Source organism: Spodoptera frugiperda, chromosome 30, assembly GCF_023101765.2.
Source record: "Spodoptera frugiperda isolate SF20-4 chromosome 30, AGI-APGP_CSIRO_Sfru_2.0, whole genome shotgun sequence".
NCBI classification, from domain to species: Eukaryota; Metazoa; Arthropoda; class Insecta; order Lepidoptera; family Noctuidae; genus Spodoptera; species Spodoptera frugiperda.
The window spans coordinates 9,854,959-9,988,183 of NC_064241.1; the positions used below are offsets into that span (position 1 = coordinate 9,854,959).

General features: G+C 35.3%; 3 protein-coding genes and 7 non-coding genes across 10 annotated transcripts; 7 read left to right on the forward strand and 3 right to left on the reverse strand.

Annotated features, from left to right (window-relative positions):
- Positions 1 to 15,555: 15,555 nt before the first annotated feature.
- LOC118269875 (uncharacterized) lies at positions 15,556 to 22,470 on the reverse strand. Its single transcript, XM_035585223.2, has 4 exons — positions 22,218 to 22,470; positions 18,068 to 18,223; positions 17,400 to 17,562; positions 15,556 to 15,639 (listed from the first exon to the last, which is right to left on the reverse strand). Exons 1-4 carry the CDS (start codon positions 22,326 to 22,328, stop codon positions 15,572 to 15,574), a joined length of 498 nt encoding a protein of 165 aa, XP_035441116.2. The 5' UTR covers positions 22,329 to 22,470; the 3' UTR covers positions 15,556 to 15,571.
- Positions 22,471 to 34,762: 12,292 nt separating this feature from the next.
- LOC126912852 (uncharacterized) lies at positions 34,763 to 38,616 on the forward strand. Its single transcript, XM_050707162.1, has 5 exons — positions 34,763 to 35,049; positions 35,287 to 35,563; positions 35,882 to 35,974; positions 37,775 to 37,925; positions 38,444 to 38,616. Exons 1-5 carry the CDS (start codon positions 34,763 to 34,765, stop codon positions 38,614 to 38,616), a joined length of 981 nt encoding a protein of 326 aa, XP_050563119.1.
- Positions 38,617 to 55,080: 16,464 nt separating this feature from the next.
- LOC118270156 (small nucleolar RNA U3) lies at positions 55,081 to 55,282 on the forward strand. Its single transcript, XR_004783185.1, has one exon. It is a non-coding gene; the product is annotated as a small nucleolar RNA U3 (small nucleolar RNA).
- Positions 55,283 to 56,333: 1,051 nt separating this feature from the next.
- LOC118270155 (small nucleolar RNA U3) lies at positions 56,334 to 56,535 on the forward strand. Its single transcript, XR_004783184.2, has one exon. It is a non-coding gene; the product is annotated as a small nucleolar RNA U3 (small nucleolar RNA).
- Positions 56,536 to 61,460: 4,925 nt separating this feature from the next.
- Positions 61,461 to 61,662, reverse strand: LOC118270154 (small nucleolar RNA U3). Its single transcript, XR_004783183.1, has one exon. It is a non-coding gene; the product is annotated as a small nucleolar RNA U3 (small nucleolar RNA).
- Positions 61,663 to 62,726: 1,064 nt separating this feature from the next.
- LOC118270153 (small nucleolar RNA U3) lies at positions 62,727 to 62,928 on the reverse strand. Its single transcript, XR_004783182.1, has one exon. It is a non-coding gene; the product is annotated as a small nucleolar RNA U3 (small nucleolar RNA).
- Positions 62,929 to 68,764: 5,836 nt separating this feature from the next.
- LOC118270152 (small nucleolar RNA U3) lies at positions 68,765 to 68,966 on the forward strand. The gene has a single exon (XR_004783181.1). It is a non-coding gene; the product is annotated as a small nucleolar RNA U3 (small nucleolar RNA).
- A 1,255-nt stretch (positions 68,967 to 70,221) lies between these two features.
- LOC118270157 (small nucleolar RNA U3) lies at positions 70,222 to 70,423 on the forward strand. The gene has a single exon (XR_004783186.1). It is a non-coding gene; the product is annotated as a small nucleolar RNA U3 (small nucleolar RNA).
- A 14,851-nt stretch (positions 70,424 to 85,274) lies between these two features.
- On the forward strand, positions 85,275 to 96,988 carry LOC118270081 (peroxidase). Its single transcript, XM_035585524.2, has 12 exons — positions 85,275 to 85,405; positions 85,833 to 85,972; positions 87,258 to 87,425; positions 87,870 to 88,057; positions 90,660 to 91,266; positions 91,414 to 91,614; positions 92,302 to 92,446; positions 92,899 to 93,055; positions 93,620 to 93,787; positions 95,791 to 95,989; positions 96,190 to 96,295; positions 96,529 to 96,988. The coding sequence occupies exons 1-12, from the start codon at positions 85,275 to 85,277 to the stop codon at positions 96,749 to 96,751; spliced, it is 2,433 nt and encodes an 810-aa protein (XP_035441417.2). The 3' UTR covers positions 96,752 to 96,988.
- Positions 90,265 to 90,466, forward strand: LOC118270162 (small nucleolar RNA U3). Its single transcript, XR_004783191.1, has one exon. It is a non-coding gene; the product is annotated as a small nucleolar RNA U3 (small nucleolar RNA).
- Positions 96,989 to 133,225: the final 36,237 nt, after the last annotated feature.

A 133,225-nucleotide genomic window follows, 5' to 3' on the forward strand; every position in this document is an offset into this window, starting at 1 on the left:
ACTAACTAAAAAATCACAGTTTACTCGTATATTAATGGAGAAAATCTCTTCTAGTTTCGAGACACAGAAGGACCCTTTATTATGAACAACGTGCGTCACCGCGGCGACATTGCGCAGCTTACTGTAGTCAGTCAGAGTTAGTGTTTTTTTAGTTAATTTAGTATGTTATGATAGTAATAATACAAAAAAACATATTGAATATTGCAATAAACTACAGAATATTACAATCAGTTTTTTTTAAAACACAGATTTCAATAACAAACCCTATTTATTTACTTACTTTAAGAATATTAATATAAGCCAAATATTTTCTTAAAAAAAGGTAGCTAAACAAAACTAATTTGAGTAATTCAACCACTGCCCAAATTAAAACCAAATAATCCGACAAATGTAGCCTCCATACAGACAGAGCTAGTTCGCTAGATTTTCCGTAAATTTTATATCGAGCGCAAACGTAATTGCGGGCATCAAGCGTGCATGTGCACACCACAAGCTACGTCGCGTCCGTCGCGTCGCCAGCGCCGTCGGTCGTGTCGGTCGGAGCTAGCTAATATGGAAGCAAATTTCATTTTAATGACCCAGCCCGGCCGCGGCCAGCGCGATACCATCTCCGCTCGATTTACTTCAAACAGGGCTGCCTGAAGCTGCCTTGCGAGTGCGGAACTAATGAACACGCGATTCCGTTTTTATTTCGGCATATTGTTTTATGTGTTTTATAGTGTTATCGATTGAGAATAACAAGCGTTATAGATATTAAATACATTTTACGTGAGTACCTAATTATTTTACTTTACAGAAAAGCAACAGATAGATAGTCAACATAACATAGACAAACTAATATTTGGACGCGTAACTTTAAATACATTTCGGATATTCGTGCAAGTGTAGCGTGTTGTCTGCATATAGCATTCTATCACGGTTTTACGACAAGTGGATTGGCTGTATCCTCTGTAATGGCCAATTAGTTTTATGGAGCGCCGCTTATGGCAGCCCTAACACCGCGGGGGTTTCGCTTCGTCGCCGCATTCAATAGCTTTTGTGTGGAACACTTACCTTTTGTTGTTGTGACAGAATCATGACAGAAGGCCTCACTTGTTGAGATTGTGCTGATTTACGACGTAGCCCTTGAAATTGGCCTTTTATTTTATACAAGACTGAATCACGACCAAGTCTTTATCTAAAATATTAACGTTGTTTTATGACGGTTGTTGTTCTTAAAGGTTTTGCATGAACGATGTTCAGGACCTCCGCTTCTAAAGCAAAATATACGGCCGTCCGTATTTCATTTCTAAAGTACGCTTGAATTTCGAATTTATTTTATACAGTGAAGTGGTCTCGACGGAAAATTGTTGTTTAGTAAAGTTTCATTCGCGTAATTTTGTAAATTTAGTCTAGTTACTCATTTAATAATATACTTACAATGATACTTGTATAATCATGATAATCTGTAGAGATCGTCAACAAATCCAGATCATCAAATGTTAATAAGAGGAAATTTCCCAGCCTAGGCGTACCCGAAAATACTCAATCGAGCCGCCGCGCCAGAATAAACATAATCTCGATAGCCATATTGAGTTTGGCTCAGAAACTACTAATCGATACATTTGCCAGTGTATGTATAACTAAGTTGAACCAACAATTTGTATGTTCATATAATGAGGCCTTTTTATTATTGTATGGAACTAACTGTGGCATTATTTACACAAAATACGTATAGGCACTTCTCGAATACATTATACTAAATTCTACATTTAAAAAGTAAGTAGGAAACTATCTTCAGTTAATGCTGGAACTCGATTGTAGTCGGGAAATTCGGATTCCGTCGGATTCCAATAGCTAGGGGTCTTGTTAAATCCGACTAAAATGCGAGAGGAACTTTTCGTTTTTGTACACGAAAGGGGAGGGCCGGAGACGACACGTGAACCCAGTAATTAATGCGAAACAAGGAGAAATAAAACACATATTCACACCGAAATGTGTAACCGGCGGGGCGTATAATTAAAACATCACTTGGGCCGAATCGAATGAAAGAGTTTCAGATATAAGCACGACGTACGCTGTGGTCGGTAACGTTTTTTGTCGAAAATTCTTTTTTGGATCGTAAAATCGCCAACAGAATTGGCAATTTTTATTTACATCATGTGAAGCGTAACTGAACGCATTTACAAATTGCCTTTTGATACTTGATTTAATTCTGTAGCGGTAGTTAAGTGTCTGATTCGATTACTTTTAACAAGGAAAAAAATACAGTGATGGCACAATTACAACAGTACGACGTATATCTAATAGATATACCTAATATGTGCTTACTATTTTATTTTATAAACTTTCATTGCCTGCCATTTCTGAGCTACGTGGACATGCGCCGAAAAAATGATAGATATGTGTATAGTGAGATGCTTGCAAGAAGACATGATATTTCCTAAACATTAAGCAGGTAAAGTAAAGTACTACAATTTCGATAGTTTCAGAAGTTATACTTCTGCCTCACACGACGAGGAACCTAATCCTAAAATTACAAGGAAATTGGCAATGAATGTTGTATTAAAAACGAAACTGAAATCTTAATAAAAATATCAAAATAAGGTACATAACTTCGATGAAACGTATTTCCATTACAAATTGAAAACTTTCAAGAGTTATTGAAGCCTGTTCGGAATATTGCAAATATTTTTGTTATCCAAAGAAATAATGAGATTCGTTCATAGGGATTTGAAATTACTTTGCATTTTTCTTTCTACAATGCTTATAATATTGAAAGTTTTTATTCGTAATAGTATCGGCTTTCTTTTCGATCTTAATCTCAGGTGTTCATGTTTTGAATGTTACTTATATCGATTTTATTCGATTTGAGTAGATATATACAAATTGTTTGGTGGTTGAAAATTATCATAGTTATCTAAAGTAACTGACAAAAATTAGGTACTAGGTATTCAGTCTTTGGACCTGCGGACTGCTTGGAGCTGCGGACTACCCAGCGGATTACCGGGGCTCCGGCTCAAAAAGCAGGAGTAGGAACAGGGATTTTAAGTCTACTGACTAAAAATCCCTGTTCTACTCTTACTAGAGTCTCACTTCACCCAAGGCGCCCCCTCTCATGGTCGAAATATCTTCATTATTTAGTTGTACGCATATATAGTTCTCTATAAGTATTTATTACATATATTCTTCATCTTGTCTATTCTCTGTGGTTCGCTTAGGTTAGTTATACCAAAACGCATCTACACAAATATGACATTTTATGAGAGTAACCTGTATAAAGTCATACCTTCGCTTCTCATAACGACTTATAAAGGAATTCAAAGTGACTTTCATCCTTACGCTAAACAACATAAAAACGTTATTTAAATAAATACAAAACATTTATTTAAAATAAAAAAACAACTCGCTTTCGTATCTGCACAGGATTTAGTTTAAGCTTTGGTTTTTATAGTGGATTTAAAATATTTCTTTTATTTAAATCATTTGAGATTTTCTTTGTGAGAGAATGTTTAAAGTAGGTACTGTGGTTAAAACAGAGGTATGTACGTTTTGTTTTTATTCCAAAATGTTATTGTGGACTATAAGGGCTATCACTTTCCAACGAATAGATAATTATATTGACACCAATGACGTAACAGTACCCTCTTAGTATGAGTTAGCTTTAATAAAGTATAAACATAATAAGTTGAACGAAAATTGAGAGCGCGTTCGGCACTCTGATTTGTCGGCGCAAATGAACCAACCAATCAGAGCGTCGAACGCACTCTCGCTTCGATCTCGTTAATCGTCGTAAAACAAACTCGTACTAAAGCCCTCATGTGTGATAAAGTGAGTGTGCTGCACGAACAAAATCAACATTATTTACTTCAAAAATGGGCCGAGGAGGCACTTTTGAATGTCAAAGCAAATATTACAAAATAAAGATAACAAAATGTCTGTCTGTCGCTCAGTCTTCTAGTTGCTCTATTTCTAACAATGCTACCAATCCTATCCCACGCAAGTTCATTATCTATCCAATATGATAAGCAATATCATGAACAAATTACTACACGATAGTATAAAAGAAAAAGAATTTCAGGTCCATAAATAGACAATTCCTGAAGAAATAAAGTCTTTAACGTAAACCAAGGTAAAGGTTATGTGTCATCAAAAAAAAATCCCATATTCTAAGACTTCCAGTATCTACCGTAGCTATTATAAAAATAGAATTTGAAAAGGCCTTAACTTGCACATTTCGATTTACGGTGGCCACGTAGGCGTTATATCGAAAATTATTTGATTTAATTTCACATTTTACTGCGTAATAAAATTTGTACTTTGTGCTCGCATCGTTGACTTTGTTACGCTGTTAATACCATTTCGCTCCTACGTGGTGAACAGAATATTTTTAATGCTAACATAAGTGACTTTTATACCTACGAAAATACTTAAGTAAGATATTATTACCATATTACCGACCATTTTGAGTGAGATTTTCGTCTTTTATTAGTAATATTTTACTTTAGGTTCCTAATACTTAAAATGAGACAAATGCTGGAAACATTTTCTGCTATTCACGCCACTAAATGGCCACAACAATACAAAGCTAAAAATACACAACAAAATAAATAAAACTTAGTTCACAGAAACACAAACGTATTCACATAGAAACGTTAATTTGAAATGTTGCGTATTCGCCGAGTAGTGTTTACTTAATTATAATTTAGATAAACATACTACGTGATTCTGAAACTACAGCTATTCAGGAGAGACAACATCGCGAGCACAAAGCCTGTAAAATAATTATGAGAACACAAAGATAAAACAACGACCAAGTCGCTTAAGTACCCTCGCATTACACACTATTTCATCCTTCAGCAACGGGCCGCGTTAATTTAAAACTTTGTATGTGGGACTAATCTTGGCTCTCGTGTCAAGGGACCCCTGTCTCCGCTTGTCCCATTTCCAGGGTCACTGCATGGATAATGACCACGTTTTAGAATTACAATTTCACACGCACACACACAATGGAAGCGACCAATGACATTTGAACCCTTGCCCCCCGGATTTCATTCCGTTTTCGATTGTAGAAAGCAAAGGTCGAATTGGGAAGATAGGTCTCTGATAGCTGGTAATTTTACCGGTTTAAAGGGCCAGAGGTCAGCTTTACTTATTGTCTTCACAGCCGAATTAACGGCTATGTTTAATCCCGACGGCTAACGTAATGAACTCAAGGACAATAGCTTTATGATGTCCTAATTTTGTTATGAATTTATTAAGAACTAGCTTTTGCCCGCGACTTCGTTCGCGTGGAATAGTGACTTCCGGCAAATTTTTGGTTTTAACCACATAGTTCCCGATCTCGCGGGATCTCTTCAAAAATGAGATGTGGAAGATATTCCAGGGAACTCTTCAAAAATCAACATAATGAGCTCTGCGTTTGAATTTAATAGATGTATACTCACTTAGGGCATTGAAAAAATAGTTTAAAAACGGACTTAAACTAACTTAAAACTAAAGAAAGCTACGAATTACGAATTTATAACAATTAAAAAAGAAACTATATTACAACCTATCCTCTATGCTATAATAACCAAGCTTAAACTAAATAATTTAAAAGAAACGACTTAAATCTAATCTAATTAATTTATAAATTAGACTTACAATTTTATTAAAAAAACTAACTACAGTAACTACTAATAATCGATATCAAACTAAACCTACGTTAAATAGTTTAACCAGAAAACCAGGAAAACCCAACAAATAAACTTATTAATTGACAAATACAACGAAACCAATTTAGAATATACGAAACAGCAGGACCACTACAGACAAATAATCATACGACTGATAATACACTTTTTCTACGATAGTACCGAAGCGCTCGGCCGATACCCAACCAAATGAATGTAACGAAACCATAGCGCGATCTATTTCGATCCCAACGCTATCTATCGAGGATAAAGACAACTTGGATTATTTATTTATACTCCGTTCGGGCATTTTCTTTGTACTAAAAGTTTAATTATATTGATATTATTTTTTTCATACCTTTTTACTATTTATTTACTTTTTTTCGATGAATTAAAACAATAACATGAACCGAAGTCGTGTAACGATCGACATAGAATTATCTATACTCCGTTAGAGCATTTTCTTTGTACTAAATGTTTTATTATATTGATATTATTTTTTTCATACTTTTTTACTATTTATTTACTTTTTTCGATAAATTAAAACAATAACATGAACCGAAGTCGTGTAACGATCGACATAGAATTATTTATAAATAATTTATTTCTTATTTTTATTTTTTGATTTTTAAAATAAAAATATATCTATGTCCTTTCTAAGGTTCTAAACTATATCTGTACCAAATTTCAACCAAATCCGTCAAATAGTTGCGGAGATTAATGGTATAAGCATAGAATGTTCGACGTGATTCTTTAATTTGACATAACTTTTTTATTTATGAACCGATTGACATGAAACAAACACTAAATGTAAATTTAAGCATCCCACAATATATTCGTGAAAACCGCATCCAACTCGGATCAGCCGTTTCTGAGATTAGCGCGCACAGACGAACAGACAAACAGACAAACAGACAAACAGACAAACAGACAAACAGACAAAAAAAAAGTTAATTACATTTTTGGGTTCGACATCGACATAACAATAACCCCTGCTATTTTTTTTATTTTTATTTTCAATGTACAGACAGCACTTTTCTACGATTTTATTATATGTATAGATTTTATAGCAGTGTTAAGGATTCAGAAGCTACTAACTAAACTGAGGAACGACCGGTAATTTGTTTTCGCAGTGAAAATTATTTTCGCATAAAATTATTAATTTAGAGCTATTGTTCGCAGCACATAAAACGCATAATCATCAATTCAAAAGCTGCGTAATTTCATTTAAGATTTTAATCAGCTATTAGATACGTGCTTCTAACGAATGCAAATGAAAATTACAATATCGCATAGTAAATTAATCAAAGTTTTCATGATTAATTACCTGCATGATTTTGGGTGCTATTAAAATTAACGACTTACAAAACAATTCTATTTAACTGACCCGTAGTCCATTACTCATTGTCGGTAGTACCTACATAAAACCCTAAAGATTATGAAGATAAAGGGGCCTTTTTGTTTTATAAAGAAAATCAATTCTGGGCCAATAGATCGCAACTGCGCAACTAATAGAAAAGGCAGATATGTCAAGATGAAATAAAATTTATTACGTACTATAAGCCCTCGGGGAAACTATTAGTTTGATTCCCCACAAAAAGAAAACGGTCCCCTTATCAGGGGCACCGCACTAGGATACCCTTAGAAAAGTCAGCAGAAATTCTCCTAAGAGATAACTTTGCTCACCTACAACTATTATTTTGAAGAATAAAGCACTTAGAATTTGGGCATCTATAAATAACTTTATTGTTCATTGCGTCGGTAAGCTACCTTTCAAGTTTTTCTGACCTACTCAATACAAATTACTACATGAAGTATCACCAGGAATTGTCTTTACAACGATTAAGTAATTTAAACGATAGTTTTTCGTTAAAACGTTTTGTACAAAATTAGAATATAATTCGGTAAAAACGTGTTTATTTAAGTACCAGACAATGTTGAAAAGTGGAAAAAATAATTGCGTTGGCTTAGTTTGTAACAGTCACGTATAGAATGAAATAAGATTGTAACGAAATTGTAATGTCACATTTTGCAATATGACATACTGACTCCTTGTAGACACACATGTGCAGTAGTTATATTCTAGAAGAATACATCATATTTTTAATTTTATTTTTATGATTTTAACAATACGAACTAAAATCACTAGTGATGTTAAATTCAAATGTGCTATATATAAAAAAAAGCTTTTCCGATCATTTTCCAACACATTACCTGTGTGAATAGTGGGTGTATTGTAGGCCTTCACGTGTCTAAGAAGATCAGTTCAAATGTCAACACTTTCACATCTGCCTACAAACGGACGTAGGTAGACACCTACCTACATTTCCTACGCGTACACAATAATATTTTATAATATCTATATGTTACAATAGACATAATTACGTGCCTGTTTGAGAAGTCTCGAGCGGTCTCACGCTCAATCGGTTGATCAAAGTTTTATAAGGTCTTTTCGTGTTTCAAAAAAAATATCAGTGATACCACGGAATTTCGAATCATGCTTCGTGTGTTCAAGTGTGAGAGCCATACTTCGACTGGAGTTATACCACGGCCCCACAGAAAACCGACTTGAAATAACGTTTGCGTTTTTTTTCGTCGTGTAAGTGAGATTACTAGAGGCCCGATTACCCAATCTCCTCAATCCCCCAAATCCCCAACAATCCTATGATATTTCCGGTATCTATGGACTGCACCGATTGCATACCATCAGGTGATGCATCTGCTAGACGTATGGAGGTAATGTATGATAGTATTTATGTCACTTTGGGGGGGGGGTGAATCATTCAAGGACTTCTCCCACCTTAGTAAGGCAGGAAGTATCAGACTCATACTGACTAAAAACCACCCCGTTTCTACTCCTGCTTTTCGAGCCGGAGTCTCGGTAATCTGCTGGGCAGTCCGCAGCTCTGGATCACAAAAATAACTTACTAGAATTACTAAATTATGTCTATGTAGTGTTGTATAAAGATCATGAATGCAACCGTGCAATGAAATATATATCTGCAGCTCCGTATTTATGTTACATTAGACATCAAATCATGTAACGCAACGTTTATATTATTGCTAAAATGGCCGCCGCACTTGGCGATCCGTGCATAAGTAATGGACATCGCAGACAGTTATTGATTGAATTAATTTATACGTCAATTTGATTGGCGTTCGTTAATGTTGAGGTATAACATGATTTTGGGATGTTACTGTTAGATTGTTATGTGGCAGGTTGATAAGGAAATATTAATTTATAGAGTGTGAGAAGATAATGAACGGAATAGTGGTTTTCTGAACTTATATAGCAGCTATATTTTGATAATAACTATCGTGAGACATACTAAATTAACTAAAAATCACGGTTTACTCACGTAAATAAATTGAGAAAAGCTCTAGTAGTTTCGAGTCACAGAGGGACTCTTCATCATGAGCAGCGTGCATTGTAGCGGCGACGCAGCACATTCTACTCTTAGTTAAATTTATGGAGTAGCTTTTCACTACATCATTATTTTAAGTTGCAAATATACCTATCATGGAAAGGGTCTTATTTTCGATGCCTGAATTAACCGAGGTATTATTAACCTTTTCGGTCTATCGTAAATTTCTCCGTATAGCTCAGAGTCTCAATAGACTCACCACCTATTATATGGGACTTATAACACAAATGGTTAAAAGTGGGTGTACATTGTATAACGGCATTGCGTGACCTCTGCCTACTCCTTCGGGGATGAAAGGCGTGATGTTGCACAGAGTCTGTAATTGTGTCTAGTGCATAGCAATAAACCCAGCTCTTACTACATGATAAGTGTTAAAGGTACTACATAAAAAGTGGCTGATTAGAGGTTACACAACAAATAATACCTAATAATAAATAATGACATAAAAACTAAACAACCTCGCTAGACAATTCACACATAATCTTGATACAATCTCGACTTTCTCTGTTCCCGTTCCTCAAGGATCGTCAGTTGCCCTTCACACAGCTTACAAGCCACAATTTAATTATTCGTAAACACGTCCTCTAATGTAGATGTAGGCACGATAAGGGGAAGTTTTGAATACACATAGAAAGGCGACTGAATGTATTATAAGTGTTTGTTTCTTTTTTCCTTAATTAGGTATCTAATTTAAAAACAATTTAGTTATTATCCGCTGACACATTAAAGTTGTGTTGAAGATTTTGTTTGAGAATAACTTTAAATGGGCAATAGGTATAGGTAATAGGTCCATTTGGAAATTCACAGGAGGATCTATCATCGACACATTTTGTAGCTTTTATGTTTACTTTAATTAAGACCTACTCCCTTTTATTAGGTTTTCTGGCTTATATTTTTTGTAGGTTAATAAAAAATTTAGTACCTATAGTATAAATATTTTCTGATACAAGTATTTTATTAATTAGTAGCGGATATCGTATGAAAGGCAATTTAATTACAAATTAAATGAGAGTACTTTAATGTTAAACAAAGAATTTATTTTAAAGTTAAAGTGGGTTGTTTAAAATGAAAAAAAAATGCTCCGTTTTTTGCTCCCAAGTTTAATAATAATACATTAATGCCATAGTATTTTTATATAAGATGTAATAAGTACAAAGTGACTGGATACTAAATGTGTCGAAATGTATGTTGCCGTACCCTAAACGGGTTTCATGTTGAGACAAATGCTCCTAATTATGTATCATCTTAATATTGAATAACATTGAATGCAATAATTGATTTGAGTTTGAGTTTGAGTTATAACAGATTTCTACATTTATTGTTAATAATTACATTAGCTATAACTTTTCGAGAAAATAAAGACCCATTTTGAAACTACAGCTTTTGTATTTTAACACATTGCCCTTAAAATTTCAATGTACGCAACCTTACATCAGAACATACATAAAGTACATACATGTACTTATGTTACCCTCTGCCGAATTCGGAAATTATTTCGTAGGATACCATAATGTAGAGCGAAGCGAGACACAACTAACATTGTGTTTAAATCTTCCCTTAGTTCTATTAGTTTGTGCTGTGTAATATGGAGGTATACCTAGAGTAAATGTAATTCGTATGTATTGTATATCTAACTTTCATTTATTGCAACGATTTGCTTTTATGAATGAATTCTATCATAAATATTGTTATTGGGACCAAACGCCATTGATAGTAAGGGTAGATTTTGTCAACAATTTTCCATTAAAACCAAATTACAAATATATTATTGCACCTTTTGATTAATGACTTTTATACATCACTCTTACTAATAACAGTGAACCAGCAGACAGATCACCTAATGGTAAGCAATCGCCGCCGCCTATGGAGACCCGAAACACCAGCTACGCTACCGGCTACGCACTGTGTAACGCCTCTTGAGTGTTAAGAATTTAAGAGTTTTTGGGGAATCGGAGATTGGGAAAGGGGGTAAATTGGGCCTTCGGTAACCTTACTCATTCAACGCAAGCGTTGTTTCACGTCGGTTTTCTGCGAGGACCGTGGTATCCGTGGTGGTGATTATGTTTCGTATAAAGATACTAAGAAGTAGGCATCGTTCTTATAACAGCAAAACTCCCCATACACGGAATCTCCGTTATTATAATACTGTGATATTTACTTAAAACACTCATTAACAATAATATCCACATAGATATTAAGCTAAGAAGTGAATATCTAACATCTACATGTAAATGTTTGCTATTAATTCGAAGATAGTGAGTAGTTCAGCGTAATGAATACGAATATCAATGAAAACAAATAACTTTCATTATACGCAACCTTACTTCCTATGTTTGAAGGGATGTCACTTACACATCTGTATTTTGATATTTTATTTCACAATTTTGTGTCAATTTCAAATAAACAACGCAATAGAATCAAAATAAATATAAAACATATATTTTATAAAACTGTCACAATTGAATTGTTTTCTGGATTCCGGATAACGTATAGAAAAAGTTAACAAAACAAAATACAAACAAATATTTATATAAATGATTCCTAGTCGTATTTTTATTATCGTTATAAATTGTGTTATTCTTTAGAAACCGATAAATGACGCCGAATTTGTACAATACATAAAATTCAAGGAATTATTTGATTGTATCTGTCATATCAACTGTGTTAAAATTTTCAATGAATTGATTTCATAGTGTACAATTGAACAGTTTTACATTAGTAAGTTAATTAACCTAGATTAAGTGTCAGCCTTTGTACTAAGAAGTACAAACAGCTCCAGCTCGTCTTTCCGCACAACACGGCTCCGTTTTTTGTTTTGGAAACAATACAAAAAGGTGGTAAGCGCGCTGCCACCTAAATGTGTCGAAATGTATGTTGCTAAGACATTGACGCTGACTTAATGTTGTGCAATAAATGAATGATATGCACACGCTGACATATGACATTTAAAGTTCAAATTTAAATAACAACTTAATTGCTTGGTCGAGCCGTGATTAATGTCACATCTAGATAACAATAAACAAACCCACAAATATAAAACAAAACAATAAAAATCAAATCAAATCAGTGTTTACGTTGACACCCCTGAATTCATTGGCACACCAACGCAACAGATTGTTATCGTGAAATGGAACGGAATTAATATCGCTGACGACTCATTTAGCGAACATCCTCTTTGATATTAAGAGGTGAATTTAGCTTACTCGTTATGCATAAATCTCTACATTTGGTTAATTACAATACTTTGCTTAAGTTCATAAGGCGTTTATGTTATGTGGTTAGTTCCGTGAACCGCTTGTTTGGTATTAATACATTTTGTCAGTCTTAAGTATTCGTATCTCGTCACGCGTTTTATCGAAGAAGGTAGAGGTGCGCAACGGCACTTAATGTACAATGTATATCCACTTTTCACCATTTATGTTAAGTTCCCATGTAATAGAAGGTGAGCCGATTGCCATATACTGGACAATGCCAGACTTTATGCTTCTACTGAGGAATTTTGGAAAAAAGTTATAATATAGTGCTCACCCGGGAATTTCAACCCTGGCTACAATTGCGACCACTGCTAACGAATGTAGTCAAAAGTCTTGTGTATAAAGCAAGTATTATTAATATTTGAAATCCCCCAATTAAGTTTAATAAAGTCAGTTAAGATTACTGAATGTTCATGAATCTTTTCAATGATTAAGAATTCAAAAATCTTCCAAGATTTGGATTATTCCAAGCTTTCCGCTTGTAAAGGTCCAAGTTAATTGAGTTTGTTCCAGTACCAGCGACATGTCTATTGAGCTTCTCGGAAAGTTAAAAATGAAATCAAGCTAAATTTCATAATTGCAATACTCATTAAATTGTACAATCGTTTTGTATAAAGCAAGAGCAATACAATTTTGACATACACCTTTGAAATCCCCCAATTAACTCTTTATAAGGTCAGTAGCATATCAATTTCATAAATCTTTCCAATATAAAAACAAAAATTCCAAGAAACCCAAGCCTTTTTATAAAGGTTAAGTTAATTGACTTGTCTAATGAAGTCTAAGTAAAGTTATAAATAATAAATCAAGCTAAAATCATAATTAATACTCATTAAATTGTGCAAATTATTTAGGTGCATGTTAGACTTGTATCTTTTTATATACGCACCCTTAAACATGAGTGTATTAAAAATACATAGTGTGGGGCAAAATTCCTTGTAAAAAAGAAAATAATAATTATTCATTGTTTCTGATAGGCACTTTATTTTAGCACGGTTGCGTAATGGCGGATGAACCAGATCTGTCGCGCAACGAATAGCGGGTTCAGTTCTTTATATTGTATTTAATAATCTGCCAAAGGTGTTTCCAATATTCTGCAACGATTTCAGTGATTGGTAACATTGTAAAAAATCTTAGCGTTTCCTATTATCAAATGTATCGGAGGACGATTTTTACCTTACATCCAACTCTACCAATAAAACCTAAACAAAATCAACCAAAACACCTTTTACAGACCCCACAAAACCTTTAAATAAAACACTAATGCATAAATACGGCACTTAAATCGCAAGCATTACCGCACTACATCCAGCGTTACATAGCATTTAACTAAATAAAGTGGAAAATAAAACACCCTGTTTACCATACACTCGCTCGCTCTCTCTTTAATCAGGAGAGTATAAATAAGCTCGCGTTGGCTCCCGCGAGATTCCTGAAAATCCACATGCCATAGTGGACTGCGCTTTAGCGTGTGGTACAAGATAATTTGATGTACAAAGTTGGTTGGTTTTGGAAAAGTAATTTGTGGTATGGAAACAGGAATGGATTTTTTATTGTTGATATTATAGATACCGTAAAACGAGGTGAATAGAATTCGAGGAGTGAACAGATATAGAAGAGGGGTAAATAAATGTTGGAAAAATGTTCTAACATCTATTCACCCCAATCTATGTCTATTCACCTATTGAATTCTATTCACCCCGTTTTACCGTTAGGTGATTTTTCACATAAATAGTCAAGATGGATAAATACAGGAATATTTCTGGTATATCTGGAGATTTGTAAATCTGGTATTCTAAGTTAAAAACAGACTCCAGTTCCTTGTATTGCGTATGAAAATAATATTATGAATTGAAAAATAAGAAAATGAACAAATTGAGAAAATAAAGAAATTTATTACCCATTCACCCGTTGTGTATAAATATTATATTAATTTTTAGTATGTAGTGTATTAAACAATTTTTTGTATTTTTCCGAAAACTCACTCATCTTTAATTGATAATGACATGAGTTGAGTTCATTCACATTTTGCTGGGAGTCTAGATACTTTGCCCATTTATAATAACTAGTGGTCGCCTAGTGGTCGATATTCGACCATATACGATTTAATGTACAATACCACTTAACATACGTTCAAGGATAATTTTTATTTAACTCAAACTCAAACAAACTCTTTTATAAAACTCTTTTCATATGAGAAGTGAGAATATCATCGCAATGTCTATCGATTTTGACGTTTTGTCAAATACGATCAGATACTATGCATGTGTGTGTAATGTTTTATTTATTGATTTAATGTACTTTATAAGCATTATTTTCGAAAAATATTAGCGTTCTGTACTTCTCCTACACATTGTTAAGTGTACCATGAGTTGAGCTCCTACATCCGCACAATTTTGCTAAAAAGGGAAAGTTCTTTGCATCACGTATTAATATATAATAGCAAAAACATCTGACAGATCCCTGTCAGATATTTGCCGAGAGATTTGCTAGACTGCACCACATAACTTAGGATTTAAAAGTCATAAATCCATCTCCGAATTGTAAAGAAAATGCACATTTACTTCATTTTAATAACAAAAATATATTAATATAAGCCAAATAAAATGTGAGTAAAGAGTAGCTTTCTTTCACTTTGGGGCCTCGGTCGAAGATCTCAGCTCAGGCCAATAAAGACTTGACGAAGGTGGGTATCTGTCAGGAGTGGGGATAGGTCTGCTCGATAATACGTCTTATCACAACATTGCAAGAGTTATTCTGTCTGTACGTGTATCCTTGTTGCTTTTACATAGATTTATGTTTGGTCTGAATATTTTTGTGTCTTTAAAATGGTTGGAGGATAATAGCTATTGTATGTTATTTTACTTTAAGTTGTTTTAATTACTCTACCGTTACCATTTTTTGTAATATTTATGGTAACGGTAGAGTATAATACATTCCCCCTACTTTTCCTGCGGGTATCATAAAAGCTAACGAAAAGTAGATAGGTTTGCGGGATCTATTGCTATTGATGAATCGGTTAAATGTCTTTAATGTAAAGTTATATCACCATCTTTATTATATCAGCCATACGACGTCCACTGCTGAACATAGGACTCTCCCAATGATTTCCTGATAGGCCGGTTTGAAGCGACCTGCATCCAGCGGCTCCACAGTTTATCACAGTTACAAGTGCCATACTTATTTCTTTTACGGCTTGTAGATAAAAAATGAAACAAAAAATTCGATGTACGATATATTAAAATTGACTTGCACTTAGAAGACTCAATCTGTATGAACTGACCACAGATATAAAATGCGTCCACCCTGAAACAAATGAAATACGATTTATTACACAATCTTCTAGTTATTAGGTACATACACCAGAATATCAACATACCCATTTTATTCAATGTCTATATTAGATTTTTAACTTTATTGTTACCAGATGTGGTAGCTAAAGACCACTTTGGCCCTTGTCTACTGTAAGAGTAGAAAACTCAATATATGGGGATGGCATTTGCAAGTGTCAAAATTTACGTCAATCCCATATAATTTAGTTTTCTACTCTCTTTGTAGAAAAGCGCTAAATGTCATTGGGATAGAGGTTCAGGTGCCATTCCAGACAAGGTATGTTTTTAACTGAACATTTTAAAATAGGCACCGAATACATTTCCCAACCGGAATCTCTCATCTTTTTCAAGACCTTATGCTCTACAATCACATTTGCGACCACTTGAGTAAAAACGCATTGAGGGAGGCAGTTATTACTCTCACATACACTCAAAAACTGGCCGAAATCCTTTCAAATTTTGTGCTAAGTACCATATAAGGGTAAGATAAGGATAATGGTAACCGGCAAATAAAAAAATATTGTCCAATATGGACTCTGATGTTATCACATTTGGACCGAAAACGGAACAGAAAGAGAATGAAAGCTATATTATACTTTTCTGTCTTTATTGTTCGGATGTTTTAAGTTTCTTATATAGAAATCAAATGATTATCCACTCAAACGCCCGGGCGACTATAGTCGCCCAAAAATTTTGGCGTTAAACGCCAGGGCGACTATAGCAGCCCAATTGACTTGTTAACCCGACACTTCCAACGAATTTTTATCTATGACAAGCTTCAAAGAGCTTTACGAATGTTATACTAGATGGATCTGTATTAAATAACGCATCTATTGGTCGGTAAAACAGTATGCCAGGTGACAGCAAGAATATAAAAAATAATTGTTTACAAACTGTGTGTCAAGTTTTGTGAAGTGTTTGCGTTTAAAATTGAAGTATTCGTTTATTTATCATCCTACTGTATTAGTGTTGTATATTAAAATAATCCTTAAGATTCATTCTTTCAAAATAAAACAACGAAAATAAATAATTAAATAACGTTTAGTCAAAACTTGTTCAAAAAAACAAACAAATATTTAGCCCGTTCTGTTAAGTTCAACTTTTTTTTATGCATTTGTGATTGATTTCTGTACTTTAATTAGTATATATTTTGATTCCTTAATAATTCAGCTTTATACTGGTATTTTTTACTTTGCTCTAGCTGCAATAGTTTGCTAGAAAATACACTTTGAATCGGTAACGGCATGGGGCGCTCGACGCGGTTCAACACAGATCGAGCGCGTGGGCGTACAAGGTGTTGACAGGTGTCGCACGTTAACGTTTGAGTGGTTATGATAAACTTTTACTCTCAAAGCTTTAACTTTAAACTGTGATCCCCAACCCAACCTGAACGTGGACATTATAGCAGTTCATTTCGATGGCAGGAGGCCTATATTTTTGCATGTTGTGGACACGAGATGTCGATCATGATAATTAGTAATTCGAGCGATCGCAAGTGCGACTGCAGGTAAGGTCTCGTGCGTTTTCCGGGTCGGACAAAGTATTATGGGCTTTTATAAAATTCTTCAAGTAGCATTAAAGTCTGGTATTGTGCCCAGTATATGGCAATAAGCTCATCCATGAGTATTAGTGTCTTTATTCAGTAATGTGCACCTCTGTCTACCCCTGTTAACAGGCGTGACGTCGCGCTATTTTATTCTACACCGTAACTCACGTTCTATCATTAAAACTCACCTAGACCCACGATCATGACGATGACCATCCATATGAGTGCAATAGCCGGTGGATACCGACCCTCGAATATTAACAGCAGTGGTATTATGATCGCCAGCACTAATTGTATACACAGATACACAATACTCATCCATATGTAGTAGGACATTAGGTCTGGATTCTCCTGAAAGGGGAATAACAATATAATAATTAGTCTCAATGGAATTTTTAAGACACTTGGCGCTAGATACACCTAATTTAGGAAAATCTTATAGTGTTGCCATGTCCTTGAAACATTCTTAGCGTATATTTAAATTGGAATAGTATCACGATGCCTCTTATCTACACCCACCAATTATTTTTTTAAATTACTGTGATAATCACGGTAGTGATAAACAGCGCAAGCGTTGTGTGTTCGTCGTTCAAGAAGTTTAGGAAGTCTTCTCCAATCTTCTTAATCCCCAGCAAAAGGCCGGCAATCCACTTATAACACCTTTGGTGTTCCGGGTGTCTATGGTGGGCGGCGCTGATTGCTTACCATCAGTGGTAAAAAACCAGACAACCATGACACTGCTTACTCAAATAAGTCTTCGTACGTCATGACGTATCTATATATCGTGACGTATGACGTCATGACATATGATGACGTCATGCGTCACGATATCATGATATTATACAATAATACTCACATCCAGAGCGGCCATTAATAGAAGGACAGAAGCCAAGACAAACATGATTGTGACGATGACAAATATTGAGAGGAACATAACTAATATTATCGTGGACGTCGTCAAGCTTTTTCTGTCTTTTATTAATAACATTGTTGATATTGTGACGCCGAATAACTGAAACAAAAAAACATAGAAGAACTGTAAGTAATTGATAATTAGAATAATGGTAAAGGTTTTAAAAAACATTTATTCGAAACATTTAGTTTTCTATGTAGCCTGAGACAGGTTTTAAGATTCAGTAGTTACCGCATATAAAATATTTCACTGAAATTTTACATTTTAAATACTATGTTTATATTAATATATTATTTTAAATTTTAATATATATTATGTTTATGATTCTTAAAAATAAGGGAACAGCCTTCTACTTTCTTTGCCTAAATTTTTTAAGTCAGGTAATATGCCTTAAACATAACTTTGAAAAATACTATGTTGAAAACCGCATCAAAATCGGTTCAGCCAAACGCGAGATAATGAAATGCGCACAAACAAATGAGAACCTTCCTTTTTTGAACTAACAATCTCCATTATTGAGTTCATGCCTTTTGAAAATAAATAAAAGGAATCGAAAATAGTCCATAACGACGTCTAAAATTAAGACATTGCGACATCTCCAATATTGACTGTTTGTCAACAAAAATAGTCAGACGGTATCGAGAAGTGCTTCATAAATAACTTTGCTTCTATTGTGACCTTTTATCTTTGTATTCAATTTCATAAATATTGTCAATTCTATTTCTTTTACAACATTCTCAAGACACTTAGCAAAAACTTCTGTTATTTTATACTTAACTAGCGGCCCGCCCCAGATTCGCATGGGTACAATAGTGATATTTTTATACATATAAAACTATCTTGAATCACTATCCATAAAAAACCGTACAAAATCTGTTGCGTAGTTTTAAAGATTTAAGTCATACCAAGGGAAATAGTCAGACAGATATCGAGAAGTGCTTCATACAATGTAGTGATTGATGGATGGCGTTTTGCATCCATACCTAAAGTGATGAGACGTAAATTACATGAGATAGAATTAAGGGTGCTTTTCCAGAAATGAGCTATGTATCTATGCTAAGAAGGTGCAATAGCTAAGCTATGATACTGTGTCACCGTTTCCACTGACACTAAACTATGTAGCTGTGCGAGGAAGATGCGTAGTTCAGGTATGTGATGTATCGATAGTAAGGAAGCCATCCATAGCACGTATCTTTCCGTATAAAAACATAGCTCAGCTGAGTCCGTTTCCACCAGTGCTAAGCTATGTGTACCAATGAATATTATTGGTGGAAGCTAAACGCATTTACAGCAATGTAGCATAAAACATTTCAGGTGGAAAATTACCATAACTCTTTTAGTCAAATATTGCGTGGGATCAAGTAAGAGTTGGACACTAAAGCTACGTCATAATAAGTTTAGCTTTTGTCAGCAATACCTCCACCTCAGTAAAAGATCAAAAATTGAAATTCATAGCGCAACGTTCGTGCAAGCCAAGGTATAAGTTAGCAAAACTTAAAACATATGCACAAGTAGCAGTTTCAAAGCTGGGTCGTTGCCACAAAAGACTTTAGTTCAAAAGAGTTAGAAAACAAAATCTAAAATAAATATTTTCTTAGAAATGATATCTGAGATCTTTTGAATTGAATTTTTCTTCACAATTCGTTTGGGTAAAAAATAATAATCGTCACGCCTTTAATCCCCGAAGGGGTAGGCGGAGGTGCACATTATGGCACGTAATGCCACTACAATATGCACCCACTTTTCACAATTTATGTTTTAAGTCCCATGTAGGTGGTGAGCCCAATAAATAATTATATTATTTGCTAATGAACCAAAATTCTAAGATTTTTATTGATAACAACATCAGAATGTGTCCATATGTTTTTAATTATAAGCGCTAACGATAATAGTTCAATGAACCGTTACTTTATTATACTTCAGTATATGCTGTACTTAATAAAATGTTTCATAATTAAATAGCCAGGAGTAATCAACTGAACATTATACTGAGGTTGACATAAGTCAAACTAGACTGTTTCTTTGGTTTCTTCATAGAACATCTCTGATGGAAATACATGTCATCTGATCCTGTGAAACTATTTGACCGTTTTCGATTTGCTATAAAGATGCGCCTCCGCAAAGTAGTTGTGCGAAGATAATGCGCAGCTCCAGTAAGCGACATATTGATAGTAAACTATCCATAGCAGGCATCCATAGCACGTATCTTTTCATATAGAAACATAGCTTAGCAGAGTCCGTTTTCACCAGTGGTAAGCTATATGTACCAATTAATATGATTAGTGGAAGCCCGAATTTACCACAACGTATCGTAGTACATCTATGATAGAAAAGCACTCAGAAGGTTGTATTTGATCCCCATGACATCAAGAGCCTCTGTCATTACGGCAATTGGCATGCACAATAAAATCCGAAATAATATTCTGGTGTACCAATAGCAAAAAGTTCGCCCCTAATGCACTGCCACTACTTATATTTTCAAGCACCATTTCGCTATTACGCTGTACTAAGCAACACAATATTTTTCTAAAAATAACGGTTGACACACGTACATATACTGAGAAGAAGTCTACTAGTTTCAAGCCACAGGGACTCTTCATCATGAGCAGCGTGCGCAACAATGCGACGTCGCGTAGCCTACCTACTGCACTATATAGAAGTGAGTAAAACGTTTTTTTTTTTTAGTTAATTTAGTAGGTATGTCTTACGATAGTTATTATAAAAAAAATATAAATATTTTTATGATTTCATTACCAAATAGCCTTGAAACGAACTTAGTATTATTGCACGTACTTAAAATATCAATATTTCCATTAATACTAAGCTAGCCCTTCCTACGTAACTGATATAGGTTTTAGGTAAGCTGTAATTAATAAACCTAGGTTCAGACCCCGAAGTAACGTTAGACAAGAATCCAATTAATATTTTACGCGCAATGCATATCGGATCAAGGATCAACTCGTGTGTACTGAGCCTTAGGGCGATTTTCCACCAGAAGTGTGTAATACTACGTTGCTGTAGATACGTTTGGCTTCCACCAATCATATTCATTGGTACACATAGCTTAACGCTGATGGAAATGATAAATGATATGGATTTTTGCAAGTGATAAATAACGTAAATGATATTTATTTAAGACAAGTAATGTAATACATAATAACACTTTTATACATCAATAAGTGCTATAGATGCGTGCTATAGATGGCTTCTTTAATATCAATACATCGTATACTCAAGCTTCGCATTTCTTCGCACAGCTACGTAGCTTAGTATCAGTTGAAACGGTCATATAGTTTCACAGCTTAGCTATTACATCTTCGTACCATAGCTACATAGTGCATCTCTGGTGTAAAAGCACCTGTAATCGCAAGCAAAAGGTAGTAATCTGGATAGCTGACATTATCTACAAAGTTTCATTATTTATGAATATAAGAAAAAGTATAATAAATGTATACTGAAAACTGGTGAATTGAATTCCTTTGCAAACACGTTGAAGGACGATCAACATCTTCAAATTATACGTAAAGCTGTTATCGTTTATCCTCATAAAATCATAGGCATGACTACGACTAATCTTATTCAGCAAAATAATGCTAGTTTGTAAGATTTGACTAATCAAGTCTGTCTAACGTTAGACATGATTCCAAAATGTCTTGAATATTAATGAAATAATAAAAATAGCTTTATTTCATAGCACCCAAAGTTTATATTCGTATGAGTGTGTTAATATCCCTCTTCATAAACAATATGTTAACCTACATATTTGCCGTGCCAAAACGTTTGAGTTAATTTCCACTGTGTCATTAGTACGACTTAAGGAAATTGCTACAAAACAACACAATTCCTTTATACATGAATTTCTTGGAACTGTTCCTAAGGACACAAAGTGAAACGTTTACTAAACAAAACTTGAACAAAGACAAAAACCAAATCGGGCTTACGCATGAAACACTTTCCACCTACGCTCCACGTCAGCCCCGCCTAGCTATTATCCTAGATTTTCAGTCCAAAGACGCCATAAAACGAGCCTTTTGTTCTGCAGACAACGTTTACGTTTCAAGATAAGACGAAATTATCAAATAGGCATTCTCACAATTCCCAGTATACCGATGAGTCTCGCCCCGCATCGTATATTCAAGTAGTCCAAACGTGGCGCCGTCTGTGGTATCTTCTCCAGAAGGAAAATATTCTCGTACACATCCATTTTATAGAAAATAAGTTTCAAAATACACTAAAAAATGTGTAAATAGAAAAAAATGTGTAAATCTTGTAAAATATAAGGTAAAAAATCGAGTACATAGTGCCAATTATCGGCAATATAAAAATCAACGTGACGGCAAAAATGTGACAATGCTTTTTATTTTTAGGAGCATAGAGAATGGAGGGACCAAAAAGTTTGGAAACAGAATTATAATTTGTTTATTTGGACAATATTGTAACAGAAGCAATCGGTCCTGTATCGTGGGCGTTTACGAATCGTGGTTCCATTAATACCCACGCACTGGTTGCTGGTGGACATTTATATGTTTAGGGACCACATATGAAAATTTGATTCTTTGTTGGATTTTTATCCAATGGTTGTTGTGTGAGTATATAAGTGAAAATAGCAGCATCATGGCATTTGTCTGTATATTTTTATCAAAACGGGATTGTTTGCATTTTTTTTTTCATCATAACAAAATAAATGTAATCAGTGGTCGAACAGTCTCGTAATTCAATTCAGACCACTTTATTTTACAAGTAGCTACAGGATGTGTATAGTATTTTACTGGCGAAAATTTACAGACCTCTACTTAATATATTTAGATCTCCACAGAATAATAAAAAGCAACAATAATTTTATTTTTAAAAATCCTCCCATCCACTCCCAATGCACCAAATCCTGCAAAAAACTCCCAAAAATGTGACAACAAATCCTAAATAAACTTACCCATTTAAAGTCTTCCCGGGAATCCCAAAAGAAATAGTGCAAAAGAAGCGTGTGACACACCTGTGAAGCTGTGTCACAGAACTCATGAAGGCGAATTTATCCATGCAAGTTGAGAACTGAAGGCCTAGTACAAGTTTATTTTACGTTCAACGTGATCGAAACGTGATTGGCTCGCTCCAATGAACCAACCAATCAGAGAGCTAAACGCGGAAACATTTCGATCTCGTTAAACGTAAAATAAATTCGTAGTGCGCCCTCTGTTTGCCGAGTCTCGCAGTAAATCAAATGAGTAAGACGACGAGGCTTATCGTTGGAACACACTGCAGACGTTTACTTGCGCTCTCATGCTATTTTTTTATATTAAACTAATATGGTGGGGTGATCTTTTCAACACCGTCGAACTCAGTCTTTAAACGACGGAGTTTTTTTAATTGGTTATTTGTTCTATTTTAATATTGGATAGATGCTTGCATCTCTTCTGTGTAATGTTAGACATAACATTATACTTTAAAACTGTAGATTTGAAGGTCTTTTACTTACGAAATTCTGAAATTATTATTTTCGGAGTATGGCGAATTCATACAGTATAGTCTCTGAAATTAGCTTGGGCTTCACACAAAACGGACTAAAAGTGACTGTACTACAACACATGTTAGTAAAACTGGTGTGATATTGATGACACGACAGTTTCGTTAAAACAAATTTCGATGACCTAGATTGGTAGCGTACCTAGAACAAGGTTTTGTTTATATTGCCTAACGAATAAAGTTTTTGTGCTAGGCTGTTAGGATAACAACATGCCAGCTAGATCTTTTTTTTTGCCGAATAAACGTATCTAGCAGTTTGCTCTAAAAGTAACGGCTTTTCGAACAAATATGGCGTTTAGAACACTTTTCTGATTTGAACAATAAAAATTGATATACATTTTTGCTCGTTACGGGGTGTTTAAAAAAAAATTCAATCCCAATTTCATCCCGTAAAAGTTTTTGATATTAGCTAGAAATTACGTAAAAATTGTTTGCTACCTAAAAGAAAAGATATTTTATTAAAAAGAGAATAAAGTTAAATATCTAAATCCAAGTAAGATACCAAGGTATCATGTACATACATTGATTATAATAAATTGTAATTTCAAACACTTGAGGCTCAAGTATTTAGGGTGAAACGTAAATCAGTGTAAAATATTGTGGCTTACACTTTATCACGCTATTAAGGCTGAGTGAGACAAACCTTCTTACCGTAATACCACAGTGTAAATTGTGTGAAAACGCCCTTACAGCAGCTACCGTGAGCTAACAATAAACGTTTAATTAAATTGCTGACAATGCAATTAAGGTATAATTGAAACAGCCTGTGAATACATTTCGTAAAAGATATTTTTTTCTATTGAAATTAATTTCGTTGGTGTCTACCAATCTACTTAGCGTCGACAGAAATGACCTATTTTAATAAAATATGGTTTGACGAATTGTGATAATTTCAGTTATTGTTTTTAATGAATAGGAATGATGACAGGGTACGAAAATTAAAAATGTATTTAGTCCGTCTGTTAGGTAATAAAAAATAATGGACACGTATTTTTTTATTTTGTCATTTAAAGTAACATGATGATGTAGATAAAACGAATCAAAGTTTAAAAGTGGAAGCCAATACGTAATTTCTACATATAAAATGTAACTAGAAGTGATGTCACGCCATATTTAAAATCGATATATCTTCGAAAGTACTTTGTTACTAGGTACTACTACTATGTAAATAAAAACACGATAGTCCCTATTTATCTAGCAACATTGCACTTATTTTGGCATGCAGTCGGTTGGCAGTCTGCCGCTGGCTTCATGGACTTATCAGCACTGGAGCGCGTAATTTATTAACCGTCTCATACCGTTTTAGCTGCAACACTGATATAAAGGTAGGTCTTTATTACGATCCGGAGCTGCGGACTACCTAGCGGGTTACCGAGGCTCCGGCTCGAAAAGCAGAAGTAGGAACTAGGTGATTTTTAGTCAGTAAGAGTCTGACACTCCCTCTCTCCTCGCTCAAGGCATGAGAAGGCATTGGATGATTTCTCCCCCCTTAAAAAAATATTTATTACAAACTAGCGGACCTCGCAGTTATTTCGCCTTGTCAATTTTTCTTCATACATTTGTTGAATTTTTCTTCCAAAAGAACCTTCTCCTAACAATAAATTAGCGGTTCTCGAGACTTGCGCTAGCAACGCATTTAGCAATTCATTCTCTATTGTAGATGTTTATCTAGCTGTGATTATAGAGAATTTTGACTAATGTCATAGTTCATGACGTCACATCTTTTAATCTCTGAAAGGGTATACATTTATTCCAGGTCGCAATTCTGTAAAAATATAAAGTTAAAAAAGAAACAATCTTTTGTACTCAGAAAATCAAAGATGTCTCATCTTTCTCAGTAATCAGTAGAAATATGGTGAAACGAAAAGTAAAACTGGTTCGTCTCTCGAATGTAAACAAGAGAATGATGAAGCATTTTGGTTAAGAAATTTAAAATTTACCAGTTTTTTAATATTTCTAGGAATCTTCAGTGGTTTTAGAACAACGGAAGATTTCTGAGAAAATGAACAAAATAAGTCTTCTCTAAATATTATTTTTTACAAAAATTGTGTAAACACGAAATTAATATAGGTTACGTATTTTTCCACCTTCAGCTTCATCATCCTGTCCCACCAAAGGGTTGACATTTTTTTAACTGGGGAAAATCATGCGAAGCCTTCTACCGCCTTGGGCGAGGTGAGAAAGATAGATTCAGACTCTTACTAACTAAAAACCACCCTGTTCCTACACCTGCTGTTCGAGGCCCCAGTAAACCCGCTAGGTAGTCCGCAGCTCCGTCACTCAATGTCTATACACAATACTAAGTCCAGCCCCACTTTGATATATTTCATAAAGCAGTAAAGTTTAGATAAATAAATACTTTCCCCAATCAGAGATTGATCTTCAAAACTCGTGCATGACAACCACAAAGCCTACAAAGCTACCAAAGTTTTCATTATACTTTTTCTAATAATTAAATATTCCGTTTTTTCCTCATATTTTCCGAAGTAGGTCGAGGTCGAGATCACCCTGTTTGGTTGCTTTTACTGTGATTTTGATTAATAATTCTTATAAAAAAATATGATTATGAAATTATTTATAATTCCTTGAACTCTGAATAATGTGACTGTTACAGATATGTATGGTCGTTAAAAATGAATAATAATAATAATTAATTCCGCCAATCGCTTGGCTCATCTCTTAAATCCTTGAATAGATCATCACCTTCAGCCATTTTTGTCCACTTTGATCAGTTTACTTTGACTTTTGTATTTTCCTTTTTCTATCACAAGCAAACACTTGAGAAATACGTAAAACAAGAAATATTCTTCATTGGGAACCATTATTAATACGACGATGTCGACAAGAATGTGGCTTGCGCGTACTTAACTGTGCCGTGTGGTAGACACATCCGTGTTCAGTCTTTTCATAGGAGCATAGCATGTGCAATTAAAACTGTGTCAGGCATGCACGTGTGGTAGGCGCATTACAGATATTTTGTATACATTTTTATATCTCATATTACTTTTATGGCTTTAAGAATTCTAGGTCACTAGAATCTTTTCAACGATTTCAAACTTCTTAATTCTTCTTCTTTTCTTTCACGCATTCTTAAGAGAAGAGTCAGATTACTTAAAACTACCTGTTTTCCTTTCCGAGATTCTATAATAGAGATATAATCTCTGTACCACCACTAGATGCGAATGGCACTTTCAACTATCGTGAGACATACTAAATTATCTAAAAAATCACGGTTTACTCACGAAAATAATGGAGAAAAGCTCTACTAGTTTCGTTCAGTAGGTTGCGCGACGACGCCGCGTCTACGCTCACTGGTCATGATGAAGAGTCCCTCTGTGACTCGAAACTAGTAGAGACTTTCTCCCTTAACTAACGTGTACGTCTCACGATAAAAATATGTGTCTGTGTTTGCTGTCATTTGTGTGAAGCAGAATAAATAAATGAATAATATAAATAAATTTATAGTTAAATTACAAAATTATTTATAACAAAATCAGCCTACGAGAGGCACAATGCCCATAGACAACCATAGACAACCATATTACCTACGTAAAAGTACCAAAGTTGAATACATTGAAGCGATATAATTTATTCACTTGTTCAGAAAACAGTCTAGCGATGGAAAGCGGCTCAGTTTTAGTTGTTTTTAATTAATTACTCCCTAGGGCTAGGCACTTAACGAAGATTCTCCTCGGTTAAGGTCATTGACTCTTACAGCTCGTTCCAAATGGTCTCGTTTTTAAATAAGAGGTTAAGACTAATTTTAAGAGAGACCTTTCATTTCTAGAATTACTAAAATATGATGACGTAATCAAATACACGAGCAGTCAGTTATAATAGAACTATTAAAATTAGATCAAATTACGGCTACTTTTATTTCAACTACTGGCGCGGTGTCTGGGCAACCAGCTACCACGCAGCGTATAGCGGGTTTGATATCTGCAAGGAACAACTCTTTCTGTGATCCACAAATAGTTATTTCGGGTCTGGGTGTCATGTGTATGTAAACTTGTGTGTTTGTAAACGCACACACAGGAGAAAATCCTAGTATGGGGCAAGGTTTAAAAATAAACGTTTAAAACAAAGAATTCCAGATACATCAAGAACAAAGCACAATTACTTATCGGCAGCTACAAAATTTTCAAATACTCTCTAGAGTAATAAGAAATTCTAAAGAAAAACAAGGCAATTCTCCACAATAGTGGATTCGCTAGGAAAAGCAGAGTTGGGTAGAAAGAAATGTACTTTTCTTTTATATGTGTAATACCCGTGGGGTATGTGTCGAGCCTAATTGTTGAGATAACCGACACTTTTCAAGTACTAATGCTTAAGGCTCTGAACTGAAACGCTTAGTAAAATTCCTTTTAAACTCAGTTAAAATTTTGTTGAATATTTCTACGTTCGCTATTTGAGTTAATAAGTAAGTATACTATGATCTTTATAGACATTCATATTCGAAAATGTTATCTTTAAATGTTAAACATGGTATTTGAAACGACACGAAAACAAGCTGGCAGTCAACATAAACAAAAGAATTAATAGATGGTATGGAGTCTGTAGTTACAACATACAACTATGACGCGTATGAAACTGCAATATTCCAATAATACATACATACAAATATAAATAACCTCACGCCTGTCTTCCATAGCTGTAGGCAGAGACAATGGAACGCCAATTGCTACGAATCTTACATACCTTTTTCGCTTCATCAACAGTCATCAGTCTTTTATGCCAATAACTAATAATCAATTTCGTCCACAATTACGTCACATACGTCATTAAAGTACATACAGGGCAGTGATCTTCTACCTACAACGTACACGTGCCAAACAAACAATAAAATTACGTGTAGACATATAAGTAGGTGTGTATATAGGTACTAAAACAATATCAACCAAAATACACCTTTACCTATAAGCATTGTATCATAACCCTTCCTCCTTATTTATCTAAAGGAAAATCAGTCACTGAAACCCAGTATTCACTCAGCCATTGAGGTTCACAATATCCTCCGGACCCGGACCCACATCTCCTCACTTACAATTATTTGTTGAGAGAAACTCCTAATAAATACATGATAATGGACAAACGGTGTCTATTACATTTCCCAAGTTTATCTTAGAAACTAAATTTGCCGTGAATTTTGCTTTTTTTATTCCTTTTTTGTTTGGCTATCTTTTGTAGATAAAAGGGGGTCGTTTTGATTTACCGCGTTGACCTCAAAGTGACCTCGTTCGTACTCTGCTTCCTGCTTTATATTAAAATCTTCAACTCATTTACTGATTTATAAAGGACAGTCTATTTACAGGTCAAATACATTCTTAATTAAGTTTTAATGTGGACCGAAATATGTTTGAGTTTTGTTTACGGTAACTGAAGCTGTTGTGAGAAGTGTATCATACATTGTGTGTGTATGTTTGGGTACCTTAAAAGGCTGGCTCTTGGCGGATGGATCAAGGGCCTGATGCAGAAGGTACGGCACGTATTGTGTGGTGGTTTCTATCTCTGGATATAGATAGGGCTATCTACCGGTAGCTTGGACCATGTTCCCGCTACCGGTCGGCTCCTATTTTTAAAATATGGTATCAATTATTGAATACTTTAATAATTTCATAGCTCTAAAGTTATAAATATTTACATTAAAAAGTTAAGTAGGCAAAAAATAGACACTGTTCGTTTTGTATTCCAAAAAGATTTATAACAAAGCGGTTTTGTGTATGTATGTTTCCTCTTTAACATTATATATCTGGTACACACGTATCTCATGTTAATCCAGCTGAATTTAATCTCTTTCCGAGTGGTGTACACGAGAGCATATGAATATTATTCCCAGAAATGGAGAACACTAAAAATACAATGTGTATGCTTGCTAATAACTTGAAACATTCCCATGACGTTTACATTCTCATATTATTGTATGTGCGAGTAAACAACAGGCAGGATGAAAACATAGCAAACTCAAACGAAGGCATCCCGTTGTACGAATATAATATTATTTCTGTTTTCGCCTGCGCTTATATTACCCGACTTTTTCGGCCCTAAAAACCTCTCTCACAGAGGTACAAGAATTTCAGAAATGTGCAGCCTTTCCAATGGTATTTGTGCGTTACAGAAAGCTTTGTATTTCGTTTTGCTACAAGGAAACTCTCTCTCGCGTTCCGCTACTATGAAAAACCATTTTAATTACGAACGCCCCCGTGTGTTTATATCACGGGACGGTGTTTAAGCCACCTTTTGAAGGGACTTATATAGAATCCCCACTTAAATCTCAGCTTCGTGTTCGCTTTAAAATGGAAATTCAGGATAATGCGCGGATGAGAACGGCTTATTTGACAGCAGCCTGGTAAAAAGTTAAATAAGGAAAACCAAAAGAATATTATTTCAATTACCTTTGAAAGCTTTACTTGGTGTAATTGTGGGAGATTGAGCAGTTCTCCTCGCCCCACAAATTTAGACGACCGTGTTGTTTTACAGACGGAACATTTTTTGGCGCAAATTCATGCCCATACTTACTGTGAAATTAAGGGTACAAAGGCCAATTATTTCGAGAAGGACGAACTAAGATTAGCATAACATAATTATTTAATTAAGAAAAACACGACGAAGAGAGAAAAAAAATATCCAAAGCGAGTATAGTCCGGGCAAAACAAAAGCTAACCACGGCTAATGAGAGCTCGTTAAGATAATAATTTCCTCGTGGAAGGGAATTTCTGTATAATAAATCATTTGGTTTTTACGAATCTTTGCGTTGTCATACTTTGTGAAGTATATCGTGGTTATAATCATTTAGTACTATTAGGATTCATTAGCTTTGTCACCATTTTGATTTATGTCCAAAGATTAGTGCAATTAACGACCATTCTGAGTCAAAACTAACAAGATAAAACTCTCAAACTTCTTATTTCTAAACCCTTTAATCATTCTAATTTTGGTCTACGTATATTAAGTTAGTGAAACTAGCTTTTGTATGTGACTGGGCAGAATTAAATCATCTACGCATTCATAAAAAATACCTTACACTTTTATGTCCTGGGGTGTTATGTAAAAGTAAGAAACAATTAAGTTCCTATCTGGTAGAAGTTAAGATATAATTTTTTGCAGACGGCAAAAGACTCGTTTTACCTTATAAATACAAAACAGTTTGTATTCTTATCTATACATACATATTATAACAGTTTTCAATTTCCTTCCGAAAAATGCATACAATTTAACATTCCGACGCGAATATCCGCACATAAATCGAATAACGCCGATCCGTCAGTTCGTCAAGCATTTAGCGTCGATACGTCGATACTGGGAATAAACTACATTCATATTTAAATGTATTCAACATCCTTTATTATTCATCCAACGAAGACTTTCCGGTACAAGGAATCGCTTTTTCCCAACCATTATTGTACGAGAATGCGTCGGTAGATAAATCTTTTTCAAGTTTAATGCAAAAATTGTGTTTATGCGTCAGAGCAGGATAAGTTGAGGTTCTTCATTCTTATGTAATATATTCATTTTAACAAGTCTCGCCGTATTACTCTTGTATGAATTGACTTACGACGGAACACCAGCTAATGGACTCAACCCGTTTCTTGCGAAAGGTTGTGTTTTTGATGCGGAATATGATGGAGAATGTTATAATGGAAATGCATTATTTTGAGCGAAGATTCCGAAAAGGGTTGTGTTATTTACGCCAAAAATAATGTTTACATTTTTTTACGAAAACTTTCTATTTATATAAACAAAAGTAGTATATATATATATATATATATATATATATATATATATATATATATCGGAGTGGTTAGAATTTATCTTATATTTTGAAAGATAACTGAATAATTAATTCAAAATTGTGGTACAGGTAAGTGTAATCTGATCCGGAGCTGCGGACTACCTAGCGGGTTTACCGGGGCTCCGGCTCGAAAAGCAGAAGTAGAAACGGGGTGGTTTTTAGTCACTAAGTGTCTTACACTCTCTCTCGTCTTGCCCATGGCGAGAGAAGTCATTAGATGATTTTCCCTCCTTAAAAAGAAAGAGTTAAGAAAATCAACACAAAATCAAAGTCATAACTTAAGCTCTAAACCCAGAAATAGTTAACAAACAATTAAACTATCTGACCTGAAAATCTCTGCCACAATTATTTCCAAGAAATTACACAAACCGGAAAATAGAGACACAGGCAACCCAAATGGACCCTAAGGTTCACGTCTTAACAACTTAACATATTGTAGGATTTAGAGACAAGTAGTGAGATAGTTTTGTCCTTTACAAGATGCCGGTAATCCTAAGTCCCTTTGCACAAAGCCCAGTAACGTATAACCTCTTTGGGGGGCTTTGTGGGCTGCTAAGCAATCAATCTCTTTCCATTCTGACGTCACAGGTGTCAAGGTTACTCGTGAACTGTTGCTCCTTTTATATTGATGTTGTAGTCAATTGTAGAATTTAGTTGCCAACTGCACGGTTGGTGCGGTGACTGGGTAAGTGACTGTCGTGCAACTTGTAGCGGTTTCGATTTTTGCACGGAGCAACTCTTTGTGTGATCCACAAAAATTGTTGTTTCGGGTTTGGGTGTCATGTGCATGTGAAATTATATGTTTGTTGACACACCCATGAGACAGGAGAAAATCCTAGCGGGGGCAAATTTATAAAAATTAATAGGTCGATCTAGCTAAGACTAAGAAAACTCTGTTATGAAGTTATTTAAAAGGTATACATACCTTAAAGTAAGGTTAATAATAATAATCTACCACGAAATTGCCAGGCACAAATGTTTTATAGTAGTTAATCAAATTTTATTAATGTTTTTATACTATTATTAGTCTACAGGGTGTCCATTAATTTTTTTTTATTTATACACTTAATTGTGTATAATACTGGCGTACAATGGGCAGACTTATCGCAGAATGCGATTTCTTAAGATAACCTTTAATATCAGAATTGTCAGTATAAAAATGACCATCACACATCCCATATACGTAAAGAAAAATATGAAGAAACAGAATGTTATACAAAGTTCAAATAAAGGTAGTTTTACAGCAACATTAGAAGTCATTCATTAATCATGGCTTTAGTTTACGTATAAAGAATATACGGGTAATATTTTATCCGCTCGTTAAGCAAACATTTTTTCAACGGACATATTGCGGGAACACGGACTATGAATTTGGTTATACCGGTCATTTGTTAGACGTTAGAGATACCTATCGGAATTAAGGACATTTCACAGACACCGCTACAGACCCAGCTATTAAATTTGAACTTTAAATCGTATGTCGTATGATACATTTCATATCGTCATTACAAAAAGGTGGTAAGTGCACAACGCGCTTGCAGCCTGTTTTGTTCAAATAAAGGTAGTTTTACAAAACAAAAACATCGTGCCGTAATCGGCCGTTTGCTAACTGTATAACCTTTATTTACAAAACATGATACTCTGGAATGATCTTAATAAGTAAACCTGTAAATAGGTCTATCATCATCTGAAAGCTTAGGACATACTTAGATACTAAAGAATCAGATGTTATAAGCTAATCAAAAATAAACTCTAATAATTAATCATCAGTTTAGGTTCGTAATCAGTTTTAACGTCTAGCTGCTAGGAACACAAGGGTCATCCATTTTTTTTCCTCTGGGCGGAGTGTGAACAACAGCACAAAATGCGGAACCTGTTTACTGCCTTGCTATAATCTGGACTATAATACAACCTGAAAAAAGATATTATACATGTGCTTTTAGTAGCAGGGAGCCTAGAATTGTGTCCAGCCCATATGACAATAGGCTCACCCCCTATTACATCGGACTTAGGTATAACACAAATTGTAAAAAGTTAGTGTACATTTTACAGTGGCATTACGTGTCGTAATGTGCACCTCTGCCTATCTCTTCGGGGATAAAAGGCGAACATTAAGAAAATTAAACAAGTAAGTACACATACAGTAAAAATAACGAATTATACAAAAATTCTATATAAGTAGTACTAAAATAATATCACTAACATTTCCTCAATGATATCAAAGACTTACTTAAACTTTTATGAATACACTCTATACATATTTATACAACTAAAAGCTTCAGTATAATAAATAATCCCACGTTATGTAAGAATATCATGAGTTCACTTTGATGATAGATGTGCCTAATGGCTCTTGATTACGTCCAAATGTCCCCCAGAGCACCATTACACTATATTTTTCTAGCCAACAAAATACACGCATAAATCAAAAATGTTCCAAGAATGAATTTGAAGTTTTTTACGCACTACAAAAATGGCGACGATAAAAAATATTAGTTTCACTAATGCTGTTAAGTTTTTGAAGCAAAAACGTTATAAAATTTGAAATGTTGCGAAATAAGCGTTTCGTAATCTAGAAAGTGGTTGCGAATGTTTTTTTTTATGTTTGTAATGACAAAAGGTTAAGGTTAAGTAGATAACAAGAGTGATATACTAATGTCATGTAGTCGAAAATTGGTTGTTGTATGGAATAAGCCGGTAAACGAGCAGATCACCTGATGGAAAGCAATTGCCGCCGCCCATGGACACTTGAAACACCGGAGGCATTACAAGTGCGTTGCCGGCCTTTTCGCGGGATAGGAATTTAAAGGTTTTTGGGGAAACGGGGATTAGGAAGGGTAATTGCGCCTTGGGTAACCTCACTGACACAACGAAACACAATACAAGCGTTGTTTCACGTCGGTTTTCTGTGAGGACGTGGTATCACTCTGGTCGAGCCGGCCTATTCCTGTCGAAGCATGGCTCTCCCACACTTAAATTAAACAAGTAAGATTTTACGATAACATTACAATTAGATATTTTGTAACCATTTTGATTAGTAAAGATCGGAATCCCAACAACAAAAGGTACAATGTTACATCCATGAAATTGCTTTAATTAAAACAATTTCGATGAAACGGTAGCCCATAAATAATTCAAGGATTTCAACAATTTGGAAAATATTTTACAAAATTGTTCTAGCATTCAGTAATTAGTTTGACATCAATCAAAATGGATTAAAGATTTTATCGGTGTTCAATTCCATCGATACAGTTTAGAATAATAGCAGTATAAAATATATTAGACATTTTCTTTATTGGTATTTCGTTTGTTACCAAATATTGTTGTATAACATGTTACTGCAATCTAAAATTTGTGGGAACAGAAATTCTAAAGTGACTCCGATCGACGTTCGACCAAAACGAAATAATTTTGTTCCGAAGAGGCCTGTTTCGTCGATCCAAGCAATAAAGTACCAGATATGTGCAGCATTACTGTTTGGGATCAACAGATTATACCTTCTAAATCCCAACAGATTTGTTCTAATCTTGAGTTTGGCCCATACAATTTTCATGCCCATTTTGGTCTGGGGTATTATGTTTAATGCTGACGAATTATCCGCTACGTACTTCGTCTTCAAGTATACGTGCTGCGTTGAATATATTTTGCTCATAACTATTTCTTTATTCACAAGCAGAAATAAATTGAGGAGCCTTTTTCGGGATCTTGATAAATTTGATGAGATGCTGAACATCAGTAAAGATTTGAATATTGTCGATTCTGGTTATGCGAGTTTGTTTTGGCTGTCTGGTTGTTTGTTTTACAGTTTATGTGAATATATTGGATGTTATTTTTACCTGTCTTTCTTCATTGATAGGACAGTGTACTGTTTTTATATAATGATGCTGAGTCACGATTGTGAGCAGATCTTGTTCTTCGTTCTTTTAAGAACAATTTATGCCAGACTTTCTATTATAAAGGCGCACGTTTTGAAGGTGTTTTCTTCGGAAACCAGAACGGATAATTATAGAAGGAAGTTGAATAAAGTTGAAGCGTTGTCGAACAATGCACAGCTTGATATTAGTTCTTTGCACCGGGTCTACGATTTGCTTCACAAGTGTGCGGAACAACTTAACTCCATTATGAGTTTGTCGGTAAGTTTTACCAAGAATTATTTGCTAATTGGAATTTGAAATGCATGTTTAATAGTTTTTTAATCAAACCATAAATGTAGTTTCTTATTTAAAGTATGTTATAATATTAATAGACTAGAACATAGACTGCACGGTTGGCTGGGCAACTGGCTGCCGCGGAACGTGTCGTAGGTTCCGTTTGTGTGATCCACAAATTGTTGTTTTGGGTCTGGGTGTTTTTTGTGTCAACTTGTATGTTTGTAAACGCACCCACGACACGGGAGAAAATATTAGTCTAGTTAATCTAGTTAGCAAGTTTAAAATTTTTTTTTTTTTCAGATGATAGTAATTCTATTGACTGCGGGACTGTCAACGACAATGCTGCTGAAAATGATGGTCAAAGTTATACAGACAGTTACCGTCAGCAATACTGTAAGTACATACATACGTTATACATTACATTTATTTTGAGGGAGGAAAATCACCCAAATAGTTTTCCCGCCTTGGGTGAGGCGAGAGGCCTAGCGCCTAACGGGTTACCGGGACTCCAGCTTAAAAAGCAGGCGTAGGAATGGAGTAGTTTTTAGTCAGAAAGAGTCTGACCCTTGCTTTCGCCTCCCCCAAGTCGAGGGAAGAAGACATTGGATGATTTTCGCCCCTCAAAAAAAAGCACCTATACACTCAAAATCCAATCACAAAACCACACCAAAATCTAAAACGCATTTATTTATTCATTCAATATAAAACAAACTCAGACATAACTATCAGACAATGTGAAAGGTTTAGAGTCAATATTTGTTCATAAATCCACTAAGGGGCTAATCCCTGGAGTACTAGTTTCCATGTTAAACATAATTCCCCTCAGCCATGATCATCACTCCGAAATAAAAGACGAGGCGATGTTCGCTGGCGACCTTTTAACGTGATCTAGGTCAGTAGAAGGCTTGGCAACAGTACTAATAAACGATAGTAAATATAGGGCGTTATTTTTGTTCCCTATATTGGATGTTTTGTGCAGTGTCAACTAGCATGTCGACACCAGCAATTTATACTACGCTATCTCGAAATTTGGAAAAAACTTTTTTTATGCCAAGTTGCTTAAAATGTGTGTTTACATACGTCATAAAAAAAATGAGAAGAAATATACAAAAATAAGAAAGTTACAAATCTTATAAAACGCTAAGTAGAGGTACTTTTTGAAATCACTCGATTTATATTATGCCAACTATTATTAGCGGAGTGTGCGCGCGGATCACTTTGGTCAAAGTCCGTGCAACACTGCACTAACTCATAGTTAGCGTAGTTTAGTGCGTTCGTGTGTATACTTGTTCGTTTGTAAAATGAACGACTTAGCGACTTTTACATAGTAAATACTTATGTGTTAACGTATTAATTAGTTTATTAATGGTACGTTGACTATTCTTTTTGTAAGTAAGTACATGTTCTTTATAAAATATTGAAATATGCACCAGATGATTGATCATGCACTACCACGTCCCGTACTACACTACGCTAACATAAGTTAGACGTGTATAAGATGTAATTTTTTTTTGATGAATTACGTTTATATACGGCTAACTTGCGCTAAATCAAAAAATAGAAATAATTAAGGAAATATAAATATGAGATATTACAATGAATAAATTAAATATTAAGCATATCAAATTTCAAAAAAGTATCTTAATTAATGTAAAAGTTATCACGTTTTTCCCTTTAAACGCCTCTACTGTAAAGTACGCTTTTTGAGTTAGCGCAGTATAAATTGCTGGTGTCAATGTGTACCTGTATTAGGTACATGTAGGTAACAATAAAATGTTGTATTTGTAGAGTGTGTGTGTGTTTCAATTAGAAATGTTACTTGTGTCCTTTATGTTAAAAATGGCCTAAGTCCGCACTCTTCACAGGTCATAAAATTAAGCTGAATATTTTGAAATTAAAATAACAATATTTGGCACTTGAACGAACAATCATCATCGTAGAAAATCATCTATCTTATGACTTATATTGCCTTCGGTGAGGCGAGAGGAAACATCAAACTCTTACTGATTAAAAACAACCCTATTCGTACTCCTGCTAGGTAGTCCGCAGCTCCGGGTTGGAATTCGATGAATCTGAGAATCGGAACCCAGTTTCGATCGAAAGACAGTTTCAACAACTAATCTGGTTTGATTTATTTGCCTTTTCTCTAAAAATGTTTGAATTGAGCTTTACACAAAGATTCTATGTTTCCAGTTCGGCAAGTCAACGATAATATACCTGTTCGGTCGTGGTATGAAGTTCACCGGTCTGGTGGTGGTTCCCTGTTACTACTCGAGAGTGACGTCATCTCAGGTGGCTGCCATACGGACGTGTCTGCACGATGCTGTGAACTCCAAGCCTTTAGGTAAGATAGACTGGAGTTTAAAATAGATAATACTATCATTAGTTTGGCCCAATTTTAAACCTGTAGTTTTTATATGAGGGAAATGAAACCACTATAATCAAACATGCTGCATACTGCACTATGATGCAACATGTATTTATAACTAGCGGCTTCACTCGCGGTCCCGTGAGATACAAAGTTATACCCTGTCAAATTTCATCAAAATCCGTTTAGTAGTTGTAGCGTGATTCTTCACAAAAACTTTTACATTTATAATATTAGTATGAAGTGTGATTGGATAATAGATAGTATAGATTTTTAACCCATGGCAAGCCAGGAGCGCAGATCTATGTGAGACACAATATGTTTACTATTGTGTCTTATATACCGGCATACAAGAGGTTAAATGTCCCCAAGTTCTTATTCAACCCAGTCCCTAATACTGAAACTTTCGCAAAACATAGATACTCCTACAACGCTAAAATAAATTTGTAAAGCTTCGCATATTTCCACAAATCATTGAAGTTATTTCTTTTCAGATAAAATCGAGCGTCGTAAAGTGAAAGCCTTCTTTCAGCTGACGCGGGAAAATGAATTCACTTACGCCCTAGGAGGAGTGATTAGGCTCAATATGTCTTTGCCTCTGAGTTACATGAGCCTATGTACAACCTACCTAGTTATATCTATACAGTTTTCTAAGTTTTTTGACTAAATAATCTGTAAATAAAGTTCAAATATTAGAATATAATTTAAAAAATAAGGTTTTTCTGCCTGAAATGGTAATTTGTTTTGGATTTTTACGAAATACAACGAGTAAATGTATTTGTTAATTTTAGGTTATTGTTACAAACAAACTATTTAAAGTTAATACTTAATTCTCAAGTAACGCAAATAGAAACTGTAGTAATTACAAATTGAATTAAAAATACAATAATTACAGCGTTCATTACTTTTAATTTGTCAGTAACAAAACACCCAGAAACTAAATACTTTCATTATAATTAACTGAAGAGGTATTAGCATTCCAATGATACGTTAATTACTAAAGTAACTCAGTAGCAATTAGTTCGGATGTCACTTGTCGCACGTCCCACTCAAATATTTAGTTAGTCCGAGCTCGTTTTTAAAACGAAAGCGTCATTAAGAACGCTGTTGACTGTTATGAAGGGTCGAATGGCCTTACAAATTGCATGAAACACGTTCCCTCTTGATTAACTTTCACAAGTACCCGCACTTGGAATGCTAATAAAATAAAATTGGCTACCATCGATACAGTTTCTACTGAAACTAAAAATGTTTTTAAACCCATAAAATTTAAGGGCTTAACCGCTTGTGTTAGCGTAATAGCCTATCAGCTATCGAAACCGTTTTTCTCTCATCACATTCGATTGACGAGAATATAGCGTTGCGAATTTTCGATTTTCGTCTACGAATTTTCGTTAACCTGCGCCATAATCGTTGGAAGTCGAGAGATTCGATATAGGGAACGAATGGCGGGTTTCAAGGCAGGGGAAAAAATTAGTGAGATAACATTCAGCTTTATTGCCCGCCGTCCGTCTCCGCCAAAATTCAGGGGTGACGTAAATGGCCCAAGAGACTTGCTTTTTTATCGCCCGGAGTGGGCAACTTGAACACTGAAGGGTTTTTTTTGGCAACAACAAAATATTATTTAACCCTTGGAAGAGTCGGGCCGGGCCGTATTAGGAGCGTTTTGTACAAAATATGTAGGAGAACTTTCTCTATTTATATTTCTTTGTAAAGGTTATTTTAAGGTATCTTTTGGTAACGAATGTTGTATTGATAATAGAATACAAAGCGTTATTGCTTAGTAAATTATTGTCTGTGTATGAGAGGCTTCAAGAGCTACCTGTGCCTCGTGCTAAATATAAATTTTCACTTTGTCTCTAGTTAAATTACTTCATTTGTAGTAATTGTAGGTGGGAGTTCTTTTTACAATTTTAATTTCAACATAAACTATATTTAATCTAATTTAATTTAAAAATATCTCTGTTATTTAATTCAGTACTGAGAGAATCTCTCTTTGTTTCTTCTTAGGCACATCTACTTTTAAATATTCCTACGCTGTTTTACGAAACAGCAGGTAGACACAATTACTTCGAAAAGTAGTATTGGAGGATTTTCTCTCCGAATGTTAAACCAATCGAGACAGGTTACGCCTTTCAAATAATAAATTGTTCTGCGAATTTCAATATTTCTATCGACGATACATTACATCTGCATTAGAAACAGATAAAGGGAGATACGAATGTTTATAGCCTTATAAAATATCAGAGGATCGGCCACAAAGCTGTATTCGAGGACATTCACCCCCATTGCTTGTAAAAACGTATCTTAATTTTGCTGTCTCCAAGTAATATAAATGTGAAATGTTCGTTCATTTCTTCAGCCATGTTGGTTGGATATTGTCAGCGATCAACTGCTCACCGCTAAACACACGATGATTGAGTTGGTTCTTGGACTTAATCAGAGTTTTCTTTTTATGTATTAATTTCTAAATTAAATCCTTTTGTGGATGTTTTTTTATTTCATTTTTGTCCTGAACTAATTTTCATTTTTTTATCTAGGTACATTCGACACCTACTATCGCCTTTGACAATCGATTACCTGAAATAACTTGGCAGACTTTACAGGGCTTTTTCCTGGACTGTCAATCAAAACCAAACTTCCTTATACTGACTTTGGTTGAAAATACTCGCAAAAATTTAAACAAAATAATATAATACGTAGTTCTGTAGGATAAACGACTGCTGGGAGCATTGCGAGTAGGAATAATTGGCTTTGTAAACATTTTCATACGGTTAAACGGCCGGCGGCTTTGGTTGCGTAGTGATGTTTGTTTATGTTTAGTTATAGTATATTAATATTACCGCCCGCCGGGAGTTCAATCAAGGGTATAGTTTTGATATTCCTATACATAATAACTACCTATTTATTGAAATAATAAAATATTTATGCTCGATGTTTAACAATAGGCCTTGGTGAGGGTCGCTCGACCAAAACTAGATCCGTGCGTACGGTGCCTTGAGTTCTGCGCACGCCTCGTTGAGCCATCAGACTACCACTGCTGCGGACTACCTAGCGGGCTCCGACTCAAAACAGGATTTGGAACGGGGTGGTTTTTAGTCAGTAAGAGTCTGACACTCCCTCTCGCCTCGCCCAAGGCGGGAGAATTCATTGGATGATTATCCCCCCTTAAAAAACCCTTGGTGCGAAAACCTAACATTGATAAATAGAAAGAGTAGAATAATATAGGTAGGCAATAACAATACGTTCACCAATAGACTATATTATGGAACCTATAATAAAAAACTATATACGAAATAAGTCGCTTACCCGAAAAAGGAACCTTAAACCTCATTCTCGGTAGTGAATCATAACCAATCAAGTAATATCAAAACAAATAAATATAAACCTTTAGACAGCCCTTTACATCCCCAGTCATCTGTCTCAGAGTCAATATATCAAGCATCCACGGAGATACAAGCTCACAGCCTACCATAGGACCCATGGGAACGATTTCTATATTTCCTGGATCCGAATCGTGTTGAGTAAACAATATATCTTGACCAAACACCATGTTTCCCATGAGGTTTTGCGTGATTGCTTTACGGGGAAATGATGAGCTTGCGGCAGACGATACCAATGCCGCCTTGGTTGTATTGGTCACCTAATGATATCGGTAAAATATTTTGTGTATGACTAAACATCAACGTAAAGCACGTAACTCTAAAAAACAACGAATACCTAGCGGGTTTACCGTGGCTCCGGTTCAAAAAGTAGAAGTAGCAACGGGGTGGTCTTTAATCTCGCCTCGCCCAAGGCGAGAGAAGTTATTGGATGATTTTCCCCCATAAAAAAAGTACAATGAATAAGTACTAAAGTTTAAGACAAAGTATTAAATATACTAAAATATTTAAAAAATGTATACTAAAAATCACGGTTTACTCACTAATTTAGTAAAACTCTGCTAGTTTCGAGTCACCAAACGACTGAGTGCGCAGACGCGGTGGGTTGCCGGCAGAGGGCGCGATAGGCGCGCATCGCCGGCCGCCAGCGCCGACGCACGGTCTAATTAGTAGGCTGCGCGACGTAATAGTATGTCTGACGATAGTTATTACAAAGTATTAAACACCACAGTTATTATTTGAATGACTAATTATTTATTGCATATTAAATTATTAGTCATCTTATTTCCTACGTTTTAGAACGTCCATTTACTGTATTTAGCTTCGAAGAGTTTCTTATTATCAGTCCAAAACTACACCTCAATATAATAAAACACATAAATTTAGAAGTCGAATCGAAACCATCATAAATTGTAGAACATCCTAAACTTAAGTGTCCTATCACTAAATCAGTGAGAGATCTTTTTGTATAAATTTCGAGCGTTCAATTAAAGCCGCCTTGAAGTACGACTAGTTCCATTGTACTCGCTTCCTATTCAATAATCGGGGCGAGGAGTTGAATAGCCATTTTATACAATTCAAACAGGCCAGTATTTATAAATGGTTTCCCTAGATTTATGCGAGAGAGATAAAAGTGAACTTTATTTTTTAACTGCAAACAGTAGACTTTTGAATGGCAAGTAAAGTAATTGTTTGCATACGTGTTTATTTTGCTGTAAAAAAACTGTGATTAACATGTTTTGATTCTTGTTATTATTGTAAATAAAGGCGCATTTTCTATAAAAACCCACAACATGTGTGTAACAACAACCGATGTAGGAATTCTAGGTATTGTTGATTCTCGCATCGTACCTAAAAACCACTAATTACATACCTGAAGTAAAAAGGGTGTACTATAAGTACACTTTCAGCCTACCCCTTCAAGGAATACCTAGTTTGATGTTACCTTAAAGTATTTTCTAACATATTTTCTATGACAAAAACGTCTATTACTCCCACAAATTTTAATACCTTTTTAATAAGAACCCAATCTATTTCCAATAAAAGCAACGGCGAATCTGTATTTCATATACTAACTCTAGTTTTTGGGTTAGTTCTTAGAATCCCTGTATTTGAATAGCCCAATAAACATTGTTATGTGGGAGGGAGAGGATCCTACACGAGTGGTAATTATATAACATCTTCTTTCTACGTAGAAGTACTTAATACATGTTATAAATTGCGTGTAGGTAGAAAGAGGTTCGTAAAATCTATTGTAGGAACCGATCACGTGTTGTTACTAGGAATAAAATTATCGAAAATGCTTAGAGAGATTCAGGGTTAAAGACCATGATTTTCTGCTCGTGTAACTTAAACATTCAAAGAAATCAATAGTATCTAACTATAGCTATTTCCACAGTTTTACCGGCTCTTCTTCACTTCTTTTGATTTGAAAAAGAATTATTATCGGAACAGTAGTTTAGGTGTAAAGAAGAAACTGAGACGTGAATTACTTTCCAATAAAAACAAGTGTTTATATAGTGTTTCCCTAAAATTCCTTGCTCAACTCCTATTGGTTATAGTGTGATGTTCTCCAAAATTAATTAACCATGCACTGACTCCATTAAAATCTCACCTCCTTGATTCTCTGACCCAGCAAACACTCTCGATTAACACGCCAACGCTGAATAATTTTCTTATCGCCAAACAGATTCGATATCTTCGTTTTCTCTGTTTTCGGCACGTTTGGACCTTTATCCGAAATTATGTGACCTATTATCATTAGTGGCAGATGACGATGCTTCCAAGAAACGTCTTATCTTTGTACGGAACTCCTTTGTCCCATAATGGGTTTAGTGTCGGCTAGAAAGGCGCAGGATAAAAATCTTATATCGCGTTTAGCCGCGTAGGTTCGCACTTTCTTTGATTTTCCCAATTGTTTCCGCATTTCTTTGTTAATAGAATCCCAGTGTTTGATTTTTCCTGTCTGTTTGAGGTTTAAGAAATGGTATTTTTGATTTAAGATTTAATGGTATTGTTCTTCTTTGCAATTTTTTTTTTTGTACATTTCTCGGAAGATATTTCTTTAATTGGGCTTAGTTTGGCTGTATTTGTGCTATGATTTCGTTTCTTATTACAACAAGACTGATTCAGATCGTTAGTAAAGGAAAAGTATACCGTAGACTATAAATAAACCTCATTTTCCTCTTTCGAGATTCACATGTTTATTCAATAACCAAACCTAATCTATACTTAAACACGATCTAGGTCTAAGTATCATTAAAGGTGGGATTAATTTTTAAACCTAATTTGTATTCTGGCGTATAGGTGGTTGGTAAAACGGGACAGCATTGATAAACAGAATCGACCGCACTAATTGCCAATTACGGTGACATGAATGAAGGTACCATTTGGCCCTAGTTAGGGCGGAACACCCACAATCAAAGGGCTGGATTGTTCAAGAAATGGTTCAGTAGACCGAGTGGTGTGTTTACTTTTAATTAGAGGAAATACTGCCAGAAATTAGGTCAATAACGTTTCTTTTGATGGTAATCATTGGTTTTCTTTATTACTATTACGGTAAGGTATCGTTTCGTGTACGGTAATTATTATTGCTTCCTTATTAGCTTTTATAAGTTTAAACCACAAAATTGACCGCCAAATACTACCCGGTTAGCAGGGTATATTCCCTGGTAAGAATGACAGTCATGACATCAGCATTTTAAATATTAACAGGGATTAATGTTGCGTTATATTCAGAGCAAACTTAAAATATTTTTCGATTTAGTAAAGTCTATAAATGATTTGCTCAAATACTTGTGAACGCACCAACAATATAAGTACCTATGCGAGGCGCTATCAATTTTATAACTTTCGCCAACATATTCCAGCTGGTCCGTAAAGCAATTGTATGTGAATAAATAACCGTAAAATATGTGAGCTTTTGCTCCATTTGAGATTCCAATCTCAGCCTCATTCACGAACTTCAATAAGGAGGCAGAAATGCTACATTTACGAACGCGCGTATTTCAAGAGACGGTGCCATATCTCAGCGAAAGTGTTAGAAAAAATTCTCTAAATGCGTCATAAATTCAGTTTGAATAGGAGCAAAATATAAACGGGCAGTGCGCGTGGCGACGTCCCAGCTTCGGGACACTTGCAATGAAATATGCAGAACGGGTTTCAAGTAGTCGCTACATAGAATCTGCGCTGTCTCGAAGGGAGATTCCCAAGAGTAGCCACCGTGAAACAGGGTAAGACCGCGTCCAGATTTGTGTTATTAGAATTGTGTTTGTAAGACACGAGGATGACTGGTAAATCTCTGGGGTTTAGAGCAGCATGAGTAGCGGATTTCGTTTAAGAAAAGTTTTCTGTTGTCTTAGACAGTTCATGGCAACTAGAAAGTTGAAGATAGCTTTGTCATCATATTTATATTATATTGGATAAAGACTAAATAAAGACTTATTTCCTAAAGAGCAAGATCGAATTTTGTTAATCCTTAAATCTAACAATGACTCGCTACCTCTCCTTGACTGATGACTAACGTACCTACAATATTCCCTTAGTCAAACAGCAACTCCTTTATACCTAGGTACATATAAGTGTCTAGCAACTAGAAACACACCCTTGCTCACACATTTAAGCCGCGTCGTTACGTACGTGGCCAGATTATGTATGCCCTATTTTTATTCAAATGGCATCAGAACTATGAATTGGATTCAGTCTGATGGCTGTTATATCTACATAGAAAACCGTCACTGTGTCTATTATTATGTCTGTTTTTTTACTAAGCGGGAAATTGTATGCGTGATTATTTTTAAATGTTTGGCTCCGTGGTGCAATACTAGGAAATACTGAGATTTTTAATAGGTTTTCCATATTTGATAACTTTTTTGTTTGTTAACTGTGGTTACGTTTAAATATAGAATGATAAATTACAACGTCAATTCTGGACATGAAAAGGTGGTATTTGTAAATATACGTATATATTTTACGTGTCCCTAATTTTACCTTCCTATTTTTTGAGTGAGGAAAGACATCCAATGACTTCTCCCACCTTGGGTGAGGCGAAAGTGAGTGTCAGACTCTTACTGACTAAAAACCACCCCGTTCCTTCTACTGCTTTGAGCCGGAGCCCCAGTAACCTGTTACGTTGTCCACAGCTCCAGATCGGGCAGCAGCCCTAGCCTTTATTGTATATTAAAATAAAGTCCTTTTTAATACCAAAATCTCATTCCAAGTCAATTACAAATACACAGGTGCACTTACCACTAAATAAGATTACATTTGACCATGCAATATCTTAAACCGAGATTAGAAACAACCAGTTACTCAGATTTAGATTACTTACAGAGCAATGTAACTCCGTTTCGGTTAACCTCAAACGAACGAGCGTCGCCTGGTTCAAAGACTAGTCGTAAATAAAGGTTAATTAGAGTAACAGTAATAGTGTTATATAGAAACGGGTGAAACTTTGAAAGCGTTTTGGTAACTCGTAGATTTCGTACATAAAAAACATAGAATAAGCATAGAATATTTATTCTAATTTTATTATAACTTTCGGGAGACATACTAAATTAATTATTATACTATTGGCATACTCACGTCACTGTTTGAAGTGTCAACAGCAGCGCGATAATCGCTGCGTCATGTATTGCGGAATGCTTTTCATGAATATGAGCCTTTAGCATGGCCTGAAACTGGTTGAATACCTCGTCAAACAGTTACGTAATTAAGCCAAATAACATAATAATTAAAATAGTTATTATTTTCAAAAATATTTGCATATCACACATCCCTCACTTTTATATAGTCAAACTCTCGAAGACGACACCGAGTTAGATCCAAATTAAAATAATACCATTGTAGTAGGTATACTCTTTCTACTACCACCAACACCACCTAACTTGAAAATAAATCCTAAATCCTCGTGTCCAAAACAAAATCCTTTGAATATAAAACCAAATAAAATAGGAATTTATATACACGATCGGATGTTAAAAGAATATATCGGTAGGGGAATGTCCTAAGGAACGTACACTGACCTTACATTTGTTTGTCGTCCTTTAAAAGGTCGGGTACATGGAACTTGTAACCGGGGGCTCGTGTATGACTAGACAAATAAAGACCTTACAGGACTATACATAAAAGATAAATTAGAATGAAGAGGACTCGGTTTTTAAAGTATTTTAATTGCTCTCTCATTGGTCGAGTGGTCGCAAATGTGACTAATGAGTAAAGGGTTCTCTTAAAATGTAACTTTAGGGTTTGAAAGACGGTATGTTAATTGTATAAATCGATATTTTTCTTGGTTAGTCATTGGTCGACTAGGAAAATAACGATTGAAAGAAATTGTAAGCGATACCTTTCTAAAAACAGAGCGTAATTCAATGGGTTCCTCTTCAATCTTACGGTGCACGTTGGCCATCAACCTTTAAACATTGATGATGATCTTATTTTAGTCAAGGTAACATTACACAGTATGATTGTTACAAATACCAGGAAGGCTAACACTATGTATTATTAAGAATATCAAATTACGGACATATGTAGGATCATTATGTAGAACTGATAGCAACGAGAAGCCATTTCATATAAAACATACATACATACATAACCTCACGCCTGTCTCCCATGGGGGTAGGCAAAGACAATGGAACGTCAATTGCTACGAATCTTACTTACCTCTTTCGCTTCAACAGTACATCTTCATATAAAACAACAAAGATAAACCTAATGTACCTATTCAAATCAGCAATTGGTCATAAAATTATCAATTATTGGCCTTATTGGAGTTGAAATCACGCACAATACATTTGCAAATTGAACACAATTGCTGTCAGCTACACAAAGGATGTAGTTAGGACATGACACAAGGAATTTGTACGAGTGAAAATACTAATAACTGGATGATCTATAATAGGGATGATGATGGGGTATTATCACTACACAGTATAAAACAAAGTCGCTTTCTCTGTCCCCTATGTCCCTTTGTATGCTTAAATCTTAAAAACTACGCAACGAATTTTAATGCGTTTTTTTTCATAGATGGAGTAATTCAAGAGAAAGGTTTATAATATGTATAATACATGCATAATATGTCACCATTGCCCCCATGCGAAGCTTGGACGGGTGGCTAGTAAATAATTAAAATCAAGCGGTTAATCACCTCCAATAAGACAAAATAAACTCTTAAAGCAGTATTCATCTATACATATAATAAAATCGTAGAAAAGTGCTGTCTGTACATTGAAAATAAAAATAAAAAAAATAGCAGGGGTTATTGTTATGTCAATGTCGAACCCAAAAATGTAATTAACTTTTTTTTTGTCTGTTTGTCTGTTTGTCTGTTTGTCTGTTTGTCTGTTTGTCTGTTTGTCTGTTTGTCTGTTTGTCTGTTTGTCTGTTCGTCTGTGCGCGCTAATCTCAGAAACGGCTGATCCGAAATGGATGCGGTTTTCACGAATATATTGTGGGATGCTTAAATTTACATTTAGTGTTTGTTTCATGTCAATCGGTTCATAAATAAAAAAGTTATGTCAAATTAAAGAATCACGTCGAACATTCTATGCTTATACCATTAATCTCCGCAACTATTTGACGGATTTGGTTGAAATTTGGTACAGATATAGTTTAGAACCTTAGAAAGGGCATAGATATATTTTTATTTGAAAAATCAAAAAATAAAAATAAGAAATAAATTATCTATACATATAATAAAATCGTAGAAAAGTGCTGTCTGTACATTGAAAATAAAAATAAAAAAAATAGCAGGGGTTATTGTTATGTCAATGTCGAACCCAAAAATGTAATTAACTTTTTTTTTGTCTGTTTGTCTGTTTGTCTGTTTGTCTGCTTGTCTGTTTGTCTGTTCGTCTGTGCGCGCTAATCTCAGAAACGGCTGATCCGAGTTGGATGCGGTTTTCACGAATATATTGTGGGATGCTTAAATTTACATTTAGTGTTTGTTTCATGTCAATCGGTTCATAAATAAAAAAGTTATGTCAAATTAAAGAATCACGTCGAACATTCTATGCTTATACCATTAATCTCCGCAACTATTTGACGGATTTGGTTGAAATTTGGTACAGATATAGTTTAGAACCTTAGAAAGGACATAGATATATTTTTATTTCAAAAATCAAAAAATAAAAATAAGAAATAAATTATTTATAAATAATTCTATGTCGATCGTTACACGACTTTGGTTCATGTTATTGTTTTAATTCATCGAAAAAAGTAAATAAATAGTAAAAAGGTATGAAAAAAATAATATCAATATAATAAAACATTTAGTACAAAGAAAATGCTCTAACGGAGTATAGATAATTCTATGTCGATCGTTACACGACTTCGGTTCATGTTATTGTTTTAATTCATCGAAAAAAAGTAAATAAATAGTAAAAAGGTATGAAAAAAATAATATCAATATAATTAAACTTTTAGTACAAAGAAAATGCCCGAACGGAGTATAAATAAATAATCCAAGTTGTCTTTATCCTCGATAGATGGCGTTGGGATCGAAATAGATCGCGCTATGGTTTCGTTACATTCATTTGGTTGGGTATCGGCCGAGCGCTTCGGTACTATCGTAGAAAAAGTGTATTATCAGTCGTATGATTACACTACTCAACAAATTTTCAACTTTTAATTTTATCTGAGTTTTCATTATGTGATTATTATTCCTTGCCACTGATATTATAAAAATATATAAATAAGCACTTTCCATCACATCTCAATTTCCAGATATACCGCTATGTCCGAAATTACAAAGTTGTCATGATTTTATTCTTGTTTTAATGGGAATGGTGTGGTTTTTTTGGAGTGACTGGCTGTCCTCTTGTACTCAGATGCTGGGGTATCTCTAAGAAGGGTCCAGCAGTAATCTGCGAGCATAGCAGGCTCCCATCGACCTTGAAAACGTTTCTCAAATGCAGCAACATCTTGAGGAAAGCGTTCTCAGTGTTCGTCACTGACTGACCCCATATTTTTAGGGAAAAAATCCAAATGTGAATGAAGAAATTGCAGTTTTAATGACATATTGCATCCCACTTTATAGTAGCAGTCCAACAAAATATCTATTTTTTCGCGAAAATCATCTGCTTTCTTGTTACCAAGGAAATTCTTCGTGACATCGACAAAAGCGCTTGTTTTTCAATATTGTTGAGAGTAGATGTAAAAGACGAGTCTAGAATTAGTTTATTTATGTCTGGACCTACGAAAACAACCTCTTTGATTTTCGCGTCACTAAGTTTAGGAAACTTTTGCTGAGAAACTGGAATGCAGAACCGTCTTTGCTTAATTTTTTAATATTTTTTTTTATAAGTTCCAATTTGATGTGTAATGCCGGTAAAATGATTTTATCTGGCTCAACCATAGGATTAAATTTAATGTTTTTTTGTCCCACAACTAGAGAGTGACGTGATGGCCAATCTTTTTTTATAAAATGTAGTGATCGCGCTCGGCTTGGCGTACCAAATGTAATTTTTTTCGTAGTTCCCTTAGACCAACCATTCAGATTCGTATAACATCTTAAACAGCATACTTTAGGCACCCACGGCTTGTCTTGATTTCTTACGTAACGGTTAAAATAAGCTCAATAGGCCTGTTTAATTAAGTCAGACAGAGACTTTTTTTTCGATTTTGGCGTAAATTCTCCACAAACATAGTAAAATAAATCAGGACTATTAACAGAAACTCGCGACATTTTAGAAAACAGTTATTAAACTAACGAATGCACTGAGTTCCATCAGCAATAGTTATAAATTTCACGACTACCCGTAATTTAACTATTGAAGGTCGGGAAAAAAATAAAAAGTCCTATATCTCCACTTCTAGATGTGATATCAAAATAAAATGCCTATAGTTATTTATCATAAGGCTACCTCATTATGAAATAATACGCACTGGGTCAGATATTTTTTTTGTGTTGAATAGTGTTATTTGTCTGTAGTGGTCCTGCTGTTTCGTATATTCTAAATTAGTTTCGTTGTATTTGTCAATTAATAAGTTTATTTGTTGGGTTTTCCTGGTTTTTTGGTTAAACTATTTAACGAAGGTTTAGTTTGATATCGATTATTAGTAGTTACTGTAGTTAGTTTTTTTAATAAAATTGTAAGTCTAATTTATAAATTAATTAGATTAGATTTAAGTCGTTTCTTTTAAATTATTTAGTTTAAGCTTGGTTATTATAGCATAGAGGATAGGTTGTAATATAGTTTCTTTTTTAATTGTTATAAATTCGTAATTCGTAGCTTTCTTTAGTTTTAAGTTAGTTTAAGTCCGTTTTTAAACTATTTTTTCAATGCCCTAAGTGAGTATACATCTATTAAATTCAAACGCTGAGCTCATTATGTTGATTTTTGAAGAGTTCCCTGGAATATCTTCCACATCTCATTTTTGAAGAGATCCCGCGAGATCGGGAACTATGTGGTTAAAACCAAAAATTTGCCGGAAGTCACTATTCCACGCGAACGAAGTCGCGGGCAATAATTAATATTATAAATGCGAAAGTAACTCTGTTACGCTTACGCCGTTACGCCTAAACCAGTAAACCGAACATTTTGATGAAATTTGGTACAGAGATAGAACATAGGCTACTTTTTATATAGGGAATAAAAAGGGTAGAAGGCGTTTTATTACCTTAATAAATATTTACTAACATTTGTATATAAAAATAATAATAGGTAACGTATGATAGGTATTATTAATAATACAATCATTAATCTTTCAGCTAGTCAGGTTGATCCACTCGGTGTTACTATGAGCCCATTAGTCGTGTTGCGCCAATAATAGTAGGTTATAATAACATATAATGTAAGTAGTTTTCATGCAAGTCATGTGTATAAGCAGAATTTACGATGTATAGTGTAATATACGTGATGCATAGTGCCCACTGCTAAGCAAATACCTCTTCTTACACGGAGAAAGATTAAGCAATAACCACCACGCCTGTGCAATTCGGGTTAAAACTTAAAATTAGAAATTATGAGAGCAGGTTTTTTTTTTCGAAAATAAAACAACCTTTGCCCCACATTATTCTTCACAGGTTTCCTCGTTTTATTTCACCGTATGTCACTGGTCACATTGGTACAAACTCGCTTCCATGTGCATGAGAAGCGTCTGATGACTCCGAGTCATCACGACCAATACGTAGGTAAATATTATGAAGACTAGGTCCTTCTTAGATATTAATTATAGTTGAGGTAACTGTAGTTGTATGGTGCAGTAAATCCGCAAGTAATATTAAGTTTCTTAGTTTCGGAAATTTCAGCAACGGTAAAGTCTAAAATCTTATTTTAAAATACATTTCAGTATTCTCTGTTAAAGTAGTATTTCCGACTGCTCAAGAAAAGTAAGTGTCGAACAAGCTCATGTTTTCCCAGGAAAAACAGGAAGAAAAGTATCAATAACTTTAGAAAAATACTACGATATCGAAGCATCTTGTGGTCAAGTATAATAACGGACACGATAGCTCCGAAATCGTTCACTTGCCATCTGAATGCCTAATACAAGTTTGTTCAACGTTAACACTATCAAGACGTTTATGACTTTCCGCGCTCTGATTGGTCTGCTCCAATATAAGTTTTTAAACTGACACGGTCACTAACATTAACATTAGAACTTAATTGATACAAGTGACAGTGGTAGCGGTGTCGTTAGCAAAAAACGAAGAACTAGCTGTCTGCTCATAAACATCCACCCGCATATACTTCAGTTCATCCGTGATCATGGCGCTTGCAACAGTGCCGAAATATCGGAAACTGATCGACATAAATAATTAATCATAGTAGATATCCCGTCTTAAGTTCTAATGTTAGTGGTCTGCTTCAAGTTAACCGACCAATCAGAGAGCTAAACGCGGTAAAGTGTCGATCGCGTAAACTTAGACTAGGTCATCTGACCTCTTTGAGAAACTACTCCGATGACGTATTTATCGACGCCATTTATCGCCTGTACACTTATAGAAGAGACTGTCGTTTGCAGAGCGTAAAACATATCCTTGTTTTACGACACATAAACTATAGGGAGTATTTATGTTGTGTTTTATATGTATGTAGTTTAATTTACAATTACTGCTTTTAAAGTTTAGAGTTTTGAATTATACCCGTCTTCAATTCTTTGGGTATATCTTTCCACAGACACCTTATTGAACAGTAGAATAGTAAATGATATATATTTGCGTATATTCGTAATGCTTTGAAACTATCAATGCTAAGAGTATGCAGAGATATAAGAACCAACACTAAAAATTATCTTCATGGGAACAAAAATGAAGAAAACCAAACATTTCTTCCAAAACTATATTATTCTTCCTCTGACTAAAAACATGCCTCAAGACGTTTCACTGACGCTTATCTTGTAGTGACTGAATCAGGCCGCGCCGCGGGGTAAGCCACTCGTGTTGACACGGCAGCGCCCGTTCTTGAGTATGCATTGAGTATCAAGATATATGTTGGCTAAGTATTTGTAGTGCATTAGATGTATATGTCACCGGAAAATAACAAGATCCGTTAGTTTATCAATTATTAGGAAGTTTATAAACTTTCGTAGGATTCTAAACGGAAGATAAATTGTAATATTTTACGTCCCCATTTTCGTGAATGTACCCCCACTCGCCCCACTCCCGCCAGTATCACTTTTTATATAATTTTTTTTCAATAAAGTTTCTTAATCCAATTCTACAATATTATTTTCTAGCCTGTACACTTCACATTTTTTGTAAATTATATTTTATTATGATACGTTACAAATCCATTTTAAATCACCTAGACTCATACTGGATTCAATACCTCAGAGATACTCGTAGACAGGTCTCTTGACAATCTCATCACATTTTCCAATTCATAGAAAATACGAAAAAGATCAATGCATACATATATTTGGGCAAGAGTGAGTTGGCTTGTGAATTTGAGCCCTGTATTGTTGATAAAGTTGAGAAAATAAAAATAGCTACTGCATGTACTTAACGAACTATTTCATGTAGTTAATTAAAGTTGCATTTTTTTATTTTGGCTACAAAGTCGTCTATAGAAAAAGTCAATAATGTAATATAACATTTTAGTTAACACGAGGTTTATATTTTTCTCAAAATGTGATACTTTTTATGTACCCTAAGATCGGGTAACTTTGACCCAATAAAAACTAATAAACGCTTTGTTCTGAATTTCTATTACTTACAGGATTAGGGACAAAGTTACCCCTTAGGGTCAAACAAATTTATTTTATATTTATTTTATTTATTTAAACCTGATTTTACCAATATTTGTCTAATCAGGGAATTAATTTAACACTGAAACCTCTGCAACTCAATCATGCATCTCAAATAGAGAACCCTAAAAACTACTCTTGCTCATAGTACATTACATTTACTATTTTTATTTATGGAATATTTAACTTTGTGTGTCGCTTACTCGACGGTGGAGCTCCATATTTTAAGCAAACAAACCGAGTCGACATTTTCAAGGTCTCTATGAAATCTGTTATGAAATATGCAAAAAGCGTTCCTACCTTCAGTTGGGGGCTGTAGTCGGCAATATTATGTAATGCCCAAGATACTAAGGCGACTTTATTGAATTAAGTTATCTGCGATTTGTGTTATTGTTCTATTATGAGAAAAGGTTCTTGGGTCCTAATGCCTTTGATTTTCTGTGTTGTCGAAATTGAATTTGTTTTTTAATATAATTTGTTGTAAAGTCTCTTATAATGGGATTTTTTAAATATTTTTTATAATGGTATTTCAAAGAATGGTAGTAAATTGATCTGTTAGCAATATTTCATGTGAATAAGTTATTGAAAATTCGTTAAATAAATTCTCTACTCATTACAAGTGCAGTAGGTTCCTTAAAAACAAAATTACTTCTGAGTGTGATATTTATAATATGTTTCAAAATTAACTTTTCAATTTACAATAATAGCCATTGTAACAAAGTAACGTTCTTAGAAGTTAGACCCCAACCCAGAAAAATACCACGTGGCGCTGTAAAGTTTTAATAATCTGTAATCCATTACCAATAACCTAAATTAAAAATATTAACTAAAGAAAACAAACAAATAAAAAATGTATACATTATATTAACAACGTTACACATAAAATCTGCAAATTAAAAACACTGTTGTACTAATAATAAGTTTTTAATTGTCTAATAAGATGCAGTACTTGATACTAAAACGAGCCGCTAGATGTCACTGTGCCGTGACGTCATTTTGTGAATCGCGGTGTTAAGATTCTCCGCGAAAGAATGACCCTCGTCGGTTTGGCGGCGACAGTTAAGACCTTACTTCATAGGATCATTTCTATAGTAAGCTCTTCTCGAGACTTTCACACTATGTGAGTCCTCACCAGTCACGTTGATGAGATGTGGCGCGGTGCCCTGAGCGTGAGGCGGGCGGTGGTAGACCTACCATCAGCCCTCGATGATCGTTCGCTCCCCTTCACGGGGGAGAGTGGGGTACTGTCGCTGTCTGAGTGGCTGTTTTTAAACCCTTCTAAATTACTGAAAATTATGGCTATGATTTTACAAAATATTTCATGTCAACGATTCTACCTTAGTCATATGAATTCTACCTGTATTAAGGATATTATGTCCACTTCTAACATTATTTATAATATTCATACAGTTGACTTCTTATTAATTAGTTTAGTTCTGTATGTACATATTATATTCTTTAAAACAACAATTACTGTTTTACAGTCTTCTATAATTGAACACATTTATTAGTTTTCCTGAAATTTACAGTTAAGTAAATGAAAACTTGATTGCATCTATTAATAAATAAAACAAAAGCAGACATACAAATAAAAATAGATTACATATTTAACAACAAAAAATTTAGGGTGTGTTTTCTGCATGTCTTAAAATAAAATTTTCAATAGCATAATACATAATTAATAATACTAACTACACTTGGGAGCAAAGAAACAGAGCCACTGGCGTTTTTTCGTTTTATTTTTTTAACTAAATATTATCTGATATAAGTATTTTATTAATTGGTAACGTATTTAGTATAAAAGGTAATCTAATTACCTTTAAAATTATAGTATTTGTTGTTAAACCAATAATTATTTTAAGTTATACAGGGTTCTTTAAAATGATAAAAGACACTAGTGGCTCCGTTTCTTTGCTCCCATGTGTATAATAGCCATTGTAATAAAGTAATAACATCTTTAGAAATTAAACCCCACCTTAGAAAAATACCACGTGGTACTGTAACGTTTGGTAGTTAATCCATTGCCAATAACATGAATGAAACATATGTAGATAAAATAAACGAACTAAAGAAAACAGGCAAACTAAAAAGTTGAAATGCTACATAGATAGATTTATTTTTGTCTGAAACGCAAGTTAATGTTACATATATAACCTGCAAACTAAAACTAAACATTTTTAATTGTCTAATAAGATACAGTACTTGATACTAAAACGAGCCGCTAGATGTCACTGTGCCGTGACGTCACTTTGTGAATCGCGGTGTTAAGATTCTCCGCGAAAGAATGACCCTCGTCGGTTTGGCGGCGACAGTTAAGACCTTACTTCATAGGATCATTTCTATAGTAAGCTCTTCTCGAGACTTTCACACTATGTGAGTCCTCACCAGTCACGTTGATGAGATGTGGCGCGGTGCCCTGAGCGTGAGGCGGGCGGTGGTAGACCTACCATCAGCCCTCGATGATCGTTCGCTCCCCTTCACGGGGGAGAGTGGGGTACTGTCGCTGTCTGAGTGACTTTTTAAACCCTTATAACTACCGAAAAATGCTTCAAGTATGTAGAATTTAAAGATTGATGTCACATTCTACCATGTGACAAGAATGTCTAAGGATAGTAAACATGTTTATAAACATTACTAAACATTTGTCTTAAAACTTAATATTATTTCTAACCATCTTTATACAACATATAACACCTTATTCTAGGCCATAGATGACCAACAGCACGTGTTACCCATAACTACCACTTTAAAAAATATTTAACTTAAACTAAAGTACAATAATAGCATTTTCCGCAGCAAAATTTGCATCGTTATTGCGGTCCTCTACAACCAGTTTCTTCTCACCAAAAATTTAAAACCTCGACACTTTGTAACAGTACATATTAGTATAGGAACAGCCAAATTCCGACCACACGTGTACCTACTTTTTATACGTAATTTAAAAACGTCCCAAGTTATTAAACAAAGACCTGTGTAAAAAGTGTTTTGTCGAGTATTTAGTTCATATTCTGGGCACGGTGGCGCTAGTGTGCATTATTAGTCGGTTGGTCTGTTTGCTTTATTATTCATAACGTGTCTTGCGACCGACTACAGTCTCGTGTACCAGCATGCGGTCTTTCACAATTAATCTTGTTTTGTATAAAAGAACATTACTTTTGTTTATTATTAAGAAAAGTTTTTATAATAGAAGGAGTCTTGAAAATTCACGTGAATATTTGAAATGATACGAGGGTAAAGAAGGAACGGGCTGTTAGTATTGCATGAGAGAGAAGGATAAGCAGCTTCTTTTGTATTTTAAGTAAAAATATCAGAATTCAATGTGTTCGGAAGCTTACATCAACACTGCTTTTGAATACAAACTTTCAGGCAATAATAGATACAATGTATATACTCCACTACAGATTTAATCTAGAAACCTTAATAAAAGCGTATAGGTAAATAACAAATACCTTTCATCGAAAAAGAAAATCGTTACGTAGCATTTTCAAAAGCCTAGGCCTCCACAAGACGAGGGCACGAACCTCCTCACGCCCCAGCTGTCGCTGTCGCGAGAGACATAATCCTTTCCTAGACAGTTACTGTTGACCCTGTCTCCCTGTCTCCACAATGAAAAATACTTTTAGAGAGAATTGCTAGTAATTGACTCAAAATAGAGTTAAATATTATTATGTTTTTCGGCTTCCTCGTGTAACTGTTTGACCAGGAACTCGACTAGGTTCATTGATCAGCAATCCGCGACATACAACGCGGCGACTGTCGCGCTGCTACTATACATAATAATTAATTTAGTATGTCTCACGAAAGTTATAATATTATAACGAATCAGAACTACTAACACTACCTTTATTATACCTACATAAATTATTAAAATAAAAAACCCAAATGTATGTAGAACAAAACAGATGACAAAATAAAAATAATCTATAGATACATAATTATATAGACCTACATAAATTCAGGATCAGTAGACTACCTAGCAGGTTTACCCTATTAGGTAGGTTAGAAAGCTTTAAAAGCAGGAGTAGGAACTGGGTGGTTTTTCTCTCGCCTCGCCCAATGCGGGAGAAGTCATTGAATGATTTTTCCCCACAAAAAAAAAACCTATTATAAAAGTACAACAAAAACAAGCAATTAGTATGAAATTATGACAACATAAGGACTGATCAAAGTGATGAACTGAACGACACAGTGAAGTGATATCCATCAAGCAGATTGAGCGCTCAGACAAAATAAGTTCTGACAATCCGAAAGCGATTACCATTTCCTACATACTATTATTACCTGAAATTTAAAATGTTTTCAGGACATATTATGGGGTTGATTTTTCCAATATCAGGTGGACTATATCAGGGAATTGTTTTTAATACTTGACATCTACCAAGTACATATTAAATTTACAGATGTGAATTATCTGTAGGACTGCCTGTTTGATCTTGTAAACGCTACTGCCGGGCAAGAGGTCTCGGGTTCGATTCTCGGGTTGCGCAAAGTATTACGGGACCTTATAACCCAAACGGTGAAAAGTAAGTACATTGTACAGAGACAGTGGCATAAAGTGCAGGTGCCTCTGCCTACCCTTTAAGGGATAAAAGACTTGATGTTATAAAAAAAGTGAACTGTTGTATACGTTATTTGCAACACGTATACTTTACTAAAAAATTTGTTGAGTTTTCTGTGATTGAATAAATCGTAGTCTAAAAGTCTGGGTCTGATTGAGGATTTAAGGTTATAAATTAAGGGTTTAAAAAATGCTTATTCATTATTTCACCATTTGTTAGCTAAGCTAAGCAGACACATTGACCAAAAAGTGATTTGCTTACAATGCGCTTTACATTTTCAAATATAATATTTATTCTCTGCCTACCCTTTCAAAAGTCGAAGTCTAAACATTTATTTCACTTAATCCTTAATTAGGACTTTGACTGACACTGAAACGTCAAATGGAAATGTCTATTAGTATGTCTGTCAGTGAAGCTACTTTGTTCCAAAGTGTAGTTTCGAATGGAGAAGAAAAATCAATAATCGCCATCATCATAATCTCACTGATACATTATTAAAATTTTAATCTTTACCTATTGTATATGTATGTGAGAAACATGTCAAAGAACAATAACCTACGCTAATAACAACCATTTCAGCTTCCAACTTAACCGTTACTTCACAAAGTGTCTCAAGCCTCACTGGCCACGTTCCGCTACAAGTTAACCTATTTAAAAACTAGCTTAAGACGGTTATTGTAAAAGAGGTTAAGTGGCTACCATTCCCAGCCTCATGATGAGAGCTCTTGGCTGGTGTCACAAAAGCAGGCAAGTCTTTGATCTGGCCTGCAGCGAGTGTTCTTGACGCGAGTACAAGGTAATTATTTAGTTCAGCGAATACGGAACTCTTTGTTCAACTTTGGTAAGGGGTCAGCGCATGTTTAGGTGTTGATTGTGTTTTTAGGTCGCTGATTGTAGGACACGGTCGTATTTCTTTTCCTTTGTGATTAATTATGGGGTGAGACATCAAATTATTGAGGACGAATTATATTCAATTCATTTAATTTAACAAAAATAATTATGTTAGTAATTCTTCCCAAATGAAACGCCATATTTTTCGTTATTTCGTAAGACTGGACTGTACTCATTAAAAAACAGTCGTGTTTACACATGACAGAGGTCGCACATAGACGATTGACAATCAAATCAACGGATGACGTCATAAATCCTACATCGCACATAGGTGTCGCATAAGTTAACATGCGAATAAACATGGATAGAAAATCCCAACAGAATAGAGTTGGGCAGAAAGCCCGCCAGGCACGATCACCTCGCCTGGTCAAAGGATCCTCCTTTTCTTAGAGAACTTTTCTTTCTGTTCCTTAAACAGTCATGCTTGAACTGTACTGTTATTACATTGTTTAGAAAAATACTAACAACTAATTTAAAATGCATTGACAAAGACATAGGAAAAGCAGATTTTTTTAAATTAAGTAAAACATAAATTGAAATATAATTACACAGATACATAACTTCACGCCTGTCTCCTGCGGGGGTAAGCAGAGACAATGGACCGCCAATTGCGACGACTCTTACATAATATATCTTTCGCTTCATCAACAGTCGTCGGTCTTTTCATTTTATTATGAACCCATATGATTAGGAAACTGGACCACACAGCACATACTAGCAACATTTTAAATGACCGTTTATAAATCCAGAGCCGCTGTAAAAGTAATTTATTGGGCAATTTTAGCTGTAAAATATCGTAAAATGTGGCTATAGAGAAATAGAGAAAATGTTATGCAGAATTATGGGCATAGATAACATACATTAATATTGGTATGTGGATCATTATGCTGACATGGAATTTTGTTGTTTCAGTGTTTATGTGAACCGATCTGCCCTACAGTGTATATTGTATAAAAATTGTATTGTTTATTTTTCAACTTTGATCTGACATAAAATGCTTGTTTTTTTAACAGTAACTGTTATCGGAATTGTTTTAATTGCTTCTGTTCGTACATCCATTATATTGTTTTTAATATTCATGTGATCTACTTCGTGTGTATAATAATGTTGGCAAGAACTCAAAGAAAATAGTTTTGTCATGACCACTCATAATACCGACTATGTTCAATCCAGTAATTAAAATCGATAACTTATGTATTTCTAATGAAATAGCTGTAAGTTAAATTGAATGTGTGAGCAATAATATGAGACAAAAGTGTTTTTCATGGAAAATGGGGCATACGACCCGACGAATTACCTGATGGCAAGCGATCAGCGCCGCCCATGGACACCCACAACACCGTAGGAATCACGTGTGCGTTGCCGGTCTTTTACAAAGGAATACGTACCTATTGGTTCGGAAATACCGCCGACAATTCATTCCACACAGTTTTGCTGTGTCCAATACTTGAAGAGTTTAGATACTGAAATCCAAACAAAAAAGTATTTAATATTTTTTTAATTTATTATCACAGGATAACTTACGAGTGCTTTGAAACATCCTCTTATATCCGTAGCGTAGTCTCGACGCGCTCCCAACAAACCATATTTCATGCTGTGTGCCGCCTCCAGACCATACTTCCGTTTAGTGGCCAACCGTCTTTTTAACAGCACAAAATACCGCTTCATATTAAAATTCTTCAAAATTTTCTGTTTGTTATAAAATAAGTCATAGCTCTTATGTATAAGTTATACTTTGTGTCTTTAACAGGTGTTTGGTAGTAAGTGCAACAAATTATGTTTTGTTTAGTGAAAGGAAATAATATTATGGTAGTTTTAGCCAAATCCCATCAATGTTTGTAAACATGTTTTAGCATGGGTGTGGGACTAGGCTTAGACTTTCTTGTCACTTACGTCCCATTAAATAAAATAGTACGAAATGGTAGAAGATGAGTTCCATCTTAAGTTTCTACATACTAGAAGCATTTTTCGTATTTATAAGGGTTTAAAAAGCCACTCAGACAGCGACAGTACCCCACTCTCCCCCGTGAAGGGGAGCGAACGATCATCGAGGGCTGATGGTAGGTCTACCACCGCCCGCCTCACGCTCAGGGCACCGCGCCACATCTCATCAACGTGACTGGTGAGGACTCACATAGTGTGAAAGTCTCGAGAAGAGCTTACTATAGAAATGATCCTATGAAGTAAGGTCTTAACTGTCGCCGCCAAACCGACGAGGGTCATTCTTTCGCGGAGAATCTTAACACCGCGATTCACAAAATGACGTCACGGCACAGTGACATCTAGCGGCTCGTTTTAATATCAAGTACTGAATCTTATTAGATAATTCAAAATTTATAAGTACAACACTGTTTTTAGTTTGCCGGTTATATGTGTAACATTTACTTACGTTTCAGACAAAAATAAATCTATCTATGTAGCATTTCAACTTTTTAGTTTGCCTATTTTCTTTAGTTGATTCATTTTATCTACATATGTTTCATTCAGGTTATTGGCAATGGATTAACCACCAAACGTTACAGTGTCACGTGGTATTTTACTGGGGTGGGGTCTAACTTCTAAGGACGTTACTTTATTACAATGGCTATTATACACATGGGAGCAAAGAAACGGAGCCACTAGTGTCTTTTATCATTTTAAAGAACCCTGTATAACTTAAAATAAATGATTCGTGTAACAACAAAAAAACTATCACTTTAAAGGTAATTAAATTGCCTTTCATACGGATTTAGTAATTAATAAAATACTTGTATCGGAAAAGATTTATCAAAAAATTAAAACGAAGATACTAGTGGCTCTGTTTCTTTGCTCCCAAGTGTAGTTAGGCAAACGCATCGTTTTGTTACTTATGCTATTGAAAAGTTTATTTTAAAACAACAGAGAACACATCCAAAATTATTTTTGTTTTTAAATATGTATGTATTCTTATTTTATTTGTATGTATGTTTAAGTACGTTTTTTTTATCGATATATCAAGTTTTCATTCACTAAACTGTAAATTTCAGGAAAAACTAATAATAGTGTTCAATTATAGGAGACTGTAAAACACTATTGTTGTTTTAAAGAATATAATATGTACATACACATACAGAACTAAACTAATGTATAAGAAGTCAACTGTATGAATATTATAAATAATGTTAGAAGTGGACATAATATTTTATTACAGGTAGAATTCATATGACTAAGGTAGAATCGTTGGCGTGAAATATTTTACAAGCTCATTATTTTCAGTAATTTATAAGGGTTTAAAAACAGCCACTCAGACAGCGACAGTACCCCACTCTCCCCCGTGAAGGGGAGCGAACGATCATCGAGGGCTGATGGTAGGTCTACCACCGCCCGCCTCACGCTCAGGGCACCGCGCCACATCTCATCAACGTGACTGGTGAGGACTCACATAGTGTGAAAGTCTCGAGAAGAGCTTACTATAGAAATGATCCTATGAAGTAAGGTCTTAACTGTCGCCGCCAAACCGGCGAGGGTCATTCTTTCGCGGAGAATCTTAACACCGCGATTCACAAAGTGACGTCACGGCACAGTGACATCTAGCGGCTCGCTTCAACATTAATTGTATGCTATTGGGTAATGTTGAGTGTTGACATTGTATGCCTGTGTTATTTACTAACAAATATGTTTTCAATTAAAGTTTGTAACATTGCATCGATTTAATTTTAAATTAATTATTGTAGTTTATAATTTCTGGTACTATTTAAAACACCATACAAAATGTATTTGTATGTCGCTTGCGACAATAGTAGCGACATCTGGTATTCATCAGTAATAACTCAGATCTATAGATAATCATGGCGGCCATGACAGCTGCGCAAGCGCTTGATAATGACCAATAATAATAAATATCAATGTGTGTTGATTAAAATGTATTTTGTATTGTTTATTAAGTCTGAATAAGACTTAATTTATAACTCAGATTTAATAATTATAGCATTTAAGATGGAAACCATATTTTCAAATAAAATCTTAGATTCCTTCACATCTAAGGTACTATTTTTATGTCACTACAAACAAAAGAATATCTTTTTACATCTTTTATTTAAATACGTTCATAGAATTAATTGTTCGCAGATTAATTTCCTGGAAAAAGTAAAATCACTACTAATTAAGCATTACTTAGTAGATACTCATTACATAATGTTCCTTTTATCCTTGTCTTTATTCATCGTCTGTGTTGTAGGGAACAAATATAAGATCTAGAACAATTGATTAATAGTCTGCAAATATTCGTTGGTAATGTTCTTTTTATTAATACGAACAGTAATACTTATAGGCAAGCTAAATAAGATATGAAGTGGTAATGGACGTCTCGTCTTGTTATTATTATTTAGGAGGCACTTACATAATTATTTTGTTGAAGGGTCTTGAATGATAAGGAAAAAGAATTATATTAAACAGATCTAGGGAGAATGAAAAATTAAGGCAAGATAAGGAAAAACGTTAGTTTACTTTGCCATTTTTATCGAATTAATGAACGGTTTGATATAAGTGAGCCGTATTCTGGTCCAATATGATAAACCTGCTTATAACTTTTTTTATGATAAAAGCTGTTAAACGAGTAGATGGATTACCTGATGGTAAGCAATCGACGCCGCCCATGGACACCAGAAGCGTTACAAGTGCGTTGCCGGCACTTTGAGGGTTGGGAATGTAAGAGTTGTTTCACGTCTGTTTTCTAATACTAAATAATCTACCTGAAGTCTACAGGGGCTGTTTTTGAAATCTGATTGACAGTTCCAATGATAAAGGTTCTAGTTTGTTACACAAAAAATACGATTCTAACAATATAATTATGTTTGTTGTTACCAATATTTAAAGCACGTATTTTTAGAAACTTTAGGTAGACGTGTAAAACGTACTAAATACCTTATGCCTAAGTCTAAAGGATGAAAGCCGATTGCCACCTGCCGAGCACGAATAAGAGCTCTAAGGCTTCAGGCTTCTACAATGCCAAAATTGAAAATCCATTTACATCAGCCCTTTCCTGGAAAACAACCTGGGAAAAGGTAATCCTCAGTTGACAGAAACAAAGCACACGACACATGTATTTAAGGTATTCGGTAGTCATGATTTATATAAAAATTAAGCCTAATACATATAAATATATACAAGTACAAGTATTACAATTATTTTAATATTTATTATAGGGTTGTTAAATTGCTGACGGGAATATAGACACGTGTAACAAATATACACCTCTATGAAGAAAAATGACCGCAAGTATTAAGTACAGTCAGCATGGAAAAAACCAGCCCTAGTGATGAAGTTGCTAGGTCTCAAGTCCCAATATCCTTGTAATCTTTGAAATACTCAATGGAAAATATTTTTATCCATGGATCAAACCACAATCCTCATTCTCCGTTGTCCCATTGCTATGCTAACGATTTTTTAATATCTCAAAAATAAGTCTTAATTCAAATAATTACATTCTATTATTAAATACCTCAGACTCTAATAAAATATTCCGGTCATCTTAAATTAGAATTCACCGGCGATACAGACCGAGTCAATGTGACATTTCATTTTGAAGCTGAATGTTTTTATACCTTCTATTATAACTACTTACAGAATTACTTTTGCAAAGTATCGAGACAGAATAATTCGTATGTATTGTTTTACGAAAAAATATTGAACTTAGACTTATTATTCTCGTCTCTCCAATCTTTCAAATGATTTCGTAGAATTATTACACTTAAAGTCAAAACATACTGAACAAACACGGCTCCGGCTCGGCTCCGGTTCGGCATCGGCACGACTTTGTTTCGAATTGTGGCTACTACTAGCTGCTAGCGTGCGTACGGCGCGGAGCCCGCGAGTTGCAAACTCGCTGTCGTCGGCGCTCCGACGAATACGAATACGTTGCGACGTTGTTTCGCTTGTCCCTAGGGAGCGGCTCGCCGCAGTCCGGCTCGCTGTCGGCGCGTAGTAAGCACATGTCCTGCTCGATTTTACCATGCGGTCCGCGGCTCGCACGTAGTTGTGAAATATATCACAAGACATATGATTTAAAGTTCGAATTTAAATATCAAGTCAATTGCTGGGTTTGAGCCGTGCTTGTTGTGTGTGTAATGTTCTTAAGACTTAAAAAAATGTGTTATTTTAGTATAATTATTTTCTTTTTCATACTAAGATCAATACTACTGTATTGTCAAGGCATTTTAGTTCTTCAGTTATTGAGGCATTATATTTTGTAAAGCATACAAATTCTCTAATGCAAAGGTGTACACAATTTTAAGAATATCCCTCATGTGGATAAAAGAATCATGTAACTCATCATAATATTCTCTCTAGGTACTATTTCTCTCAGCGCTCACACCAAAAGGCGATGTATCATGCACAAAGACCAGACAGGCTACATTATAATATACGGATGCTTATCATTCTTGGATTTAACCTAATATACGATCATTTGCCTAATGTCATAATGCTTTTTACGATGCTACAATGTATCGCGCCCTCATTTTTCTTCAAGATGAAAAAATGACACGCATTTTTTCCGCTCTCCGCCAATTCCAGTCGGATTTATATCACTTTATTGAATGTAATTGAAGTGGGAAATTAATAGGAGGAATGAAATATGTTTCAAAATTAATGGTGTGTATTTTATCTGGTTTTATTTATTTCATTAGATTGCATTACCAGTCTAGTGATAGTTTATTTTTGACCTGAGTGTACCAGGAAGCATGCTACATTAATTTTAGTTTTTTTATTTTTTGCTTTAATGGTAACTAAGGTTTTTATTTTTTTACTTAAGTATTATCTAAGAATGTGTTTAAAGTATTTAATTATTATTCTCATAAACATTTATGCTAAAAGTATACATACATATACTTTTTTTAGAAAGCCTAAAAACACATCACGTAAAATGATGAGTATTTACTACGCATTTCAGTACAAATGGTTGTAAATTCATTTCGGAATACATTACCATACTCCAGTACAGACAAAAAATGGCTACACCAGACCAAATCTGCTCATTACTTTCTGCTGTTTCTCGTGAATATTTTGATCCCAGTAAATAACTGCGTATCTTCCCTCCCAACACTTTTTTACTTAGCTAAAATAATAAGGTGAGGGGGTGGAACAAAGTTTTATTTACGATCTTCATATTTTTTACAAAGCACCCGAAAGCGCGGATAGCGGCCTAAAGATAAGAACAATGGTATTTTTACAATGCGTCATTCGGCTCGACAACTTCGCAGACGGAATTATTTCTCTAATCCAAATGTTTTAAACTGCTGCAACGTCCTGCGACCCTGGTACTCTCGCCCGTCCCTTATCATTATTTAGTTTTTATTACTGCTTTTTGCTTTCTTTACGACGAAAGTGACCGGGGTAACTCACATATTTTTTTTTTGTTTTGTTTCAAAACATTACTCTTGTTTTCGCTCGGCAAAATATTTTTATCTCCCGACTACTTCAACTTCATGCTTAATAAACTTGATGAAACGCTGAAATAAAAGGTTAGTCTTTATTTTTATTGCGATAAGGTATAAAATCCAGGGTAAATTAATGTACGAAACGAGGCGAACAATTTCATACCGTTACCTAGTAATAAATTAGAAATGGAAAATACAATGATAACTCAACGTTTAAAAACTTATGAAACAAAGAAAAATCATTAACTTTTATTTACACAAATAAGGTTTAAAATTCAGACTAAATAATTATTGTCTAAGTATATTAATTTTTTTATCGAGTGGTTGGGTTTACACACGTACAAGTTCCCATACACAACATGACACTCAGACCCGAAACAATTTGTGGATCACACAAAGAGTTGCTCCGTGTGGAAATCAAACTAGCTATACTCTGCGCTGCAGGCCCAGCCACCACGCTAACTGTGCAGTCAAAATGGAACCTCCAAACATAAATGTTTTACCATTTACATGATACTGGACCAATGCCAGTGATTTCAGAAGCATAACACAATTAATTACTATTCTACACATCGTATGCAGGAAGATAGCGAGATACTGGGTAATATATAATAATAAATGAACCATTAAAATCTTGTGAAACATATAACCATACATTATAAATTGCAGTCCATGTCTGCATTATATCAAGAAAATTGATGACGTCAGCTACGCCAAAGAAAACAATAGAAGATAGGAATTTTTAAAACATAAAAGCGGTTGATATAACGCCATGCTGTTGAATTTCTTATCTTAAAGATAAATAAAAGACTTAAATTCAATGACTTGGAAAAAAATAAAAGTAAAATCATTCAAACTGCTGTTTTGGCTGATGTTGGGGTGTCGACAACAATATACAGGTTTAAATACTTTGTCAAGATGAACAATACATTGCATTGTTAGTAAGTAATTGACTGAGAGTAATAATGTGGAATGGAATTTTCTAATAATAATTATAATTAGCAACGTCACACATTTTATACTCGAAGGCGTAAACAGAGGTGCACATTACGGAACGTAAATGTGCACCCACTTTTCACCACTTGTGTTACAAGTCCCATACAATAGGTATGAGCCTATCGCCATATACTGGGCACAATTCCACACTCCGTGCTACCACTAAGATATTTTGAAACAAAAAGATCAGTAATACTTTGCCCGACCTCGGAATCGAACCCGAGACCCCTTGTCACACTCGACCAACATGGCAGCTATTAATGATAATCACCTATTTCTTTTTCCTACTCATATTAAGGAAACACAAACATAATAATTCTCAAATGTTTTGTCAAAATCGCTTAGCGCGCTGAAGCGCAATTTTAGTGGTAGTCGAATTACTTCCCCGTTGAATGCCATTAGAGTGGGTCGCTAGTCGCTGAGGCCAAATAAATGCTTATAACACAACCAAGTCCCACAAAGAGCCCAAAAGTCAGTCATGCGGAAATTTTCCTTAATCGTGTCATAATTATATCGCGAACCCTTGTACTTATTTAAATTTCTGTTTATATTTCATCTTTGTCTTGTTCCGTAGTATTTTTAGATTGAATGTTTTGTAATAGGATCGTACGTTTTATGGGATTTTTGTTAGAAATGCGGAAATACTGTATAACATTGCGTTATTCAATTCCACGGGGTGCCTAAATATTTTAAGCAACAATAATTCACTTGAAAATTAACATAATATTTTAAACATGTAAAAATCATCCCCATTAAATAATACAGGAGTACAATGTCAACACTCAACATTACAAAAATGTTGAAGTGAGCCGCTAGATGTCACTGTGCCGTGACGTCATTTTGTGAATCGCGGTGTTAAGATTCTCCGCGAAAGAATGACCCTCGCCGGTTTGGCGGCGACAGTTAAGACCTTACTTCATAGGATCATTTCTATAGTAAGCTCTTCTCGAGACTTTCACACTATGTGAGTCCTCACCAGTCACGTTGATGAGATGTGGCGCGGTGCCCTGAGCGTGAGGCGGGCGGTGGTAGACCTACCATCAGCCCTCGATGATCGTTCGCTCCCCTTCACGGGGGAGAGTGGGGTACTGTCGCTGTCTGAGTGGCTTTTTAAACCCTTATAAATTACTGAAAATTATGAATACAACGCGCTTGCAAAATACTTCATGCAACGATTATACCTTAGTCATATGAATTCTAACTCTAAAAATGATGAGAACTACTAACACGCATCAGAAGTACTGACCTTCGTTGATCTTCTGTATGTGCATTTTTAAAATAATAATCGTTTTACGGTCATTAATAATTAAATACATTTGTTTTTCTGAAATTTACAGATTAGTGAATGAAAACTTGATTGTATCTATCATGAAATAAGATATAAACTTACATACAAATGAAAATAGAATACAGGTACAGTAGAAGCTCCTTATTTGCACTTCCTACATTTGTGTTTTCACTATTCACGGATTGAAAAAATGCGATCCAATTCCTATATTCGCGGTCTAAGATTTCGTTACGCGCGAATCGAATCGAAATATCGGTGCGTATAGGTACCTACCTACATTCGCTATCCTTTGTCAACGCGTCAGTAGAAGGATAAAAATATTAAATAGACCTTATTACAACTACGTCTATTGTGACTTCTGCCTAAACCTAGTATGACCTAAACCTGATGATAATAATATTATCATCAGGCAATCTGTATGATCAGAAAGTTCAATTAAACATTTTTTTATCTACTATTTGCTTCTTGATTTCGCCATCCAGGAACGTATCCCCTATAACCCCATACAAATTACCATTCCATATTCACGGTTTCTGTATTCGCGGCATATTTACGGAACGCATACCCGGGGAATAAAGAGCTTCTACTGTATTTAAAAAAATATTTTTAGTGTGTTTTCTGCTAAGTTTCAAAATGAAGTTTTCAATAGCATAATTAACAAAACGACGCGCTTGCGTAACCACATATAATAGCCATTGTAATAAAGTAACGTCCTTAGAAAAAAAAAAGACCCCACCCCAGTAAAATACCACGTGACACTGTAACGTTTGGTGGTTAATCCATTGCCAATAACCTGAATTTAATATAATATGTGAATAAAATGAATTACTAAAGAAAATAAGCAAACTAAACAGTTGAAACGCTACATGGATCTTTTTATTTTTGTCTAAAACATTAATGTTTCACTTTTATAACCGGCAAACTAAATCTAAAAGGTTTAATTGTCTAATAAGATACAGTACTTGATAGTAAAATGAACCGCTAGATGTCACTGTGCCGTGACGTCATTTTGTGAATCGCGATGTTAAGATTCTCCGCGAAAGAATGACCCTCGTCGGTTTGGCGGCGACAGTTAAGACCTTACTTCATAGGATCATTTCTATAGTAAGCTCTTCTCGAGACTTTCACACTATGTGAGTCCTCACCAGTCACGTTGATGAGATGTGGCGCGGTGCCCTGAGCGTGAGGCGGGCGGTGGTAGACCTACCATCAGCCCTCGATGATCGTTCGCTCCCCTTTACGAGGGAAAGTGGGGTACTGTCGCTGTCTGAGTGGCTGTTTTAAAACCCTTATAAATCATTGAAAATTAAGAATATAAATAATACATACACTAAGATAATATATTATACATACATGCGTGTGTGTGTGGTTTACATGCTACAATAGGTTATAAAGATAGTAATGTTCTTTGACAAGTTTTTTTTATTATTATTATAAGAACATGCATTATGCAAACCGTACCAAACAACGAGGTATATACAGTGAACTTTACTATAGCTAATAACAAACAATCATTCACCAAAATAATAGGTCACGCCAGCTAAGCGATGTGACCGCTGAACGGCTAATTAATGACCTATCTTTGATTGATGACGTCACAAGGTCTTCAGTCCAGCCTGAATTACTGGACGAAAATCACAGGGCGACTAGATAATCTGAAGCGTAATAGGTGCCTTCGCTCGTTAGCTGTCGGTGGCAAGGACGTAGACTGCATTCATTAATATTTATTACGAATTGAGAATAGTATAGAATTACGAAAGAAGGATAGTAAACATAGTTTGGTTTTTAGTGTGTGTCGAAAAGAGAGTGTAATTGCTGACGTCGCGACAGATGACAAGTGACTGATGACAAAAGGCGCACATAGACGACCAACAATCAAATAAACGAATGACGTCATAAATCCTACATCGCACGTTTATACGCGAAAGAAAATTCCAACGAACAATAGTTGGGCAGAAAGCCCGACAGGCATGATCACCTCAACCTGGTCGGAGGATCCTCCTTTTCTTAGGGAACTATTGTATGTAATGGAATGAAGAAATTAAATACACCTACGGTTTGGAATGGCAATAGGTTTGTTATTCGTTTGACAAAATCTTGTTTGAGCCGGATATTTTTATTAGGATCCTAGAACCCTATCATCATCTGTTTCTGGCTATCAGCTCCGAAAAAGGGAATCGCCGTGAATAGGAAATAAAAATAAATATCTACATAATGTTATATATAACAACTTAATAAGCCAATTAGACTACCTATACTTACGACATCTCACCTTCATCAAACAACTATAAATAACTCGTTCACAAGAACAAAAGAAAATCTCTAACAGAAAGAAACAATTGGGATCGCCTTTGAAATACGGTTAGAACATCGTTTGTCGTGAAGACTATCGCTTTGTGAGCCCAAAGGTGAAGAGACTAGGACAATACAATGGTGCTGTCACAATAAACCTGTGAAGAGTAGAAAGGTATATAGAGAGATTCTAACAATACACATACGTATTGTTTACCGTTTACATCTTGTAGTTATTTGTAGCTTCCTGTATTTCATTCTATCCACCGTACTCAGGGACGTTAACGAATAATTACTTAAACTATTCCTTAGTAACGATTTGATTTTAAAACAATAATAATTACTAAGGACCCCAGTCCTTACTTAACCCAAATCCTTATTATTCTTAAAAGTAAAATTACTACTAGGTACAGTAACATTTCCTAAAACAGAAAACGTAATAGTAATGATATACAGTGGTGGCCCGGAGACTTAAGACGGCCGCTTATCATGCATGAGGGTTCGAAACCTACCAACGGTAAATTACCAATGTGACTATTCCCGAGTTATATGTACTTTCTAAACATATTTAGACACCACTGACTAACGATGAAGGAAAACATCGTGAGGAAACCTGAACTAATTTCTAATAATTTAACTGAGCAAGTGTGGTGATTAATGCTTAGACCTTCTTGGTAAGAGAATAGGCCTTTGGTCAGCAGTGGCCACTTACAGACTGTGGATGTAGATGTGTATATTAATAAAAAAAAAAAATATGCTGATGATCTATAAAAAACAACATGCATAAAATATTACAATTATTGGCACTTATTTAAAACATTAATGATACAAAGATCCGTAATTTTTACCCTATTAAATTTTAAACCGATCTTATGGATTTCTAATGACCCTAATAAATAACAATCTGCATTGAAAAACAACAATTTGTATAACATTAATCACGCCAAATTGCATAATATAACTTCTGTAATTATCGTAATTATTTAACCGAAAATGTATTTTAAATTGAGATTTATTAAATAAAACGGTTTAAAATAAACAAAGGTTCCCTTAGAGCGGGAGATTAAGTGGCCTGGTGCTCTCTGAAGATTAATAAAATCTTAATCTGAAACAGCATGATAAACGCAATGTTGAGGTTATTCGATTAAATGAATGGTCCCCTAGGTGCCAGCTACCACAGAGAAGCAATAAAACAGAATGGATTCTGGACTCTGGACTCTGGACTTTGGACTGGTAGTGATCTCGTTTTGTTTCGTAATAAAGCTCTTGATGTTAATACAACTGGAGTTTCGTTTAGAGAGAGCTCTCTATGATAGTAAGTCAGTTTATATTTCAAGGAACCTCCCTAAGCTGTTTCTTAGAATTTTATTTGTTGAACTCTTTAATCAGCTTTCAAGTGTTTTTCAAATATTATAAGTAGCTCGTCTATTATTCTCTGAAGCCTTGTTAAAAGTATCTGCGTTAATGATATTCATTATAATATTTTTTGACTTATTTCAATACGAACAGTTCAATTACCAGACGGGGGAATTGAATAAATGACATCATCATCATCATCAATCGAAAGACGTCCACTGTTGAACAAAGACCTCCCCCTTAGTCCTCCACGACAATAAGTCAAACCTTGCACTGAATTCGATTGTGGTGTTTAAAATAAACTTTGTATTAACGGATACATTAAGGATATTCAATTAGATGATAGAGTATAATTAGGATAAATAATAGGAACTAACTCAAACGTAATTACTTAGGAAAAATAAACAACACTATAATTTGGTACTTCTAATAATTTATCAAGTTTTACAATGTAATGTTTGATTAATCCATCCAAAATTCCGATATGTAGCTAATAATTGGTATTTTTTAACGTTGTTGCACACTAGGATGTTCTCATGTGTTGTGGGTCCAAGACCCTAAAATACCAATGTGTGGATCACACAAAGATTTGCTTTGTACAGGAATCGAACTCACAACACGTTGCGTGGCAGCTGGATGCACAGCGTAACAATGACGCTTAAACGGTAGTGCTCCCCATTACCGTTTAAACCCCAGATCTGATTGACCATTGTAAATTGCATCTCTACTAAGTACAAAAGTAAGTTTATCTGTTAGTCTAAGCCACGATGATTTATAATTAAAAATACACAGTACACTCACTCACACACATCATACCAAACGAAAAGTCATTAATGTAAATCTTTCACCCAAATTTCGCAACACCATTTTCATTTGCAATCCTCGGTCACTAATCACTATACCAACTGTACAGTTACCATGTCAAAATATGTCATCCCGAAATCCGACACAAGTTTAAAGCAACCTAAATAAGAAGGACTGGTAAAATGCAATAGCATTAAGAAGCATTCATGAGACCGGTCCAAAACCGCTGAGAACTTAAACTAGGGAATTAACTAAAGAGCTTCGCATCACGAAATGCTACTAAAACTTCTTGGGAGCTATACGTAAGTACATGAGTCATAGGCTAGTGATGTGTATGTGTGGTGCGGGATCCGACAATCCTCTTATTTCCCGTCGTCCGCAGCGACCCGCACTTACACTAGTGCTGTGCAAAGTGGACTCGATGCACTCGATTGCATCGACATTACTAGGGCTGCTATCAATAAATATTTTTTTAAATTTGCAAAGAGTTATGTAGGAAGACAGAGTTTACTCAAAAAAGATGAGTAGAAATTGTTAGTAGTGACTATCAAAGTATTTTAAGTACTATACCAACTGTATAAGAATACGATATTTGATGACGAGTAACATATACTTAATTCGAATTATTTAATGACCAGTATAAAAACAAATAGCACGTAAATGTGTGTACTAAATTGCCACTTATGACTATAATAAATAACAATACCGATCACAATAATACACCTACAATGACAATAAACACTAGAAAACATAGTACAAAATCCCTAAATAAAAAAAAATCTAGCTCTATAAACAGACTCACAGAAGAATAAATCGTCGAAAACAAGCAATTGAACTGGCAAAACGGGCGTGGAATATCCGTAAACAGGACATCGGTGACAGCCCTACATTGTAACAGCTACTCTTTCCCGTGACCACATGAAATCGAGCGAGACGCATTAGTATCGATAAACCAGTACAATGATGTACGTATGTATCTATTCGATTCTATTCGAGATAGAAGTATTGCGAATATAGCGATTGACCTAGATTTAAGTAGGTAGGATAAAAGTATTTATGTATTGTTTAGAAGTTTATTGTTCTGTGGTTTCATGTCTAATGTTAGAAACGTGTTATATTTTCCTTAAGATTGGACAATGGACATACCTATGTTCGTGGTGGCCGGGAGGTTTAAGACTTCTTCTCATGCATGAAGGTTTTTTTAGGGGGGAAAATCATCCAATGACTTCTCTCGTCTTGGGCGAGGCAAGAAGGAGTGTCCGACTCTTACTAACTAAAAACCACACCATTCTTACTCCTGCTTTTCCAGCCGGAGCTCCAGTTAACCCGCTGGGTAGTCCACAGCTCTGATGGTCCGGTTTCACCAAGTACCATAGTGAATTTTTCCGAGTCGCTGAAAGTACTGGTTCGATTGGAAAAAAAAATATCATTAGTTAAGTTCATAAATAAATTAAGATATGACAGTATAATTGCATGTCAGTCTTGCATTATATATTAATTAGCACGATACCTAGAAACTAATTAAAATGTTACGCGATCCTTCACACAAGGTAATAAGGCGACAATTTAGCGCTCCAACGCAATTCGCATCAGCATCAGATCAATGTTATTGAAGCAATAATTGATCTTAATTACTAAGCAATAATTGATCTTGATTATTTAAGCAATAATTGATCTTAATTATTAAGCACTAAATCGCATAACTGCTTGTTTTATTAATTTGCAATATGTTATACGGTGTGTTTAATTTAATATTCAGATAGCTACTCTTGCGCGGATCCACCCTCCCTGCTCTGCTACTATTGGTCGTAGCGCGATATTTTATAGGCTAACCAGAGGGTAAGGGAACCTACCTTCCTCGATAAATGGATTATTAAACACAAAAATATTTTTTCAAATCGAACGAGTAGTTTCAGAGATTAGCGCGTTCATACCATATTATCATAATCATATAACCAATATAATTTATTCATAAGTCACACATATATTGTATATATTATATTGTATCTATTAACAAATTCTACATTTGAAAAAGAAATACTAAATTCTACTTCAAGTTTTCGATGACAAAACAAAAAACTAAATTAATAGTTTTAACTATAAGACAAAAAACCTCTAAGAACCAAATTTCAGACCATGGTCAAACTCAGAAATCGTCACACGAACTCACACATCGCCTAATAATGTCCACAAGCTTTTAAACTATAAGACTTTAATGGTAGTCACCCAGTTTACTGATGGTAGACCCGCCGCGAACATTTCAACCAAGATTAGGATTAAGCTGGGTTTACACTCCCCTCACTCAGTTTTTCTCTCAAGCTCTAAAGATTAGTCCTCGTTCACACTGACGGCGATTAAGATTTATGTTACAGACATATCTAATGCCTACCAACCATTTATTCTGTCGCTATTTCATTTTTTCTTAGGCTTTCGAGGAGCTCTTCAATTTGTCTGGTTTGTTTCTTGGTAATTTATTTAAATTATCGCATTAAAGTAAATATTTGGCTCATAACGAGTGAAGAAATTGTATAGAATTAAAGTAAGCATGATATTATTAAATAAATATGTGTAATTTGAGTATTACAATAAATTCAGAATGAGAAACAATTGAAACCTTTTTTCTTTTTTATGGGGAGGGGCGGCGGAAATCACCCAATGTATTCTCCCGCTTTGGGCGAGGCGATAGGGAGTGTCAGGACTCTTACTGACTAAAAAATTCTTAACTTTATTTTACTGGAGATGAAAACGATCGATTAACGTACAAATAAAATACACTAATCGATGCATGTTATTTGGTATACTAGAACAATCACTCGTACTACTGTTGCAATTTCAATCCCTATGGCAAAGGTCCATGGGCGGCGGCGATTGCTTACCATCAGGTGATCCGTCTGCTCGTTTACCGGGTTATACCATAAAAGAAAAGTTTACAAAGACCTGTTAAATATTATACCTAACTATAAACAACAATAATTAATTAATCTATCTATCCACACACTCCCTAATCTTGTAATTTCTTAAAAACTCCCGAGACAATAGCGAATCAAAATACTAGAAACAAAAATTACAATTTTGTAAACATAAATAATAAAGTGTCCTTTGGCCTGGGAACCCATGTCTTAATAAGGCCTCAATAAAAACTAGTAAGTATTCAACTTCTTAATTATAATAAAACTTTGTCAATGCTTATAATAAATGTAATGAGATCTTTTTAATTAATTTTGGTCATTATACATCAGACTTGACGAGTTTCTCATTATGCAATATATGTAACATCTTTGAAGTCATCGGCACTCCAGCTTCAGTCAAAACAATGAGAACAACTTACTTGTTCTGTAGCCAATTTAGCGACCGACCTAGCTTTTGAGTAGTCGAACCACTCTTTAGATGGTGCGTACTCTTGAATAAATCTGGCTGCAACAGCATACCAGGTAAAAAATGAAAGAACGTTTCAAGGTTTGAATAGATAGTATGAAGTATTTCCCGATATCCATTCACCCCTTTTCTGTATCTATTCACCCCGTTTACCCCTTTCTACCATTTTAACAGCGTTTTCCATCTTTTGCAAAATCCATTGGCTTTCCTTTTGACATAAGCTGGTGATCCGTTTTCTATGAAATTTGAAAAACAACTATGCCATAATGGAACGTTTTTTAATGGATTAGGCTTTATTAGGGCATGGCACATAGGTGGCTGTTAAAAATTATATGAAATACATGTTTATAGCTATTATGACTTAATTTAGGTTGTTCTAAATGTATAATTGTCATACAGACAGAGTGGCTGTCGTATACTTATAAATATAAATACTAACAGTTTACGCTACTCGAATTTTATAAAAACTAAAGTGCGCTCCACGTCGTGATCGATGTAGGTTCTGGCGAAATCGCGGCATGGGTTGCTTTATGCTTAAGTATTAGTTAAGTACATGTGCATGCACACTTCTACAAACTTTGGACCATTTGAAATCGGGAAGAGAAATTTTAAATAGGCTTTAATAATTTCAAATTTGGTTAGGTTACTATACTTGCGCAAGGCCAGACTTCGCAAGTATACTGTATCGTGTGTGACTGCCATTACTGACTAAAAACCACCTCGTTCAACTCCTGCTTTTCGAGCCGTACTAAACGCCGTAGGTAGTCTTCAGCTCCGGATCACATCAGCCCTACTGAGCCCCATCTGTCTTACTCTGATGCTCATTAATTATTATTACTGGAGACAAAAACGAATTAACGAACAAAAAAAAATACTAAAATTTGGTATACTAAAAATACAATAATTGTACTACTGTTACATTTTCAATCCCTATGGCAAAGATCCATAAGGGGCGGCGGAAGTATTGCTAAACACATCAGGTGATCCGTCTGCTCGTTAAAGATTATACCATAAAAGAAAAGTTTACAAAGACCTATTAAAATTTACCTAACAATCAACAATAATAATCTACCCATCGACACACTAGAGAATAATTTTGTAATTTCTTAAAAACTCCCGAGACAATAGCGATTACTTTCCAAAATGGCCACTACGAACCAATCAACCACATGCAATACGTAAGTGCTCCTCGAATACAATGATCCGCACTCTAACCCACCTACATTCGGAACGTACCTAATTGAGGAATTAGGTTTCAAAAAAAGAATGTTCTCCAAGTTGCCAGTAGGAAATTCGAACGGTTTGAAATTAAAAATTTAAATGTATGGAACTCATTTAATGGATTTTGTGCCGGTGTGCGGCTGTTAAAAATATATGAGAAGAATGTTTAGTCTTCATGATCTCCCATTTAGTGTTGTTCGTGTGCGTGTGAGTGTACTGTGTGTTTTTATTTATAAACTAGCTTTTGCCCGCGACTTCGTTCGCGTGCACATTCACTATATTCCTTTCTGAACATCCATATACAATTTGGTAAAAATACATTGTCACATGGAAATTTTATATATTAGAAGATTATCGTGGAAAGTGATGTCCTTGACAAATGGAAGTAAAGCTAGAAATTAAAGATATTATTTTTATTACGACCATTAGACATTATTTTTAGAGAATTTTCTAAAGTACTGATCGTCTCATTTTATGAACGTCCGATGGTAATTATCGCTAGATTATCGTTTTCTATCTATTTCTATCTAATTAACAAAATATTGAATACAGTCCCTATAAATTTTATGTTCTACGAATAATTAGCAAAATTGTTTTTTTTTACTTTGTGCTTAGTAAAGTAATCATTTTAAGTAAGATATAGTTCCTAGTAATGATGATTTTATACGAGTAATTAACTAACTGCCGTACTCAGAGACATTTAATATAATTATTTAAGATATTCCTAGTAATGATTTGGTTCCGAACAATTGCTAAGGACTGGGTTAAGCAACATTAAATTACTCTGAGTACGGCGGTTAACTTTGATGCAATAATTGTGATTACGAAGGCCCCCAAAATATAGGGTGGTCTTAATAAAACGTTTCTAAATTATCAAAGGTGCAATACAGCACGATTTTTTTATCGTAGAAGCAGAATTATTGCTTAGAAGTAAACTAAAAAAAAGCTAACGGAAATAGTAATTGAACCAATAGCTTTTTTCCTTCCCTATTTTGAGTTATTGTACTGATTTAATTGATTATTAATTAGGATTGATTCTTCGATTACCATCACGTGTAGCAATTGAGTAGAAATTTCAAATCTATTTAACCCTCTCGAGGCCCATTCATCGACGACGAACGACTTAAGAACTTAACGAAACTTAAGAAACTTAAGTACCATAAAATAAACTAAAAAAAATGTGATTACGATTCCCGGGTTCCCAGGCAACCATATAGCCTGACAAGCAACACGGCGTAAAAATAAAACTCATGAATATACAAAAAATGTTTCTTAGGGAAAGTTATTTGCAATCATGAGTACAATCATATGTTTAAATATCGTTCACTAATTACCAGTCACCCTATACGAGGATCCTTCCATCCCAATTCAACTCTGTTTTTCATAAACATAATATACATACTACAACCATCTAAAGCGTATATGCAAACAGCGGTTCAGTATTCAATCGCCCGAACATAATATACTCCGACACAACCACATGAGTGCTCATTGAATTTGCATTGTCCGTCACGGGGTTACTACCTGTCTGTCGACTGACAACGTACTGTATTCCAGACACGCAGTGTTCTACATCCTACTATATCTCGGTCGTGTAGAGATTATTAGTAATATTCTGCAAGACTATGTATTAATTGACTATGGATAGTGACAAACTGTATATTTTGGTAATTAGCTATTGAATTGCGCTGGAAAAATATAGAAACCAACTCGGTGATCACAAAATGTTTAGTTATGAAAATGTAAGTAAAGTTCTACTCATGTCCAAAACTATTTTATTTTTTTACATTATAGGTTAGACGACTATTTTTTATTTTAATATCCGTCTTGTAGAAATGTTTTTAAATATTAGACACGTACTTTTTATTTTCTTACAGAAACATTACACGTGACATCACTTTTAGATCCATTTTATGCGTAGAAATGACGTATTTGCTCCCACTCCTGAACATTGATTCGTTTTATCTTATATAACAAAATGAAAAAATATGTGTCTAATGTTTTTCATTACCTAACTGATAGACTAAATAGATTTTTAATCTCTAACTATCTGTCTCTATTATAATAAAGACAATAATGCTTTACTGCGCAATATTATGAAAGATATATGAATTAATCTATTAGAAACTTGGAAAATAAAATAAATTATAGTTATACATACGTAACATCACTACGTATGTAAATTCACAATTTAAGATAACGAATCATTACGCCAAAGAGTCTGGCCCTTGAGAACCGCGAGCGATTAATCCATTGTGCGTTAAGGAACTCATTTCAATAATCATTTTTAATTATTACCGCCATTCAAATTTAATTCGACGTAGATTAATAAGAAATTCCGTTTGAATTCGTAGTCCATTTTGAGTCCAATTTGTGATCTTATTTGACCGAGATCAACAAAACGAGAAGTGTTCAAAGGTAAAAATTTAGGAGTGAGAGAGAAAGAGAGAGAGGAGAGGCGAATGAAGGCTGTCGACAACTTTCAATATAAATGAAATGGCCTCAGTACTTGTATATTCACTTTGACTTTATATTGAGCGACAAGATATATTTTTTTCTAATTCATACTAATAATGCTATGGTTTGATTCGTATTGTTATCACTAGACTAATTTCGTGTTAAGTGAATGGGTGACGTTCTCATAAAGGATTATTAATTAAATTACATATTTTGGAAAAATATGTATAATAAATATATAAAAATATAGAGTCCAGATTGGCGATACATTAAAGAAGGGCCAAATTAAAAGTACCTCTAACTGACGAGCATGTATGAAAAGACTGATGACTGTTGATGAAGCGAAAGAGGTGTGTAAGATTTGTAGCAATTGGCGTTCCATTGTCTCTGACCACACCCATTGAGACGTGAGGTTATGTATGTATGTAAATACATATATATAGAATATGAAAAAAACATACTTCTTTGCATGAATTACCTAAGATTATAAACACTGAACTTGCACAAACAATCACTCCAAAGAACAGCAGTTCACAGCAAACACATTTTCAAAAATCTTCTAAACTGTCACATTTCAAATTAATTTCATTCATACAAATTCAATTATGTTACTGTAATTAGTCCAACAACCCACTATCTGCACTATCAGATTAAACTTAAATAATTATATAATATTATACAATACAGACCCTAATGAAATCACTTCTGAAGATATTCCAAAGAAACAAATTGCTTAGGATTGTTGCGTCTCAACTTGGTACTTATTCACAGCTGTTTCAGCCATATTTTCTTTTACTTAGATTACTAGACATAACATTAATTTAAATGATTTAGATATTTTATTATTAAGTAAGAGTTGAGATGAATGGGATGGATGAGATGATACACACTAGAAGAGAATATATTTATTTATTTGAATATACTCGAACAGCCAGCAAGGGTAGTTCACCGCTCGACCAGAACCAAACCCGTACGTAAGGCTCTCAAAGAGCCATCAGATCACCACAGATGGGGTCCAATAGAGCTGATGCCGACCCGGAGCTGCGGACTACCTAGCGGGTTTACCGGGGCTCCAGCTCGAAAAGTAAGAGTAAGAACGGGCGTTTTCAGTAAGAGTCTGACACTCCCTCTCACCTCTCCCAAAGTGGGAGAAGTCATTGGATGATTCTTCTCCCTTAAAAAAACCCGTAAGGTCGGTCGGTAGTTTGATGATAATTAAGAGTTGATTATAAAGTAAGAATATATTTTAATACCAGGATTAAAAACGTGTTGCTGGTTCCAAGAAATTGGGTTAAGAACAGGAAGAAAAATACATGGTAGGCAATGTGAAGATTTAACGTTTATTTATTTGCTCTTTACACTTATGAATACCGATGAATGAAGTACTTATTACCGGTCCAGTGACTTAGTCATGAAAGCGTAACAAACAAACTAATTTACTGTGAATTTAAATTACACAGGTGTAATAAGGATTTACAAGATCGATAGAATTGACTCTGATTGAGGACACAGGAAAGAGAAAGAAGGATATGGCTACACGGTTGGCGCAGTGGCAGGGCAACCGGTTGAGGAGCAACTTGTCGCGGGTTCGATTCCCACACGGAACAGTTCTTTGCGTGATTCACAGATTTGTTGTTCAGGTGATATTCTGTGTTTTTATACACGCCCACGACACAAGAGAAAAATCGAGTGTAGGGCCACGTTTTTTTTTTATGAAATAGTATGACCGAGTTATGTCACAAATTATGTTAACTATATCATCAATGAAGGAGACACGAGCAATTGTTAAGCATTTAATATTAATGATTTAGCTGAGTATAGATTTCCAGACCAATTTGAAGCGAGTTTTTAGATTGATCAATACAAAATTCTTATATTAATCCTAGTGTTTACCACAACAAAATCAATGAAGCGGTGTTTCAATAAACATATTAAGCCTCAACCCTAGCTTCGCCTGGATCCCGGGTATGTTTACCTAGATGGGAGCGACCTCTCATTACACTCCGCACTCCTCACAGTACCTGCAACCCAAGTAAAAGAAACTCATTAAAACTTTTTTCTCTGAGATACAACGCGGTCGAGTCCGCATTCGAATATAAATAAAACTTGACTTGTTTTTAAATTAATTTTGTTTAATTTATATTTAGATAAGCTATTTATAAATTGGCATAATTATGATTTTGTTGAGTTGTTATGAAAATGTTTATTATCTTTACCATTATCTAATATATCACACATAATACATAATGTAATATATTCATAGATAGAATAGATATATTATATCTACTCTGCGATTCGTGCGATCCGTGCGATGGGTGAGATGCGTGCGATTCGTGCGATGCGTGCGATGCGTACGATCCGTGCGATGCGTCCGATGCGTGCGATGCGTCCGATGCGAGCAATCCGTGCGATGCGTGCGATCCAATGCGATGCGTTTTTTCACGTGCGATGCGAAAGATGCATGCGATTCCGTGCGATGCGTGCGATCCGTTTTATAACATGCGATATTAACCGAATGCGTGCGATCAACTTTTGATGCGTAGCAAGTCCGTGCGATCAGACCAATAGCGTGCGATAAAAACAGAATCCATGCGATGCATGCGATCCGTGCCTAAACAGTGGGATGCTTTAAATTGAAAACAATGCGATGCGTGCAATCCGTGCGTTTGTCTTAACGATTTCTGCTATCCATCCGGGTGCGCCATAGTGTCTGGAATCTTTGGTCCTCTTCTCAGCTTAGCTTATAAACTTGTAGGTACGTTTTTATTGTGCATCACATCAATCAACAGTACATGGACTGCGGACTTTGGCTAGCAAGGGTATCGCCGTAAGCAACAAGAACAAGAACTGTGCACTATCAACATAAATTATTTCGGCCCTATTTTAAGTGAGGAAAATCATCCAATGACTTCTGCCGCCTTGGACAGTATGGCTAGAGAGAGCATCAGACTCTTACTGACTAAAAACCACACTGTTCTTACTCCTGTTTTTCGAGCCGGAGCCCCGGTAACCCGCTAGGTAGTCTGCATGAGAATTTTATTGAAAATACTTTTAATGACTATTTTGCGATCCGTCCGATGCGTGCGATGCGTACGATGCGTGCGATCAGTGCGGTCCGTGCGATCCGTGCGATGCGTGCGATGCGTGCGGTGCGTGCGAAGCGTGCGATGCGTGCGATGCGTACAACGATCACGTGCGATCCGTGCGATCAAAGGTGCAGGTGACTGTCCTTTGCGCTGAATCTCGTGCGATCCGTGCGATTCCGTGCGTCGTGCGATCCGTGCGATGCGTCCGATCCGTGCGATGCGTGCGATCCGTGCGATCCGTGCGATGCGTGCGATCCGTGCGATGCGTGCGATCCGTGCGATGCGTGCGATCCGTGCGATGCGTGCGATGCGTGCGATGCGTGCGATCCGTGCGATGCGTGCGATCCGTGCGATGCGTGCGATCCGTGCGATGCGTGCGATCCGTGCGATGCGTGCGATCCGTGCGATGCGTGCGATTCGTCCGATGCGTGCGATCCGTGCGATGCGTCCGATGCGTTTGATCCGTGCGATGCGTGCGATCCGTGCGATGCGTGCAATCACTTATAACGCCTTTGGTATTTCAGGTGTGCATGGGTGGCGGCGATTGTTATCATCAGATGATCCATCTGTTCAATTACCGGCTTATACCATTAAAAATACTTTAATACTCATATATTTTACTATAATTTTCTAATAATACTTGCATTTTATTACATAACCTCTTATTTACTAACATTTGACAGGCACACGATTACAAGTAGATCATGACAGCTTTGAAATATGAACACGAAACAATCCAGTTGCTGCATGGTTGCTGCTGTCAAAAGAAGTGCTATTATTGTTTTGTTTTTTCACAGGTCTTGTTTAATTTTTCACTTTGCAAGCAATTTGTACGCAAAATTCTATTTATCGAAAAGTATATTAATATACACACATAATATCATGCCTGTCTCCCATGAGGTAAGCAGAGCTAATGGAACACCAATTGCTACGATTCAGTCATCAGTCTTTAAATATATGCTCATCGGTAAAGGGTACTTTTAATTTGTTCCTTCTATAATATATCACTAATGTGGTCGATAACTTTATCGACCTATTAAACAATCGACGACCTATTACAAACGACCTATTTTTAAGAAGAAACAAGAAGAATATGCAAATAGTTTTTTTAGGTGTACTATCGATATTGGATGTATTGGCAGGAATGGACATCTTCTGATAATTCTGATTATTTTATATTTACAGGTTTTTTACGAAAATGTAGTATGCATTCTAAATAGATTATAATAATAACGCTATAAATCTAACACATAAATAACCAAAACAATAAAGAAGTCATCGGAAAATGGTCATACATAATTGAAATTTAGAAAAAATAAACCAATTTAACTAGTTGTAAACATCCGCGTTGTTCAATACCGAATATTTTGTAAAGAAGGATTGTAATGAATAGTTTTTCGACATCCTCTATTTAATTCACGACAGGATTGGAGTAATCGATTGATTCAGTTTGTGAAACATGTTTAGGATTGCAAAACTCGGTTTGCCCCTCTTTAGTGTTTCACGAAGGGCGCAGTGTGGTCGTCGTGTGGAAAAATGAATTATTTTTCTATCGTTTTAATATTAACCGTGGTTTATAGAGTGGAATCCGGACATTTTGATAGGTATTCTGGAAAAAAGGTTGAAGTTGCTCAAGCTAAGGAGCTGAGGTTGAAGAATGCCACGGAGTGAGTTCTTTTTTGTTTTTATTTGATACCGTAGTGCTATTATAAACTGGAAAGTCAGTTTTTAAGCGTTTTTGCGTATGGTGTAAGAAAGAGGAAGCTGGTAAATGATATGGGCCACTTGGGAATATTTTCCTTGAACCACAAGAACAAAGTGAATTTTCGACATTTCTAGTCCACTGAACACACACATGTTATCTCTATAATGTGGTCAGTTTATAGTATTACCCTTGTCCCTGCCCAAAGTAAGACTTTACTTTTGAAAATTGGATGCAAACATACCTTTTTTATATACCACGACGGTGGCAAGAAAGCACACGGCCCGCCTAATGATGACAATGTTACAACCTAGCACTATGTAGCTCTTTCCAACATTTTAAGGTATCACAAAATAATTAATTATCATCATTAATCTTCCAAATATTTCAAGGCGGTGTACAATAGAAGTAAAGTCGTGTACTCCTCACGAAGGCAGTCGGGTCGATGGCACGTGTAACAACTACAAGTACCCTACCAGAGGATCCGCAAGAGGACCGTATCTGAGACTCTTGAAGCCAGATTATGCTAACGGTAAGTGATACTTGCTTGTACAAACTTTGTTTCGTACATGGATATGAGTACTCGTGTCTGTGTGAGATGGTTGGAAGATTAAATACTATGTATTACAATAGTAATTAGTTATCTCTGTTCTTTAAGTATTGAATCAATCTTTAATTTCTTAGGTGCACCTTTTTTTTATAAACCTTGACCTACATTGTCTCCTTTCGTCTCAGAATTTTCTCCTGTGTCATAGGTGCGTTTACAAACATACAATGACACATACACAAGACATCCAGATCCGAAACAACAATTAGTCGATCACAGAAACAGTTGCTCCGTGCAGGTAACGGTCCCGCTACACGTTGCGCGGCAGCCGGTTGCTCAGTCACCGCGCCAATCGTGCAGTCATTCTATACATTCTAAATAGCTTGACTTACTGAATCAATTTTTTATTTATTTATTTATGGTTGCTTTTGTTGGATATATTAATGTTCTTTTAATCACCATAGCAAACGTGGTATTATTTTTGTAGTGTTGACACGTGTAATTCTTGCAATGTTATTGTTTGTTTACACCAGTAGCATTATGAAGTACTACTTATATTTTCCGAATTCATACAACTAACAATTTTAAAACCTTTAAACGAGGCTACTGTAATCAAAATACACAATGTTGACGACTAATTTTCACAGTAATAGTCATTATCATTAAATTATATAAAAACGTTTTCACGGATGCACTATTCCGGATCTTTACAACATTGTTTTTTGTATTTAGAAAACGGTGAAATAAAAAATTGATAACCACTCAAGGAAGTTGTGAAAATGTTTCATGGTCCGCTATCAAAATAATTATTTAAGATCACTCACAAAGATACTTATATTATGTTTGTGTTAAGGAACTTTACTTATTTTTTTATTTTATAATAATAAATAGGGATGATGACAGGGTATGAAAATTAAAAATGTATATAGTCCGTTCGGTAAGTAATGTAAAAATATTAGACACGTATTTTTTTTATTTTTTCTTAAGATAACAGCACCTAGATAAAACGAATCAAAGTTTAGGAGTGGGAGCAAATACGTCATTTCTACGAACGTATAACGAACCTAGATCTGACGTCATGCGGTATTTCAAATCAATACTAATATCTACGAAAGTATTTGTTTCGGTAAGAAATCAGAAAATACGTGTCTAATCTTTAAAAACATCTACAAGACGGACATCAAAATAAAAATTACTCATCTACCCTATTCGGGTGTAGCAACTTTAACGCATCCGAATAGAATGTTATCATCAGTTCTATCATCCTCAGATCGGCATATCCGCATGAACAGGCACAGCAAGCCGCTACCATCAGCCCGGAAGGTTAGGACGGAACTGCACACCACTGGCCGAGTCGAAGATAAGGTCACGTTCAATGTGGCAGCCGTCCACATGATGGAGTTCATTCATAGAGATATCAGTGTCATGGATGGGCCATGTAAGTACAAATATAGATGTCATAACTGCTTCAGAAAATTACAAACGGATGAAACATATTGGAACATATTACTGAATTAAAATTGTTGAATACACTGTGCACTATGGATGCGTTAAAGTTATTTGATTTGAAATTTCATAAAAGAGTGAAAAATAATTTAGAAGACTTGTGATCGTATTAAAGAAATGAGGTCGTTCTTTAAAATGTTTCTTTACCCAATAGTACAATAATAACAAAAAAAAACTGTAAACATCCAAAACTGCTTTGAAATCTTACTCTCAGCTCACAAAAAAAGTTGGCAAATTTCATTTTGATGCAACCAATTGGCAAATTCCTAGAAAAAAATAAAGAGACAAGAATACTTTTAAGGATATACAGACACAAAAATAATACCTACACCTGTATAAGTTACAATCAATCATTAATTCAAATCATTCCTTCCAGTGGACTACCTAAAGCGAAGACAATACTGCTGTACACCAATAGGCGAGAAGGACCCGAGATGTATCCCCATACATGTGCCGCACCACGATCCCTATCTCAAAGTGACTGATATCCACTGCCTGAACTTCTCTCGAGCGGAAACTTTCCAAGACGCTGGCTGTACACCCGAAATTATACTTCCTGAACAGGTTAGTAAAGTTCAAAGTTGCAAAGTTATGCATAAGTTCACAGATACGTGTGAAAATGATCTCAGTTTTGAATTTGAGCTCGTGTTTGATGTGAGCGTTTCAATATTAAGTGGGTTGTCTCCGTCACTTTAGGGTGCTCAATGCTCTTAGTTTGGTAAGATTGTCTTTCTGTCACTTCCTTATAGGTGTGTTGAAGATAGCTGTTGGAAAGGGTATTTCGTTCTAATTAGAAAATGTTGACACAATTATTCACTGTTGCGTACGATTATCCCGATCTATTTTATTGTGATCAAATAAGGCTCGAAATTAAAAGTGTAACGATCAAAAGTAACGAAGACGTGCGGTTGATTTCGAGGACACTCGACCGTTTACGAGTTTTTTTTAGACACCCAGGTTGTACCCATCAGGAAACACAGACTCCGGCAAGGAGTTCCACTCCCTAGCAGTTCGCACAAAGAAGCTTGAAGCGAAGCGTTTCGTGCGAGTGGGTGGGATATCCACCATGAAACGGTGACGCCTCGCCGATTGTCTTGTGGTTCGTTGATGGAAAGGACTAGGGGAATCAAGTTGTGCAGTTCCCTGCACACTCTCCGAAATGTATCCGGTAAAAAACGGAAAGGCTTGCGACCTTGCGCCTGTGTTCAAGGCTTTGAAGCCGGGCCTCCACAAGCGCATCATCATTGATGAGCTTCTTGGCACGCCTTTCAATGCGCTCGAGCGCATCCAACTGGTGTCCAGCCGAGCCGTCCCAAAGGTGAGGACAGTACTCCATACATGACCGAACCTGCGCCTGGTACAGGCTCAGTAGTTGTTTCGGTGTGAAGTACCGTCTCACCTTCGAGAGAATACCCAACTTCCTACCAGCCAGATGCGCCTTCGACTCTATATAAGAACCGAAGTTTAGCGTTGGCGATAGAGTTACGCCCAGAAGCTCAAGATGATCCGATATTGGAACGGATACATTTCGGAAAGTAGGAGTCAGCGGAAATTGACTCCGTTTGGCAGAGAAGAGACACGCCTGGGTTTTGGTAGCGTTGAACTTGACCAAGTTGGCGTCACCCCAATCGGAGACCGCCTTCAAGGACGAGTTCAACCGTTCGACCATTGATTCTCTTAGAGACTGGATCTGTGTTCCGCTAGTCCGCGCATCGGACACATACCTTTCAACAACTGTGCTGTCATCCGCATACCCAAAGATACCGGGCTTAAGCAGGTCGTTGATGTGCAGCAAAAAGAGCGTTGCTGAAAGTACTGACCCCTGAGGGACTCCGGCGTTGATACCAAATTGGTCAGACGAGCAGCCATCGATGACTACTCGAATTGACCGATCCGTCAGGAAGTCTGCAATCCATCTGCACAGATCAGCGGGAAGTCCATACGCAGGAAGCTTGCCGATAAGACTGTCGTGCCATACCCTGTCAAAGGCCTTCGATATATCGAGCGAGACAGCTAATGCTTCCCCGTGCTTCTCGATGGCCTCGCTCCAAATGTGAGTGGCATACGCAAGAAGGTCCCCAGTAGTAGACTAACGGCTGAAAGGGTCACATTCATTATTTCTTATGACTATTCATTCTACGTTATTCAACACCTATTTTTATTAAAGACATTATACTCAATAGCAACGTTAACAAATAAAAATTTACGGTTTTCGCTTCAATAACAAAATACATAGGTTATAAAGACACGCTATAAGATTCTCAGCTAAGTTTAAAATATTTAAACTGCAAAATATAAAACTGAATGGTTTCGGTAGCACGCTTGGAAATTTTCGGCTACACAAGCATAATTTTTATGTATGGCATTATAAAAAATGCTGCTTTGTTTATTATGTACTAGAGATTGTCTTAATATTTTTCAAAAATAATATCTTAATCTTTTTTTTCAACCATTAATAAAATCAGAATAATAAGAAAATAGCCCACCTCATGTACACACTCATGTGCATAAAGAGTTTAACAAATAAATAAAATAATTGAAAATATAATCACAAGTAACACACTATGCCGAGTATGTAACGAAGCGTTCACGCGCGATATCAGTTACCGCAGAGAAACACTAGATGTCGCTATTACTAAATAAGCGATTCGTCATCGTACAACTTTTAATGCCAGCCGCTAGATGTCACTGTGCCGTGACGTCATTTTGTGAATCGCGGTGTTAAGATTCTCCGCGAAAGAATGACCCTCGTCGGTTTGGCGGCGACAGTTAAGACCTTACTTCATAGGATCATTTCTATAGTAAGCTCTTCTCGAGACTTTCACACTATGTGAGTCCTCACCAGTCACGTTGATGAGATGTGGCGCGGTGCCCTGAGCGTGAGGCGGGCGGTGGTAGACCTACCATCAGCCCTCGATGATCGTTCGCTCCCCTTCACGGGGGAGAGTGGGGTACTGTCGCTGTCTGAGTGGCTTTTTAAACCCTTATAAAACTCTAAAATCACTTGAAGAAGAAACTAACAGTAGAAGAGTTTGTATGTTACTTAACTGATTGATGTATTCAATTTAATAAACTGTCAATTTGTCAAACGATATTATAGTAGTGGATATTCTTAGTGCAAAATTCGTATCTATAATTCAAAATTACAAGTCTGCATTTTTTCCAGATAAACTTCCAAACCCCAGTGATAGATCTGTCCACAATATACGGAGTAGATGCATATGGGCTATCTAAAGTAAGAACATATGAACACGGCCTTTTGTTACTCGAGAACAGAAACAGCCGTTACGTACCAGCTAACATAACATATAATAAAACTTTCGTATCAGCAGAAATGTTACAAGACATGAAAAATAACATTGTTTCAAATATAAAAGACGATATGATGATTAAACTAACAATGACGATGATTAACAAAAATTATACTGTAGCTAATATGACGACGGATTTGTTGGCCAACTTGTCGTCCGATATGTTGGGTAGTATGGCTCCTAATATGCCTAACATGATGCCTGAAGTTATGCCTGATAATTACAATGATAAGATGCTTGATCTGATGCCAAACATAATGTCAAATTTTACAAAGCAGCTGAACATGAGTAGTCAAATGTTAGTTAATATGACAGCTGACGTGCTTGTCGATACAATAGCAAATATACTGGCCAATTCGATGGTCGACATGGTATCGAATATGGTGACCAACCTTATTCCAAATGCTACAGAACAAATATGTCTACAAAACAACGATACTGAAACACTATGTTATAAATTCGGTAAGTACTTTTAGACACAACATTTTATTTAAAACATTTCTGAAACTAATTTAGATGTATATTACTTGATGTAGACAATTTCCTTAAACTCCGAAATGAAGCTACTTTAATTAATCACACTGAATATTTATTATATTGTATTGCCAGGATTCCCAGAAGTCGGTAATTACGACCTTCGAACGACGGCTTTAACGATATTCTTTATGAGGGAACACAATAGATTAGCTCGAGCTCTTCACAAAATAAATCCTTGTTGGAAAGACGACCGACTGTTTAAAGTAGCGCGGCAGATCAACATTGCAACAGCTTCCAATATCTTCATGTATGAGTTGCTACCTGCTTTATTGGGTGAGTCTCAAACTTAGAGTTTGTCTAAACTTTTCTTTACTTCATGAATATTGTCAACGGCAAAAACTTTTAATTAATTGAATTTCTCGACTTCAGCTTTTGTTTATTAGCTTTTGTTAATTACACGTTGTTATCAAACCTTCCATTTATAGAAGACAAACGTAAAATAAAGTACTGAATTGTTGTACCATCGTAATTTTATTAGTGACGAACGTTTTACAATGAAACCCTTTGATCTTCCAACCAAAGAAAAGATGGATGAGGAATGATATGAAACAAAAGAGGGTGTACAATAAGGTGGTTTTTGATCAAAGTAAGTGAATAGACAAAACAAAATTGCGATTCAAAAGTTACTTGAGACAATAGCATGTCATGTAGGATGAAGGAAATTGTTCTCAAAATGAGAAATTGTTGTCTAGTCACATCTCGTTATGTCTTGAATTGACAAAATAATATCGTAATGGACTATAGGAAACCAAATGCAATTACTATAAGATAATGTAGAACAATAAATCATAGAACATTTTTTCCAATATCGTACACACGTACGTACATAACCTCACACCTGTCTCTCATGGGGGTAGAGGCAGAGAGAATGGAACGCCAATTGCCACGAATCAAATCCAATATCAATACTTTAATAATAAAATATTGTACACCTACTTTCTATTTATATTATAATTGTAGGTTTCAGAAACATGGTAAACTACGGACTTATATCAGAAAACGTGGAGCATGTCACCACATATGACGCTGAAGCTGTGCCCCTCGTGTATGCGGAGTACGACATCGCAGTCCGATACTTCCATACTTTCTTAGAAGGACGAGTTAAGTAAGTAGACATATTTTATTACCTACTTGCTGAACCTGCAGGTCATTGGATGATATCCCCCCCTTAAAAAAAGTGACCCGGCAAACTTCGTACTGCCTCAAACATGGACCTGGACTTCTACAAATAATTCATGACCAAACTTTGCCAAATCGGTCCAGCCATTGTCGAGTTTTAGCGAGACAGAACAGCAATAGATTTTTATGTATAAAGGTATATTTGTAAGTATCGTAAAAAATATTCATTAATTAATACTAAAAAATTTTTTTTTTTCATTTTCGGAGAGCAAACCTAGGTGGTTTACTTTTTTACCTGTAATTTAGTACTCAATTCAGACCAAATATATCGATTTTCAGCATGACGACGATTATAATTAAGTTTACCTTTCATTAACATTTACCTTAGGCCCAGTTAGGGCTGGTTTGATTAATATTTTATGAGCTTTTTCTTTTTAGAACCTATACAGAGGCCTATCATTACAAGGACGAGTACTCGTACAGTGAAACCATGTTCAGATCTGGTCTTCTAGAGAAAGGGAATATTTTCGAAGAACTCAACCGTGGCTTGTTCCACCAATACGCCGCAAAAATTGATGACATTCAGGACCCAGATGTATGTTGTATACAATTACAGTTATTTCTTTTTAATGTAAATTGGTTTATTACAACTTTAACTTTAAACTAAGATCTTAGCTTATCTTATATGAGTACAGGAATTGTCGTAGTTTGACTGCGTATGGTACACTTGGCTTATATTTAAGCATAATAATATCAACCAGAGATGCGTAAAATAAAATGTAACTACCGTACCATTTTTCCTAAACCTAAACACTACAAACAGGGTGAAAATATTATCTATACTATTTCTCTTAAATTTACTTCACATCATCACACGGAGAAGTTTTGAGCATTAATCATCACGCTTATTCAATACGGGTTAGCGATTTTAAACTTATAATAAATATTATAAGCCTAGGTTTCCTCACGATGTTTTCCTTTACCGATTGACAGTGGTGTCTAAATAATCTTAGAAAGTACATATAACTCGGAATTTGTCACATTGGTACTTGCCATCTGTCGGTAGGTTTCGAACCCGCACTCTCATGCATAAGAAGAGAAGTCTTGAACCTCCAGACCACTACGATACTTAAATGTACTTATTTTTATTGTATTATAGATATCAGAAAATTACTTTGGAAAACTCCAAAAAGCCCATGACTTACCAGCTTTGGATATACAAAGGGGGAGAGATATGGGGGTGCGTGGTTACAACGACTACAGGCACCTGTGTGGACTGAAACCAGCGAAGAAGTTCAGAGACTTCATTGACGTAATGGAGATTGAGGTAAGCCTTATCTATGTGCTTGTACAAATCTTATACAAAGCGAGAGTGAACGTAAAAGAAAGTAAACTGTCAGAGTTAATTTCAACTTTGTAGGTAATACATAATTTACTATGCTGGAAATGTGTATTTCTGCTAAACTTTAATTTCGTAGAAGATGGCTTTCAGAAAAATATATGATTTATAAAAACGTTGCCCCTACTACACTAGGATTTTTCCTGTGTCGTGAGTGCGTTTACAAACATACAAGTTCTCATACTCGTACATACATATTATACCCACACCCGAAACAACAATTTGTGGATCATAGAAAGAGTTGTTCCGTGCGGGAATCGTTGTGCGGCAGCCGGTTGCCCAGCCACATATTGCCGCATCATACAGTTTCTCATGTAGTCAAATCATATTTAAGCTACTGTGAATGACAACATAATATTAACAACTTAACTAAATAATAAAAGAAAACCAAAAAAATCCATAATTATATTAATATATTGACCAAACTTATTTACCACGCCTAGTTAGTTAACCTTTCCTAAGCCGCCCCCTGAATATTCTCTATTGAACGTTACCTATTCTATTAATTATTGACAAAGATACACATTACAGTATCGACCTTATATCGTTATACCATAGCAACAATGGCTACCGTATAATGTATCGTGTATTATAGAAATCCGTTAATAATTTAACAATCGTATTATATTATGTATACGGGTCATTATTTTATTGTGTAATTATAGTTTAATGTCAATGAATCCATTTATATCAAACTTTTTGTAGATAGTAGGTAGTAATAGTTAAATTGACGTAACGACCTCCCGCTCCTAAACTTAATTAAACCCGTTTTATCTAAGTATAACTAGACTGTCTGTTATATTGAAAATAACCGCTTTTTAATACATATACGAAACATACACCAAAAGTAATATTTTTTTGCAATTTTTGTTTGTTCTCGCTAATCTGTGAAAAGGCTGGAAGGATTTTGATGAGAATTTATTGACAGGTAGCCAATGTACTGAGGAATAACTTAGGCTACTTTTATTTGTCACAAAGTCCTTATCCCACGCTAGTGAAGCCACTGGCATCGGCAAGTAATAAATAAATTAATAAAATTCTTCTTTTTCTAAGAATCCCGTTGAGACAGTGAAAATACTAATAATACCTACCATCTCCCAAATAATTTCTCACTTACCATCAGGTGAGATAGCGGTCAAACGTCGACCCATTAAATGTAAAAAAAAAAAAAAATAATTTTATGAACGAATTTCAAAGATAGTCTTTGTCGCTCGTCTTGAACATTACAGTCTTGTTACTTAGTGTTCGTGAAGGCGTTCTAAAGCTTCCTCTTTAATTAAATTGCATTCCCTTATATCAAGTTGCTTATCAAGTCTGTAGTAATATCTTATTACTAAGACTAAACATTAACTAAAGCACTGCCTCTTAGACGAGCATTTTGGAGCTGTTTATGCGACAGTAACGAAGCTGCTAAGTTTTACTTAACTGTACCCTTAGTATGAGTTTGCTTTACGTTGCACGAAAACGAAATGAGAGTCGCTAGGCGCTTTCATTGGCCGGCGCGAATGAACCAACCAATCAGTGCACCGAATGAGGTTTCGTTTCGATCTCGTTAAAAGTAAAGCGAACTCGTTCTACGTATGTAGTACTCGTACTCGTACTGTTTCATTTTATGCAATAAAGTTCTAGAGGAAGAAATTTTTGGGCATTGGTGCTACTTCTTTTAAATGTGCAATAAACATTTGGGGCGGTGGTTCTTGTATATATGAACTTGTATGTTTGTAAACGTTTGACACGGAAATCATAGTAAAGGGCAACGTTTAAAAAACACACGATAGATCGTTATTATTACGTGTACTTGTCATGCTTACAATTGCTGTATTATTACCGACTATGACCTTTTAACGATGATCTAATTCCTCAAACTCTAAATTCATAAAAAAAATTCACTTCGTACATTTGAAAATTATCATCGTATTTATTTTTTCTAGAAAGCGGAGGCCCTGAAGAGACTGTACGAAAGTGTCGATGACGTGGACCTGCTGGCTGGTATCATGGCAGAGAACCACCTTCAAGGTGTCCACGTGGGGCCCACACTGTTCTGCATCATGACCAAACAGCTGCAGATCTTCCGCTTCTCTGATAGATTCTGGTTTGAGAGAGGCGACCAGTTCCACAGCTTTACTTTGGGTAAGTTCTAGCTAATGGTATAAGGTTAATGACATTTCGATTCTTGACATTTATACGTAGTGTTATAGTTTTTTTTATCTATCGAAATTAATTCTCTTACTAAAGACTTGGCAGATTTTTTATAAAGGAAACGTTTATTTTTTTTAGTACTATACTGTGTTACTTTTCATTTCCCTTTAATTATTGTGAAATATCCACAGAGCAACTGGAGGAAATAAGGAGGACTAGTATGGCACGGCTTGCATGCGACAACGCCGAGGGTATCAAATACATTCAGGCTAATGCATTCCTCAATGTTAAACCTGGGTACGTTCCTACACCAAACTACTGTTACGGCTTTACTTCTTTACCGCTTTCAATTTATTTCATTGCTGTACTTATAGGTATGTGCAGTCACGATTAAACTTTTTGACACAGTCTGACCAACCAGTAAAAATTTAGCAGAATACAGTTATGAGACTATCTGACCAACCAGAAATCTCAATATGAGACTATTCAATACTCAATATAATTAATACTAACATAATCATTCCTTTCAGAAATATGCCAGTGCCATGCACACACATAGAGGGTCCCGACCTACACCTATGGCAAGATGGAAATTGCCGCAAGCATTCAAAATACATGCATGAAGATACCTACTACCCGTACCGCAATAAGAACAAAGATAGTTTTTATGTAAGCAATAGGGACACGGATTCAGACTTCCCAGCTTTCTATAGTTTTCCGCCTTCGAAGCCTGAAACCTTGGATAGTATGTAGTAGGTTACGGAACGTATGTAGTTGGGGAAAAATATTTACATATTTAAGAAAAGAAGATGAAACTAGAGAATAACATTATTACAGCGGTAGTGTATTTTTTTAAACAATTTCATGAGAAGTATTGTGATTTAATACTCAAATCAATCTATTTACTATAAGAAATTATAATGGAGATCTAACATACGTATTCCCATAAAAATACTAACGAACGAAACTCTGATGAGTATAAAATCGAATCCTGCAATTGGCTACGTATTTCAACCTTTGTGGACGCGACGCGATGTGTGTTAAATAAACATTAATATATGTTGTATGTATTACGTGTTTATACATTTTAAAAAATTTAAAAGGAATAAAATATTGTTTGTTAAAGTTTGTGCTGTTTCTATTTATTATCCAAAAGTGCAATATAATAAATATTATTTTTATTATATTGCACTTTTACCCAGCAATGTATTGCTCACTTATGCTCACAGCTCGCGAGCATACATGAATTAAATTTTCATCACCTTTTGTAAATACAGAGAAGAGAATATTTAAAAAATAAAATTTTGACCATTTTCGCGAGTAAATGCACGAAAATTGTTGTATTTTTGTAAAAACGTTTTTGAAATACTTTTGTTCCGAAGTGGTTTGATGCCACCTGGATGTCTGCCAACCCTGTATGATGCAAAAGGAAGCACATGTGTGAAAGGAACGTAGTTTATTCAGAAAATGCAGTAAAAATACCTGACGTTCGTTGTCCTAAATAGTTATACAGGTTCACTACTATTACACATGTCTGTTTATTTGTTTCTCAGTCAAACCCATGAGAACGGCTTTACCAAAACATAGTTCTGTTTTATCCGGAGCTGCGGACTACCTACCCGGTTTACCGGGGCTCCGGCCCCAAAAGCAGGAGTAGGAACAGGGAGGTTTTTAGTCGGTAAGAGTCTGACATCCTCCTCGCGTCGCCGGAGGTGGGAGAAGGCATTGGATGATTCGCCCTCTTCAAAAAAAAGATCGTACTGTTTGACATAGACTTTTGTCTCTGATAGATTTCCCTGGTAAAAATCATACCATAAGTTAAATGTAGAACCGACATATTTTAAAGAACCAATGTCAAAATATAATGCTTTCTTAAATCAAATTAATTAACTGTCAAACTCTGTCCCATCAAGCTCTGTGATTGGCTATTTGCAATTTAATCGTTCATATCATTCATTTCGATGACAGCTTAAATTGATCTTCGAGAAATCGGAATTCGCCAATCATTGGATAATGACAATTGAACGGGAACGCGGTTATTCATCAATTTGAATCGTGCACTTTTGCAGCTTTGATTCTCGCTCGGAGCAATTCTTTGTACAATTCACAAATTGTAGAACTCTGTTTTGGTTGTAAAGTGTAGGTATGTGAAATTGTCTATTGTATGTCTATCATCTATGTCTATCAGTAAACCCATTCTCAACAATGGAGAAAACCTTAGTATCATGCAGTTTAGTAAGTGGTGCATTGCATCAAATAGTTTGCCTGGTGATCTGTGATACAGTTTTACCTGCACCAGTCTCAATTTCATGGTATAATTGTTTGCTGTATACCTATTGTTAACTGATGCTGAGAGGAATATACGAATATTTATTAATATTTACGTAACGTAACTGCTTTTATCCTCGAAGGGGTAGGCAGAGGTGCACGCACCTATAGCCATATACCGGGCACAATTCCAGTCTCCGTGCTAGTCCGAACAGGTACTTTGCCCGACCCCGAAATCGAACCCGAGACCTCTTGCTCAGTAGTCGCATTTGCGACCTCTCGACTATATTATGTTATAAAATATATTGTATATTGTACTTACCTACTCCAATAATAAGATTAAAAATCAAAAAAGGTATTGTAACTGTTGTCTGCTCTTAAAAAAAAAAACAATAATTTTGTATAAAACATCGTTGAAGCGCAGTTTGTTTTTAATATAAGAAATTGATTTCATCGAGGTAAAAAGTAACACCTGCGGTGCTGGCCGCCTGTTTATCATTAATATTCCACAGCAAATTGAAATGTTAAGATCGAATACTAAAGAAAATACGTTTTAATATTTCTTCGAATATCTTCACGTATTTATTCATGTTTTAAGAGGTTTTTAGTATAGTCGTGAGTGCATTTATAAAAATATAATATCATAGATACCTACACATGTTCAGACCCAGAACAGCAATCAAATATTTTATAATAACTATCGTGAGACTACTAAATTAGCTAAAAATCACGGTTAACTCACGCAAATTAAAGGGGAAAACCTCTACTAGTTTCGAGTCACTGGGGGACTCTTATCATGAGCAGCGTGCTATTGTTGCGCAGCCTATTGTTTTTTGTGTGATTTTTATTTAACTACTATCAAATACCTATGATAATAGTAAAAACTAATTAATAACCAACCAACAAAAGGCAAAACTTTTAATTCTGGACTCTGAAACATTAAGCAAGAGCTGTCCAGTCCACGCTAGCACTTAGCCGGATATTTTTCTTAACCATCTTAAGGTCAGTTAATCAAACCTGCAACTAAAAGCTCTCGAGAACTTTACCCAGATCTGGTTCAGCGTAATAAAACAAATTAAAAAAAAAAAACGTCTAAAGTAGGTTGTGCAGTCTTCATTTATTCAGGGCGGGAATTGAAGTAATTTCAAGAAGCAAAATTAAAAAGAAACGAGCTTATCTTGGCAGCCCTCGCAATTACAGCGTTGCTAAACAAGTTAAGATTTTTACTTGGATTTCGAGTTTTTCTTAACATCTGCCTAGGTGAAACAGGTGAATGAAAAATTTTAATATAAATATTTTAAATTAGCTTGATGAAACCAGAACTCGTGTGTAGGCAGAAGGTATGAAGGTGGGTATAGTTGGCCCGAAGATGTTGTGTATAATAAGAGTGAGACAATATAAGACCTCAAGTAAAAAATTATTTGTTAACTACGACTAAATAAATGACCGGTTCTGAAACTTGATCGTTTGTTAAATAAATTAAAATAAATTTTTATTATAATTTTTTTGAAATATTATTTATGTAATTAACCTCACAAAAGCGTCTGTAACATTATGTATATTTCCTGAGACGTAACACATACGCGTTATGTTAAACTAAACGTTTTAACAAAACAAAATACCAATTATTTTGATAAGAAAATAAAAAAAAAATGTTTCATTGTTTAAAAATCAATCTCACAGTACGATGGGATAGGTTTTTTAAAATATGATTCAATTTCACAAATCACAACTTTTCTGTGATTTCATAAAAACAAAAGAAACGCTAATATTTCACGTTTCAATCGACTATTCGTTTATTGTAAAAGATAGTGGCACTGTGGGAATTTTAATTAGTGCCATCTGTTCACCTTTTATTTAACGTTTAACTTGCTTAATTAAAAGTGCCTCGATAAAAACTAGTACCTAATGTAATTAGTTGTGAATCTTTGCCGACAATGAACCATTTTGCTTTTTGTTGCTCCGTTTTTTTTTTGAGGTTAGAATTGAAACAATTTAATGAAATAAAGTTTTTTTTTTATTTTTGTAGAATTAATTTTGTTCCTAGAATAGGAAATGTTTTTGAAAATTGGACTTGTAGTATTTTAATTTCGTGGGTTAAACTGTGTAATGTTTGTTTTTTTCTACCATTTATTGGTAAATTTTGTCCATTTACATGTTGTAGGACCGCTGAAATGATACTTACCTTACCTATGTCTGTAAAATGTGAAAATAACACGAATTCTTTGCAATAACAATTTTTATTTAGTGTGTAATACGTTGGACAATTATTTTCTGCCTCGCGCTAAAAAATTAATCATAGTCAACAATAGTTATTTTATTTTAAACTATGCACCAAAGACTACTGAAAACTTTATGAACCATTGACTGCTTAAAATTCTATTTGATATAGACTGCGATAATTTTCTAAATGACAACGGATGTAACACTATTATTCATGTTGAATAGTTTCAATCTATAATACCCATTTAATATTATTTTCTCCTCTTTAAACAGCACTCAATTACTCACCCAACTCCCGACATTGTCTGTTAAATATTTCATAAAGTACCTCCCTAAAATATTACCAGCTATTTTTCTTAAGTAATGACACAGCATTAAAACCAATATTGTTTCGCCCATATTTTTAATATTTTACAAACAGTAGATATTTTATAAAACAAAAGCAATGTTGTCGAAGAATATTTGCTTTTTGCGAGCAATTTTTCAAGTAAAACGTACATAAGACTTTACAAAAAGATACCTTGGCAGCGTTATAGTTTTTAATAACGTGCCATAGAATATAAAATTCACTAACAACAGATGTTACAAATGTCAGGTCGCCGTACTCAAAATAATATTCATGCGAAGAAAGCTTAAAGACTAACAACATACACGGAGCATACAAAGCCCGAAGTTTACAAGGCGTGCAAAATACATTGAAGTTTTGGTTGAATAGGAGTTGTTGTTTAACCGTAGTGAGGGAGCAATGTACTAAGGTTTTTGAGATAAAACATATGTTTGTCGATAGTTTGTGATGTAGTTTTACGTAAATGGTATGCAAAGCCTCGATGAGTAGGTTGGTAAAGTGACCCTGACAGGCTTTTAGTCGCAGCCGGCGTCGACCGAGTAACCCTTACTGTATGCCGTTTAATTTTGAACAGTTATATCGTGTTTTGTTATTAAATATTATTAGGTTAATACCGTGATTTTGTTGGTGGAGTTGTTGGTGTTGAATATTTTGGTTTGTAGCAGTAAAAGTAAGTAAGGGGCTAATATTTTGGTTTCACAAAACCATTACCGATTTATTTTCCATTTTATTGATATATATGGTGTCTAATAAGACATACGATATTAAGTAACTTCTTAATTTACGGTTTAGTTTCTTTATTTATTAGCGCTTCGATAGTTTATTTTTATTATATAGGTTCCTAACCTGTTCTCACTTCTTTTAGTAATGTCTAACCAGAGCTGTGCTTTGCTACGTTTTTGTAGATGCGGTTGGCCTCACCAATCTTATACATTGGTACACATGCAGTACTAGTGTAAATGGACTTAGCTAAACTATGTTTTATATGAAAAGATGCGTGCTATGGATGGCTTCCCTCTCTACTATCGATACACCACATACTCCAGCTGCGCATCTTCCTCGCACAACTACATAACTTAGTATCAGTGGAAACGATCTCACACGAGTTTCACAGCTTAGCTATTACATTTTCGTAGAATAGCAACTTCGTAGAAAAGCCCCTACAATCCCTACATCCAAACTCATACTACGTCAATCAATTTAACAACAACAACACATTTTCCGCGAAATCTATTAATAAAACTCCCTTTAACATAACAGCGTAACATGAAAAACATAACCGTAATAAAACGGTTATTACGCAGTCAAATCCGTGCAATGTCACGGTCTACATAAAAAAATCCGTGGGAGTCACCTAAGAAGCGTTTCATTTAAAAATAACGCGCCCTTCCTGGTACACTAGAGATTGAATGGCCTATTTTACCCTGAGATAGCCGGCCGGCTACTGAAAGGGTAAATTGGTACATTCGGAGGCCACATTTCGTACGTCCAGGCCATTATTGGGGCCGAAAGGGGGAAGACGGCGATTTTGTACCGCGGCCCAAACGGGTACTTACCTGTCGGTCCGGTGTGACGCCTTCTTTGTGCCTTCTAATGGAAAATTTATTTCTGAATGTGTAATCGAGCATTATATAGAGGTGCGCATTTAAATGTTGTTTTCTTTGAGTTTGGGTGTGAGCGTGGAATGGAATTGGATTGATAGGGTTGTGTGATTTTGATTGTATTTGAGTTACGGTTTGGTGGTAACTATATCAAATAATAGACAACGAGGAACATCAGCCTACTTTAAATAAATTGTTGTGTATGAAGAGAAAATGTTAATAGTGATAGATTATTAATACTAATTCTAAATCTTCACGGCTTTTATTCCCGAAAGGGTGCACGTTATGGCACGTAATGCCACTGTACAATGTACACCGATTTTTTACAATTTATGTTGTAAGTCCCATGTGAGTGGTAAGCCTATTGCCATATACCGGGCACATATCCAGACTCCGTGCTGCTACTGAGAAGTTTTCGAAAAATCGAAAAAAGCCCAACAATACTTCGCTCGACCAGGAAATCGAACCCGAAACCTCTCGTTCGGCAGTCGCACTTGCAACCACTTACTGTTACTCGGTTAACGAGGCAGTATATTAATACTAATAGTGGTCTCTAACGGATCAAGAATGACATAAAATTGCTCCTTGATCAGGGTAAGGTTGGTAACCCCTTAGATTTAGTAAGTACCTAGACAGATCCTTTATTATATTAGGTTTTTCTTGTCCTTACTTAGCCTGTCCTTCAGGACCTAATATCGTAAGACAGGCGACAAAGATTATACCTGTCATATTTGTAATTAGGACTTGTAAATAATTAATTGTGACGCGCTATCTGATGTTGCTTCTCATCTCATCATCGTAAATGTTATTACATTTCTTAATAACGTTCACTCTGTAGTACTTGATATTAAATTAATTATTGTTGTGTGGAAAATGTTTGTTAAAAGTGTGTTTTTAATATAATATACACTCGTGAAGGTTTGGTTGAACATAATAACTGAAACAATAATTCCTAAGATAAACTTCATCAATCATTATGAATTAAACGAAATTGTACTAATACTAATAATAATTAAGATCATCAAAATTCTGTAGTGTCCACTGCTGACCAAAGCTTCTTTTCACAAGGAAAAGGTTTGAAAATTATTTACCAGGCTTACTTAATATGGGTTGGCGATTTCAAAATTATAATCAGAAAGCCTCAGTTTCCTCACGTTATTTTCCTTCACCGTTTGTCAGTGGTACCTAAATAATCTTAGAAAGTACATATAACTTGGAAAAAGTCACATTGATACTTTGACGTTGGTAGATTTTGAACACGCATCCTCATGTATGAGGAGCGGGTGTCTTAAACCTCCGGGCAACCATGTCAGTTTTAAGATGTACAGACATTACTAAGGTTTCTATGTCTTAGGACTTAGAGACGACGAAAAATAAATTATATTACCTTTAATCAGAACAAAATTTGAAGAAAACTCAAAATATCTTCTTGTCCTTGTTCTAATATCTCTTCGTAAACAAACATTTTAAACCGACTTAAGTTTATCGTATTACAACAAGTCGCCACACAAAGCGAAACCAGATCGCAATAAAATTAACTAAAATGAGATAAAGCAAACGTTCCTTTGATTAAGTTTCACGTTTATCTGATTTGTATAATATTAAATCACGACGTCCCAAAAGGAACCATTCTGATATCTTCAATGATAATTACGTTATTTCAGGTCTAGTAAAGGATGATTTAAATAAGTTAATCGTTAGAAATTAGACAGAAGAATAATTGAAGAAATATTATTACTTTGCTTAACTTTAAAATTAAAGTCAGATCAAACTATAAATATTTGGAGGTTTAGGTTCTCTTCAGAGGGCTTAGTACGTGTTTATTACCTTTAAAGAGAATGGGACCGTCGGTAGAAGGCGCCCTGGACCAATATATAGAAACCAGACTGACGATATATTAAAAAAAGAAATTAAAAGCACCCTTAACCGACGACAACAAAAAAACTGATGACTGTTGATGAAGCGAAAGAGGTATGTAAGATTCGTAGCAATTGGCGTTCCATTGTCTTTGCCTACTTCCGTGGAAGACAGGCGTGAGTTTTATGTATGTATTAAAGAGAACGGGTTTGTTCATTCGGGCCGGCCAATCAGCAAAGTAAAGCAAACTCGTACTAAGCCCTCAAAACTGGATTTGCGGTCAGAACTCTGTCAAAGTAGCACCTATTACGACACCAGTGGAAATAGTACTTAAATGTATTCTATTATGATGTCACCACACAACTCACGTTAATATGAAACAGCTTCACTTCCCTATATATATTCCCTAAAACCTATTTTACCATGCAGTTACAGCTTCACCGCAGAAAATTTTATTTCTATTTTATATGCAACCCGGTGGTTTTAATATACAACTCGCTGAGTTTTTATGTTCGCAACACCGGACTCTAGCTTGTGGCCCACCGAGCTATCATGTGGCCACACCACAAAAAAGACATTACGTTTTGTCTATTCAATGCATCGTGCTGTGGGTTCAACTTTGTAATTGCTAGTAACTAGTTTGTTTTATATTGAAATGTATGAGAATTTTTTGTGTGAATATTAATTACTTTCTTGTCAATCAGTGCAGTTGTATATACAGCATGAACTTTAGAGAACAAGGAAATGCTCTAATAACCAGCAGCTAACTGTTGTCACAGAGACTGATTCCACTAAAACCTTAACATCTTCATTATAATCTATTTATATAAATAAACCAAGTAAAGTATTAATTTAGCAAAACATTATACCTATTGTCCGAATACTCAAACGCTACTCAATTTTAAGACGCTCTCAAAAGTACCTAGTTCTGTCCAATTCCTTATAAAATAACAGAGATAGCACGATATTTAAGTACAACTTAAAATTGAGACGCGTTTCAGTATTCGGGCATATGTCATTCTAATTAATCTATATATGTATATAAAACTCTTCCGTTACTGAGTGACTAACTGACAGACAACGCACAGTCGAAACTACTGGTCGTAGACAGCTGAAATTTGGAATGTACACCTTGAGAAAATGTAGGGTAGCACTAAGAAAGGATTCTTTGGAAATGTCACCACCCCAGGGGGTTAAAGGGGTAAAAAGCTATGAAAAATCTTATTCCTTGGGTTTAAAACTATGAAACTTGGCATGAACAAGTACATAGGCAAGTAAATATGTTTGACAATAAGTTTTTTCAAACTACCCTCCAATCGTTTATTTAGGGGTGCGATTGGGTGGTTTTGATTTATTAACGCACAGCCGAAACCGCTCGGTATAGGAGTCTGAGATTTTGAACAGAGGTTCCTTTAGTGGCCATAAGTGAGCACTAAGAAGGGATTCATTGAAATGTCAACACCCCAAGGGGGGACGTTACGTTTTGTCTATAAACTGCAGCCGGGGCTGCGGGAAACTTTTAATAACGAGATACCGTAGTTTCCGGAACGCAAAGGGCAACTGAAGGAAGAGGTAACGTTTTGTCATTCAATGCATCGTACTTGGGTTCAACTTTGTAATTGTTAGTACATTTGATGATTTCCCATCCTTAAAAAAAGACTTTGTATGAGAAATTATTGTGTGTTTATTAATTACTTCCTTATCAATCAGCGGTTGCATGCACAGCATAAAATTTAATGGACTAGGGAATGCTCCAAGGGTCACAGAGACTGATTCCACTAAAACCTCAACATCTTCATTATAAACTGTTAAAAATAAATAAATCAAGTAAAGTATTAATTTAGCAAAACTCCATATGTCATTTCTAATTAGACAATACAACACCTCAATAAGTCAGAAAACATGAAGACAAACAAACATCATAATCAGTCACAAATACAAGAGACATTATCACTGTGAATTTAATTTACCAGAAAGAGTAGGATGAAGCTATAAATAACAATAAAGAGTGACAAAGACAGACACCCTTCCCAAAACTTCAGACTGCAATGTTATATTACCAACAAAAACGTCAGAAATTCGAAGTACCATAAAACAAGGCAACGTATGCGATGAATGGGTGCTTCGTTTGAGCGAATTACTGGCATCTGTATAGAGCATAAAATTTGTTGAGCCTTAGGGCCCTGTTTCATTAGGACGCTCTTCTGTCGTACGGCCTAGTCACGCAACTGACAAAATTTACAGTTATATGGAGTGTATCTCCACGTGGTGTCAACTTGGTTACATAACCATGCCAATGCAACCATAAAATATTAACTAAAAATCACGGTTTATTCAAGTAAATTAATAGAGAAAAGCTCTACTAGCTTCGACTCACAGAAAGACTCTTCCTTATAAGCAACGTGCGCAGACGCGGAAGCGACGACGGCGAAGTAGACTGCGTCCTGTCGACGTAGTCCCTGCGTCACTAGAAAATAGAAGAGATTTTCTCCATTAATTTATGTAAATAAACCGTGATTTTTGTTTAAATATATAATATGTCTCACGTATAAATATTCTTACACAATTTTCCCTTCCATTCCCAATCCTCAACTCTTCAAATATCTCCGCCCAACAAAAGGCCGGCATCGCACCAGTAACGCATTTGGAGTTGCAGCTGACCATTGACGATGCCGATTACTCTGATTGCATGTAATCTGTCTATGCGTTTGCTACTCTAAGTCATTGAAAGAATAACAATCAACTGGCTATCGGCAACCAAACCAAACTATCTTCCTTCTTTCTACGATCATTGTCGTGCGACCATGGTGTACTAATGAAACCGGGCTCTTAATGTTCCACGAGTCAGATAACTTTAATGCGAGTAACGAGTTGTCACTTGTCAGCAAATGGGTGCCGTCAAATCTGGTTGATGTTTATTCATCAGGACCCACTTTGTTTTACTATTGTCTTCTAACTATGCGTAGGACAATGGGCATTCTGTAATTGAATTTTATGAACGTGTTAAAAGTTTTCCTGACTGCTATGCTAGTGTTTAGCGGGTTACTGGTTTTATGGTCCAAGAACTATGACCAAAGGTATTTGTAAGCTTTAACTACAGTAATTGTTTATTCGCTTATTTTAAGCGCTGATATTATTATTATTATTATATGGTTTTCATATTAATATATTGTGGCGACACATGACAAGTGACAGATGACAGAAGTAGCACATAGAAGATCGATGATCAAAATCAACGGATGACGTCACAAAATCCTACATCGCAAGTGAAGTTTACATGCGAATAAACATGAATAGAAAATCAGACACGATCACCTCGCCTGGTCGGAGGATCCTCCTTTTCTTAGGGAACTTTACTCTCTGTTCCCTAAAATACAATCATTTAACTCATTAATCAACAGACGATGATTACCAAATGACCCTTTTGCCCACATCATGGTCAGATATCGCGGCTGATCACCGCAGTAGAACTTGGCACACGAGTTTGACTATCAAAGATGACTATTAACATATCTTGATTGGTGCGAAGAATATTCAGTTAGCAACTAATTTGTCGGTATAGAGCTGTTATAACCACTTTTGTAGTTGATTTATTTTATTTGAAAACATAAGTGAAAGAAAGCATAAGTAGGTATTATTGATCCGTAAGTGCGGGCCTGCGGGCGGCGAGCAAGGGTAGCTCGCCGCCCGATCAGAACCAGATGCGTGCGTGCGGCGCGTCGCGTTTCGCGTGCGCCTCAAAGAGTCATCAGACCCCACAGATAGGGCCCAGTAGGGCTGATGCCTGATCCGGAGCCGCGGACTACCTAGCGGGCTTACCGGAGCTCCGACTCGACAAGCAGGAGTCTGATATGACATAATTTTGTAGTTTAGCTGTTTTTTTTTTTAATCTAGGTAATGTACATACCATTGCATTGCTGATTATAAAAAAACTCGAATCAAAAGCATAATGTCAAAATATTCTACCTATTCGAAAACAACACTCATAACATTTACCGTAACCTCAACTCAACTCAACTGAACTAATAATGATATCGCAAACCTCCTTTTTACAACCCTCATATAAAACTAAGTCCATAAAAAGCATCTACGGTTTATAACAACAATTATTCGGAACACGTCAAAACTTTAGTTCCGCCATAGTTGGCCCGGCCACGTTCCCATATAGCACGAATTTTACAAAGTTTACATTTACAAAGCCTTTTTACACGTCAGCCTTCACCCTTCTCTCATGTATACATATTTTTATAAAAGTTTCTCTTTCTACATAACTTTTGCTAGCAAGTGATGTGCCTTTTTTAACTTTTTGATCTAAAGCGCTCATTTATTTTACTTTTTACTCTTTGCTGTATTTTATTTTTAAGTTTTTCGGGTGTATGTGTAGATTGTAGTTTTTGAAAAGATTTTTTTCTCTAGCCTGGTTGTTACAAATATTATTATGATTTCTAAATGTTGACCAGATGGATAATACTAAGCCCAAAGTCACAAGGTTTACAATTTTGTTTTTTAATTATATAATTAAATCAGAGTCCGCAGTACCATAAATCCATCAAATGATGTTTTTTTTCAGTGAAACTGCTATAAGACCTCAATATAAACAATGATATTTACTTCACTTACTTCAAACCAGACAACTCTATACAAATCCCCCTGACCACTAAACGCGCAAGCACTTAGCATGCAAACAAACAAGACATAGATATCAATCTCGTGATTGCTCTCAGTACCATTATCATGCGTTCCATGGGTTAACGATGATGACGTACTTAGGGGTCGATCACACTCGCCAGATAATGTGAAATGCTGTTAAACACGTCATAGACACATTACGTACATTGTTATGACGTCACTGTTTGAGTTCCAGATAAGGTTATATGTCCTGCCAATGTTTGGGGTGAATGACTGTTTCTCTAACAGTATTAAAAGAAAAGCTAAGAATTTGAGAGTATTTAGCCACGTAATCAAAATAGGTTTATTTATTTCCTCTATATCCTAGATGATTACAAATTATTGATACCAAATCAATACTAAAATGCATACATCAACAGCCTTTAAGTGAACACCGCTGACCAGAGGACTCTTCTCACACGGAGAAGATTTGAGCATTGGTCACCACGCTTACTCAGTAATGTAGGTTGGCGATTTCAAAAAGCCCAGGTTTCCTCGCGATGTTTTCCTTCACCGTTTATCGAAGTGTCTAAACAATCATTAAAAGTGAGTAGGTATAACTCAGAAAAGTCACATTGCTACTTGCCGTTGGTAGGTTTCGAACCCGCACTCTCATGCATGGGAAGCGGGCGTCATACACCTATAGGCCACCACGACTCGTTACATAACACAAAAATACTACATATTTTATTCAATACACACACTTCTTTAAGCCCATAACAATCAACCATGTGAATGAAACTTAATTTCAAAATTCTAATAAATAGGAAAACGTTTTGTTTTGTGTCAAAATAATTACATTTGACAATTATCATGGCCATTCAATCGATGAGCTTGGTTAGACATGTTTTGCGCACTCTACCACTGATTTTTGTGGTCAGCACTAGTTTTGATGCAAACCAAACCCGCGGTTTAATCTGATTGTGTTTGCGGGTCCTGTAATTTAGATGAGATTTTGTATGATTACGAATTTACGAACGATTGTTTACTTAAATATTTATGCTGCTATCAATATTTGATTTCTCACTTTCCATTTCAAATATTAATGGGCTTGTACTCGTAAATATTTGATTAACGTTATTGACCAATCGGCCCTGATATGGAGAGTTATTATGAATTATTATATAATAGTTTAAATTAGTTTCTTGTTCAGTAATAATATTCTGCAGATAACCATTAAGAAGATTTGTCTCTTTTTTTGGGTTTATTGTCTGATTTACACCCATATTATTGTCTGATTTAAATGATTTAAAAAAAGAGGTTTTCAGTTTGAACATAGGTTATATTGACCTCTGTATATGTTTGTACGCGATTATCTCGCGTTTCGCTAAACCGATGTGGTTTTCAGCATAGTATTTTTCAGACTTAAGACAACGTTACAAGGATATTAGATAACTTAAAAAAATGGAGATGGTAAAGAAAATAGAAAGGTTCAGGCACTTCTTTTTTTTCTTGTACTAGAATTAAGCAAGGTAACGTTAGTATTACATACAAATACCAGAATATTAAGTAAGATCTCCATTTGTGGAATCCTAAGACATATGGTGTTATTCTCTGTTTTACGCATATACGCCTACTCTCGCAAATAATGTTTCAGACGCAAGTTTAAAACAGCAGCCTATTCGTCTTGTAAATCCTTCACCCAGTCTCGTGTAACATTTGAAACTTCAGAGGTATAACCGCGTCATGGTTTTACGAAATTTGCGTCTAATTAAACTTTAGCATTGCTTTTTATAGAAAACTAACCTAAATTGTTTTTAAAACTATAAAGATTGATAAGTATCATACCAATACTATAAATGAGAAAGTTTGTTTGTTTGAATGTTGACTCAACGATTGATGGTTACAATTGAATGTTTTCTGAACGAATTCTGATAAAATCTAGTTTACAGACAGGGTATGAGCCGATTTGGGTGATAGGATACTTTTTATTCCAAGGACACGCGGCCGAAGTCGCTGACAGAAGCTAGTTCTTCTTATTAAAACTCTCAGCAATAATGCGTAATCTGACAATAGTTTAATCTTGATTGACAGAATAGAATAAAAAGGCAGTTTCTCTCATAATGATGACTAATATGATAATGATCATGCTTAAGACTCAACACCAATTCTAATCTAACTACCTAGTACCTACTCAATAGCAAATGCTAAACAAAAACAATAAATGAAGCAATATCAAAATTCAACTACACGCCATTGCAATTGTTATAATCAAAGCATTCACAACTACAAACTGTGAACAGCTGACTAACAATTTTGTGTTAATTATATGCTAAATAACAACCAACGATAGTAGAATAAAAGCATTAGCTAGTCAACGTTTTCATCACGATAATAATTAATGGAATCGATTGGAAATTGGATCGCTAACATTTGCATTCGATGCATCGGATTCGAATGGTCATATCGATTCATAATTTTATTGCTCACTTTGGTTTTACGATGTTTGCAGTTTACAGTGACTCTTTAGTTGACTTATAAGTAGTAGTTACTTAAAAGAGTTAAAAGGTGTAATAATTAATACTGTTCCTAGTTACCAGACAGATTAAGCAAAATATAAATGAAACTCAACTATCACGCTTGTTCTGAACCCAAGAGTGTTTTTTAACGGAATAGGGACCCAACGAGCAGACGGTTTACCTGATGGTAAGCGATCAGAGCCATCCATGGACACTTGCAACACCAGAAGAGTCTCAGGTGCGTTGCCGGCCTTTTACAAAAGGAATACGCTCTTTTCTTAAAGGTTTGAAGGTCGTATCGGTTCGGAAATACCGATAATTCTCTAAAATGTTAAACAAAAGCGAACATTCATTAAATTATCTCTGGGAAATACATGGAAGTTTTGTAACGAGACCACTAAGTAATAAAATGAACCCGTAAAGTAATTCGGTAGTTAAAATACAGAAAGTATCAATTGCTTAGCTCGAGGGAATTAATTAGTGCCCGGTGTTTTATACCTTCGCTTAAAATTGGGTACGGGAAGGTTCTATTAAGTACCTAGATGTATCTGTTTACAGATGCGTAATAAACGCTCTTCAGTTTTATCCTTCGATATTTCAAATTAATTATTGTTTTATTACGCTATCCCCTAGGTTAGTACCATCAATTATTTATTTATGTATAAAGAATCTTCTAATATAATTGCGTCTTGATATTTCTATGGAGAAAACTTCATTCAAAAAAGTAGTTAACTTGCTTTATATACTTAGTGTCATAAAAAAATAGAACCATCCCATATAATATCATAATTCCTTTATACACACACAAACAAGTTCTATTTTAATTAAATATGCATCGCATTGTATGCATTAAGCTTGCAAATTAATGCTAACAGAGATTGAGTCAGCGCCGACCATGGACACCCGCAACACCAGAGGAATCACAGGTCCATTGCTGGCCTTTAAATATCATAATTCCTTTATACACACACACACACAAACACAAGTTCTATTTTAATTAAATAATCTACGCATTGAGCTTGCAAATTCAATCTCTGTTGCTCTGTATGACGTCTCTTTGAATATTCCTTTAACAGAAACAGGCGCTTTCATTACTATTGAGATTGAAATATGTAGTTCTGTATGTTCGTCTTGACGACTATGAGAGGCGTACACATGGCTACATATCAGCCTATACATCACCAGTATAAACTGATCTATGGACGTTTGGAAAGAATATACTGAGCGAGATCATGATAAACTGGTTTGTATAGCTTCATATGTAAACGTGTGTACAGTCAAAGGATTGCAATATCTTCAGCTACATGCCACTACAGAGAAGTTCCGATGTATTCATTATTCCATCTGAAGCGTATGTCTGTCTAGGTGTAATTTTCTGCGTTCGTAATATATGAAACTCATGTACAACCATTTTGTCCTGTGAAAAGCTTTAGACACGTCTCACGTGTCAGGTTATAGCGAATATCTTTTGATGTAGAATGTAGTACACAGGTTTGTATTTGAGTTCTTATAATGCAAAAAACTTATTTTATAACATTTAAATATACATATGCGATCAGACTATTGATTGATTGATTGTATTAATTACTTATACGGCATACCAAAGGGTGATGTTTTGGGACCAAAATTTAATTTTACAAATTCAGTGTATCACATCTTGCAACAAAAAAATCGTCTACATCTTTTCCTTTAGCTAATGCGTTACATTAGCAAAATACTTCAATGACCAAGTAAATCAACGAAATATTAACCAATTCGTGGATCAATACATCACCACATACAGCCCTTTCAACTGACCCACAACGTCATCAACATCATTAACTTATTAGATCGCGTACACAACACAACTGATTACCCGATCGCGTGGCTAGTAAAATGATCATTGTTATAGATACCTGATATCGTATCTAATCTCCTATTACATTATGCGTAATTAACTGATTTTGATTGATTAATAATACCTATGTTATTCAATACCTGTATAAGGAAAATTTAAGATTAAATGTAGATACCTAATAAAGATTAAATATAGGTAACTATATTTAATTTTCGTTTAAGAAAATGGCTAAAACAGCAAATCCTGTTTTCTCTATTTACGTATCCGTGTTAAATATCTATATCTTTGTTAAGAAAATCTACCGATTTTAGGACATCAACACATGGAAAAGTACACGAATTAGATAAGATACCATTTAAGTAAAGTAAATAAATATCTACCAAGTATAGCATTAACATAATATTCATCATTTCTCTCACATCTTTATTTGATTGTCTGGACTTTAAAAAAGACTATGACCTATGAGTTTGTTTCGGCATTTCTTCTCAGAGTAGTCCCATAGGAAATGCCGTCCTCATCTAGCTATTCGAAATATTGACGTGTAAAAGTGTTATTTTATAACCTACTTACAGAAATAAATATCATTTATCATTCCTAAACGGCAATCAGCAACAACACAAATCCCACAATCCCATCTTTAGTAATTTTGATTGCAATCAATAGTTCATACTTCCATTTACTAGTGACGAGAAACGATTGATTCCATATTAATTATCAGCCGGATTATCCGTACAAATCAAAATTAACTGAGAAAGGTTCTTACTAATCATTGCAGTGAATTACTGGGACCTTTTGACGTTTGACAGTCATGATTATTAATAGCCGCCATATGTAAATTTAATTGTAATTACCGTGGACTGACAGAGTATAAAGCGTATTTTGTCTTTAGTAATTTTGATTGCAATCAATATTACGAGGGAGTGAAGGTTGGGTACTAAATGAAAGAAAAATTAAAAAGTTTGTAAGCAAGACAGTAGGTATTACAAATTGCACCAAAACATACAACGTGAAGATACAAAGAAATTTAATTTAAAACAAAAACAAAAGGACAAAAGCTATTACATAAATATCATAAACATTACTGCAGACAACCGGGCTATCAATTAAATAATAAACAAACAAACAGACACAAACAAATAACAAAACTGCAGCCTCAAAGCCTCAAACCAATTATTTCTTTCAGTTCTCCTCTGTTCTATTCCGCGCAGTGTAAAAACCAGAAAGCCACAATTGATTAAGTTTGAATAGTGCTGCGGCGACCGTTCGCTCAAAAAGTAATCGTTACAGAGTTTGTTGGTTTCGGTGTTTCAATTCTCATGCAAACCGCACTAGAGAATCGGAAAACCGATTGACAATTCGCCAACAGTTGATATAAACCGGAATCTCTGTTACAGCACGTATGGTTTAAACATGATATTAAAGCAACATAAATTTTATTTTTGGCGGAGATGCTATTCGAATTACATTTATTTTTACCAATATATATACACGTAAATAATACTAATATATAAATGTGAAAGTTTGTTTGTTTGGATTGTTGGACGTCAATTTGGTATACAGACAGGGTATGAACTGGCTTGGGTGCTAGGATACATTTTATCCCACTAGAACGCGGATGACGCCACTGACAGAAGCTAGTTTATATAAATCAATAAAATAAAAGAAACACATTTTTATAGATCCTGTTCTATTTGTTGGTTTTAATCCGATTAGGTACTTAGCCCGACAAATTAATTACTTCGAGATAAAACTACGGGGAATCTAAAACTCTAATCTTCTTACGTGGAAGAAAAATTAATACTTTCCCTGGACTAGCAACTACTACTTTCTTAGTAAATGCATAAGAATAAAAAAGATAAATACGACCGCCTTTTATATTATTTGAATTAGATAAAAGGTAGTTTTAAGTTAATCACAACAGTCGAGCATTTATGGTAATTTAAACTTAATAATTTCAGCTCAAACACTTGAAGATTTCGTCTATCTGCTTCAAAAAGTCGCAAGAATCCAGTTCACAAACACATATTTGCACATACATATGTACATATTTATATGCATCATGCATTGGAACTTATATAAAGACTTTAATAATATACATACAATGTTCTATTACCTATGACATAGCTACGGACACTGGAAATCAATGACACAGCAAGCTTGTGAATAAATAAAACGTATTCATAATTCGATGGGCCGGGTGACAGATGTCGAAACTAAACTGATCACGTAATATGAATAGGAATAGTTTCCTACAAGTTTTTGCTTTGTTTCCAACAATGTCTATTTATAAGAGATAGTTTCTTGACGTAACTACTTTTGTATACGAGTGTCGATTTTTCTTTTCACATCAATAGCCTATAAGTGGCCACTATCTCACATGGATAAGGTTTGAACATTAATCACCACGTTTGGTCAATGCGGGCTGGCAATTTCTAACTTATATTTAAAAATTATAAGCTCAGGTTTCCCCACGATGTTTTCCTTCACCGTTTGTCAGTTTTTGTTTTTGTTACAAAATATTTCGATCCGATAAAGTCAATTGTCATAAAAAATAACCACTGCTGCACTAAAGACCTCCTCTACATATAAGATGGTTTCTTTTGATTTCTAGACTTAGCAGGATAGTTGGCTATTGCAATTGCAAATTCAGCATATGGTCAAAAGTTTTATTGGTCTTTTAAAGTCAACCGCTCCATTGACGTAGGCCTTTCCTTATGTGTATGAATTTAGAAATATTTGGAACATTAAATAGTTTCTCTCAAACTACATTATTATTCGAAGATGACATCTTAGCAGATTGTCCGCATTTAAGTGTTAATGTCAGCGTTTTGTAATAATCTACATTCAGAACCTATCCATCAAAGTCACCGCGCACTGTAGCCGGACATTTGAATTATTGTAACTACATTTTAAGGACAGTGTAAGTGACGAGCTTCTCAGATCCTAGTCAGATTAAAATTACAGAGAGACAATTGAAAGACAATAGCGGGTAAGACCGCTGAATACTAGAAACATCGAGAATTATAGTTCCATTCTAGAGGCTCAGATATTAAGTGTGGGAGAGCCATGCTTCAGCACGAATGAGCCGGCTCGACCGGAGTGATACCACGGCCTCACAGAAAACCGACGTGAAATAACGCTTGCGTTGTGTTTCGTTGCGTGAGTGAGGTTACCAGAGGCTCAATTACACCCTTTGCAATCTCCCCAATCCCCGATTCCTCAACAGTCCTTAAATTCCTAACCCCCATAAAGCCGGGAACGCACTTGTAACGACTCTGGTGTTTCACTTACCATCAAGTGATCCGTCCGAACGTTTACCAGCTTTAACCATAAAAATATAGTAAAGAAAATACATTTTCGTAGAATTTGGTGTTATATTCAGTTCTTCACATTAAACGCATCCCTTTCTCCAATAGGACCACTATTAATTATAACAAGCAAAAAGTGAGTCACCTACAATGTCACATCAGTCCCTCTTGAGTGATTAAAATATACCATGATATCAACTACACACGCTCTCAGATTACACTTTGTGCCAACGTAGAGCCCAACATTTGACCTAATTGCCAATTAACACCCGTCCGGTAGTCAATCTAATTTTTTAGGATCCATTAGTTCCTTTACACTCTTCCCGTGCAACACCAATCGATAGCGATTTACATATTTAACCCATTTTTAAAAGGTGTTTAAGTATGTTATGTAAATGTAACTCTATCTACTGCAGTTTTAGTATGATTTTTCTTAATGAATAGGAGTTAAATAAGCAGATCACCAGATGGTAAGCTATCAGTGCTGCGCAAAAGAGGAGTCACAGGTGCGTTGCCGGCCGTTTGAAAAGGAATACGCTCTTTTCTTGAAGGTTTCAAGGTCGTATCGGTTCGGAAATATCGCTGACGACAGCTCATTCCACAGTTTTGCTGTGCGAGGCAGAAAGGTTCGGGAAAAACACACAGTTGTGGCCTGCCAATGATCTATAGGATTCATTAGATTGACTAAGAACAGAAAATTAATCTTGATGTTTTTATCAACTAACCCCAGTTCGGTATGACGGCCAATAACTTGTCTGTCAGAAATGTGAAGACCAATATGTATATAATAGACAAAACGTAGATATTTTTAAGTCATTGCCAAAATGAAAATACGTACAATAAAACTGAACAAAACGTTTCAAAAGTTAAATATGAATTCCAAAAGAATTTAAACGTCGAAAAGCCTCTCAATAAAGACTCACTTTTATTTCGTAAAATAACATGCTTTACATATAAATTACGTACATTCCCATTGCCACAGTAGCAAAGATATATCGATGTGTGCTTTCACAATATTCTCGATTCTCGATTCTCAGTTTTCAATTTATATCGAGTTCCTTTGTGAAAAGGATCGCGTTGGCTGTACAAGTTTCAATTTTACACTATATGTGTCAGGTGGAACCTTCTTATGCTTTACTTTAGACTTGGATATAAAAGAAATATTGGTTCTCTGTATTCATTCGTTCCTTTCAGCTGTTTCTATTCATTTTTATTTTTTGTTCGCACTTTTAGCACCTAAGTCGAGAGCAGTACATGTTACATGCTTCGTCGGTTCATGTTAGTTTTATTCGGTTTTGTGTGTGTGTGTGTATGTGTGTGCGTGTGTGTGTGTGTGTGTGTGTAGGTGTCTAGGTGTAATATTGCTGAGTAATCAATTTGTAGAAATATTACAGTACAATATCAGACCTCCAGCGAAAATACTATTACATGTAGGATTTGCTGCTTAGATGAATACATAATATACCTCTCTCTAGTCTAATATTTGGTGCAAAAAATAGGCCTAACACAACGCAATAAATTTCAATTCCATCACGACACTCAGATATGCAAAAAGAGAGTTTGGACTCCATAATTTGCATTCACCTTTTTTCGATCACGAAACCACATTACAGCATAACTTAAATAAAAATTCATTCATAATAAGAAGCACTTTGGGAATACTAAGCATTGGTCTGTTAAGTAATTCAAAGTGCCAATAGAATTTTCGACCTTATATTAAGAATAGAATATAGTTTAAAATGAAATGGTAACTGATTTGCTACTATAGTACTTTACTCGAGAAATTTCTACCAGAAACGGCGCTGAATGATAACCGATAACACCCACGTTGCAAGAAACTCATTAGTACATTCCCTGAAAATTCTAAGCCGACGAAGGTTCAAGATTTTCTAGTTCATATATGTACAGTCCGACAAATTAGTTGGCCTGTATGAAGGTAAGAAAATAGAAAAATATTTTGTTTAAAGGAATAAGTAGATTAAATATGATGAAAGAAGCCACAATTATTTTTGTAACCAGTGGTCGCTTAAGTAGCATTCAAATTATATAAAGGTATTGGAATCCTGCTTTCATCTGCAGATTTCGTCGTGTGTGTGAGGTTACAGGAGGCCCGATTCTCCCTACATTCCCAAAAGACCAGCAACATACTTGTGACTCATGTGGAGCTGCGGAGATATCTGGGTGGCACCATTAGATGATCCCTCATTTGTCACATCATCCCATAAAAAAACTAATAGGTACTGTATATACATCTTTACTCTTCCCATCTGCACATCAAACAACTTAGCTGAGTGTACATCGTACGTATCTAAAATTAGCTCGAACTTAAGAAGTCAACATTCGTACAGTATCTGAAATATATTTGAAAGGGCAAGGTCAGAAATGTAACCTTTATATTTCCCTTAAACTTATTATAGAAGACCTCATTAGAGATTCTATTTTGGAACGAGTTGGTTTCTTTTTTAGATGTGGTATTTTGATAATAGAGATAAAATTAAAACTTTATGTAACATTCAACTCACAGCCAAATAAACAAAGTTTGTGAACATGAATATATAATTTTGTAAGATGTTTGTACTCATGATACATTTTAATAGAGGTAGCAGAGCTCTCTGATAAACATAAAAAATTTAAACAGCTATCTCTTACCCTGCCTTTGGAGACTAAGACTAACCATCTTACATATTAGCAGACTGTCATGTGCTAATTAATACCTTTTTTAGACTTATATACCTTTATTAAAATGAATACTTTTTTTAAGAGAGAAAAATCATCCAATGCCTTCTCCTGCCTTGAACAAGGCGAGAGGAAGTGACAGACTTTTACTGACCAAAAATCACCCCGTTCCTACTCCTGCTTTTTGAGCAGAGCCTCCGCAGCTCCTGATCAGCTTACGGCACATTCCAATAACCTACCTATCGGTAGATTTGCCTACCAGAGGTAGAATTTTGACATATGCTCCATACAAAATGTGTCAAAATTCTACCTCTAGACGTTAGACGTTACATCAAATGACGCATGAAACTTCAATTACAACCACAAATTCAAATCAAAACCAACAACAAATTACGTCAACGACGTAGGTAAGTAAACACCGAATATACGCACTCGATTTAAAGAGGCACCCGAGTAACTGTGACGTCGACCCGAGCAACGAGCCGATTAGTCTCAACAAAGTTCATCCCAACTTTAACTCGCGAACTTGATATTAATACTCTCCAATTATGTTCCACAAACTTCGTTATCTGAACCGAGCCTCAAACGTATTAAAGTGGCATTATATTAATACACCTGTAATATTATATCTGATAGAAAGTCTCTTTTTCAAGTTATTTCAGTAATTTTGTTTTAGGAGTCTTAAATATTCGTGCTTTTAGGGCATCATTGACTTGACATTGATCTTGTAGCTTTTCGGGGGAAAATCATCTAATGAGATCTTTCGCCTTAGACGAGGCGAGAGGGAGTGTCAGACTCTTACTGACTAAAAACCACCCTGTTCCTACTCCTGCTTTTCAAGCCGGAGCCTCGGTAAACCCGCTGGGTAGTCTGCAGCTCCGGAACAGATATCAGATCAGATACTATGGTTAAAACCTGAATCGCATTACTAAAATAAATTGTAAAGTATTTATTACGTAACTAACATAAGCAATGTCGTGAGAAAGACTGAACAGAATATAAAAGATTCCATTTATTTATACAATGCCGCACGGTCATTGGTTCTGACCAAAACAAACACGAAAGTCTGATAATGGATAAAGGAAAAAAACGTTATACCAAGAAACCACCTAATGGAGAACACATGTTATCCGAATCTAGCTCAAACTGATCTGACCTTACCCTAATTTACTAGAGGTCAGGAAAGTCTAGACCGAAAATGTTCACTCGTAAAACGAATATTTCTCATATCGCACACCAGCTCGTAGGTAGTAAAACAGAAATTAAAACATTAGACCTCATTTCGGCAAAGAATTTTAACAAAACAAAATCATACTTAATTTTGTGCTTGAAGAGGGTTATTATTAAATTTATCTTTGCGTAGAAAATCGAGGCTGAATCCGTCTAAAAGTGTTTGGATTTGGGCGTATATAAGGAGTAGGCCACACCGCTAGCTAGTGAGCGAGCGTGCGTCTTTTTACCTCTTTTCATACTGGGATTATTGCATACCGTGACGTAGCACGTACGTGTTACGGCTATGAATTTAGTGACGTTAGGGAATAATCTTACATCAAATTCCATTAATTTAAGAGAACACTTCGGGCTACTCATTAAGGATAAGTTCAGTTAAAAAAGTTTATCTTGAAATAAAAAAAAAGTACAAGCATATGAAAAACCATTATTTACAAATAAACATTTAAAATTATATGAAATTACGTCAAAATTAATATAAACTAGCTTCTGTCAGCAGCTCCGCCCGCGTACCCGTGGGATAAAACGTAACCTATACGTTATTCCAGACCATAATCTACCCCTTTCAAACATCTCGACCCCTTCAGCCGTTTTGACGTGATTGAGTAAGAAACATACACTTTATGTTCCCCGTCCCTTATATGGTGCATGTATGATGATGTAGCTCTTATCACTGGTTTTAAATACTAATTAAAGCATACAGAACAGTATATATGTACCATGCAATGAAAAGATGTAGGTAAAAGATTCGCGTTCGCTCTTGACTCTCTCGCTCGTTCGCTGGTTGTGTGACCTATGCCTTAAAGGGACTTGTAGCGGCAACCACATGCCGACTTCTGATGTAGGCCTTAATTATTTTAAACGTTATTTTGCATAGCCTACTACGATACGTTGCCATTTCACGTCCCACGTTAAAATACCCTTTTCAACTGTAAATGAAAACTACTTTGAAAAATCTTTTTATACTGTTCTTGAAAGTAATACAGTTATTATTTAGTAAGGTTATAGTATATATCTACATAAATTATTTTTATCGTAAAGTACTTTAATACGATTAATAATTTGTTCACTCCTTTTGTAAAAAATCTGAGATTATTGCCAATATGTTCATTATTCTGCTGAAAAATATTTGTTTATTTTATTTTCAGCCATGGTCGTTCTCCTGCAAAGCAAATGCCTCTCTATCCTACTTCCACTCGTCTCTTCATAGAGATTTCTGCAGCTAATACTTTTCATAGGCATTGAGTTCTTCCCCCCATCACCTTCAGGCTTAAAAATAATGAAAATAAATTATGAGTTTTTCACTTGGCAGTTATACCTTACAGATATAAAATTTACAAGTTTTATTCAATTTTAAATCCCACATGTATCAACATGGAGACACATATTGGATTAGGATTAAACAAACGATATAAATATTCATTGAAAACTCATATTTTCGAAAGTGATTAATTATTTAGAATTGTGTAACTTATGATATAAATATTTTTTCTCTTAAAAATAAAGTACAACCTCCTAGACGCAATAGTAATTTATCATGCTGAAACCTTAAATTACTATAATATGAACTAATTTACATCTTAATTGTATTATATGTTATCGGCTTACTCACGTAACTGTTTGACGAGGAACTCGTCTATAGCCATGCTAGAGGCTCATTCATGATATAAATACACATATAATAATTAGTTTAGTATGTCTCACGAAAGTTACAACAATATACATCTCTAAAATATGTGTCTATATGTTTGTTACTCCTTCACGTCAAAACGGCTAAAGGGATCGAGATGAAATTTAGAATAAGGGTAGATATAGTCTGAACACGGGAACGTGAGCGAAGCCGCTGGCAAAAGCTAGACGTGAATATACCTTACTTATTGGACTCAAAATAATTTTATTATCTTGTTATAATTTTGATTTCCAAAACTTATATTTTAGTTGAATATACACGAATACTTAAATTCAATTAGGTACGTGTTTTAAAACAATCAAATTTTATAAAATGAAATTATATAATTTCATTTAATTTTATTTATTCTAATTACTTCTATAAATTATAATATCATACCTAACTATTTTTTACATTATTGTTTTATTTTCATACAACGGTTTTATTGTTCAGCATACTTTCTGGGTTCTATTTTCGAAACAATCAATGCGCTATCACTAGGTAAGAGTTTAAAACAAGCTATGTTTCTACCAATCCCTTCCTGGAAATATCATTAAACCGTGTTAAACTATCCTTTGATCTAAATGTAAACAAAACAAGTAATTAAGAAACTGGATACTACTCGGTAGCTATCCTTCAATGAGGAATTTAATTTCAAATCACGACTACGCTTCAAAACTATTGAACAAATTATGTAAATAATTTCAATTAGAACTCCACAATAGAAACTACTATCAACAATTCCGAACCGTATTTATTTTAAAAACCTATTTTGTAATAGCTGTGCTACATAGAAAGTTAGTTTCACATCAAGCTATACACTACCAATATAAACTGACCGTCCAATATACGGAAAGGCCATACAAAGTCAAGACCACGATAAACTGGTTATGTACAACTCGATGTGTGTACAGAAAAACCTTTCATAAAACAAATATTAGTATCGATGTTATAGATCGGTTGCTGTCAATGTAGGCTTTTTTACGAGACTCCGTAAAATTGGGATCTGGCCCAAAAAGAATACATATATTTATTTTTATACGAGGGCTTGGTCACGTAAAGGCTCGAGTTGCGAGACCTACAAAGGTAACGCTGTAAAATCGCAACTGACTCGGTATATTTACTGGGCATGCGTGCCCGACTAGATTTATTCATGTTGTCCGTTTGATGTTCTTTTGCTGTTCTTTTCAAATTTTTTCGGTTTTGTCTCTATTCGCTTCGGTGATAGACGTGTGAATAGCTCTTTTTCTTTGGTTAAAAGTATATTACAATTGATAGTCGATCGTACCTCAAATTTTCAATAAGTCTTAAATCTTTCTAAATAAAATTTTGCCTCGCACAGCAAAACTGTGAAATGAGTTGTCTTTGGGCCGTATTTTCGAACCGATTTAACCTTAAACAAACCAAACCTTCAAGAAAATAGCATAATACTTACAAGTAAGGAATACTTACACTTAAAGGTCGGCAACGCACCTGTGACTCCTCTGTTGTTGCGGGTGTCCATGGACAGCGCTAAACGCTTACCGTCAGGTGACCGGTCTCCTCGTTTGCACCTTATTCTATAAAAATAAATAAAATGGTTTTTATATACTGAAAGATGTTGCATCAAATCCATTCAGTAGTTTTAGAACTTGTCTACAGCAAATAGACATTTCAGCAGTGAAGTATAGGTATTTACGATTTGTAAGGATGTGTTCTTTACATACATTTCCTTCCTAGAACTATCTCAATCTCCAGTGAAGAGTGACGGTCCCATCTAAACCCTCAATTATTTGAACATAGCAAACTTGTATCTTCATAACAAAAGTAAACTGTTCGAGGGTTGGTAAAAAATTGAGTGACGACCTCGCCCAAGGCAGGGTTTCGTGATATCGGCTATTTCAAACTAAAATTTACTTTTACAGACACCATTTTTCACCACCAACCAACTTTATTCCGTAGAGAGTAAGGTTGAAAATTAATCGACGTGTTAGTTTTACAACTGTAAGAATAACCTTGTCAGTGTGTAGTCCATACATCAAATTTAACTACAGACCGTTTGTTTATCAACTTTGTATCCGAACTACACTATCTTTATGGGCATAGCCATGAAATGCAACGATTTACGCATTGTCTCTAGAGACCACTCCATTGTACAGGGCTGGTGATAGTTCATCGTGGTCGTAGAAATAATTCACGCAGATATCGTCTTAAATAACACGCGATAGAGATGAAAATTGTAAACACTAGTTGTGTGAAGGTGTACGAACGATCGAGTGTAGCTTGTAGTAAATCATTTCGGTCGACAATATGATTTAGCGAGTGGCAACATACCTACATCAATCTCTGCTCGAGTTTTCCCCTACATTGAACGTAGTGGTAAATTTGAATTTCCCCCTTAACTGCTACAGAACACTGATTGTACACAACTGTAATTGTGTACTTCACCTTAAATGCAAAATTCTATAGCGAACACTCTATCACTATCTATCAGCGCAGGCCACATTGTTTATTTTTTTAATGGATAGTAACAAACAGCATAACCTTTGAAATTAAGTTTGATGATCATATTTCAATTACTTTTTTTTGAGAGGGGAAAATCATCCAATGCCTTCACCCTTGAGGCAAGAGGCAGTGTTCTGACACTCCAGGATAGTTTTTAGTCAGTCTGTTCTTACTGACAAAAAATCACCAACCCGTTCCTACTCCTGCTCTTTGAACCGACGCGACGATATAATTATTTCAATTACTTAGGATTGGAACACTAGGACATATTAATATGTAAGACTACCAACCTTATATATGGGATGAAATTATCCAAAATAATACGTTTAAAAACGCCTCAAAACCAGAAAGTCATTCATCATGTACAAAACATTTTGTAAAGGTCATTAGTTTAGTGCCAATGTATTTCGTGGAATGTCTCTCGTCTCCGTCCCTCTGAGGGTTCAGAATCTGACACATTGCCTCTGCTTGTTTTGACGACACTCTCGGGAGAAACCTACCACTACTCGTACTACTTCAATATATTAGCATTTATTTTAACATTTTGCTTTTTTTCTAAATAAAGTCCTTTATGTATGTTCCAAGTCATCGTTTAACTATTATGTTAATAATATTTGAAGGAAATTGTTAAGAGTTAATATCAAAAACACAACAAAATGCAGAAAGGACGCAATCCCAAATATTTTACAGGAGAACCAAAACAAAATTTGATAAATTTATGTATTTATTTTAAATAGATATAGATTATTAATAGTATAGGCACGTCATTGGATCATCTGTTAGATGTAGTGCAGGTTTTTCTAGTAAAACAGGTTTGCTGATTTTCCGTTTTGTGATCCTATTGCATTTATTATGGATGTATGTAATTTATATAGTTATCTCATGACTCATGACGTACGTACCTATACAGTACGTGCGTAACGTAGACAAGCTTCAACCACTACCATCACACCCAACTATCAAGATGGTCAAACAAAAACCCCTAACCTTCTTCTTTAACCCACTCCTTTGAACAGCAGCACAGACCAGATTCCTTACTAATAAAACATGAGGACGTTGACCCCATCCAACCCTGTAAAACCGTACCGTACTTGAATATAAATAAAACCAAAGTAAATAAGACACAGTGAGATGAAACGGAATCGAACTGCAAAGGTCAGTCAACAACACGAAATCGGATGTAGTATCACCTTTCTGTGTACCTGTGTACTAGGTGTGAGCGAATTTTTAAACACAGGTATAAATAACAAATAACAGTCATTGCACAAATGCTATATAATTGTTGTAATTAAAGATGTAAGTAACCGATTATAATCATCGGTCTATAACTAATCCACTGGTGAAAAAGGCATCTATCCATACGGAGAAGGATTGAGTATATTATTTACCACAAAATTGGTCAAGGTGGATTGACGATTTAAAATTTTTAATTAGACATAAAATAGGTTCTTAGATAAGTCTGGGTTTCCTTGCGATGTTTACCTTCACTGTCTATTAATGGTGTCTAAAAAATTTCAATTCTAGAAGATAAATCACAGCCCAAATCGCATTCACGGCTTAAATACCACCCCATTACATAATTCTTTCTCAACTTTATCCACGGATACTATACCAAAAAGTAAAATAGTACCGTATCTGTTATCAATACACGTTATTTAATAACAGGTATTACAAATTATGATTTTTATATAACAGGAAGAACAAGTATCGTGTTTTTTTAACAGTTACAACCCAAATACCTGTGTATTGTGTACCTATGTACTTGTGTACCTCAAACACTCAAACTCATCCCTAACCCTCGGCTGCTGTCTGTTTTTAAACCTGACCCTAATAAGGAAAGTTTGCCCCCGAAAAGTACCTCCAGGCTTACAGTTAAGCCTTGTTTTGTAGGCAGTTCATTTTTTTGAATGATACATTTGGTATTTTTGATGTTTTTATAATGTAATGTAAGAAGAACTATAGTTTAGCTAACATATTAAACATTAAAGACTTATTTTACAATGTCTGGATAGCCGCTATGTATCAAATAACTTTGAATTAAGAACGTAATATGTACGCAATATTTGTCAGGTAAGTTCATCGGATACTTATATGAATGTAATTAAACAGGCGCTAAGTATTATGAAAAATAGTATTAATAAATACTACACTTTACCACTTACTTACGTGAAAAAACGAAAAGAAAACCTGGGCTCCGAGTGAAACATTGACAATTTCGATTTCAAAAACTTATTTCTCTCGGGAAGCAAACTTAAAACCTCGTGGTTCGATCACCTGGTTAACAAGGCAATCGTTACCGGAACTTTCAAAATTAAGAGTAAACTATAAGTAATCTTTCTTTCTCAGTTCGATAAAGTTTTCCGCTATTATATCGGCAGCCATCGATCATGTTGTTTGTGGGTTTCAGAAACTATGAGAGTAACGTAACAGAACGCATTTGTATTCCTCAAGGGAATAAATAAAGATACTTCCTATAGTAAACGATAGTTTTCGGTTAAGAGAATAAGTAGTAGTCGTAGTAAGTATTGCATACAAACCAACTAATATTTACATAGATTTCGATTATAACGCTAAGTTCGAATTAGATTCGGAGCTGCGGACTGCCTAGCGGGTTACCGGGGCTCCGGCTCAAAAAACAGGAATAGGAACGGGAAAGTTTTTCGTCACTTAAAGTCAGATAAAAAATCGAGTCAGATTCCCTTCAAAGAACTACGAAATTTAAAGAATTTCTTTATGTTTATATCCAAACTGAAAAAACTTCTATCAAAATTCGTTTTATCTTTTTTTTACGTAAGCAAGGCAGCTTGCTGACACCCCTATAAGATTCTATGCTCCGCACCATGACACAAACTTTTTAATTGTTGAACCCCAAAAATTTAATTTCCATCCCATCCTACTGAAGACCATGCCGTAACCAACTGTCGGACTCCCAACTCTTAACAAACGAGACTGTCTAAAGTAAAAACTACTAGAATGAACAATTTTAATGATAAAAACAAAACTAGAATAAAGGTGGTACTATTTCAATTCCTCTACTTAAGTGCTGGAGCGGTCGGCAAAATGGCAGTTGCTTTTTTACTAAAATAAAAAAGTGGTGTACAGAATGAGTGCTATATTTCAATGCGGATACTTTTTCTTTCTAAGTAAGTGGGGCTTAACACGATTGCTTGTAAAATGTAGACTTTTACCGATAAGTGTTACTAGTTTCTATCGTTTATAGTGTAATTGTGGTTCTAATAATATAGTGTAACATAATGTAGATTGTAGTGTAACTGATCTTCAGTCTTGTTGATTGAGCTGCCGTTATTACCTAGTTGAAGGTCAAGTAAATTACTGTTGAGTTTCTCGTATTTGCTTATTTAATTGCATATTAGTATGCTTTCAACAATAAGTGTGGGAGAGCCATACTTCGGCACCAATGGGCCGGCTCGACCGGAGTGATACCACGGCCTCACAGAAAACCGACGTGATACTGCGCTTGTGTTGTGTTTCGTTATGTGAGTGAGGTTAAGAGGCCCAACCCCCGTTCCCAATCCCTGATTCCCCAACAACCCTTAAATGCCTAACCCCCAAAAGGCCGACAACGCACTTGTAACGCCTCTGGTGTTTTGAGTATCATAGGCGACGGCGATTGCTAACCTTCAGGTGATCCGTGCGCTCGTTACCGGATTATAGAATATAAAAAAAAAAACAATATCAGAAAAAAACTCTAAAGTAACCAATTACTAACAGACACGAAATTCATCACCAAATACACTTTGAAAACTACACAATAAACAAAAAGCTTGACCCACAAATCGAGCCCAAAATCTTATGCTCACCAACCCCTTACACCAAACAGAGAGTTAGGAAGTCGGTGACCATGTCCAAATAACATGATCAAAAAGCGAGTGCTCAGTAAACAGAGCCTGTTGACCCGTCTGACCCAGATTGGTATTGACTCTATCATGTAGCTCTCCCTTCTACAGCTGTCAAGAGCTCTTAGCATCGGCATCGATTCGGGATTCGGGTAAAAAGTTTTCATTTCGAGAATGCGGAAGACGAATTAACCTAATCATCTTGGGCAATTGGAAAAGATTAAGTGGTCTTTAAGATTTGTTCTTGCAAGGTTAAGAAGTTATTTTGAGACGAACGCATTTTTTTTTTTGAGATTTGTTTAGAATTGAAAGTACTTGAAGACTAATACTGACTTGACTGCACGGTTGGTGCGGTGGCTTGGCAACCGGTTGCCACGAAACGTGTGGCGGGTTCGAATCCCGCACGGAGCAACTCTTTGTGTGATCCACAAATTGCTGTTTTGGGTCTGGGTGTCATGTGTATGTGAACTTGTATGTCTGTAAACGCACCCACGACACCGGAGCAAATACTAGTGTGGGGCAACGTTTAAAAAAAACCGTAACTCTTAAATAAAACATAATGGCTCATTTATAACATATTTTTCAAAATAGCTTTGCCAACCTACAGATGATAACCACTGTGTGTATTGTGCGTCGTTTCACGTCGATTTTCTTTCAGGCTGTGGTATCACTTCGGTCGAACCGAATCATTCTTGCCAAACATATATGTATACCGTCTTTACATACATAAATGAAAATGTCTATATTACTTTACACCAAAAACTCAACCTTCTCCAGTCCTAAGTCTATAAAACAAAAGTACCTGATAGCAACATTACATGAAACTTCAGGACAGCTGAAAGATATCGTATCAGCATTATTTACACCCGGACAGAGCACTCCCCGGGGGTCGAACGTTCAGGCTTCACAGAAACGTGCCGCATCGATTCAATCGTTCATCCCTAAGGACTCACCATTACCTAGTACAGAGATTGACAACAGTTTTTTATTTGCACGTGCCATGATAATAAGTTAATAAATATTTTTATTTTTATTTTTAAGTGAGTGGGGTTTTAGTAAGTTGTGTTAAATTTTAGTTTAATTTAATAATTCTTATTTTAACAAAACAAATCATGACTTATTTTAAGATAATAGTTGAACATAACTGTTTTGTTATGTAAGATCGTCTAAATTATTGATCTTAAACATTTCAATGTTTGGAAATAAAACTCTATCTGATTTGATAGCTACACCAATAAGACATTTAACTTTATGTCAGTATACATTAAAGATGCGTTTTCTTGAAATTTTGATAAACTAAAAAAAATAATATCATATCAGTTTTTAAAACAATTACGTCCATATTAAAACCACAAACAAGACCCTTACCTCATGTTCACGATCCCCAACACGAGTGTCGAACTTTAACAGTTCTCGATTTGAAATTATTAGCCCCGGGCCTTTGCTTGATACTTACAGTACTTATGCTATGAACTTGGTAACTTCGCCGACATGTTCCAAAATTAAATGCCGAATGGCTATTAGTTGAATGCGACTATTGAACTGCTATTGGTAGCAAGACTTCGGCAAACGGATTGGCTTTTGGGATTTTGACAGCTGCGGACATATTTATTGTTTTTAGAAGTAACTTTTGGTGATAATTAGGTTTCGCCTTTTAATTTATTTAATTTAGGTATGTTTACGCGTTTATCGACCCGACCCTGGGAAAAATACTTTACTATCGTCCTCCCGTCGAGACGAGAGGAATATGTAGGAATCTCTGGGTGAAATCCTATTTCATATTTAATCCGTATAAGTAAATCTTACATTATATTTTTTTTATGGAACAAACTGGTAAACGAACCGACGGATTATCTGATGGTAAGCAATCGCCGCCGCCCATGGACACTTGAAACACCAGAGGCGTTACAAGAGCGTTACCGGCTTTTTAGGAGTGAGGAATTTAATGGCTGTTGGGGAATCGGGGATTGGTAAGATTGGGAAGGGGGTAATTGGGCCTCCGATAACCTTACTCACACAACAAACACAACACAAGCGTTGTTTCACGTTGGTTTTCTGTGAGCCGTGGATCACTCCGGTCGAGCCGGCCCATTTGTGCCGAAGCATGGCTCTCCCACACTTAAATACAGACTACTTATAAAAAATATCTCCCAATTTCCTACCATCCGATTAAGTGTACTACAAAATAATGGTTTACTGAACGGTGATAATACAATAAATATTTCCGGATTTCGTTGAACGAACGGCCGAGTGTTGTCAGAACATTGTCGCTATCCGAACGGGCTGAATGTTTTTAATTCTACCTCCTATAAATCAGTTCTGACACATCGACAAATGACGATTGATTTCGAAATGAAACTTTTATTCTTTTTTAATCAATGTTTTATTTGTTTGACTTGTCACATTTATGTATGCTGTTAATTTTTAATATAACTGCTGTTTTGTCCATTAATAAATTGTTTAAAAGCCGTTTGTATATTATATTATTTTATTGTGAATTGAATTTGGAACAATGCGATAAATGCTTTTTATAAGTTATTTGATTTCTGTTTTATTTATTTTATAATAATCAAGAAAAATCCTAAACTATCTATAAAGAATACGCAATTAACTGGCTGTATATTGTATAGCGGCATTACCTACGTGTTATAATGTGCACCTCTGCCTACCCCTTCGGGATAAAAGGCGTGACGTTGCAATACTCAATAAATCGTGCTAATTGTAGCCTCTACCTAATAAAACTTAACATATCTTTGCCCTACTAAAAATTGTATCCAACAACTCAGCAGTATCACTAAAGACCACTCAGCCGCCAGACCATTATCCATATAATATATCCATATACCATGTAAGAACCAGTCAAACATCTGAAGGATCTATTACCAAGAGTTCAAACATGACTATATCCACAATGAGATCACGATGGAACCTCCCTTGAGTCTACTAAGAAACTACGAGGGGATTTACAGAGCCGCTAGATGTCACTAGTTGACGTAGACTAGGAATATTAATAGTAGAAGGACAATGGCTCTGTTTAATACATCTAGAATGCCTAGTAGTAGTACTATGGTTGTATTTCTCGAGGGATTGATTTGACACAGTTAGTTTTGGTAGTGGAAAAGGAAATTGATTTTAGAGACTTTTTCATAAACGTTCATCATATATCATTCATTCACCAAACCTTTGCAATCCAAAGATGTTCTAAAACAGCGACCAACCATCAAGGCATGCCTTTCATTTTCGGTGAATGAAACGGCCTCAAGTTTCTTACCGAGCGTGAATGCAAAAATCGTCTTTGCATTTGCTCAGCATGCATTTCTCACTTATAAACATATTTTTATAGCTGACTAGCAAACTAGGTGAACTCCGATTTCGCCATCAATAATTTTTCCTGTTTTTATCCGTAGCCAAATCAAAAAACGGAACCCTTATAGATTCTTCATGTCTGTCTGTCTGTCCGTCTGTCCGTCCGTCCGTCCGTTGTCACAGCCATTTATTTCCGAAACTGTGGGCCTACATAGTTGAAACATTGTAAGATGGTGTATTTCGGTAACCGCTATTAGAATCACGATAAAATTTAGTAAATTTAAAAATTAAAGGGGCACTCCATACATGGAACTGATTAATTTCAGCTATATCCGTGACTATGGATAGGTCTTTAAAAAAGACATTAAGGTTCCTAAAACCACTTTTCGTCAAAATCAATCGTTTGAAAGTTAGACGCTTCCAAAGTGGAAAAATGGTCTAACTTTTATAAGAGATTGAGAAAACTGAAAAAAATATATGCTGTAGATTTCAATGGAAATGAAAATTAGTTTGAACCAGATATCTTTATTATAAGAAATAATACATTTTCAAAAACCGCAAATATAACTTTGTCGTTCATACAAACACTATGTAAAACCAAGTTATTTTACAACTTTTATATTATGTCCTACTTGCTTTACGGAACCCTTCATGAGCGAGTCCGACTCGCACTTGGCCGGTTTTATTTTTTCCTGCTTTTCTCTTCAAATTTTTCCTGGCTTTTTTTGCTATCAACCTCACAGAGCTAAGACCTACGAATATACCGTCCAAACCGTGGCGATCTGGTGTCAGAAAAGAAAATCCGACTTATTTTTATATATTAGATAATATTTTAATTACCAAAGCTCAGGTATATAGGTTGCCTATCCCCTAAAGGTTCCTATACCTACAACAAAGAAAAACATAAAAAAACTCTAAACTTAAACAAACTCAACAATCGCCAATCAACATTGAAAGTAATTAAAAAATAAAACCAGAAACAAGTTGTTTAGTCGAAAAAACAGAACAATTGCGGAGCTGACCGTCAAACTTTTTCATTTAGAGTACAACGAGAAATCTCTTCGGCAAAGGAGGCGAGCATTGTTTCAAACAAAAACCTCGTTTTAAACGAATCCTCAGCTATCTGGAGAAAATGAGTTCGTTGTAAGTATTAATGTAAAAATCCAGACCGTTTGTTTATTGGGTTCCGCTTTTCACAAGTTATTTATTTAGAGAATGGTTTCAAGAAGTCTCTACTTCAAACTAGGGCGGGCTTGTTATTATCTAAAGTGGATCTTTTGTAGTGACCGTAAAGAATATACCTTTAATATTTTGTAGGTTGTTATAAAATAGACAAAAATATTGCAGACACAAGACGTCCGTTATTGAACAATCTCCACCTCTGATGACTGAAAATAGTAGTAGGTACGTGTATGAGTTTCATTTAGTTACATTCTGT

What these genes read in the sequence shown, in the direction of transcription:
- LOC126912852 (XM_050707162.1), top strand. Translation starts at nt 34,763, where the DNA reads ATGTTACTGCAATCTAAAATTTGTGGGAACAGAAATTCTAAAGTGACT. An exon ending in GCTACGTACTTCGTCTTCAA is followed by an intron (nt 35,050 to 35,286) that starts GTATACGTGCTG and finishes CTTCATTGATAG; the next exon opens with GACAGTGTACTGTTTTTATA. An exon ending in ACTCCATTATGAGTTTGTCG is followed by an intron (nt 35,564 to 35,881) that starts GTAAGTTTTACC and finishes TTTTTTTTTCAG; the next exon opens with ATGATAGTAATTCTATTGAC.
- LOC118269875 (XM_035585223.2), bottom strand. Translation starts at nt 22,328, where the DNA reads ATGGATGTGTACGAGAATATTTTCCTTCTGGAGAAGATACCACAGACG. An exon ending in TATTAATGGCCGCTCTGGAT is followed by an intron (nt 17,563 to 18,067) that starts GTGAGTATTATT and finishes TTCCCCTTTCAG; the next exon opens with GAGAATCCAGACCTAATGTC. An exon ending in CGTCATGATCGTGGGTCTAG is followed by an intron (nt 15,640 to 17,399) that starts GTGAGTTTTAAT and finishes CATTTGTTTCAG; the next exon opens with GGTGGACGCATTTTATATCT.
- LOC118270081 (XM_035585524.2), top strand. Translation starts at nt 85,275, where the DNA reads ATGAATTATTTTTCTATCGTTTTAATATTAACCGTGGTTTATAGAGTG. An exon ending in GTTCCACAGCTTTACTTTGG is followed by an intron (nt 95,990 to 96,189) that starts GTAAGTTCTAGC and finishes AAATATCCACAG; the next exon opens with AGCAACTGGAGGAAATAAGG. An exon ending in TTCCTCAATGTTAAACCTGG is followed by an intron (nt 96,296 to 96,528) that starts GTACGTTCCTAC and finishes CATTCCTTTCAG; the next exon opens with AAATATGCCAGTGCCATGCA.